This window comes from Panthera onca, chromosome E2 (genome assembly GCF_046562875.1).
Source record: "Panthera onca isolate mPanOnc1 chromosome E2, mPanOnc1 haplotype 2, whole genome shotgun sequence".
Taxonomy (NCBI): Eukaryota; Metazoa; Chordata; class Mammalia; order Carnivora; family Felidae; genus Panthera; species Panthera onca.
This window is the reverse complement of record NC_138353.1, coordinates 27,812,392-27,934,287: the sequence shown is the minus strand read 5'-3', so window position 1 is coordinate 27,934,287 and position 121,896 is coordinate 27,812,392. Positions and strand designations below refer to the sequence as shown.

At 41.4% G+C, this 121,896-nt stretch overlaps 2 protein-coding genes, 1 long non-coding RNA gene and 1 other non-coding gene across 8 annotated transcripts; all 4 read right to left on the bottom strand.

The window, feature by feature from the left end:
• Positions 1-277: 277 nt before the first annotated feature.
• Positions 278-69,638, bottom strand: HEATR3 (HEAT repeat containing 3). 5 transcript variants are annotated; one of them, XM_078438616.2, is made up of 16 exons: positions 69,336-69,636; positions 69,033-69,205; positions 66,929-67,016; positions 65,443-65,555; positions 63,325-63,434; positions 60,187-60,327; positions 58,214-58,491; positions 53,573-53,663; positions 53,308-53,465; positions 52,731-52,813; positions 51,421-51,557; positions 44,471-44,559; positions 37,814-37,957; positions 34,365-34,541; positions 14,730-14,820; positions 278-1,714 (listed from the first exon to the last, which is right to left on the bottom strand). In XM_078438616.2, exons 1-15 carry the CDS (start codon positions 69,465-69,467, stop codon positions 14,740-14,742), a joined length of 1,995 nt encoding a protein of 664 aa, XP_078294742.1. In that variant the 5' UTR covers positions 69,468-69,636; the 3' UTR covers positions 278-1,714; positions 14,730-14,739. The 5 variants fall into 5 exon arrangements, with proteins under 5 accessions (XP_078294742.1, XP_078294743.1, XP_060506788.1 ...); XM_078438617.2 differs by lacking the exon at positions 14,730-14,820 and having other exon boundaries at positions 279-1,714; XM_060650805.2 differs by lacking the exons at positions 278-1,714; positions 14,730-14,820 and adding an exon at positions 25,142-25,288 and having other exon boundaries at positions 69,336-69,637.
• LOC132691399 (U6 spliceosomal RNA) lies at positions 12,049-12,155 on the bottom strand. Its single transcript, XR_009615748.1, has one exon. It is a non-coding gene; the product is annotated as a U6 spliceosomal RNA (small nuclear RNA).
• An 18,413-nt stretch (positions 69,639-88,051) lies between the features above and the next one.
• Positions 88,052-103,411, bottom strand: CNEP1R1 (CTD nuclear envelope phosphatase 1 regulatory subunit 1). Its single transcript, XM_060650810.2, has 6 exons — positions 103,275-103,411; positions 102,105-102,176; positions 99,065-99,138; positions 95,922-96,031; positions 95,751-95,805; positions 88,052-89,417 (listed from the first exon to the last, which is right to left on the bottom strand). The coding sequence occupies exons 1-6, from the start codon at positions 103,297-103,299 to the stop codon at positions 89,376-89,378; spliced, it is 378 nt and encodes a 125-aa protein (XP_060506793.1). The 5' UTR covers positions 103,300-103,411; the 3' UTR covers positions 88,052-89,375.
• LOC144614585 (uncharacterized) lies at positions 89,840-92,116 on the bottom strand. Its single transcript, XR_013552429.2, has 2 exons — positions 91,343-92,116; positions 89,840-91,086 (listed from the first exon to the last, which is right to left on the bottom strand). It is a non-coding gene; the product is annotated as an uncharacterized LOC144614585 (long non-coding RNA).
• Positions 103,412-121,896: the final 18,485 nt, after the last annotated feature.

Sequence of the window (121,896 nt, the reverse complement as noted above, 5' to 3'; positions counted from 1 at the left end):
AACCCATGGAGGAGGGGAAGGGAAAAAAAAAAAAAAAAAGAGGTTAGAGTGGGAGAGAGCCAAAGCATAAGAGGCTCTTAAAAACTGAGAACAAACTGAGGGTTGATGGGTGGGAGGGAGGGGAGGGTGGGTGATGGGTATTGAGGAGGGCACCTTTTGGGATGAGCACAGGGTGTTGTATGGAAACCAATTTGACAATAAATTTCATATATTGAAAAAAAAATCAACCAAGAAAAATGAAAAGCTGAAAAAAGTAAGCATTATCAAGGTCCCACTGTCTAGATATAATCACCTTGAAGACTTTGTTAAACATTTCCAAAAATCTCTCCCTGCACATGTTACATGACAAGATAGCTGTTTTTATTTTTATTTATTTGTTTATTTTAAGCATTATTCAGTCTTTAAAAATATTTTTTCAGGCATCCAAGAACACATTAAATGCCACTGATATCTAAGCAAAAAAGTATTCAAAGTGTTCATGTCAGAAATTAATATTTGTTATATCTGAAAGCTCATTTCTTTAGACAAACCTCAAGAACTACTAAAGTTTTGGCAAAATGATCAAATGAGTTAATATAAATAAAAGAACCTTGTGAAGTGTGGGCTGAGAGGCAAGACATTACTGTTTGTTCACCTGCAGGGAATGCTGACTGGTTAGCCCCATAACAACACATCCATGTTTCAGGGCATTCATTCAGTAAATCTTGGTTGAATGTCTATCATCCATGCAGAACTGAGCTAATTGCTTTAGAGAGGATCAAAAAGCAACCAGGGTCTTTGGCTGCCTTCCATGAATTTACTGTCTGGTTATGGAGGAAAAAAAGGTAAATATCTAAAGTCAAACTGCAATTTATTCAATTAATTCCAACAAATATGTCTTGAGCAAATTATGTACCAGTGCTGGGGATACAGCAATGAACAATACTGATGAGGTTCCTGCTTTCATGGACTTTACTTTCTAGTGGGAAGGCAAGCGCATATAAAGTCAGACAGTGGATAAGTGCTATGAAGAAAAAGAAAGCCAGCAAAAGGGATAGTGACAGTGTGCTATTTTTAGATAGGCTAATCAGGGAAGGCTGCTCTGAGGAAGTGATATTTGAGCAGGGACTTAAATGAGGCAGTGGGCCATGACCATCTAGGGAATGATCCATCAGGCAGCGAGAATAACAAGTGCAAAGGCCCTGAGGCAGGTATGTACTTTGTGTGCAAGATGGCAAGGAAATGTAATTGAGTGTTGAATGTATGCCATGCTATAAAATTGTAATGAATGTTGAATGTGTACCATGGTATAGAATTATAAAGTATCTCTTGCGGAAGTTTCCTCAAAAATCATCCAGTTTAAAGTAAAACAGAAGGGAATATTATATACACAAAAATGTATTCATTTCCCCCAACAAATCTGCAGTGTTTTGTCTCAAAATAATCTACAACTGCATCCAAAGAGATAGACTACACTAATTTCAATAATAAATTTTGATTACTCAACCTTTTCATTTTGCTATTTAGAACAAAAGAACACTTATTACAGTCTTTAAAACCATCTGCATTAAATTGATGAGCCAAAAAAACACAGCTATCACAAACACAGACATTTTGCTCCATAATCTAATGTCCTATTCATTCTCAGTATTCTTATTCTTAGGGGGGAAAATGTTGAGTCGATGGTTTCAACTTGAAAGATTCACTGAAACATTAAGTTTCTGCAGAGTCAAAACTGAGTGGAAAAATGAGAAGAAAGCCAGTTATCAAGCAAATTTAAATATGACTTCATTGATTTATCAACTTGGATAAAACTGAAGGGAAATTTCACACACATACTACTGCACGGTATTATTAATAATTGTCATTATAATTAAATCTTAGGCAGTACGTGACTATATTACTTCAGAGTTAACAAGAACCATGAATAGTAAGTCATAAATTATTAGTATCTTCAGTGTTTGGGCTATGACGTATTTGCTCCAGGTGTTAATAATCGGGCTTAGGCCCCATTTACGAACTTTCCCCTTTTGCACACAATATACATCATTGTACCATGTTTTTTTTCTCCTTCATGAATACAAATAGGATTTCAAGTAGGAGAATCTGTTTCAATGACATTTCAAAATAATAGCCAATGTGGAAGCCTGTGTCTCGTTCCAGTCAAAATTTCTTCTTTTTTTTAAGTTTTTTTTTTTTTTTTTTTTTGGACGTGGGGGAGGAGGGGGAGGGGAGGGGAGGAGGGGAGAGGTGCGGAGAGAGGGAGAGAGAGAATCCCAAGTAGGCTCCTTGCTGACAGCCCCGAGCCCAACGTGGAGCCCGATGTGGGGCTCAAACCCAGGAATGGTGAGATCATGACCTGAGCCAAAAACCAAGAGTCAGATGCTTGACCAACTGAGCCACCCAGGTGCCCCAGTCAGAATCTCTTCTATTCCTTAGAAACAAAATTGCTCAAGTTCTGTGCCATCCTATGATCTCTGGAGTGTGTGTATGTGTATGTGTGTGTGTATGTTTAAGAGCTTTATAGTATAATTTCTATATTCTAAAATTCACCCATTTGAAGTGTACAATTTAATGAATCATTTTAGTGAATTTACAGATCTATGCAGCCATTGCCACAATCTGATCTTGGAATGTTTCCAACCCCAAAAAGATTGGTAGAGCTCATTTGTAGTCAATCCATTTTCCCAACCCCATGCCCAGGCAAATATTAATCTACTTTCTATTTCTATAGATTTGCCTTTTCTGGATAACCTCCATTTTGGTTGGTGTTTCTATAGAATTTGACCATGGCAGTGCTAAAGCACCCACAGAGAATTGCTTGCCTAGCCTAATGGCAACTAAAAACAAAACAAAAACTGCCAGAATTTCTGACCAATCTGTAAAAAATTCCAGACATTTTCCAGATTCAAGTTTATACAAGGCTGGTAAGGCAGCTCCTTCAACCATCTTTCCTATTGTACGGGAAATAGCATCCTTGGCCATGAGCTTGCAAAGCAGGCTGTCCCTGGACAGCCATTCTCCAGAGAGGAAGCCCAGAAACTCAGCCAAGATCCAGCACTCAAACAACCCTTTGCATTCTACCATTTCTTTTTAACATATCACTGCTGTGGGAAAGAGAGAATAAGGGGGATAAGGTGGTCTTGCCTAAGAAGGTAGTCACCCACAACTGCTTTTGTCAATTGTCATTGAGCAGCCGAAGCAGAGAAATTCCATTTCTAAAGACAAAGGCTCTTACTAACCATCAAAATCTCACTCCAGAATATTCTCTTGCTAGAACATACATAACTTGAAATGCAGTCCAGACCTTCTCCTCCAAAAAGTTATTTGGTATGATTATTAATTAATGTATCAACTTGACTGCCCATTGAGTGCCCAGATTAAACATTTTTTCCAGGTGTGTCTGCAAGGATGGCCCTGGAAGAAATTAGCATTTGAATGGGTGGATTTGGTGATGTAGATGGTCCTCCCCCATGTGGGTGGACCTTATCCTATCAGTTGAGGGCCCAAATGAAGCAAAAGATAGAGGAAAGAATTTGTCCCTTTTTTCTTGCCTTGCTGATTGAACTAGGACATTTCATGTCATCTTCTCTAGCCCCCTGAGCAATATTTACACTGCTGGCACCCTTGGTTCTCAGGCCTTCAGACTCAGACTCCATACCACTCCATACCACTGGTTTGACTGGGTCTCCAGCTTGCAGATAGCAGACTGTGGGACTTCGTAGCCTCCGTATCTGTATGAGCCAATTCCTCATAATAAATCTCCATATAAATCTCTACATATGGGTATATATTGTACAACAAATCCAAATAGGTCATATATATGAAAATGAGAAGTGGGGGTTCTCCTGTAACAAATGCCTAAAAATGCAGAAGTGGCTTTGGAACTGGGTAATGGGGTAGAGAATGAAGTTTGGAAGTTCATGCTGGAAAAAGCCTACACGGCACAAACAGACCTTTATTTCTTTATTTGTAAGATTTTATTGTTAAGAAATCTCTACTCCCAACATGGGGCTCAAACTTACAACCCCAAGATCTAATGTCACACACTATACCGACTGAGCCAGCCAGGTGCCCCATGAATATATCTTTAAAAGTAATTCTGGTGAGGGACGCCTGGGTAGCTCAGTCAGTTGAGCATCCGACTTTGGCTCAGGTCATGATCTAATGGTTCATGGGTTCAAGCCCCATGTCGGTCTCTATGCTGACAGCTCAGAGCCTGGATCCTGCTTCGGATTCTGTGTCTCCCTCTCTCTCTCTGTTCCTCCTCCACTCGCACTCTGTCCCTGTTTCTCTCTGAAAAAAATAAAAGATGAATAAAATAAAAATAAATAAAAGTAATTCTGGTGAGAGCTCAGAAAGAGAAGATGAGAACTGTAGAGAAAGCCTCAGTCATCTTAAGGAATCCCTAAGTGGTCAGGAGCAGTATGTTGGTAGAAATATGGGCAGTAAAGGCCATTCTGATGAGGTCTCACATGGAAATAAAGAACGTCTTACTGGAAACTGGAGGAAAGGCGTTCCTTGCTATAAAGTGGCAGAGACATGGTTGAATGTGTTTGTCTTCTAGAGTTTTGTGGAAGGCAGAAATTGCAGGCAATGAAACTGGATATTTAACTGAAGCAATTTCTAAAAAAAGGGTTGAAGGTGTGGCTTGGCTCCACCTGGCTGCTTATAGTAAAATCCAAGAAGAAAGAAATGACTTGAAGATAGAATTGTTAAGCTAAAAGGAAGTAGAACTTCATGATTTGGAAAATTTTCTGCCTCGCCATATTGCAAAAAATGAGAACATTAAGGATATGGCCAAGTAACCATTTGAGTTATTGGCTAATGAGTCTGGGTGTGAACCACAGATTCATCAGCCACCCCAGGAAGAAAACTGCCAGCAATAGGAGAGGGGAAAGAATGAAGGAAGGAAGGCTGTCAGACCTCAGGGGTTTCACAGGATGAGCCCATAGAACTATTTAGCTGAGATCACACACTATTCTTTAAAACAAGGGAAGAATGACCCAAGAGGCAATTCGGAGACTATTGGGGCTGTCTTCTTGGTTTCAAAATTTGTATTACTTAAACACATAGATGCATACAACACATGACTTCACATTTTAATGATTTCCAAAATAAAATCACTTCTTCAGCACTCACTCGCGTAACTGGTGCTCTGCCCTCCCTGTCCAAGCACCACCTACTCTATTATTCATTTCCACCTGATTCCCCTCCAGGACGTTTTGTGGCAAGCATCTTCACCACAAGAATTGCTACAGACAGAATTGAGTATGTTTGGAACATGTACATCATGCTTTGATTGCCTCAAAAGGCAGCAGAAAGGCAAATTTTATTTCTGGACATATGTAAGTCAAGCCACAGGGGCCTTTTCTAAGGTAAAATGCACGACACAGGGTGCCAAGCTTTTCCCTTATTGTATATCTAGCCCAAAAGACATTTCATTCGAGAAAAAAATTGGATAATTTAAGTTACAGAGTTACCCTGAAGTCTTTGGACAGTCTAATAGGCTTTGGAAAATGCAGCCAAATAGTAAGGGGCAATTTCTGTATTTGTTTGGTGGAAGTTAAAAAAAGCCAACTGAAAATTTGCAGGCTGAGAACAAATGGACAGGACCCATTGCACGGCAAGGAAAAGTGAGTCAGAGAATAAAGCACAGACCTCTGGGAGGTCACACACCATATGCCACAAATGGAAGCTGCTGAGGTTACCACCTATCAAAAACAAAACAAAACAAAACAAAACAAAACAAAACAAAACAAAAAAACACTGCCACATCCGGTTAGTGGAACAGTTTCAAATTTGTTGCCCTGGTCTGCTTTGAAACTAGTCTATATAACACATTTACAATATAATGCAAGTCATGTATCCCAAGTCTGGAGGGAATATTTGAGACTCGGTTATTCATTCTCAGTCATTGTGAGGGACTGTGGCCACAGCAACACAAGATTATTGACCTCGTTCAAAGTTCGAACACTGGACCTGAAAACACACAACCAGAATGAATGTTCAATGATTAATCAACATCTGTGAATTGATGGCTAAAAAGCAGTGAGTTATAAGATAGCATTTCTATCTAGCTTTTTAAATCATAATTAGTTGTATGTGCATGTGTGTGTGTGTGTGTGTGTGTGGGCGTGTGTGTGTAAAAGATTACAATTTCTCACAGGTGACAAAAGCTGTATCAGCTTATTCAATCTGTTCAAGCCACACATCTTGCTTGTGGCTGCAAGGTCATAACTTTGAATGCTGTAAAGATCAAAAGCTGCACTCAGCCTCTTGGCCAAAATAACATCCTTCCTAGGAAACATTCGGATACTTTAACTAATTGGTGTCTTTGCCATTCATTCATTCATTCATTCATTCCACCATCATTTTTTTTTTTTTAGTTTTTTTTAATGTTTATTTCTGAGGCAGAGAGAGACAGAGCATGAGTGGGGGAGGGTCAGAGAGAGAGGGAGACACAGAATCAGAAGCAGGCTCCAGGCTCTGAGCTGGCAGCACAGAGCCCGACGCGGGGCTCAAACTCACAAACCGTGAGATCATGACCTGAGCCAAAGTCGGTCGCTCAACCGACTGAGCCGCCCAGGCGCCCCTATTCCACCATCATTTAACACTGGGGTATAAAGATGTGTCCTGGTGGCACATCTTTGGACTCCCAAGGGGTAAGAAGGAGGAAAGAATGATCAGGGAAATGATCTGGCTCAATATATTTCAAAGTGCAAAAAGTGCACATCCCTCCCATCCCTATTTGTAATAGTGCTGCATTCACGTGTAGCAACCACTTCTGTTCTAAAACTGTTCAAATCCATTTCACTGCCATCAGGAAGCTGAGAAAATTTGACTCCAATGGAGGATTATGCTTATCTATATAGTACTATATGACCTATAATACTATATGATTTTCCCAAATCACTAGGAATTCCATATCTTACTATCAAATATGAGAAACCCCTAAATAATGTTCTCTTACTTTTATTTCTTTTGTAGCCATTCCAACTTATAAAATATGCAAGAAGCAAGAAAAAAGGAAAGTGCATAAGAAAGTTTCTTGAAATGTCCCTGTGGAGTTGGACCCGCCTTCATGTGATACCGTATAATGTGCTTCCAGGGTTGGAGTAGGAAGATAAAAACTTCACTCATTAGAAGTCACACACACATTTGGAAAAATCTCAACTTCAAGCACCCATTTGAATTACAATACACAAAAATCTGTGTTTCTCAGATTGTCAAAGATTAAACAGTATAATAACACCCAGTGCTGGTGAGGGTATGGGAGAAACTAGTCTTTTTCACTGTCCATGGAAAAATAAAGTAGAGAAAAAGCTTTAGAGGACTATCTTGGTCCTATCTATCAAATATAAAATGTGGATATCCTTTGACCCAGTGTATTAACTTGGCTCCAGCTGCCGTAACAGAAAACCAGAGACCGAGTGGTTTCAACAACAGAAATGCATTTTCTCACAGTTTTGGAGGCTGGAAGACCAAGATCAAGATGCCATCAAGGTTGGTTTCTGGTGAGACCTCTCTTCCTGGCTTGAAAGTGGCATCTTCTCCCTGTGCCCTTACATGTGCACATGCAGAAAGAGAGAGAGCTCAGGCGTCTCTTCCCTTCTTGTAAGAACAGCAGTCATATTGGATTAGGGCTCTACCCTATGACTTCATTTAACTTTAATTACCTCCCTAAAGGCTCTGTCTCCAAGTAGAGTCACATTAGGGGTTAGAGCTTCAACATATGAATGGAGAAGGAGGTCACAAATAGAGTCCCCAGCACCCAACAAATCTACTTTTAGAAATTTATCTTATGTGGGGCACCTGGATGGTTCCGTTGGTTAAGAGTCTGACTCTTGATTTCAGCTCAGGTTGTGAACTCACAGTTTTGTGAGTTCAAGCCCCGCATCAGGCTCAGTGCTGACAGTGTGGCGCCTGTTTGGGATTCTCTTTCTCCCTCTCTTTCTGCCCCATCCCTGGTTGTGCTCTTTCTCTCTCTCAAAATAAATAAATATTTTTTTTAAAAAAAGAAATTTATCTTACATGTTTGCATGTGTGCACAAAGATCTCTGAATAAGAATCTTCCAAAGTTGCTTTGTGTGCAGTAGCCAACATAAGCATACATCAGGAGGGGGCTAGTTAAACAAATTAAGGTACATTCAGTCAATAAAATATTACTATGCACCTGTTAAAATAAATGAACCAGCACTAAACATGTTGACATAGAGAAATCACTAATACATCATTAAGTGGAAAAAGCAAGGTGCAGAGCAGTGTATAGAATATGATCCAATTTCTATTAAAACAACAAAAAAGCTTAAGCACCAATATTTTCTGGAAGGATTTGTAAGAAACCATTGAGAGTCATTACCTCAGAGGTAATGGGGGACTTGGAGCATGGTGTGGAGGGGCTGTCCCTTCTACCCTTCTGTACACTGTGTACTCCACCTGCCTACACCGCTGTGTGGAGGTATGTGACTTTTGTTTAAAAATTGGGGTAAATTTCACATAGCAAAAGCTTCACCATTTTAACCAGTGAGAAGGATATGACGCAGTGGAACTTAGTTCATTCCCAATGTTGTGCAACCATCACCTCTATCAAGCTCCAAACATTTTCATCATTCCAGGGAGGCAGGTACTCCTCATCCTCCCCTCCCACAGCCCTTGGTAACCACTAATCTGCTTTCTGTCTCTATAGATTCACCTATTGGGATATTTCATATAAATATAATCATATAATATGCGGCATTTGTTCCTGACTTCGTTCACTTAGATTAATGTTTTCAAGGTTCATCCATGTTGTAGCATGCGTCAGTAATTTATTCCTTTTAATCCTTTTTTTTATTTTTAGAGAGAGAGAGAGAATCTTAAGCAGGCTTCACACTCAGCAAAGAGCCCAACATGGGGCTCGATCCCACGAGTTGGAATGAGTTGGGCCAACATTCAAGAATTGGGCACTCAACCAACTGAGCCACCCAGACACCCCAGTACTTTATTCCTTTTTATGGCTAAATAATATTTCACTGTATGAATATACTGCATTTCGTTTTTTCAGTCATCCATTAATGGCCATTTGGGGTGTTTCGTTTTGGCTACTGTGAATAATGCTGTAATGAATATTCACATACAAGCTTTTATTTTAATACCTGTTTTCAGTTCCTTTGGGTATATACCTGGGAGTGGAATTGCTGACTCATCTAGTAATTCTATGTGTAATTTACTTGAGGATGAATGTTGCTTTTTATTGTGTTTAAATATTTAATTTCAAGGGCACCTGGGTGGCTCAGTTGGTTACGCATCCACCTTGGGCTCAGGTCATGATCTTGCAATTCGTTAATTCAAGCCCCGCATCAGGCTCCGCGCTGACAGTGAAGAGCCTGCTTCAGATCCTCTGTCCCCCTCTTTCTCTGCCCCTCCCCAAATTGCATGTGCACGTGCTCTCTTTCTCTCTCAAAATAAATAAATTTTTAAAAAATACTTAAAAAATATTTAATTTCACACCACAAATTAAACTGTATAGGACAAGATATTTAAAGATCTTTTAGTATAGTTTTGTATTAAATGGACATTGTCAATGGACATTATTTATCTAAATTAAAACAGCAACTTGGATTTAACAATATATTTTGCCCTAGGGCCTACTAGATATCTTGTATAAAATGGACATCGATGTTCTTGCTGTCGAAAAGTGTCTCTCAAAAGTATTCTTTTGATAACCCCAATATCCTTAGATAAAATACAATGCAATAAATAGTAATTATTCTAATTTTAGAGATATTGTTTGCTCATTCAGAAAATAACTATTGACCACACCCATTCAGGACTGTTATTTCAAAAAACATATAAAATAACAAATGTCAGCAAAGACATGAAGAAACTACAACTTCTGTGCACTGTTGGAGGGGACAGAAGATGGTGCAGCTGCTATGGAAAACAGTATGGAGGTTCCTCAAAACATCAACAGAACTACCCTATGATCCTGCAATTCCATTTCTAGATATATACCCAAAAGGATTGCAATCAGAGGCTTCATTATATATGTATACTTTCATAGCCCCATTATTCACAGGGTGGAACCAACCCAAGTGTCCATCAACAGATGAATGTGTAAACAAAATATGGTGTGTATCTCTTGATAGATAGATGATAGATAGATAACATAGATATAGATAGCTAGAGATAGCCGTATAGGAAAATAAACACACACACACACACACACACACACACACACACACACACGCACACACACACACTGGAATAATATTCAGCCTTAAAAAGGAAGGAAATTCTGATGCATGCTAAGACATAAATAAACCTGGAAGACATAATGGTTTTTGTTTGTTTTGTTTTGTTTTGAGACAGAGAGAATCTTAAGCAGGCTCCACACTCAGCACAGAGCCCAACCCCACGACCCTGGGATCATGACCTGAGATGAAATCAAGAGTCAGACACTCAACCAACTGAGCCCCCCAGGTACCCCTTGAAGACACAATGCTAAATGAAATAAGCCAGTCGGAAAATAACAATTATATGGTTCCACTTACATGAGGTACCTGGAGTAGTTAAATTCATAGAGAAAGGGAGTCGAATGGTAGTTGCCAAGGGCTGGGGGGGGAGTTAATGTTTAATGGGGACAAAGTTTCAGTTGGGGAGAGTGAAAAAAGTTCTTGAAATGGATGGTGGTGACAGTTGCACAACAGTGTGAATTTCCTTGATGCCACTGAACAATACACTTTAAAAAGGTTAAAATGGTCAATTTATGTTATATATATTTTACCACAAAGAAAAGGAACATACACATACACACAAAAGTAAATAAAAATAACTACTGAGCCCCTACTAAGGGCACTGAGGGTCTAGTGGTGAACAAACCATATAAAACACAGTCCCTGCCTTCATAGAGCTTACTATCGAGTAGGGGAGACAAATAATAAATAAAAAAATCAACACACACACACACACACACACACACACTTATAGCCATATACATGTATATCTTTATAAAATCATACAGTGTATTTTTAAAATACAGGTGAGCATTTTTTTCTGTAATGTTCTTTTCTCCACAGTCTTAGACATCTCTCAGTGTTAGTCCATGTGACTACTTGCCTCCTTTTTTAACTCCACACAGAACTGCACGTGGAGACAGGGCTGTAGTGATATAGCCATACCCCTGTGAAAGCGACATGTAGGTAGCTGGCCATCTTTTGCTGGTATAAACACTGCTCTCAGGAAGATCTTCCTAGAAGCTCATGTCATTCTACCTCTTAAAAGCAGGTCGTTTAACAACAACTTTATTTGTATTTTTTTAATGTTTACATTTTTTTCTGTATTTATTTATTTATTTTTATTTATTTATTACCATGTATATAGATTTTATTAGGATTCCAGTTCAAACAAACAAACTGGAAAAAAAAAAGATTAAATACAGTCATTTTCAGACCATGAAAAGTGATAAGATTTGCTGCAAGTGGATCTGCACTACAGGCAATACTAAAGGGTGATCTTAAGACAGAAGGAAAGTGAGGTGCAGGGAGGAACAAGGAGCAATTAAAATGTTAAATATGGGAAATAATATGAATGAAATGACTAAGCAAAGTAAAATTAACAAAGGTGACACATACAAAAATCAACTGCATTTCTAAATTCAAGTGGCAGTTTGCAAATAAATTTTATGAACAGAAACCATTCATAACAGATTCAAAATATCAGATTCCTAGGAATTAGTTTAACAAAATCTGTGAAAAACTTCCTAACAGAGTATAATAGAATATAGTGGTAAAATTTTTAAAGTCCTAAAGAGACAGAGATATATCTTGATTCTAAAGTAGAAGACTCATTATTGCAAAAGTGTTCAATTCTCTCCAGATTGCTTCTGCTTTCAAAACAATCCCCAATTTTTTTCTGTGGAATTTTGCAATATGATTTCAAAATAGAAATGCCAACATATAAGAATAGCAAAGACAATTTAAATAGACAAAACAAGGTGGGGAGACTTGCTGTACTAGATATCAAGATTTATTATAAAGTTACAGTAATTAAAACAATATTTTATTAGTATCAGATTAGACAGATCAAAAAAACATAGAACACTTCACGAATTTGCCTGTCAACCTTGTGCAGGGGCCATGCTAATCTTCTCTGTATCGTTCCAATTTTAGTATATGTGCTGCCGAAGACAGCACTTATCTTTATTTTTGAGAGAGAGAGAGACAGAGCGTGAGCAGGGGGAGGAACACACAGAGAGGAAGACAGAATCCAAAGCAGGCTCTAGGCTCTGAGCTGTCAGCACAGAGCCCGACTCGGGCCCGAACTCATGAACTGTGAGATCATGACTTGAGCCAAAGTCAGACACTCAACTAACTGAGCCACCCAGGGGACCCTTTAATGTTTATTTTTGAGGGGGGCGGGTAGAGAGAGCGGGAGATCCAGAATCTGAAACAGGCTCCAGGCTCTGAGTAGTCAGCACAGAGCCTGACTCAGGGCTCGAACTCATGAACCGCGATATTACGACCTAAGCCGAAGTTGGACACTTCACTGACTGAGTCACCCCGGGGTGACTTATCTTTATTGTTTAAATGAATCCCCAGGGGTGCCTAGGTGGCTCAGTCGGTTGAGCATCTGACTTCGACTCAGGTCATGATCTCACAGATCGTGAGTTCGAGCCCCGCGTCGGGCTCTGTGCTGACAGCTCAGAGCCTGGAGCCTGCTTCGGATTCTGGGTCTCCCTCTCCCTCTGCCCCTCCTCCGCTCATGCTCTGTCTCTGTCTCTCTCTCTCCCTCTCTCTCTCTCTCTCTCTCAAAAATAAATAAACATTAAAAAAAATTTTTTTTTAAATAAATGAATCCCCAGACCTATCCAAGTAATCATCAAGGTGATCCCCCTTGACAGATGCAGAAAAGGAGGCTTGGTTTAGATAAGCAAGTTCTTATAAATTTTTTTATACTTGTTGTCTCTCCTAAACGAAAACACTGTTCTTCAAACCAGGGTTTATTATTGCTCTGATTTTCCAGGGTCTCATTTCATCTCATTCCTGCTGTGTAAGAACTTAGCAATTGGCTTTTCAGCTGTACTTTCACCCGTAGTTCAGCAAGAATTTCCATCCACACACTCCTAGATTAGATCTTAAAACTTAGCCTTGAAGTTCGCTGTTTGGAGCTGAGAACCCACCGGCAATTTTCAGTTTGAGGGTGAGAGATTTCCCTCTTGAACTTGCCTCCCCTGTAACTGGCAGTGACATGACTAATGTGGGGCGTGTCGTCAGATTTTCCCACTAGAATTTTTTTTAATTTTTAATTTTTTAAGTTTATTTATTTTTTGAGAGAGAGTGTGTGTGCAAGCAGGGGAGGGGCAGAGAAAGAGAATCCCAAGCAGATCCTGCACTGTCACCACGGAGCCCGATGCAGGGCTCAAACCCATGAACTGTGAGATCATGACCTGAGCCAATATCATGAGTCCCACACTTAACTGACTGAGCCATGCAGGCACCCCTAGAATTTTTAAATACATTGTCTTCCCAGTTCAAACAACTATATTGTTCTGATCCTAAGTAGACGAAATATAATTTAATCTCAAATCAAATTAATTTCTATTAAATAGAGATATAAACTGACTTAAGTAATCTTTGATATCTGCAGAAGGAAATTAATTTGATAACTGGAAATGAGAATTATCTTCTATCCTAAGGCGAGAAATCTAAGATAATCGCCTTGCACATTGACTAACGCTATTGCATGAATGGCTAATGCACAAAGCTATTACATACCCCGAATGTAAATTTATGAATTTATAAATCTCACACATGCACAATTTTCTCCCCTCAAACACAACTTTTTTTTTTTTTTTAATTTTTTTTTTTTCAACCTTTTTTTATTTATTTTTGGGACAGAGAGAGACAGAGCATGAACGGGGGAGGGGCAGAGAGAGAGGGAGACACAGAATCGGAAACAGGCTCCAGGCTCCGAGCCATCAGCCCAGAGCCTGACGCGGGGCTCGAACTCACGGACCGCGAGATCGTGACCTGGCTGAAGTCGGACGCTTAACCAACTGCGCCACCCAGGCGCCCCTAAAACACAACTTTAATATATGCCTTGTGTTGCTTTGGGTTCTCCCAGAAGCAGACACTGAGCCAATGTGTCAAGTGTAAGGAATTTATGTGGCAGGTGATCCCAGGAGACATCAGCATGGGAGAAGGGAAATCAGGTAGCGAAGGGAAGGCAGCAATAAAGTTTTGTTTTCAAACAGGGTCCCAGTGTGAGTGACTAAGACTTAATCCTGCTGGAGAACTCTGGGATCTCAGAGCCACCCCACAGAGGGGGCAAGAGTGCTGGGTATTTATTTACACACTTCTTCCTGCCAGTCAATGATGGAGGGATTTTTCTCAGGGCGGCGGGTCAGGGGGTGGGTGAGTTTCCTCCACTCCTTACACTTCTGAGCTGTCATGTTGGGGCCAAGGAGGACCTAGGGGCCAAAGAAAGACCTCAGGCAAGGAAGTGGCAGGGGACTGGCAGCTGGAAGTCAGGCCAATGTGCACCAAAGGGGTAAGGATGAGGGTAGATGTGTGCAAAGCAGCATTGCCACACCTTTCTTCCTGAAACTTCTAAGTAAACTTAATGGCCTCTTTTCTTCTTTTTCCCCCAGAATTTATTCCGCCGTCCATGTCATTACACAGATCAGAGACTCACAGGTCTTTCATTCTCTACGGGGACTCTGCAAGCACCCCCCTCGCATAGACAGGGAGGAACAGGGACTTGCTCACCTCTTCATCTCTAGCAGGAAAGAGCGTGGTGAGAGCTACAGGACACGTGGCTTCCAGATGCCTGGTGCTTTCTAAAGCCGTCTTTAAAAATCTAGAACACAGGAAGTTTTCTCAGGTTGCTGGTTGTCATTTTTCTTTCCAAATGTTAAAAGAAGAAATTTGGGCCAATTTGGGGAATTAAAAATACAAAGTTCTTGGGGTGCCTGGCTGGCTCAGTCGGATGAGCATCCGGCTTCGGCTCAGGTCATGATCTCACGGCTCGTGGGTTCAAGCCCCACGTCAGGCTCTGTGCTGACAGCTCGGAGCCTGGAGCCTGCTTCAGATGCTGGGTCTCCCTCTCTCTCTGCCCCTCCCCCGCTCACGCTCTGTCTCTCTGTCTTTCAAAACTAATAAATAAATATTTAAAAATTTTTTTAAAAATACAAAGTTCTAAATGTATATGAGCCTGGGTGGCTCAGTCGGTTATGTGTCCAACTCTTGATTTCGGCTCAGGTCATGATCTCACGTCATGGGATGGAGCCCTGAGTCAGGCTCGGTTCTATCAGCGTACAGCCTCCTTCAGACTCTCTTTCTCTCTGCCCCTCCCCTGCTCACGCATGCTCTTGAAATAAATAAGTAAACACATAAAAAAAAAAATGTATATGTCAAATGGTTTTAAGTACTAAAGAAGAAAAATACATCAGAGAAAGGGTGTATATATATATATATTATTTTTCTTTTTACCCTTTAGCAATTCAAACTCCAGGATCTTGTGCCCAGTCATACAAGTAATAGAATATTCACTGCAGCATTATCTGTGGTAGCAAAAGACTAGAAACAATCTAGATATCCATCTACTTAAGAACATTTGTATAGCATTTAACATGTTAGGCACTGTTCTGTGTCTTACAAATATTCACTCACTCAACCCTCAACAACAAACCTGTTCAGTGGCACTGTCATTATTCATTATTACCTTTTTCAGATGAGAGAACTGAGGTGCAGAAATTAAGTCATTTGTCCAAGTTTACACAGTGAGAAGGGGGTAGAGTCAGGATTGGAGCCCACACTGTCTGGCTCCAGAGTCTAATCGTTTAGATTAGAGATCAGGGCTGGCTTCCTCTCTAAGACAAGACTAAATTACGGTTCCAACCCTTCAATGGAATTCTATAGAGCTGCCAAAAAGAATGAGGGCAGTTCTGTACATGTTGATACAGAAAGATCTCTAAGATATTAACTAACAGCATCAAGGTATTGAACAGTGTGAAGAGTAAGCTACCAATCGCATTCCAAAACAAGAGAAGAACAAATATATGTCCTTTGTTATGCGAAGAGAATTTCTGGAAGGCTAAATGCAAAACCAGTAGGAGTACCTTTGGGGAAGGAAATGGAAGACACAAAAATTTTTCACGGACTTTTCTGGATTAATTATTTATCAGATACATGTAAACCTGTTTTATGATATGTATGTTAAATATAACGTTAAAAAATTAAAGGAGGGGCACCTGGGTAGCTCAGTCAGTTAAGCATCCGACTCTTAGGTAGGTCATGATCTCACTGTTCCTGGGATCAAGCCCTGCATGGGGCTCCATGTTGTCAGCACAGAGCCTTCTTGGGATTCTCTCTTTCTCCCTCTCTCTCTCTCTGCCCCTCTCCCACTAGTGCTCTCTTTCTCTCTCAAAATAAATAAATAAGCTTTAAAAGCATAATAAAAAAATAAAACTTATTTTAAAAAATTTAAAGGAATTATAACTTCTTTCAATAGAGCAATGGGAAAAGGTCATGTTTTGAATTTTCCAGAACTTACTCTACCTTATAATTCAATGTGAAAGACCAAAAGTGAAAACTTCCATGTCGTTCATATGGCTTTAAATTTTGGAGGAAGGGGACGGTTTATCAGGATATTTTATCGAACTGTGAGATGCATTAAATTCATGTGCAAATTTTAGTGAAAATAATTGCATAATATAGTTCATTTTGTTATTAGAGTGTGTAATGTTTTAAACACTGAGACAATTTTAAATATTTTCTGACTCTGTACACTGATGTTTGTAATAAAAAAGGAAAAGGGTGCCTGGGTGGCTCAGTCGGTTGAGTGTCTGACTTCGGCTCAGGTCATGATCTCATAGTTTGTGAGTTCGAGCCCCGCATCCGGCTCTGTGCTGACAGCTCAGAGCCTGGAGCCTGCTTCGGATTCTGTGTCTCCTCCTCTTTCTCTGCCCCTCCCCTTTCTTATGTTCTGTCTCTGTCTCTCAAAAATGAATACACATTAAAAAAAATTTTTTTTAAAGAAATAAAAAAGGAAAAAAGTCAGGCAATGATTTCAAACAGTTTTGTAAAATCATTTCAGCTCCATGTCCTGTACCTGTTCTACTGTCTGTAATTTAAAATCTGGTGGCCCTAAAAATGATCCACTATTCCAATTAGTTCAATAGCATTCATTAAAAAAATTCTTAATTTCTTTTGATTTTACTTGAATAACTTTGTCTTTTATGTTAAATAAACTCCAGAAATTGGTCCCTATAAATGAGAGTAGCAAAGTGTTTTTCCTGATTTCATACTAAATGGAAGTAATTAAAGAAGCTCCTTTATTCAAAAGAATTTGTGCTTTTCATGGACAGGCATATATTGCTGAAAATGTTAAAATTTTAGGGCAGCTGTGTTCTCAAAATTAGGATCCCTATATAAGATTAGGGAGGATAAAAATACATTTAAGCAAATACTGGAAACCACTTGCTTATAATTTCTCACTCTGCATAGAAAAAGCATAACTCAATTTAATTCTGTTCGTTAAATTAAGAAAATGCTCAATTAAGTGAGCCAAAATAGTTTCAATTAAAGATACAAATTTCTCTAATAGGGCAAAATTTGAGAATCTTCTACTATATAAAGACATAACATTTTTTTGGTTAGATAGTAAAACTAAGGTGAACTTTTTTTTTTCTTAACTAAGGGAACTTTTAACTAGAAAAAGCATATAAGCCAAGACCTGGAAACTCTCAATGCTTCTTACCAACAGAAGTAGTAAATGGGTTATGAGGATAGGGGGGAAAGAAACCAACATCCTTAAAAAGGAAATTAAAATTTTCTAGGCAAATTCTTTCTCAACTCAAACTACAGGTATGTTCTACCACACTTGGGCCTTAGTTTCCCATCTCAAGAAATAGACCATTATATGATTAGTTCCAGAAGCTAGAAACCAGGTGTCCCCTTGGGATTGTTTCTTTTTTTTTTTTTTTTAAGTGTATTTATTTTTGAGAGAGAAACACGTGCTCACGTGGCGAGGGTAGGGGAAGTAGAGGCAGAGAGAAGGGGAGGGGCAGAGAGAGAGGGAAAGAGAGAGAATCCCAAGCAGGCTCCACACTCTCAGCACAGAGCCCAATGTGGGGCTTGAACCTATGAACAGCGAGGTCATGTCCTGAGGTGAAATCAAGAGTTGGACCCTTAACTGACTGAGCCACCCAGGCACAGGATTTTCTTTTGCTCTATCGTCCACATCCAATGCATCACCAATTCATTCATTCTTTCATTCATTGAGAGTAAATGAGCAATGGTGACTCCAACCCTCAGCTGCCGCCTGGTCTCTTTTTGCCCTTGACAAATCCCCCTGAAGACTCCCCCCCCCCGCACCAGCTTCACTTCCCCATCTTCCTCAAATCTGACTTCAGACCTGGAATCACTTTGTAGAGACAGCTGTTGCTAATATCATCAGTGACATCCATGTGCCTCAACAGTGGGACCTTCTTCATCTCTCCTCTCAGTGGACCTTAATCCATATTCCACATGATCGGCTCTGTCCACATTCTGAAAGCAATCTTGTGGCTTCCCTGCCTTTTCACTCTTCTGGATTTTCTCCTACCTCTTAAGTTATTCCTTCTGTGTTTCTCTTCAGGTTCATCCTCCAACCAGGACATCTTCAAGTCTTGGTCTCAGTCCTCCTTTTCTCTTTTTACCTCTTTCTAGACTAGCAGTTCTCAAAGTGTGTTCCACAGATCCTTTTAAGGGTCCCACAAGGTCATAACTATTTTTGCAAAAATATGAAAATGTAACTGCCTTTTTAAAAAAATTTTTTAATGTTTATTCTGAGAGACAGAGAGAGTGTGAGTGGGGCAGGGGCAGAGAAAGAGGGAGACACAGAACCCAAAGCTGGCTCCAGGCTCTGAGCCATTAGCACAGAGCCCGACACGGGGTTCAAACCCATGAACCGTGAGATCATGACCTGAGCTGAAGTCAGACGCTCAACCAACCGAACCACCCAGGCACCCCAATTTTTAAAGATTTTTAAGTAATCTCTATACTCAATGTGGGGCTCGAACTTACAACCCTGAGGTCTAGAGTCGCATGCTCCACTGACTGAACCAGCCAAAGGCTCCATGACTTGCCTTTTTTGCTGTGTTGACATATTGATCTGTAGACACAAAAGCAAGGGCTCATAAAACTGCTTATGACTACTATGAATCAGGGCATTGGCACCAACTCTACTAATAGTAATTGTATTCTTCCCTATCATGCACTTACAGAAAAAAGAGGCAGCTGTACTTAAGAATGTGCTTGATGCTGTATGTTAAGTATACTGGAATTTTATTTATTTTTAATGTTTATTTATTTATTTTGAGAGAGAGTGAGAGTGTGCATGCCAGAGCAGGGGAGGGGCAGAGAGAGAGGGAGAGAGAATCCCAAGCAGGCTCCACAATGTCAGCACACAGCCCAATGCTCAGCTTGATCCCAATGAACCATAAGATTGACTCAAGCCAAAATCGTGAGTTGGACGCTCAGCTGACTGAGCCACCCAGGCACTCCAGTAGACTGAAATTTTTAAAAATGTGCTTAATGAATTAGTAAAAAGTATTAAATTTTATTAAGCCTTGACTCTTGAATACATCTCTTTCCATATAGATTTCAGTTTTTCTAGCACTTTTACTAAAAGGACCATTATTTCTCTATTGAATTAATCTGGCACCTTAGTGGAAAAGCATTTGGCCATATAATTATCGGTCTGTTTCTGGACTTTCAATTTTATTCCACTGATCTTTATGTCTTTCCTTATAACAATATTGTACTGTCTCAATCACTATAGCTTTACAATAAGTTTTAAAATCAGGTAGTAGAAGTTCTCCAAATTTGTTCACCTTTTAAAATGTTGTTTTGGATATTCTAAGTCCTTTGCATTTCCACATAAATTTTATTTTTTTAATTTAAGTTTTTTTAATGTTTATTTTTGAGAGAGAGAGAGAGACAGAGAGAGAGGGAGGGAGGGAGGGAGGGAGAGAGAGATACCAAGTGGGGGAGGGGCAGAGAGAGAGGGGGAGACACAGAATCCGAAGCAGGCTCCAGGCTCTGAGCTGTCAACACAGAGCCCGATGCAGGACTCGAACTCATGAGCCATGAGATCATGACCTAAACTGAAGTCAGATGCTCAACTGACTGACCCACCCAGGAGCCCCTCCACATAAATTTTAGAGTCAGGTTGTCAATTTCTACAGAAAAGCTTGCTGAGACATTGATTGGGATTGCCTTGAAGCTATACAGCAGTTTGGGGAGAGATGTCATCGTCCAATCCATGCGCTTTTTCCATTCATGTAGGTTTTCTTTAACATCTCTCAACCATGTTTTGTAGTTTTCAATGTACATCTATTATGTATCTTCTATAAATTTATTCCTTCATACATTTTTGGATGCTAACACAAATACGATTATTACCTGAATTTCCTTTTTGGATTCTTCATTGCTAGTATATAGAAATACAACGGACTTTTTAATGTTGATCCTGTATCCTGTGATCTTACTAAGTTTACTAATTCTAGTAGCTTTTTTGTATGTTCTTAAGAATTTTCTAAATACATGACAACTGCAAATAAAGTCAGTCTTGCTTCTTCCTAATACATATTCCTTTTACTTATCTTTTTTTTTTTTTTTTTTTTTTTTTGCTTTATTACACTGGTTAGGATTTCCAATATAATATTGGATATAAGTGGTCAGGATGAAAATCCTTGCCACATTTCTGATCTTAGGCAAAAATAATTCAATCTTTCATCATTGAGTATGACGTCAGCTGTAGGGTTTTTGTAGATGTTATTTAAATGGTTAAGAAAGTCTTCTACTGCTCGTTTGCTAAGAGTGTTAGATTTTTTTTTCAAATGCTTTTTTTTTCACCTATTAAGAGGGTCATATGGTTTCCACTTCCATTCTGTACAAATAACAGAAAATGTGAATCAACTGGTTTAAGCCATAATGACTTTTTTATCTTATAAAAAATCCAGTGAAGGGGGTGATTAACTCCCTTCTGTGGCTGAAAGATGGCCCCAGTAAGTGCTGCTTTTGTGTTCCATCGTTTGCAACATGTTGTTCTGATTGAAGTATAGGAGGAAAATCTCGACTCACAGAGATATGATTAATATAAGCCAACCACGGTAATTCCATCCCCTTATCAGTGGTAGAAGCAGAAAGAGGTGTTTGACCCAATTCTGCCTGCTGACATGTGAGGATACAACAGACTGGCTACATGCTGACCAATTCTGGCTCCTCTTTTGGGGCACAGACTAAGACTCCATTTCTCAGCCTCCTATGCTGTTAGGTTAGGGTGGGGAACTGGTTTTGGCCAATGCAATGTGGGCAAAAATAATAGTTGCCACTGTGGGGCTTAGCCCTAAAATGCAAGTGAGTTCCTTAGGTCACTCTCTCCTTAGTCACCCATAAGGCTAAAAGAAAATGACTCCAATATCATGGAAGCATGTAAAAGAACGATCCTAGATTCCCAAGAGAGCCACCCAGCTTGCACAGAACTGGAATGTGAGTGGGAAATAAATTTTTATTGTGTTGAGCCACATGGTCATTGGGATTGTTTGTTACAGCATATAACATCAAGTACTATGGCTGATACAGAGGGGAGGTTTGCTGCAGGGGGTTCTGAGACAAGTATTCAGCCCTTAAAGAGACAAAACAAGGAGAAAGTCCCTTTCCTGGCTCTGGACACTGATGTCTCCAGCCGTCTTCCAACCACAAAAGGGAGCTACCCTGTATGCTGAAGAAGGAAGAAAAAAATGGGGAAAGAGACTGGAGATCTGATGATGCCAATGAGCTTCTGAATCAACCAGCCCTCACTGGATTTTATGTGAGATAGTAAGCTCATTACAATTTAAGACAGTAGATCCATGTTTTCTGTTGTTTACACTCAAAAACATCTTACCTGATACAATAACAGAATAAACTCATCAGTTTTCCTCCAGCCTACTCCTCTTCTGGTGTTTCCTATTTTGGTGAAGGGTTACACCATCCAACAAGTTACATAAGCCAGAAACTTGAGTCAACCTTGATGCCTTCCTCCATCTTGCTGTTTTCCCCCTTGTGTCTAATCCATTACCACCTGCTGTTGTAACTTTCTACTTCATCACACCACCCTGATCAGAACCAACACCACCTATTTTCCAGACCACCCCAGTAACCTCCTGGCTGGTCTACCTGTTTCTCTCTGGTTCACCTCTAATCTTTTCTTCACTTCGTAGCCAGAGCATAGGTTTCCAAGATTGTAGTGTGATCATATCATCCCTCTTCTCTGTTTCTGCTGAAAAGTATTTGAAGGACTTTATTTTCCCATTTGCTTGTAAGATAAAGATGCGCCATCTTAAAAAACCCTGGCAGTCTGGACCCCACCTGCCTCACTATCATACCCAGCAACGAACACCCACCACAGGGGAGCTTCTACTGGCCCCTCATCCTTGTCTCACTCTCTAGCCCCAGGATCTTTGTACATGCTGTTCTCTCTTCCTGGAAACTATTCTCCCTGCTTTTTCCCTTAGTTAACTGCTTCTATCGTTTCTCAGGAAAGTCTTCCCTGGTCTCCCATGTAGCTTCGTAGCATTACGTACCCTCCCCCTTGGTAGCATTTGTCATATCTAATTTTACATAGATTGTATGTCTCCTACTAGCCCTTAACCTCTGCGAGACAAGGGCTGTATTTGTTTACCTTGGTGTCCTCGGTATCTAGCAGAATGCCCAGCACACAGTTAGGAGCTTCAATAAATCTGAACAAGAATGAAATGCTCTTAGGGCACCTGGGTGGCTCTGGTGGCTCAGTTGGCTCAGTCGGTTGAGCATCCGACCTTGGCTCAGGTCCTGATTTCGTGGTTCATGAGTTCAAGCCCCGCATCGGGCTCACTGCTGTCAGCCTGTCAGCACAGAGCCTGCTTCAGATCCTCGTCCCCCTCTCTGCCCCTCCCCTGCCTGCACTCTTCCAAAAAATAAATTTAAAAAGAAATTAAAAAAAGAATGAAGTGCTTTATGAAGAAAGGGTAAGCGCTCTTAGTGTCTAGAATAGTGACCCCTGATCTTGTCTAAAGGGTTAGAGAAAGTTTCCCTATGGAATTGCTAATCGAACTGAGTTTTTGTTTGTTTGTCTGTTTGTTTTCAAGATTTTATTTGTAAGTAATCTCTACAGCCCACGTGGGGCTCCAACTCACAAGCCTGAGATCAAGAGTGTTCTACTGACTGGGCCAGCCAGGCACCCCTGGGAGTTCTGAAGGACGATTAGGATAACTAGATGAAAGGGGAAAGGGGGAGAGGGCCTGGGGCAAGGAGGAAGAACCCCGGTAGTGGGTATGCATATACATGCTCACACAAATGAGTAAAGGACAGAATGGCTTAAGCTTAGAGTGAGGCAGAGAGCAGAACAGGAGACCAGAGGGTCAAGCAGGACCAGACTATGCAAGGAGTTATGGGTAGGATAATCCTATAATTTAATGTCTAAACTGGAGTACTTTTCAGCCTTTTAAATATTCATTTTCTAAGTTTTTATTTTAATATAATTTCAAACAATGAGAAGTTGCAAGGATGGTTCAGAGAAGTCCATGTACCCTTTCCCGATTTACTGTTTGTTTACCTTTTGTCCATTTGCTTCATGATTCTCTCTACATTTATATATAAATGATTATTTTTCGGGATCACTGAAGAGGAAGTCAAGGGACATCCTGCCCCTTTACAAGGACATTCTCTTTCATGACTACAGTGATAGAAACAGGGAATCTAACACTGATAAAACGCTATCATCTACTCCACATTGCAAGTTGGACATGGTCAGTTGTCTCAGTCCATTATAGCTCTTTCTATCCTGGTCCCAGCCCCAATTCTAGATCTCACAGTGTCTCATCAATTTATTTTAATCTTCATCCAGGGCCGTTTTGGCAGTCAAATACAGTGCCATCAATAATTATGCTGGGGGACGCCTGGGTGGCTCAGTCGGTTAAACATCTGACTTCAGCTCAGGTCATGGTCTTGCGGTTCGTGGGTTCGAACCCCACATCTGGCTCTGCGTTGTGGGCAGTGCACAGCCTGCTTGGAATTCTCTCTCTTTCCCTCTCTCTCTGCCCCTCCCTGACTCACGCCTGCTTTCTCTCTCAAAAAAGTAAGTAAAAAGTAAAAACTTTAAAAAAATAATAATTATGCTGGTCTGACAGGCACAATCCTAGTCAGGCAAACCTGGCCATGTGGTCATGCTACTTGCAGGATATAGCAAAGGACTTGAAACTTTGTATCTTGTGAGTAATGGAAACCATTGAAATGATTGCACATAAAAGCAAGTTAGAAACTTGAGTTACTTTATGTTTCAACTACTTTCACTTCATTCATTGGGAAGAAAAACTAAAATGGTGGTAAATATCTGTGTAATATTTATTAAGAAACAATTGCATCTAGAGTTGCTCAGAATACCTTCTAACTTAAACCTTGAAGAGTAACCAACTGCAGTACAAAATTGCAATTCTCAACCTGATGTCCATAAATCAGGTAAATGAATCAAATAAATCCAAAAACACTCTGAATCCCTAAGCAAAATATAAAGGTATGTGCATGTGGTGATTTCAAAATATGTCTACTGGGGCACCCAGCTGGCTCAGTCAGTAGACCATGTGACTCGATCTTGGGGTTGTAGGTCCAAGCCCCACATCAGGGGTAGAGATTACTTAAAAATAAAATACTTTGAATACTTACAAATAAAAAACTTTGAAAAAAAATATATCTACATCTAACAATTCTTTAATACATCTCACTTCAAGAAGTGCAACTTAGGGGTGCCTGGGTGGCTCAGCTGGTTAAGCATCTGACTCTTGATTTTGGCTCAGGTCATGATCTCATGGTCTGTGCGTTCAAACCCCGCATTGGGCTCTGTGCTGACAGTGCAGAGCCTGCTTGGGATTCTGTCTCCCTCTCTCTCTGCCCCTCCCCTGCTGGTGCACCAGCTCTCTCTCTCTCTCTCAAAAATCAATAAACATTAAAAAAAATTTTTTTTTTAAAGCGCAACTTAATTTTCCTCTACGTGAGTATGGATTGGACTTAGTGACTTAACATCAAATAAAAATGTGGCAAAAGTGACAATGTAACTTGTGAGACTAGTTTTCTCCTCCTCTCTCTTGGAACACTGACACTGGGGGCAGCCAGGTGCTATGTCATGATGACACTCACAGTGAGGAATGAGGCCTCCTGCCAACAGCCATGTGAGTGAGCCACCTTGGAAGAAATCTTCCAGCACCGGTCAAGACTTCGGTTGACTGCAGCCATGGCCAGCATCTTTGCTGCAAGCTCGTGAGACCCTGAGGAAGAAACACCCAGCTAAGTGGCTCCTGAACTCCTGGCCCACAGAAACTAAGAGATAATAAATTTCATTATTTTAAGCTACCAATTTCAGGGTAACTTGTTACACAAAAGATAATTAATGCAGTGCATTTAGTTGAGGAGTCTATGGTTTTCATCAGATTCTAAGTGAAATTAATGACCTGAAAAAGGGTGAGAATTACTACTGTAAAACAAGTACTAGATTTCTAAGTCTTTGGTCCTCATCCTAGAGTTTCTATGGGCTTATGTATGTATTTATTTATTTTCCTATGAGTTTATTTTGTATACAGTTTGGGATTAGTTTCAACAAGTGAGAAGATTAAACTCTCCAAACCACCGGAAGACTCAAAAGAATGTTTAAAAATGCTGTCTCGAGAACAGGCAGAGAAAAGCAAACCTTACCCCAACCTATCAAACTAAGATCTAACAGAACATCTAATAGAAATGAAGTAGTTTTCATTTTCAAAAAGAAAAGGCTACCATTAGACCTAACGATGATTCTGACATAACAATACATTCATAAATTACTGTTACAGAAAAAAGCCAAGTTATAGAACAGTATGTTCCCATTATAGAAACAATGTATTATTCAATGGGTGTATAGATGGATATGTCCAGAAAAAGCTCTAGAAAATTACAGGCATTTTCCGGCTATACACAGCAAAAATTCATCGTGGCTATCAAAAAAATAAAGTTTATTATAAAATTCTAGGGCAGGTCACAAAGTTGACAAGAGGGGAGGCGGATCAGGGTCTATAAGTGGACAGTAAATACAGACACAGGGCACAATGGACCCAGTGCAGTCATAAGGATGGTCTAATAAGCTGCCCCAGAAAAGAAGACACCATTTGTCCACAGACTTCACAACTTTCCAAGTCCTATGGTGGAATCATCCAAGAGGCCAAGAATTTCTTTGGTAACAGACAATCTATGAGTATCATGGTCTACTTAGAAGACTTAAAGCATTAGTAGGACAGAAACAATGAAAAACTTTCTTTTGAAGGGACAGATGTATGGGCTACACATGTACTAGAAATCCATACTTTACAAAAATCAAATGGCACAGACAAGGAGTCTTCTGCTCAAAGTGGATATTTTAAAATACTATAGTATGATTTTATTATTGTTCCTGAAAATAAAGAATTTCTGGACATTGTGAAGTGAGTTGTAAAATTGCTCATGTCCTATCTATTGGCTAAATACAATCAAATATTGGTCCATGCAATTTCGAAAAGGCAGGAAGCAAGCCTCCAGCAGAACTGGGTGAACAGGAATGCCGAAAAGATAAGGGCCCTTCCCTATCCTGAAGTACCCAAAGGTACTTCTTCAAAAGGCTAAATAAAAGCAAGAGATAAAATTGCAAATAAAGAAATGTAATTAAAGGACTGATATTTTAAAATCAATTCTATTTTAAAATAAAATAGGGCGCCTGGGTGGCTCAGTCGGTTAAGCGTCCGACTTCGGCTCAGGTCATGATCTCACAGTTCGTGAGTTCAAGCCCTGCATCGGGCTCTGTGCTGACAGCTTAGAGCCTGGAGCCTGTTTCAGATTCTATGTCTCCCTCTCTCTCTGCTCCTCCCCGATCATGCTCTGTCTCTCTCTCTCCTTTAAAAATAAATAAAAACATTAAAAAAGTTAAAATAAAATAAAATAATTTCCATCTTAAAGGTCCCCCGCCCCCCCCGAAGTTAAAAAAATTAGAAGTAAAGCAGTGATTTTCATTTCCTTTGGGCAAACATGCCATGGTAGGTTGAACACTTAAAAATATCTCCTAAAACAACAGATCTCACCTGTGTTTGTACTTCAACACTTAAAATAGTGCTCATTTCTACTGGACTATTCTGGATGATTTACAAATAAATATATTTTGAAGTAGACTGTTTGAGGTGGCTGGGTGGCTCAGTCAGTTAAGCATCTGAGTCTTGATTTTGGCTCAGGTTGTGATCTCAGTCATGGGATGGAGCCCCACGTTGGACTCTGTGCTAACAGCACGGGGCCTGTTTGGGATTCTCTATTTTCCCCTCCCCTGCTTGTGTGTGTGTGCATGTGCACTCTCTCTGCTCTCTCTCGAAACAAATATTAAAAATAAAAATAAAGATTTTTTTCCCTATAGTCATACAGGAGAAAACGATAGTTTCTATTATACTGTGCCGTGAATAATTTTGCATGCTCTACTGAGCTATTATGTAAACAGAGCCACAAAGTATATTTAATCTTTTCCCACCTTTCCCTGTTGTTCAAATAGCAAAATTAAATGTAACGATACAAGCCAAACTACCAACGCCTTAGACTCTGAAATTTCTGGATGGCATGTTTTCTATGTAAGACCTCCCCTTCTAGTATTCTATGGGACGACTGCTTTAGAGGTTGCTTAATAAAACAGAAACTCACTAACATTTATTCATTCAACAAATATTCATCAAGACCCTACTAGGTATTAGGGCCTGTGCTAGAATTAGACATTTTATTTTCCTTGAAAATAATTATAGTCTGTAAATATCTGAAGCAGAGAGAAGTCTGAGGCTGTTCTTCATTGAAAGAATCCTTCTCTCAAAACCACAATGAGATACCACTTCACACATGTGAGAACGACTAGTATCCAAAAGAAAACAAGTGTTGGTGAGGATGTGCAGAAAAGGAAACCCGTATGCACTGTCGGTAGGAATGTAACTTGGTACAGACATTCCTCAAAAAACTGAAAACAAACTACCATATGACCCAGCAATTCTGCCTCTGAGTATATATCCAAAGGAAACTAAAACACTACCTCAAAAGTATATCTGTACTTCTCATGTTCACTGCAGCATAATTTATGATAGCCAAGACATAGAAACAACCTAAGTGTCCATCAATGAATAAAGAAAAAGTGTGTGTGTGTGTGCATGTGTGTGTGTGTGTGTGTGTATACACCCCCGACACACACACAATGGAATACTACTCAGCCACAAGGAAAGCAATCCTGTCATTTGCAACAATATGTATGGACCTTGAGGACATTATGCTAAGTGAAATGAAGTTAGAGAAAATTAAATAGTGTATGATCTCACATATATGAGGGATCAACAAAAAAACCTGAGCTCATAGATACAGAGAACATATTGGTGGTTGCCTGAAGTGTGTGTGTGGAGGTGGGGGGGGGGGGGGGGGCGGGGATGGCAATATGGGCGAAGGGAGACAAAAGGTACAAACTTTCAGTTATAAGTCACGGGGATGTAATGTGACGGTGACGATAGCTATACTGTATTGTGTATTAGAAAGTTACTAAGAGTAAATCTTAAAGGTTCTCATCACAAGGAAAAAAATTGAAGTGTGTGAAGTGACAGATGTTACCTAGATGAGAAAGGTAAGCCCTACACTAGGTACTGGGCCTTTTAACAGGACAACTGAGATCAATTGTGGGGAAATTTCCAAATCTTCATCAACAACTCTTCTGATCAGGCAAATGAATGGACAATGGAGCTGGTCCAGAGCCCCCCCCCCCCCGCCCCCCGCCGCCCTCAGACAATGATGTCACTGAAACTCCCCCATCCCCTGCTCCAGCTGTCACCCTATTAATGCAAGGACATTGAAGAGTAATGCTGGGGATTCCTGCTGTAAGTCTTTTTAATGTCTCACATACAGTCAAAGCAATATCCATTAGCAAGCAAACAACCCAGGAACAGGATTATCTGGTATCTTAAAAAAGACTTTGTAAGACACAAAGTTTTCAATTACCAAGTTATTTATTGAAAAATATTCTCTCCTAATTCTGATTCCATATCAAATTAAACAAGGAGTGATGTTACACAGCAGTAACTGATCAGCTCCATTTGTAGAGGATGACAATGGTCTCATTAATTCATTAGTATATTCTACTAAATAGTTGGAATACAAACTCAATCCACTCACTTCCTCAGAAAAGGTAAATGTAATTGCTTTACTTCATACCAAAATCCTTTTTAAAAGCTTGTCTTCATATTTAGTTAAAGATTCCTCTAATATAAAATGATACTTGGCTTGCTCACTCTGGCAGCACATATAAAATGATACTTGCTTTAAAGAGCATCCAAGCAATGCTTTGGATTTTCTCTTCCTGCAAAATTCAAGGAAAACATGATTGTTTGAAAGTTTCTTTGCTGCTGATGAAGAGCCACCTGAGATTCCTTTGTGTTTCTACTCTTTCCCTCTTCGTGTTTCCAGTGATTAAAACATGCAGGAAACATCACTTACAGAAACTAGAAATGCCACAGAGATCCCAGAGCTCAAAAGAGAGTTTCCGACAGGTTTTGAAGTTTTTGCAAACTTCAAATTAATGTACAGGATATGGGGATTTAAAAAATGACTTTTAGAAACACATACACTCAAAGGAAACCCTTCGGTACTTTTTAGCATTGAACACTTGGGGCAAGAACTGGTCTTTCAGTAGTTCAAGTAGTCAGTCTTTTCTCAACAGTTTCTTGGTAAGCGACAAACCTTCTCAAATTCATCTTCACATTGTCGAGAACACACAGCTGATCTGGACTGTATTTACCTCTCCCTTCTTTTCGTATCTGCCAAAAAATCATATGTGATTTGATATATATTACTAATTCCTTTAGATAAGATAGCATTTGATTTTGGGTGTATTTATTTTCAGAAAAAAAGAGCTGCTAGAATATGGTGAAAGAGTCTCACTTTCCAAGGTAAAAGAATATAGTGTGTGAGCCATAAAGATAAGGTAAGATTATGCACCTTGTAAACAATAGTTACAAGAACGACTGAATTGTAGAGTTCCAAAGAATAAGGTTTATGGTATGTGAACTAGACCTCGCCTCCAGTCTAGAGCAGTGGTTCTGAAATTTTAGCATGCAACAGTATCATCTGGAAGGCTTGTTAAAAAAACACAGGGCACCTGGGTGGCTCAGTCGGTTAAACGTTCGACTTAGGCTCAGGTCGTAATCTCATGGTTCAAGAGTTCAAGCCCCACACTGGGGTCTGCTTGGGATTCTTTCTGCTCCTCCCCAACTCAGGCGCATTCTCTACGAATACATACATACATACATACATAAAAACAAAAACAAAAACAAGAACAGATGGGTGGGCCCATCCACAGTTTCTGATTTTCAGCATGTCTGGACTTGGGTCTGGAAATTTGCATTTGTAACAAAACACCAGGTGATTACGATGCTGCTGATCACAGGGCAATTTTGAGAGGCACCGCTCTAGAGAAGTTCTTTAGTAAAACACATTGTATAGTGGGTTCTTCTTTTTTTAATGTTTACTTGAGAGAGAGAGAGAGAGAGAGAGAGAGACACAGAGACAGAGACAGAGAGAGAGAGAACACGTGCACATGCACAGGAGAGGGGCAGAGAGAGAGGTAAACAGAGAATCCCAAGCGGAGTCTACATTGTCAGCACACAGCCCAATGCAGAGATCGATCCCACGATCCCATGTGAGATCGTGACCTGAGCCAAAACTCAAGTCAGATGCACTTAACTGAAGGAGCCACTCAGGCGCCCCTGAGCATTCAATTCTTGATTTTGCCTCAGGTCGTGATCTCCTGGTTCCTGATACCAAGCTGCATTGGGTTCTGAGCTGACAGCACAGAGCCTGCTTGGGATTCTCTGTCTCTCTTCTCTCTCTGCCTCTCCCCATGCTGGCGCACCCCCTCTCTCTCAAAATAAAAATAAAAAAATAAAGAAAATATCTTTAGGGGAGGCTGGGCGGCTCACTGGGTTAAGCATCTGACTTTGGCTCAGGTCAAGACCTCATGATTTGGGAGTTCAAGCCCCACATCAGGCTCTGTGCTGAGTGGTGAGCCTACTTGGGATTCTCTCTCTTTCTCTCTCTCTGCCCCTCCCCCCCCCAAAATAAACTTAAAATATATATATACTTGAAAAGAGTCAAATGTTCAACCAACAGAGCCACCCAGGCACCCCTTATATAGTGTTTAAATGCAACTCGGGGCTAAATATATACCAAACAGTCTTTAATGCAATTGTGGCTTCATTCACAGAGGAGCTTCATATGAAAAACTACAGGCTGCCTTTCTGGCTAACAAAGAAATTTCACTAGGGCTTTATACCTTTGAGAAAAGAAAAATAATTAAACATCATTACCAGAGCAATGCATATTAAGTAGGAAAACCAATCGGAACAGAGGTTAGGGGTTATTTTGCTGGTTCATAGTTTACATAACTCCTCCCTACACACTGGTTTCTGTAGTTTGAAGGCTCAACCACATCTGCTTTCCTTGCAGCTGCAGGGAAACAGGGGATATTTTCTCCTTACCTTGCAGACTCCTCTTTCAGAAGTTTCAAGGCCCCGTACCCTCTAAGAACAATTGGACACACCCACTAATATTGGTATGGAAATATCTCTAGGAGACAGTGTTACGTGAAAACACACAAAGTACTGGATTGGGAATATGTTAGTCTACGGTTTGGATAACAAAGAGGGAAACACTAGTGCACATCCATCTTTATGTGGAGAAACATCCTTCAATGTGGTTACCAATGAGGCAGAAAACAGGGGAGAATAAAACCTCACTGCTTAAAAAACAGACAAACACGGGCAAAGTGGGCCAAAAGGCACAAACTTCCAGTTACAAGATAAATAAGTCATGGAGATGTCATGTTCAGCATGGTGACTGTAGTTAGCAGCTCTGATCATACATTTGGAAGTTACTATGAGCGCAGAAGCTTAAAAGTTCTTAAAAGTTCTCATCACAAGAAAAAAAAATTGCAATTGTGTGTGGTGATGGATGTTAACCAAACTTATTGTAGTAATTATTTCCCTATATATACACATATCAAATCATTATGCTGAACACCTAAAACTAATATAAAGCTATAGGTCAAATGTATCTCAATTAAAAAAAACCCAACAACCCAGGAAACAAAAAAACCTACAGGCCTCAACTAGGGATAAACCATTCAACTTAAATTACACACTGGTGAATCTTAATAAATGTTAGCCACTATTACTACGTTTTTAAATACATGATGCTGAAACATAAAAATGTTAAAAACAAACCAATACTGATGTTCTTTTTTTTTTAATGCTTATTTTTTTTTTTAATGTTTATTTATTTTTGAGACAGAGAGAGACAGAGCATGAACGGGGAAGGGTCAGAGAGAGGGAGGCACAGAATCTGAAACAGGCTCCAGGCTCTGAGCTGTTGGTTCAGCTGGGGCTTGAACCAACGAACCGTGAGAGCATGACCTGAGCCGAAGTTGGTCACTTAACCGACTGAGCCACCCAGGCACCCCCCAATACTGATGTTCTTAAACCAACACTGACTCCAGATGTAACTATGACATAGAATGTGCACGGTGTGTGTTGCTGTTTTTCTTTTCTTCTGGAAAATTCTTTTTTATGCCTCAAAAGAACTTCAGAAAATTTAAGGTATTAGACATATAAGGTTGGCTTTAGCTCAAGCAGTTACTTCACAGTTATTAAATTATTAGACATACAGTCATATTCTCCTAAAAAGTTATCACAGAGTTCTCTCCTCGAGAACTGAAATCTGCATTAGAAGCCTGTTAGATAAAAGAAATATACTGGAAAACAACAGAAGTAAGCTAATTTTTCACCAAAACCTCTATTCTTTTGACAAAGATTTTAAAGCAACTGTTTAATTTAAAATCTAAAAGCAAAAAATACAAGTATTTTTATTTCTCAAAATGACATAATTCAGAAATGGAGATTTTGTATTTATTTATTTTTATTATCATTATTATTTATTTTTAAGTAACTCTATACCCAACATGGGGCTTGAACCCACAACCTTGAGATCAAGAGTTGCATGCTCCACAGACTGAGATAGCTGGGCTCTCCCAGAAATGGAGACTTAGGTAAGTGGAGAATGGTAAACTTAAACTTGTAGACATGTGATTCAAAGCTGTTTTTAAAATTCCTAGTTGCAGGGCGCCTGGGTGGCTCAGTAGGTTGAGCATCCAATTCTTCATTTCAGCTCAGGTCATGATCTCACAGTTCATTGTAAGCGCAGAGCATGCTTGGGATTCTCTCTCTCTGCCCCTTCCCTGCCCTCTCTCTCACACAAATAAAACTTAAAAAAAATTTTTTTTAAATTACTGGTTGCTTTCCCCCAGCCACCAAGTATTTGAAAATTACTTTTTAACCGAAAGTTAGTTTTGATGTTTCTATTGAAACAAAAAATAAATAAAAAGGGGAAGCCTGGGTGGCTCAGTCAGTTAAGCATTTGGCTCAAGTCATGATCTCACAGTTTGTGGGTTCGAGCTCCGCGTCGGGCTCTGTGCTGACAGTGCAGAGCCTGCTTGGGATTCTCTCTCTCCCTCTCTCTCTGCCCTTCCCCTGCTCGTGTGCTCTGTCTTTATCTCAAAATAAATAAATAAACATAAGCAAACTAATAAGTAAATAAATGGGCCAATGAAGGTAGCTACATTCTCCAACAGAGATCAGTCTGGACTTTGCCCTTTTTTCAGAGCATCAAAGGGAAATACTCATAATGTGGAAATCCAGCTGTAATGAATTACCTCTAATGATATAAAGTAAGTTTACAATGTATATGAAAGTGCTTTGTAGGCGACAGACTTCAGCGCTTCTACAGGAGTACTGTTAGCACTACTGAACTGTTGTGGCAAGGGGGGGACCTCGTCTACCCCTTTTCGGCCCACATCACAGTGATTCAACAGAAAGGACGGAGCTCTGACTCAGCCAACAAGCATTCTTCAGTTCTGAGGATGAAGTGTGCTGCGAATCACTGCAATTGCATGAAGGGAACTACACACACCCCCTTCTCGTAGGACATTGAGACCTAAGCATTTCTTTCTTTTTTTTTTTTTTTTTTAATATTTTTTTAATGTTTATTTATTTTTGAGAGAGAGAGAGAGAGAGAGAGAGTGACAGAGCGTGAGCAGGGGAGGGGCAGAGACAGAGGGAGATGCAGAATCCGAAGCAGGCTCCAGGCTCTGAGCTGTCAGCACAGAGCCCGATGTGGGGCTCGAACTCACGAAGTGTGAGATCATGACCTGAACTGAAGTCAGACGCCCAACTGACTGAGCCACCCAGGCTCCCTGAGACCTAAGCATTTCTAAACAGAACAGCTACATACCTTCGTTTTGAAGACTGGCTGGAATTCTTTCAGAGCAGACAACAGTTTAATTTGAATTGAGGCCCTTTCAGCTTCTTTCCCATCTGCAAAAACATCGAAGAGGGCATCCAAGGCTTCCCCTGCCACCACGAGGGAGGGATCTTTAGTGGCAACCTCAAGCAGAAAGCACCCGATGGTCTGGAGACAACAAAACACACTGTTATTGTCCAATATTCTAACCTCAGTTTCCAAAATCCATACTAACTTTGAACGTGGCAACAATTCACACATGGTCTTTTAAAACTCAGAAATGCCAGAGACAAATTTTTTTGAAAGAACTGAGGCACCTGGGTGGCTCAGTCAGTTGAGCGTCCAACTCTTGATTTCAGCTCTAATCATGATCTCATGGTTTTGTGAGTTTGAGCCCCGTGTTGGGCTCTGTGCTGACAGTGCAGAGCCTGCTTGGGATTCTCTCTCTCTCTCTTTCTCTCTCTCTCTGCCCCTCCCCTGTTCATGCTCTGTCTCTCTCAAAATAAATACACTTAAAAAAAATTTTTTAAAAACTTTGAAAAACTAAAAATTAAAGACTTCACATGTATTTATAAATACACCATGTATAATATAAACTAGATAAATTAAGTTTACATTCCTAAATAAAATAAATTAAAATCCATAAATGATCTATGAGAGATTGACTTTGGAAATTAAATTTTTCCCATCTCCCTCAAAAAGCCTTTCCCTGTCATGTCAAGATGCAAATAAATATACGTTAAAAAAAAAAAAAAGTGCTTCCCTGTAATGATCTTTAACACCCATCCATACTTTGACAATTAGCTGGCTAATGAACAGGCCATTCCCAATCTGCGAAGAACTGTTCAAAAGTAAGCTTACTTTGTTTTGGCTGTTCTCCGTCATCCTTTATGTCTTAAGGGTGATGTGCACATCTGGTACTATCAGTGGGAGAGTGGAAATGCTAAGAATAGTGAGTCCAAGCTCCAGCTGTGACGTAAATAACAGCCTGACTCTTGGACAGTTCATTACCCACTCTGGGCCCCAATTTCCTTATCTGAATTTAAGTAATACAGACAACCTCTAGGATAGTGTTTAGATTCAATATTCTATAATAAAATATGAAACACACAGTATCACGTAGGAAGTAGTCTTATTAAAAAGATTAGCCTGAATCTGAATCTAACCTAGCCTTTAGATCTAACCTCCAGTTTACAGAAAATACAGACAATAAAAGAACAAGCTTAACAACACAAGGAAGCAATCCGACAAATCCAGAAGGTTGGAAACTATGAGACAACCCTAGGAATTGAGGAAAAAAACAGGTGGTGGTAGGGGTGCTTGGCTGACTCAGCTGGTACAGTGTGTGACTCGTGATCTCGGGGTTTTGAGTTCAAGCCCCACGATGGGCATAGAGCTTACTCAAAAAGAAAGGAAGAAAGGAAGAAACAAACAAACAAACAGGTAGTGGTAGGCACTGCCAGGGAGAAGTTTCCAGATTGAGAGAGGCTTAGAAGATCCACAACCAAACACAACACATAGACTTGACTTAAATCCTGGTTTAAACGAACTATCCATAAATAAATGTTTTTGAAACTGAAAACATCTGAATATGGACCATGTATGAGACGTGATTGCTGACTGTGTAAGGTGTGATAATGGTGGTTATGTCACAAACTGTCCCTATTTTTAAGACATGCATACTGAACCAACAGGGGCAAAGTACCATGATGCCTTTAATACCGAGCTTTAAAACATTTTTAAAAAAAATGTTTAATGTTTATTTTTGAGAGAGAGAGAGAGAGAGAGACAGAGTGTGAGTGGGGGAGGGACAGACAGAGGGAGAGACACAGAATCGGAAGCAGGCTCCAGGCTCCGAGCTGTCAGCACAGAGCCCGATGTAGGGCTTGAACCCACGAACCATGAGATCATGACCTGAGCCGAAGTCGGACGCTTAACCGATTAAGCCACTCAGGTGCCCCTCTGCTTTGCTTCATGCTTGGAAATGTGACTAAATACAAACATTCAAAAAAATCTCATGTTATGCCTGAGAAAAACTTGTTGCTCCGCTCAAGTGGACCTTGGGAATTACAGCATTAAGGGGCGGGAAGTGATTAAACATGCACATGGTCGTACGCACACACAACCACACAGCCACATTCTCTCTTGTTTATGTGTCTATATATCTAGAATAACACAGAAGAAAGGGGTAACAGTGGCTGCCTCTCTACAGTTAAACTGGGGGGGGGGGGGCTTGGAAAGTTATAAAGGGAGAGGAGTTTTTTCATTAATATTCTTTTTACTTGTCTGTTTTGTTACGTGCAGGTATCTTTTCAAAATAATGTTCTTAAAAATGAGTCATGGTTCGGGTGCCTGGGTGGCTCAGTTGGTTGAACGTCCAACTTGGGCTCAGGTCATGACCTCATGGTTGGTGAATCCAAGCCCCATGTCAGGCTCTGTGCTCACAGCTCAGAACCTGGAGACTGCTTCGGATTCTGTGTCTCCCTTTCTCTTTGCTCCTCATCCATTCATGCTTTGTCTCTCTCTCTCAAAATAAATAAACATTTAAAAAAATGAGTCATTGTTGTAAAGTTGTTAGCAACTTAAGTACTTCCTAACAAATGGTTTACTACCCATGAATTAGTAATTAATGCTTCAGCAATTATTACCACAAGGAAGGGTAACTTTACTATCACTGTCCTTTTAGTTACTAGTGATGCTGTGTCTCGAGCAGATTAGTTCCTGAGCGACTGTGCCTCGATGAAGTGCTGGAAGCAAGTATGTTGAAGCTTGCTGCTTCAAATTTACGAAGTGTCATCAGAGGGCACTGTGTGGTACTGTTCAGAATGCACGTTGGCCAGGCGTGCTAAGAGAACTGGCAAGCGGTTCCTTCATCACTAGGAGAATGTAACATGCTCATATTTTAGGTAACAGCAAAAGCAGAGGTACCTGAGACAATGCTGAACTCGTCTTTCACTGCAGACAAGTTCATTTTTGAAAAAGTATCTCTGGAATAAAGTTAAACGGCAAAATGCAACTCAACTTTTCAAGTACCTATCTAATTCATGTAGGCAGATCAAGCCAAATTCAAAGGGCATATTTTAATAATGTACTTTAGTAAGCAAATTCTTGATAGGATTTCTTCTCATGATGTCCACAGAAGTTTTTAAAAATCCCACACTGGGGTGCTTGAGTGGCTTAGTTGGTTGAGTGTCCGACTATTGACTTTGGCTCAGGTCATGATCTTACCGTCATGAGATTGGGCCACTCGTCAGGCTCTGCACTGGGCACGAAGCCTGCTTGGGATTCTCTCTCCCTCTCCCTTTGCGTATCCCTCGCTCACTCATGTTCCCTCCTTCCCTCCCTCTCCCTCTCCCAGAAAAATTAAAAAAAAATCCCACACCAACAATTACCCTGTTTCTAGTGATTTAACATTTTACATTAGAAGCATATTGTTTTACCTTAAGAGTTTCCAGTGTTCCATCTTCTTTGGCAAGGACGCTGCCAGTGATTCCTAAAATACTAACAACGTTTACTCTCACCCCTGTATTACTACTATGAATGCCGGCTGTGCACAATGTCATCAGCTGATCGGGAGTCATGCACTGTTGAAAAGGAAGAAGAGAGTATTTATGGTGTTAAACTCGACCAGTTCCAATAGTACGCACAACAGGACTGACAGGAATGTCACTAAGAAAAGTTATTACTTACTCTAATCGCTCCTAAATACAGCTGGTATTCTTGAACTAAGATGAGGCCTGTTCATGTCACTGTTATTACTCAATTTACCATAGCTGTAGGCCTGTAAGAGGGGCTTCATTTCCTATTAGTTTCATTTGAAGAAGACTTTTGGTCAGATGTACGCAGACTAAAGAGATTCAAATTTCTTTTTAACATTAATCATAAGAACGTTTTGAAAATGTAAATAAAATCATGTAGCTTTAATAAAAATTGGCTGAATCTATGCAAGAACTCACCCTGAGATGTGTGTGGTATGGTAAATTATTAGAGATTGTAAAAACCATGAAATTATATAGTGCTTCCGCCGTGTAGTGATAATTTTCATTTTAAGATAATCTGAACACATATGTGGACGCAGGTATCACAAGAGAATTCGAATATCATGTTGCCAGGCTATCACCTGTGAGGAGCAGCCCAGCATGGTAACTAAGGGCTTTGGATTTGGAATCTGACATCCTGAATTCACAACCTGGCTCTACTCCTTACCACTTAGCAATCCTGTGCAAAATACTTGACCCCACTAGGTTCTCCATTTCTCCATGAGTAATGCAGGGTACAGAGGGGCTAAGAGGATTAAGTAACGCACACAAAAATGCACATATGTATATATACACACACATATAAAATACTGAAGTTTTTTTTTTTAATGTTTATTTATTTATTTTGAGAGTTGGAGGGGAAGAGAGAGAATCCAGAGAGAATCCCAACCAGGCTCTGCCTTGTCAGTGCAGAGCCTGACATGGGTCCTGACCTCACAAACTGTGACATCATGACTTGAGCTGAAATGAAGAGTAAAATGCCCAACTGACTGACCCAAGTGCCCCAAGATACTCAACAATTCTAAACAAGCTCATTTCTGAATCATCTGCACTGCTTCTGCCAAATCTAAAGGAAATAGCTAATAGGCTCAGGTTTCTTAGAAAACACTCTACTGGAAACAATCCCACCAACCACAGGATTGTTCACAGCCAGAACAAGGCTGCTATGAATGATGAAGGCAGGCTGCTTTACTACCAGCATGACTCACAAACGTTAAGTTGCCCAGTGTGCACAAACCTACAAGATAGAGAACTAGACAGGGGAGCAGGACAGTCACACTCCAATCTTAGTGCCGTCATTCAGCACCTCTAGTCCCTGGTTTCCTTTTTTTGTAAAGCATTCGAGAGCCAGTGTCCTTCTAGTTCTCAAATTCCATGCTCATGCCCAATACACAGCCAATCTGAAAATCCATGGCCTGAATATATATATGAATGCCTAGACATTAACTGGGCATGAGCTGGGAGTAATTCTCTTTAAACATCAGACTGACCCAGTAAGCTACTGCTGATGATCATGCAAAATCAGTAAAAATACTTTATATTTCTATAGGCCCTACAGTATAGGGTCTTCTAATCCTCTCTCCATTATTACCATTCCCATTTCAAAGAAACTAAGGGTCAAAAGTTATGATCTTGAAAGAAAATTCTCAAATATACAAAGAAAAAAAATTTAAGATTTATATACTAAAGACCAACAGCGCATACTGTATTTGACAGAAAAGCACCAGAGACATTCTCACTATGCTGTGGACCAAGATAAAGTGTGGGAAGCACTGCTGTAGGGTGTGGCCATGGAGTAGAAGTAGGAAGGAAGACAAGATGGCCAGAGAAAGGGAGGTCCAGGAACTTCAAAGCCAGGTCACTTGGGGGAGCATCTATGTGGATCCTGAAGAATCATGACAGGACTATTGAAGAGTAATAAAGCCCAACAGCAGGAATCTTTAAGGAACAAAGGGTGCCTTGGGCACCCTATGGGTGGCTATAACCAAGAGAAGTGGGTGGTATGGTCTCATGACATACTGATCAACACTGGAAGACTTTAGAAAGGAAGGAGCAAGGATGGTAGAGCACACTGCTTCCCCAACTTAGTGTGCATGCCAACCACCTAGAGGATTTCTTCAAATATAGACCACTGGGCCCCTCCCCAAAGTTTCTGCTTAAGTCGACTGGGGGCGGGGCCCTAAGATTTGGCCTTATATATGAAGAAGAAAAAGACCACCACCAAAATAGCAAAACTGAGAAAACACGGGAACAGTTACAGAAAAACCAAACCAAACCAAACCAAAGGCCCTTAAAATACATAAAGAGACATCCAATCTCCCCAGAAGAAGAGAAATGCAAATCAGAATGAGACGTAACTTCTCAGCTATCAAACTGGTTAAAATCCAACATTCTGACAATGTACCCTGCTGGTGTGGCTACAGCAAAACGGGCACTCTCACTGCTGGTGGAGATTCAAGATGGCTCCAAGTCTAAGGAGGGGACTACAGCAGTAATTAGCAAAATTAGAACTCCATCTCTTCCCTGACCCAGCAAGCCCACTTCTAGGCATCTATCCCCAAGACTCAATGGCAAAAACACAAAATAACATCTGTAAAAAAGTCAATTGCTGCGGTTCTATTTATAATAGCAAAGACTGACTGGAAAGTAAAATACCCACCAATAGCAGACAGGTTGAATGAATAAGGAACACCTACACGACGGAGTAAATAATATGAAGCTGTAAAAAAAAGATGTAACAGGGGAGCTTGGGTGGCTCAGTTTGTTAAGCATCTGACTCTTGATTTCAGCTCAGGTCATGGTCTCATGGTTTGTGGGATCGAGCCCTGTGTCAAGCTCTGTGGTGACAGCCTAGAGCCTGCTTGGGATTCTCTCTCCCCCTCTCCCTCTAATCCTCCCCAACTTGCGCACATGCTCTCTCTTGCGCACAATCTCGCTCTCAAAAGAAATAGTAAATTAAAAAAAAAAAAAAAAAAAGAAAGAAATGAGAAAGATACCTATGTACTATGATGATTAATAAAGGAGGAAAAAACAGCAAGGGACAGAAGCACTACTTTTAAGAAAGGGCTGAAATACAAATGCCTACATATTTGCTTATGTTTTTAAAATAAGAACAATACAATGATAAATCAAAAACCAAAATGGATGGTTACCAGAAAGGGAGGAACAGGACCAAAGGGATACATTTTGAATTGTACAGCTCAGTGGCAGGAAGTACTTTCACACTGTTGTGCAACCAGCCATCACCCATCCACCCCCAGAACTCCATCCCCTTAAACAGGATGCCCCTACTCTCTCCTTCCCCTAACCCCTGACAGCCATTGTTCTACATTCTGTCCTTATGAATTTAACTATTCTAGGTACTTCATAAATGGAATCATACAATATTTGTCCTTTGTGTTTGGTTTATTTCACTTAATGTAATGTCTTCAAGGTTCACCTAGGTGATAGCATTACAATTGCGTTCCTTTTTAAAGCTGAAAAATATCCCATCGTATGTATATATCATATTTTCCTCTGAATATATCTTGTTTCAGTTTTTGTGTTTTGTGTTTTTTTTTTTTTTTTGAACTAGGCTCCATGCCCAACATGGGCCTCAAACTCACAACCCTGAGATTAAGAGTCTCATGCTCTACCGACTGAGCCAGCCAGCCGCTCCAACCTGTTTCAGTTTTGTTACTGAAATTGTGTAAAATAAAAATTAAAGCAAAATGAGAAAAGGACTCTTAAAAAAAGGAAAGCTAAAACAATTGAAACTAACTTTATAACAAGCCACAAAGAGAATTTTTTCAAGCAACTTTAAAACACAGCAATTTGTACAGTCTTGGAGGAATTTTTCCTAAGGACAAGAAGAATCACAAAGAAATCTTAAACTACATTCAGCTGTGTTACTGTTAGTAATAACAACATTGTTATCTTGAAACTATTAAATACATTCTGTAGGATAAAGCAAATAATTTTAACATCACTAAGAAGCAAGATTTGCAGTACAAAAAAGATACAATTATATATCAAAAGTTAAGTAAAAATACTTTAGCCTTTTTACTTAAACTGGAAATATCAGTATGACATTGTGATTTATTTTTTCTCTTCCCATGAAATTCTTATTTCCTAGCTATTTCCACTAAAAAAGTCCAGAAGCAACGACAACATAGCAAAAGTATTCCAAAACTTAATTTCCCACTAAAGATATTAGGGCTGCTGGGGAAAATGACTCCAGGTTTCAAGCAGGAAAAGTACAAGATGAGTCTGGGACAGCTGCTTGTACCCAAGAAGCTCTCAAATCTAGTGGGTTCAGGAGTCACAGAGAAGAGACTTCTACTACCGACAGATGGGATCATTTCTTTTCTTTTCTTTCTTTTTTTTTTTTAGAGGGAGAGAGAGAGAGAGAGTGTGTGTGTGTGGGCGAGCAAGAGGGACAGAAGGAGACAGAATCCTAAGCAGGCTTCACACTCAGCACATGGGGCTTAATCTCATGACCCTGGGATCATGACCTGACTCAAAATCAATAATCAGACACTTAATCAACTAAGCCACTCAAGTGTCCCGACAGATGGGACAGTTTCTGCATCAAAGAAAAAAAGCTTATACTGGAATGAAATACAAATCTATTAAAAACCACGAGTTCACAATGATATTTAAAAAACCTCACTGGGGGCACCTGGGTAGCTCAGTCGGGTAAGTGTCTGACTTTGGCTCAGGTCATGATCTCACAGTTTTTGAGTTCAAGCCCCACATCGGGCTCTGTGCTGACAGCTGAGAGCCTGGAGCCTGCTTTAGATTCTGTCTCCCTCTCTCCCTGCCCTCCCCCACTTGTGCTCTGTCTCTCTCTCTCTCTCAAAAATAAATAAATGTAAAAAAATTTAAAAACAAGACAAAAAAACACCTCACTGATCACTTTCTGAGATTGCTGAGGGCACTAACATATTATTCTGGAGAAAAGTGTAGGGGTGCAGAATCATATACACTTATCCCATCTTTCTGGTATGGACTTTATTTCAAAGTTACCAAATAACTGAGGAGACAGAAAGTTTTTCTCTACAGTAGAATCACAGCTAATAAATGTAAAAAAAAAATGACAAGATTAGAATGTGTCCATTTTGCAACCACTGATAAAATAACGGATCTAGACAACAGTAATCCCTGCTGGCTACAACCACTAAGGAATCCACTGATTAATCTTAACATCACTATTTGTGAAAATACATAATTTTTGATAGGAAAGTAGAAAATACAGACAACACTATGAATTATTCTTGCCAAAAAATTTGATCCCAAATCTAATTAAGGCTCTAGACCTAGCTTCCTAGGATATATGGACCACAGAGGGACACATTAACATTACCATTGTTAGCAACCAGCCAAATCTCAGAATGAGAAAAATTCTTCAAGACAAATAACAGGTTCTTCAGTAAATAAATAGAAAAGGGAGAGGGGGGTTGGTAGGGGAAATGTTTTAAATTAAGAGATTTAAGAACCTGTGAACATACTAAAAACCACTGAATGGTACACTTCAAATGGGTGAATCGTACGGTATGTGAATTAAATCTCACTAAAGCCGTTAAAAAAAAAAACTGAAACGGAAGTATCAACCAAAAGCAATGTGTGGATCTTGTTTGGGTTCTGATCTAAACAAAAGCAACTGAAAAAGACATTTTCATGGCAATCAGAAAACACTGAACTCAGACTGCATATATCAAATGATGATAAAGCAATGTCTGTTAATTTGGGGGTAATGGTACTGTGGTCATGTTTTTAAAAGTCCATTTTCTGTCACAGACACGTAATGAAGCACATAATAAAATACTTATGGGTGAAATAAACACAATTTGCTTTAAAGCAGTCCAGGTAACAAAAACAAAGCGGAAGGGAGATAAAGAGAACAAGAAGGCCAGGATGTTGCCAACTCAGTGACACCTGTGGTTGGTGATACTATTATCTTTGCTTTTAGAGATGTTTGAAAATTTCCTTAATAAAAAGCAAAAAATAAAAGTGAGAAAGCACCTATCACAGAGATGCCTGTGGACCACTGTGGAGGGTCAGGAGGCATGCTTGAAAATTTCTGTAAACGGTTACAGAAGACAGATGGCTTTCAGAGAACATATTTGTGACCTGTCCGTCACCCAAGTTACATCGATAAAAAAGATTGTGTGTGTTGGTGGCACTGGTGGGAAGAAGGAAAATATTTTACTTTTTATTTTAAGCACATATGATTTCTCTTTACAAGGATCATACATTACTCTTCAAACAAATACTTTTAATGTGTTTTTTTAATGTTTATTTTTATTTTTGAGAGAAAGAGTGGGCACAAGTGGGGAAGGGGCAGAGAGAGAGGGATAGAGGATCCAAAGTGGGCTCTGCGCTGACAGCAGAAAGCCTGACATGGAGCTCGAACTCATGAACTGTGAGATCATGAGCTGAGCCGAAGTCAGACGCTTAACCAACTGAGCCACCTAGGCGCCCCCCAAAATAAATACTTAAAAAAAAAAAAGTTATTAACTTTGCCTCCATAATGCAGAATCTTTGCTGGTTTCATATAAAAATTTTTAAGAATCTTACCTGAGAAATGTTCTTGGAGGCCATTGTTTGCAAAAGGGCCCTCAAGGCACTACTTATGGCTTCTAGAAAGTCAACATGCTTAGCAAAATCTAAAACACAAAAGTGAAACACACATTTGTCTTTCTCTAAGACAAGTTACTTTGTAGGAAAAGAAACAATCAAAACACGGCATGTTAAATCTTAATATATGCTATTATAATTAACACTTTTGATATTGAGCCCAAATTTCCACAGTTCCTTGTGAGCTACATACTTGAGTTTGAAAAGACGTCCACAATTGAAATAATCATAACAAGGGAGCATTCTATGGATAGTCCTTGCCTTCCAGACACTGAATTTTCATTTGATCTCCTTCTTTAGCACGTGCTAAGCCTGAGCTAGCCTTCGTAGACGGAATTCAGCCTTTCACGGGTTGCCATCACGGTGCTAGGCAGAACTAGCATGGAGATGTCTCCCAAATCAGAGTACTTCCTCACCAACCTAAGTCCACTACGTAGTCAACAACTGTTGTTTGCACAGGGCTAGGCCACTACACCTCCATGGCGTCAATGGTTTCTATGGTTTTGACTAACCCAACTTCCCCTTCCCATTCCTGCTCACTTTTACTCTTTTCTTATTGTCCCTTCTTCCGACACAGGACAAATGGAACAATAGCAACAGACAATTATGTTTACAGTTATACAGAAGGCTGTGGGTCACCCAGGCAGGCTAGCTCTCTAACGTCTTAGGTGGGAAGGGAAAGTGATGGATTTGCTGTGGTAGATTATACGTTTGTTTTTTTTTACATTTATTTATTTTTGAGAGACAGAGAGAGACAGAGCACAAATGGAGGAGGGACAGAGAGAGGAGACACAGAATCCGAAGCAGGCTCCAGGCTCTGAGCTGTCAGCACAGAGCCTGACGCGGGGCTCGAACCCACAAACCACAAGATCATGACCTGAGCTGCAGTCGGACGCTCAACCGACTGAGCCACCCAGGAGCCCCTGCTGTGGTAGATTATATATTAAATAGCCACAATGGTACTTCCATTTCTGCATGATCTTCCCAAGCCTCGCCACATCCCATAAAGATGTAAAATCTATTTCCCCTCCCCTTGAATCTGGGGGGGACTTTGTGACTTCTATAAGCAACAGGACACATGAACACGACAGGCTAGGTCGTAAAAGGCACCACGGCTTGCACCTGACTCACATGTGTTTGCTCTTTTTTCTCTTTCAACTCTTACCCTTGGAACCCAGCCACCATGTTGTAAGGAAGCCTAGGTCATATGAAGAGGTCACTATGGGTGTTCCGGCTGACAGCCCCTGAGCCAACCATCAACGTATGAGTGAACAAGACTTCAGAAGTTCTGCCTTCCAGTTTTCTGGCAGAAACCCTAGAGTTTCTCAACCCTAGCACCATGGACATTTTGGACCAAACAATTCTTTGGGGTCCCTTCTACACTGTAGGGTATAAGAGCAGCATCCCTGGCTTCTCCCCTCTAGATAACAGCAGCAACCCCCAAGTTATAAGGACAAAAAATACCTCCAGACATTGCCAAATGTTCCCTGTGGAGAAAAACTGCCCCTAGTTGAGAACCCCTGGCCTAGACATTGTGGAGTAGAGACAAACCATCTCTGACCTATAGAAACCCTGAGAAAAACTCATGAGTATTGTTTTAAGCCACAAAGTTTTGGGGTGCTTTGTTATATGGTAACAGATACCTTGGCTTTCTGCCTCCTGCTGCCTGGGGCCCTAGAAAGGTTCCAATGCCCTTTTCTGGACTGCCTGCATGAGAACGTGCCAGCTTCTGCACAGATTTGAATCAAATCTGCGTATTTTATTTTTTTGACCTTCCTTTTCAGATATATGTTACGTACTGAAGTAGGGAGTTCCTGTAAGTTTCACAGAACATACACTAAGCTTTAGGATCAGACAGACCTGGGATGGAATCCTGCCTTTGACTTTATATGACCTCTCATGTTGGCCTCTGGTCAAATGTTACCTCCTTGGAGACGCCTTTCAACGTAAACCCATCTAATACGGCACCTGAACCAATTATGCTGTCATTTTTTCTTCCTAGATAAAATTATATTAAATCTCTGAGATTGTAAGTTCCGTGAGCACAGTGGTCTTGCTTATCTCATCCACGCCTGGATCCCTCAGACCTGGAGAGTGGAATATGGCATAAAGCGTTCAATAAATATAGCTAAAGAAATGAATGCCCCAGAAGGAGTTCCTCAACCTCTCTAAATCTCAGCTTCCTTATCAGGAGGGTGGGGTAATAATGCCTCGCTCATACAGCCTAGCATCTAAAAGGCACTCAAAAATCGGTATAAGGTCGTTACTAATAAAATTCAAAAAGTCACCATACTGGCTCTGAAAAGTAAGTTATATCTATATTTGATTACAGCTATTAAGTGTAGCCCTAGACACTCATGAACTGCACATGAAACAATTAAACAACATCATGAAGAAATAACTCAATACAAACTAGAACACACTCAGAAACAATTTTTTTCTATCTTCCATTCTAAGAAAAATAACCACTACTTTAGATTCAAAACACTAATCTAAACCACACTACTATTTTACATTATGTGCAATTTATACTTTCCCTAAATTAAGGATTATTATTTGGATGACTTTTATTTAATTCACAGTTCTGGTCATTTATCCATTTTGGGAAAGGAATTTCAAACTACCCTGCCTTTCTGAGAGATTCCCAGTAAAAGGTCAACACATACGGTATTGTTGAAGAAATTAAGTAAAGGTCAATAGAAGTTAAACAAAAGAGGTGACTAAAATGTCTTTCCCCTCAACTTTGTTCGGCATGTAAGAATTTGTAGCACATCTTAATGCAGGTAAATAATCAACTCACAAGTAATTAAGCAGCAAATTTTATTTAGGTGAATTGTTCAGACTGATTTTCAATTTCCTTCTTTCCCTCCCTCCCTGTCTTCCTTCCTTGAAAGTTTATTTGAGAGAGTGTGGGGGAGGGGCAGAAAGAGAGGGAGAGAGAATCCCAAGCAGGCCCTGTGCTGTCAGCACACAGCCTCACATGGGGCTTGAACTCATGAACCGTGAAATCATGACCAGAGCTGAAGTTGGACACTTAACTGACTAAGCCACCCAGGCACCCCCCAGAACCGTAGTTCAGCATTAAAAGTAAAGTAAGTTAAGGGCGCCTGGGTGACTCAGTCAGTTGAGTGAGTGACTTCGGCCCAGGTCACAATCTTGCGGTTCATGAGTTCAAGCCCCACGTCGGGCTCTGTGCTGACAGCTCAGAGCCTGGAGCCTGCTTTGGATTCTGTGTCTCCCTCTCTCTCTGCCCTTCCCCCGCTTGCACTCTCTCTCTCTCAAAAATAAGTAAAAACATTTAAAATTTTTAAAAAAGTAAAATAAGTTAGGCAGAGTTGTATGATCCTCATATATTTAATGTTCAGAGATAATAACACAAGAAGTTAGAGACATTTACCCCCATCCTCCACAAAATTCTCCAATAACAGTTCAAACCACCCACCTAAAACCCACAAGGTTATGTAACTTAATAAATCTCTGTTTAAAAGGAATTTTAGAATACCATCTCTAAATATAAGCAATTACCCTTTTATCAAAAATTTCATTCTGATAAGAAAAGGTTATGTCAACAATACCCCTGAACTTGGAATTTACTTAAAGCGTTTAATTCTAGTTTCCTACAGTTCAGAAAATTTCCATTATTTTTCCAAAGCTGAACTTAGTCTCATTTTCCTGTGATCTTCCAGGTAATAAATGTGCAAGCATCAGGCACCACAAATAGCCAGCTGAACTGGGAGAAGCATACCTGTTTTCTGCACAGCAGAGGCACAGCATATGTGCACTTACTCAAGTGAAACAAACTCTTTCTGCTAGTTGGAGATGGGGCTTCCAGTACCTTGACTGGACTCCCACTGAAAAAATGGCTCAGAGGCAAGACATGACAGTTTGTTCTGCCAGTGAGGCAGACAGGATCCCCTCCGGTTAGGCAGGTCTTAGAAGCAGTGATAGGCTTGGATAGGTCATGCTCCCCTGGGAGCATGGCTGTGCACAATCCCATTTGGCCCGGCTCCCTACAGGGCACCCATGTGAATGGGTGGATGGGAGAGGGCCTGAGCAACAGTAGCCCCCTCCCTCCCCTACCATGGGACATTCAGCTGGGCTGACAGGAGCCACAATGTCAGCAAAAGTCAGATAAAATATCCCCCTCTCCAGTGACCACCCCCCCCCCCCCCCAACACCATCCAAATCTCTGCCTGGTTCATAAGACTGGGAGACAAACACAAAGCTACAGCGGGGGCGCCTGGGTGGCTCATTCGGTTAAGCTTCCCCACTCCTGATTTTGGCTCAGGTCATGACTCTCACGAGCCCCACATTAGGCTCTGCACTGACAGCGTGGAGCCTGCTCAGGATTTTCAGTGTCTGTCTCTCAAAAATAAACAAACATTGGGGGGAAAAAAAAAAAGCTACAGTTATCTGGCCACCTCACGCTGACAAGTCACTTCTGCAGCCAGAGCTTGCCCAGTCCTGTCCATATCGTGTGTTAGGTGTGGCTGGGCACAGTTTTCACATGATCGCACCGGTGAAAGAATGCACAGCCTGAGATCACTGGAAAATTACATCTGCTGACTAACAAATGTTGGCAGGTCAGGAGAGACAGAATAACTATATACGGGTTTCTGAACATTTACTCAATTTTTAAAAATGATGTAGAACTTCTGAAACATGCACTATTAAAAGCACAGCACCTCATATTAACTTGATGGAGTGCAAAATAGATGTCTAAAAGAACTGGGAATTGGGTGCCTGGCTGGCTCAATCAGAGTTGCAAATGACTCTTATCTCGGGGTTGAGTTTGAGCCCTATGTTGGGTGGAGAGATTACTTAAAAATGAAATATTTAAAAACAATGATAATTTAAAAATCTTTAAAACAAAGAACTGGGGAGCAACTCTCGAATGAATGTTTATACAGACACTTGCATTTAGTCAAAATCGACCATGTTTTGATCTTTTAAGAGTTTCAACTTTTTTTTTTGAAGTCTTATTTATATAAGTGATCTCTATCCCCAACATGGGGCTCAAACTCATGACCCCAAATCAAGAGACACATGCTCCTCTGAGCCAGCCTGGTTCCCCTAAGAGTTTCAGCTCTTTTTTTTTTTTTTTTTTTTTTTTTAAATTTATTTTTGGGACAGAGAGAGACAGAGCATGAATGGGGGAGGGGCAGAGAGAGAGGGAGACACAGAATCGGAAACAGGCTCCAGGCTCCCAGCCATCAGCCCAGAGCCTGACGCGGGGCTCGAACTCACAGACCGCGAGATCGTGACCTGGCTGAAGTCGGACGCTTAACCAACTGCGCCACCCAGGCGCCCCTTTTTTTTTTTTTTTTTTTTTTTTTTTAAATTTATTTTTGGGACAGAGAGAGACAGAGCATGAATGGGGGAGGGGCAGAGAGAGAGGGAGACACAGAATCGGAAACAGGCAAGAGTTTCAGCTCTTGACTTAATGATGTGTCTAAGAAGAGGAGAGATACGTCAAATAAATACTTTACAATGAGATTTGTGAGTAATACACCAATGGTAACACAGCAAGGTTACATCTTATTTGGTGGTTAAATTCTAAGGTTAGTACAGAAAGCAAATATTATATATCTTCAAGTTTACCCTCAAAAACTCCCTAAAGACACTCTGAAATTGAGGATCTGAGAGCAGCAGATTCTTATCTCCCAAATTACTCTCACTGCAGACATACATGTTAAATAGGGCAATGTGGAGAATTTTCCCTTGCTACATAAAGTACTATTTTTCCCTCCCTCTCAGTCTCTCATTGTTTGTTTGGCTTGAGCTGCTATAGTGTCATGTGACCAAGTCAAATGAGATTCTACTACCACAAACTATGAAAATCTGTTAGAAGAACATGCATTAACCCTTATACAGCTAGGTCACTTAGAAAAAATAGTTAACTACATATGGCATCTCCCTAGGTCTCTATGTACAAATGAAATTGATCCATATTAGAGACCTTGGTAATACCTCTTACCATGCAAAGGTGTTTGAAAATAGAAATGTGTTAGAAAAAAGCAGGGTACAGTATTGTGTATCTGGTAGTCTACCATTTGCCTTAAGAACACATGTATATACTTTTTTTTCAAATCATATACATATTTGATACTGAGAATTTCTCTGGAAGAACACACAAGAAACTGGTAACAGTGATGGACTCTGGGAGAGGAACTGGGTGGTGTGAGGAAAAGGAGGGAGGCTCTCTGCTTTATGTCCTGTAGTAACTTGTGAATTCTGTGATACATGTATAGACTACCCAATCAAATATAAATCAATGATTTTATGTTTAAGAAGAAAAATGAAGAAAAATAAAGACTAAATAGGGTGGCCAGGTGGCTCAGTCAGTTAAGCGTCCGACTCCTGATTTTGGCTCAGGTCATGATCCCAGGATTGTGGGATCAAGCCCTGGGTCGGGCTCTGCGCAGACAATATGGACCCGCTTAGGGTTCTCTCTCACTCACTCTTGCTCTCTCTCTCTCTCCCTGCCCCTCTCTCCCTCTTGCTCTTTCTCTCTCAAATAAAAATAAAAAAAGAAAAAAATCTAAAAAAGAAAAAAAAAAGAATGCTTAAAAAAAAGAAAGAAAAAGAAAGACTAGAGAATTACCTGAATATCTTAATGGGGCTTAATATTTACGATATTTGTGATTCACCCTTATTGGCCTGACATAACTGGATGCAAGAAATCTTAATAATAAAACAAATACAACCCATAAACCAGCATATGGGCTGGACCCTATACCTCTGGAAACTATAAATATGACTCTTAGTGCTTGGGAAAGGTTTCTTCAGGTTGGATGACAAACACAGTACAATGCCAAAGTCCAAGTTCCTGGCCCTTCAAAATTCTGCTTGATCCAAACAGTCTTTTGCAATGAGGCCTAAATATTTACCTGGCTGCGAAAAAAGCAGCTGTGACAGATGTTGTGCAAGTGTCTGAAGAGCTGCGGCTCCCCCCAGATGGTCCACATCCAGGAGGGATACGAGACTCTGGAGACACACGAGGGCTCTGCACTGAATAGTGTTCATCCTGGAAAGGAAGCGAAAAAAATGCGGTCTGTTTCCCTAATGCCGTCTATTATCCAACAGAATCCAGTATTAACTTTCCACCTAAGCTTCAGACTCTGGCTGGGAATATCTGCAAGCAGAAGGTATATGGCTATTAACAAAGAATCTTAAGGTGAACTGTTTATCTACCTAATCAAATTGCTTGAGCACTCAGGGCTTGCGGCACAATTACTCACTTATGAGTCACAGGGAATCTGCTTTAGAAAAATTTTTATGCACAGCAGCATCTGAACTATTTTTAATTGTGAAATATGACATACGTAAAGTGCTCAACACATATATAGAGTTTAATAGTTTATTCATATTTTATAAAGCAAACACTGCGCACCCAGATAATAAACACCGCCAGCACCCCCACAGCCCATCTACCCCTTCCCTATCACGCCCCACCTCTCTGACCCCTAAAGGTCACCACTATCCAGGCTTTTATGGTAAACATTTCCTTGCTCTTCTTTATAGGTTTACCACCTACGTATGTCTCCTGAGACAAAACAGTTAAGTGTTACCAGGTTTTGAACTTTGTAAAAGTGGAATCACAGTGTGATTATTCTTTTGTGCCTTGCCTTCTTGCTCAATGTTCCAGTTCGGCTTTTTATTTTTTTTTATTTTTTTTTTTAGTGCTGTACATATTCTGCTGCATGATTATGTCAAAATTTATTTATCCATTCTGCTGCTGATGGACACTGAGGTTGTTGGCAGGTTGGGGCAACTATGAACCACACTGCCATGGACATTCTCATGGCTTAGTGCACATATGCACCCCTTTTTCTAGGGAATACACATAAGAATAGAACTCTTGAATCTGGGGGGAGTCAGCATCTTCTATTTAAAGGCCCATCGTTTCACATAATCACATAATAACAAATAGTTTTGAAAATAGAAAAGTTTGGGGCGCCTGGGTGGCTCAGTCGGTTAAGCGGCCGACTTCGGCTCAGGTCGTGATCTCACGGTCCGTGAGTTCGAGCCCCGCGTCAGGCTCTGTGCTGACAGCTCAGAGCCTGGAGCCTGTTTCAGATTCTGTGTCTCCCTCTCTCTGACCCTCCCCAGTTCATGCTCTGTCTCTCCCTGTCTCAAAAATAAATAAACGTTAAAAAAAAAAAAAAAAAAAAAAATTTGAAAATAGAAAAGTTCTTACTTTCTAACCAAAGATTTCCAAGTGGGACTTCTAGAACATAGGTCAACTGCAATGCTGTTTGGAAAGGCAGTTTTCTCAAAAATCTAGATTTAAAAGAAGGCAGTAAAGCAAAGGTTAAAGAGTAGTGTCATTTTACACAAGATCCCTTTTTCAAATCCCAACATGTTACCTCTACGTGAAATGGTCAGACGTGGTGAGGACCTACTTACTGTTCCTCGTACTCCCGGTACCGTTAGCCCTAGCTTGCTTCCTGCCAGTTACCTACAGTGTGAGCAAACGTCTTTCCAATACACAGTGAATAGCTAGCCCTCCCCATGCTCCAGAATGAGGCTAGACTTAAAACAGACTACCTTCAGGGCGCCTGGGTGGCTCAGTCGGTTAAGCGGCCGACTTCAGCTCAGGTCATGATCTCGCGGTCCGTGAGTTCAAGCCCCACGTCAGGCTCTGTGCTGACAGCTCAGAGCCTGGAGCCTGTTTCAGATTCTGTGTCTCCCTCTCTCTGACCCTCCCCCGTTCATGTCTCAAAAATAAATAAACGTTAAAAAAAAAATTTTTAAAAAAACAAAAAACAGACTACCTTCTTTGGGATGAGGTAGTTGGTGAAAGCGGTGTGAACCTCATGGGAGAGGCAGAGGGGAGAGAGCAACTGGCCACCACACTCGCTGAAGGAATTCTCCATAAATGCATCACTCTCATCGCTGCTAGAAAGCTCTTCCCACTCATCGTCGGAGGGATCTGGGAAGAGTGCGAACCACACATAATTGGAATATTTAAGAAAATCCTCATGGAAGCTGCCCTTTCAGTCCAGGGGCAGAATGTCTCAGTGTAAACTGGTGACAAACCTTCACTGCAGCACATGTTGACGATAATTTCCAGAGCAGTCTGCTGAGCTGTCAACAATGCCATGGCTTCTCTCAGTTCCTTGTCAGTGGGCTTTTAAAAAAAAAAAAAAAAAAAAAAATCAACCAACCAACTCTCAATGTTTGGGAAAATATTTTCACGTGGATGTCCTTAGTTAAAGCCTACTACATGATTTCTACCCTTGGACTAGAGCGCTTGGGGGAAGGGGCAGCCAGAAGAAAAGTCCTAACGTGCTCAAATACAAATAAGCATTATGATTCCTCTTGGCACTGTGTAGCAGGCCACTGATAACTGTGCTTCCATCTCTCTGGATGGCTGTTCTCTAAGTGTTGCTTAGTTAGCTGCAGAGAACAGGTAAATACTCAGGAATTCTGAACTGAATTCACCCTGAAACTTAATCTAATGTGTTAAGAAGGAGCTCAGCCCACTAAGATTAAAACAAGAGCTCATTTCAGAGACCAGGCACTTATCCACAACAAACCTGCTTTTAGATGCCTACATGTCCTCTTGGAAAAGACTGCATTAACAAGAATTACTAACAAGCCGGTATACGCAGACAGGCTTGCTTCCTGGCTTTCTTTGAAGACCGAAATAAAGCATTTCTTTAAGACTGAAAAAAGGGGAGAACTTTTTTCCTCTGGAAATAATTAACATGAACTTATCAATTACTATTCTTAAAATGGGCTGTATAAATTTACATGACCTTAATTCTCAAGTTACCTATGAAAAGTGAAATAGCTACACTGATATTCCAGAAGAGTGCGTAAGCTAAAAATAACGTGTATTTCATTGTCTGAATGCTTCCCAATTTCAACAGGTTTCTAACTGCCTTCTCAATGCCTCTATAGTATTCTATTTAACAGATACACTATCATTTATTAAGCATGCCACTAACTTGGAATATTACAGGTTACTGGGATAGGACATTTCCTCAGATTTACTGGGTCAAAAGGGACATCTACAGATCTTGTGACATGTTCCTATTTTCCCTTCAAAAAGGTTCACACTGATTTACAATCTCCCACCAACTTCTTGTACAATGATTTGACTGTAATTTTGAACCATGTTCAAAATTTTTTATTTTTATTTTTTTAAAGTTTTATTTATGTAATCTTTACACCTGATGTGGGCTCAAACCCACGACCCTGAGATCAAGAGTCACATGCTCCTCTGACTGAGCCAGCCAATGTTCAAAATTATTATTAAAGAATAATAAATAGGGGTGTCTGGCCAGCACAGTCGGTACGGCATACAGCTCTTGATCTCAGGGTTGTAAGCTCAAGCCCCACACTGGACGCAGAGGTTCCTTAAAGTGAAATCTGGGGCACCTGGGTGACCCAGTCAGTTAGACATCGAACTCATAGCTTTGGCTCAGGTCGTGACCTCACGGTTCATGGGTTTGAGACCCCGCATTAGACTGATGGTGCAGAGCCTGCTTGGGATTCTGTCTCCCTCTCTCTCTGCCCCTCTCCCCACCTTGTGCTCTCTCTCTCAAAATAAAAAAAAATTTAAAAATAAGTATCTACAACAAAAACAAAATAGTAATAAATTTAAAATAATAAATTAAAAGATAATACATTTGGGGCGCCTGGGTGGCTCAGTCGGTTAAGTGGCCGACTTCAGCTCAGGTCACGATCTCGCGGTCCGTGAGTTCGAGCCCCGCGTCAGGCTCTGGGCTGATGGCTCAGAGACTGGAGCCTGCTTCCGATTCTGTGTCTCCCTCTCTCTCTGCCCCTCCCCCATTCATGCTCTGTCTCTCTCTGTCTCAAAAATAAATAAAACGTTAAAAAAAAAAAATTTAAAAAAAAAAGATAATACATTTATTAATAATTATTTTAAAAGCAACGTGTTAATTTAAAACATGTAGCTTAGGAATCCCTCCATTTGTATTCCTTTTATCACTGGCAAGAATGTACATAAAAATTATTCCTATCTGCTGTGCATATGATGTTCAAGTAAACATTTATTAGAGTAGACTCAAAGTTAAGTAAGATATGTTCTTGCTGAGCTCCCATTCCCTTGAGATGTATGAAGATCTGACTCAGAAGAATCCTGAAATTAAGTTCTACTTCTTTATGTAATTCTCTTGCTCAGAACAGTTCCCTGCTTCTTACTGTCATCAAACTAACATAAAGAGCCAATCTAGATGAAATGTTATGACATCTGAGATTTGCTTCAAAATGTTCAGCACTGAGATGGGAGAGAAGGTGGGGAAATAGATGAAATAAAACAGACTATGATTTGATCACTGATAACTGTGGAAGCTGGGCGAGAGACTCCTCTATTTCTGCCTATGCTAAAACAACAACTTGGGCTGGTTCCTTCTCTACATATTTGTGGCCATATCTTCTTAAGTTAAATGATGTGATTAAAGGTTTTGATCCCGAAGGACTGCTGCACCAGCCACCGGACACTGAGAAAGACCAGAACCGACAAGCATTACACACTTTATATTCCTGGCACATACCAGCATGATGCCCAGCACCCTACTGGCACTTAAACACTGGCTGGCTGACCAGCGTGTTAACCATCCTGTCTACTCGGTTATGTTAATAGACTTTAAAAAACAAGTTTTGTTATGAGAAAACACTGCATTTTATAAGCACCAATGTTCTATTTTTAAATAATAGCTGGGAGAGTAAGTGCCTAAACAACAGTTAAATATCAACACTTTTTACACCATGGCACTTTCGTCTTGGTAGACATGGATCTCAGTCCCCACCTTCTCCCCCTAGGAGCCCCCTGGAAGCAAGGCTGAGGGTGCAGAACTCCAGGGTGCTGTTCTCCCGCTCCCGGGAGGGGTTTCAGGTATTTCAGGGTTCCCCGACAGCCCACCTGTAATCTCGGCTTCTGCTGACAGGCATTTGTCATGGTAAAACGTGGTCTGTATGCACCAGTTGGGATAAGGTCAGCGCAATACCACGGCTGCAGAAGAGCCTCCAAGCCCTGATCTGTCACTTTCCCCAGATGGAAGCCACGTATGTCCCAGATCCAGGACTGACCCTTCCCGTGACAACTGAACAGAAAAATGTTCCTAGGGTTCTTTATAAATACCCCTTTGCAAGGATAAGGCACATGGCTATGCCTTTGTCTATCTTGTTTTACTGGCTTTAAATTGTACTCAGACTACAGACAAAAAAGAAATCTGGGGTTCAAATATGTGCCTGCCTGCACCAAAAGGGGTGCCATGATTTTCAAGCGACTTTATGATTTGCAAGCAGCTCCAGGCTTCTCACTTTCATAGTGGCCCCACAACTCACCGCGCTGCTGTGTACCTAAGGGCTAGCCACGGGGGCGGGAGAGTAGCTCCAGCTACAAAATTTTGACTTTGCTAAAATAGCACCGATCTGTGCTTTACAAGACTTTGTGAACCCAGGAAAGTAAGATACTGTTATATTTCTTTTCAGGTATATTCCATTTAGAGAATTTTTATTGGGCACAAACTTCTCAAAACTCTAAGACGCTGACTAAAGACAGCTCTCAGTTTCAGTTCACTTTATACAAATCGGGACAAGCCACATGCAGAACTGCAGAAAGTGTGAGGGAATGGAAATAGCACTCTTCTGGCCCAGGCTTCATCATCCTCCTTCGGAATGAAGAAAGCCAGCAGCCTCACTGATGTCCCCTGCCTCCAGGCCCCCTAACGACACCAAGCTGCTTTCATCATGCTGTTCCTACCCCATCCTAGACAGTGAGGTGTTCTGTCCAAAAAGCCTGCTCTGACTATCTCTTCCTCTCCTCTCCCATCAGGGCCATAGATCTGGTGTGCCTCTCTATAAAACACTACTACCTCAGAAATCTGTGCACAGCCCTATCACTGCTCCTGGCACGGCATATTATAATACATCCTAATTATGGGTCTGTCCTCCCAAGATGGAGAAGGTCCCTTAAGATGAAAATGTCTTGTCTTTCTAGCATCAGCATCTGGCACGGTGCCTGGCACACTGCAGGAGCACAGAAAATATGCACCTGAATGAAGAAAGCCAACCTGCTGTCCACCCTGCTCTCCTCCTTGGGGGAAATGTTTTTCCAAGGTATGGCTCCATCTCTGCTGACTGGCTCCGCTGACATGCTCCCTGCACCTAAGTTTGCTCACCTTTACTCCGACACATGCATGTCACAACCACCCATTTGGCAAACCCTAAAACCCATCAATTCTCATAAGCACCCAACCTTCTCTGCCCAGCAGCAGTGGGCAAACGAGGGCTTGCTATTTTTAAGGATAAATACTAAAAAAGAGACAAGAATGCAAGGGGACGAGCCAAGCAAAGTAAAAATTCCTTTAGTTTGAAGACAGTCTTGTAGAATATATAACAAAGAGGGGAGACACAGGAGTTAGGAAGGTGTCTGCATGCTATTTAAAGTGTTCTAAAAGGACGGGTCTATCCCCTCTTTGAAATATTCTGTATATAAAAGTTTAATTTTAGATAGGAGATTTCTTTTCCCCCTTTGGGAGTAGATTTATAATGTGACCACGAGAGTCGATGGGGAAAAAGGACTGATTTTTACTGGAGTTCACTTTATATTTAATTTTGCTGTAACATTTTTCTGCAAAGCTTTGGCGACCTATTAAAAGAAAACAGCTGTATTAATCCAGGATTGCAACCATCAATCTGACTTACTGGAAGTAAATCTGAAATGAAAGTTTTCCTTCTGACTTTTCTTTTATGAGGAACTTCTTCCATTTCATCGTCTTCAATCAGATTGTCACCATTGGCATTCTCTCGTATCTCCTCCGTCTCTGCTGCCGCTTTTAACCTTTGAGTTTCGGCCTCCTTCATTTGAATAACTATTTCACCAGCATCCACTTCCAACACTTCCGATAAGATCTTCAGTATGGCATTTATGATTTCTGCCTGACTCTTGGATGGAATAATGTCTTTTAGGTTCCAAACTGTTCCTGGGGGGGGGGGGGGGGGGGAGGGGGGAATGCACATAAGGAATCCCCTGTGAAAGCTTTTATTAAATCCAGTTTCCATGAGATTGGTTCTTTAAGCTCAGATGGGATTTCAAAAAATGTCAAACCCTCCTCCACCTCTGTTTAGTTTTTATTAAATGTCCACACACACACAAAAAAAGCTTTGCACAGAGGCAGCTCTTTGTTACCATCCTCCACAATCATCTCCCTTCCTTGGCACTCAATGCCTTTCTCTGATACACCACACAGCAACAGACCAAGAGAAGGCTGATCAGGTTTCACCTGAAACGACAAATTAAGTTGCCCACTCTCTTTCATCTTAATCTGAGCTGCCCTCCTAGGCAGCTTCTTATACTCCAGGAGTAGAATTAAATGTACTAAAATTCCAAGGTCTCATGGACAAACCAGAGAGCAGGTTCTACAGAACAGGAGCCACCTGTTACTCGTTAGTCAGTTATAATAAAAATACTTCCTGGTACCTACCCAAAAGAAGTGAAAGCAGGGACTCGAACAGATATGTGTATACCCATATTCACAGCAGCATTACTCAACAGCCACAAACCCAAGTGCCCAACCATGGATGAATGGTTAAACAAAATGTGATAAATATATATAGTGCAATAGTATTCAGCCTTAAAAAGGAAGGAAATTCTGACACGTTACAACATGGATGAACTCTGAGGGCGTTATACTAAATGAAATTAGTCACAGTTGGTACAGCTTGTGACTTTTGATCTTGGAGTCATGAGTTTAAGTCCCATGTTGGGTGGAGAGCTCACTTTAAAAAAATTTTTTTTAATTTTTTAAAACTAATAAAACAGGGGGCCTGGGTGGCTCAGTCGGTTAAGCATCCGACTTGGGCTCAGGTCATGATCTCGTGGTTCGTGGGTTTGAGCCCCGTGTCGGGCTCTGTGCTGACAGCTTGGAGCCTGGAGCCTGCTTCTAATTCTGCATCTCCCTATCTCTCTGCTCCTCCCGTGTTCATGCTCTGTCTCTCTATCTCTCAAAAATAAACATTAAAAAAAATGTTTTTAATAAAATAATGAATTAGCCAGCTTCAGAAAGAAAAACACTGTATAATTCTACTTATATGAGGCACCTAAAGAAGTCAAATTCATAGAAACAGAAAGTAGAAGGGTGGTTGCTGGGGGCCGGGAGGAGGGGGAGATGGGGAGTTGTCCAATGTGTACAGAGCCTCACTTTTGCAAGATGAAAAGTCCTGGAGATTGGTTGCACAACAACGTTGAATGTACTTAACACTACTAAACTGCACACTTAAAAATGGTCAAGATGGTAAATTCTACATTACATGTAATTTTTTTTAATGTTTATTTATTTTGAGAGAGAGAAAAAGAAAAGAGAATGCATGAGCAGGAGAGGAACAAAGAGAGAGAGAGAATTCCAAGCAGGCTCCATGCTATCAGGAGCCCACGAACCATGAGATTATGACCTGAGCTGAAACCAAGAATCAGATATTCAACCACCTGAGCCACCCAGGCACCCCTATGCACAACCTCTTGAATTAAGGATCTCCACTTAAATATTAAATTTTCAGAACAGACATATACCGGAAAGTCCTGATGTGGTGAAATGAACGAATGGTTGAATTTTGGCCCCCATCTCTACCCATTACATATTACTAAAAAAGGACACTGTCGCAAAATCGCTAAATTTTACCTGCCACCAATGTCTTTAACAGAATGTAGTCCATGGAACTGACTGGAGAAAGCATTGCTGACTCCAGTACATGCAATGCTGGGGCAGTGAAAGAGTTCAGCAGCTCTGGGTTATCTTCAGTCACTGTCTGCAAACAATATGCTATAAAGATAAAAATTAAGAAACAAATGAATTCTGCTAGGGTAATTTATACCAATCTAACTCATCAGAAAACATCTGCATCTTTACAACTTCTTCAGACACAGGTAGCTTTTGTAAGATAGATATGCTTTACTTCAAGCATGATACATGCAAATGAGGCTCCTCGAAGATCAGTGACTTTTTTCTTTTTCTTAATTTCTAATTCTTTATACAATATACTTTCACAAAATACAATTTAAAAGGCTCTTAAATGTTGTGACAACATGGAATTGCTATGAACATTTACAAAAGTTTCTCCTCAATTTCTGTACTTACAGTGGACTGGTAGTAAACAGCCTGTGGACCAAACACCAGTACCCAGACAACACTCTTAGCAGCTCCACTGTCAAGAACAAGCCCCAGGTTTGGGGTCATTCTGGCTTCCTTTAAATTTAGCATGACCTTAAAACTTAGGGCACTTATTTCTAGCGAAGCAATATCTCTTTAAGAAAAAAAGCATCTTAGGGGCACCTGGGTTGAGTTGAGTCGGTTGAGCGTCTGACTGTGTCTCAGGTCAGGATCTCACAGGTTGTGAGTTTGAGCCCTGCGTCAGGCTCTCTGCTGTCAGCACAGAGCCTGGAGCCTGCCTCAGATCCTCTGTCCCCCTCTCTCTTTGCCCCTCCCCCTGCTCGCTCTCTATCAAAAATAAACGAACATTGGGGCGCCTGGGTGGCTCAATCGGTTAAGCGGCCGACTTCGGCTCAGGTCATGATCTCGCGGTCCGTGAGTTCAAGCCCCGTGTCGGGCTCTGTGCTGACAGCTCAGAGCCTGGAGCCTGTTTCCGATTCTGTGTCTCCCTCTCTCTCTGACCCTCCCCCGTTCATGCTCTGTCTCTCTCTGTCTCAAAAATAAATAAAAACGTTAAAAAAAAAAAAAAAAATTTAAAAATAAACGAACATTAAAAAAGACTTAAAAAAATATTTTACATAAAAATATGAGTAAACTGAGAGATGGCTACAGTATTCATAGACAAATGGTCATTTAGTACTTACTTCCTACCTTGTACTAAAACAAGATAATGGATTACAACTTGCATATTAGAAATAATTAACTAAAAGTATCAAAACAACTGGGATTGCCTGACAGGTCTGGCAGAAGAGACCTCTGAAGCACAAAGATGAAGCAAGCCCAAGTTTGTTTTTCTTAGTGTGTTCCAAACAAATCCATTTCTTTCAGGTCTCAAAATTTCAAAGCTGACCATACCCATCCAAATTAGTCAAAACACATGCTACTTCTGTGATCTAGTTTGGTTCCCAAAACACATTTGTATACGAATCCAGAAATATGCATGTGTGTGTGTGCGTGTATGTATGTGTGTGTGTGTGTGTGTATGTATATATATATATATATATATATATATATATATGCCCAAATGTAATTTTTTTCACTAAGAGACTAACTAAATTCACTTTAGCAAAAGCCTAGAGAAACTATGGCTGCTACCATAAAGACAATACAAGAGCAAAGAAAGCCATATTAACATAAAGAACAGTGTCTCAGAAGTTCACTTTACTTCATGTGAACGTTGCTTGATTTTCAAACCAAAGTAACTTGACATTTGTTTAAAAAATCATGAATCTAGCTAAATGCGGAAATAAAACACTATTATACAATTGAAAATTATTTTATTCTGATCCATCTTTTAGAAGTTTATTAGAGAAAAAAATTTTTAAATAACTAAATCTACAAAAGATACAAAAACAGAAGTGAAATTTTTCTTTTAAAAGCTATTAACTAGGGACGCCTGGGTGGCTCAGTCGGTTGAGCATCCGACTTCGGCTCAGGTCATGATCGCACAGTCTGTGGGTTCGAGCCCCGCGTCAGGCTCTGTGCTGACAGCTCAGACCCTGGAGCCTGTTTCTACTCCTGTGTCTCCCTCTCTCTCCGCCCCTCCCCCAGTCTCACTTTGTCTCACTCTGTCTCTCAAAAATAAATAAATATAAAAAAAATTAAAAAAATAAATAAAAGCTATTAACTACCTTTTGTCAATTTCCCTCATTGTAAGAAAAATTGTCTTCTGAAATGAAAAGCCACCTACAAATTTCCTAGTTCAACTGTTTTTAAGATCCACATTTACTCATAAATCACCCTTCCACCAAAGATTCCATTTTGAGAAACTGATTTAAAAATTTTTCCCAGTATTATTTACTCCACTATTTTTTTTTTTTTTCCTGTTCTCTTAAAAGTATCCATTAGAGACAAAAGAAGCATCACTAAGAGGAAACACACTTAGTCCATGCCAGGAGAAATGCATAATTAAATAAAAGGACAGCTGGATACCTGGTCATTATAATGGGTAGAAAAGAAATGCTTTGCATCAATTATTTCTCCACTGTCCCCAGAGTTCTGTTGAGCCACCCACCCTCCAATCTGTCTCCTGAAATGAATAAGGGCTCCTCACTTTGGCTCTCTCACCCCTCAGAGAGAAAGTGAGGGAGGCAAGGCAGCTGAAGCTGCCAGCCTGGGCTTTCCCTGTCCCACAGAAGGGAAGCAGACCTATGTGAAATTTCAATCACTTACTTTCCTCTCTCAAAAAAAGCACAGGTTATCAGTGTTCTGCTGGGAGTATGAGATAGTGGTACAAGACATTTAAATCAGTCTAGATTCCAATTAACTTTGGTTCAAAGGCCTGGTAGTTGTGGGTTACTACTTCTCAGTAAATGGGAGATAAAAGCTTCAAGACTTAATAAAGCCTTCTAAGAATGGTGATACACTAGAAACCGCACCTGCTCACATAATTGCCTTCCTCCCTTTCAGAGTGAAGAGCAGGAAAACTGTATGAGTAAGTAAAGTATTAATCATAGATTTTAAAAGATCCAAAACAAACAGAACTCAGTTACACATTTATATATAATGAGAAAAAAAATCACTCCTATAGAATAAACATGCTATGTTGGAATAAAAATGTTTGAATAAGGCCATACATACTTAATAAATCATCACCTTTTCTTCACTTACCTACTGAAATAGCCAGGTCCACATTGGTGGAAAACCTACTTAAATACTTTAATACAATCTCCAAACACCCTTCTTTGTTGAATATAGATACTGCTCTACTACTGCATTCACTAAATTGAAGGGGGAAAAAAAAGTTTTACTATTCACATGTTAACATTAAGAAATCAACCACAGAAATTCATGAAAAGATAAATTAGGCTTTATAAACGAACTAAAGAGCTGGAGTCAAGCACCCACCATTTTTACAGATGAAGAAACCAATGCCCATTCATATACACTGTGCATAAACCAGACTGGCCACCTGTATTGTTATGTCTAACACACCAGGACATTCTAACCAATCTCTTTACCTGCTTGCCAGTTTCCTTATAGGAGGCTAGAGCTGGAAGAGATCTTAGAAATCACTACCATTTACTTCTAATCCTCATTTCATACAGGAGGAAACCTAGGCCCCAAAGATGGAGTGATCTATTCAAAGATCACACATTTTATTTGTGGTGGTTCCTTGGGTCCAGCCTACTGTTCCTTCCACTGTGTAACAGTAATAGTAAGATAAAGTGAGGATAAAAGGTCTCTATGCTTGTAAAACAAAAAGCACAAATTTAAAAGAAAATAAAATGAATTTTATTCACTCCTTCTAGACTATTATAATCAGCAAGCAGAATTTGCAGTCTGCAGAAGAGAAAGTGCTATCATAAATATAGTTGAAGCTACACTATCTTTTAATAAAAAAATCAGAATGTTAAGAATGTTATTAATAAATATAACTAAATATAATAAGTATACGAAATACAGGGTATAAAAGAAAGGTAACTTTAATAATTTTATCCCTGTTTCCAGAGAAAAGTATCCCTCTGTTCATACCACATATACACGTGATACAATAAAAGAGCGGATCAGGTTATTAAACAGAGGTGACTAAATTACGAAATTCAATCTTGTTATCGAAAGATAAACTATTTTCTGCCTGACTCTCTGTCCATCTGTCTACCTACCTACCCCACCTAGTTACTACAGCACTGCTATGAGCCTACCCTCAAGACGGCCACAGCAGAATCAGATATAGTCAGGAATATAAGGCATACATGCGTTAAGATAATTGTAAATATATACACACGTATACAACCTAAACATATAGGATTTAAAATCATGAAGCGTAAGACAAAACTGAAAAGCTAGAACAACTGGAAACGGTACTGTTAGGGCTCACAGGCATTCAGGAAAGAGACACTGTGGAGACTACTTTTTCAGGCTCTTTTCAAAGAAAATTTTTTAAAACTTCTAACAATTAAATAAGCTAAAGTTCCTGGGTACAGGAAACTGTTAACCACCCACTTGCTCATTTCCTCAAATCTGATCTCTCCAATTTTCTGGTGGAATGCATCCACTAATTTGAAATGAAATCATCGGCACGTTCAGACTGCTGTGTGGGCAGCTTTTCAGGATCCAACTTAATCCTGTTTTCTGAGATACGTCTGTGCTTTTAGGTCAGAAGGTATCATTGCTGCTGACTAGAAAATAAGGAACTATGACACAATCCGGTTAGAAAGGTGGGACATAAAATAGGGTAGGAAAAATAAGTCCAGGTAGTGTTTCTAGCCATTTCCATTCCTAAAATCAAGTCCACACCACCCCGCCACTGCTGCAATCATGGAGAGCATGGCCTTCTTCCTACTGGGGCCAAGGGAGCTCTTCTCAGGCGTCGGCGGTCCTGTCAAACGGCAACTGCTAGGGTGGAGGAATAACGCACCAGCCAAGGTCTGGGGCCCCGTCTCGTCCAGGTGCTAGACCGAAGCAGCTGCTGCACAGGGGCTTGACTAGCTTGAAGACAATGACCACTCAAGGGTATGCAGGCAGTGGAGGGTAACTGGGGTAGAGTACATGGTAATGGCCACGATTCCTCTTATTTCTGTCAGCAGCAATGATTGGAGAGAAGTCATAAAGCAAAAACAGAGACAGCGATGCTATGAGGAAAAGGGCTTGGGAGGGAGGGCTGATCTTAGATCACCTAAGATCACAGGCCCACCAAGGAGAACAGAGCTCTCTCTACAGTTTTACAGAATGAGCAGCAGCCTGAGTAGTGTTGAAGCAGGAGGCTGTGTTCGGAAAGCACCTTACCATATATTCCACAGCACATTCATGGCCTCATTGGCTATGTTCTCAATAGAATTTCTGTTCTGATCTTTTTTTTCCTGTGGAGACATCTCATTTGAATCCAGTCCGGCACTACACTGCAACCAAATATCATGATTAGTACCCTGGTTCAAAAGAATAATTAAACAAAAAGGCTAATGATAGTGAAGAAACACAAAAACTAAACATCAGAAATTATAGTGGTTAACGAGCTCATCAAATTCTCATAAGCAGTACCCTTCCCACAGTCCTGTTCCCTTCTGGCAAGAAATACAGACGGGAAAAGTTCACGAGTCATTGTGCAAACTGGATACAAAGCATTTAACACTTTAAAATGTAGAATCAATACAAAGTATTTTATCTAATGCAATGAAGACAGTAAATCAGGCACAGAAAGGTAACACGCAATAGGAGCTAACATCTACACAGGGCCTTCTATGCACAAGGCACTACTCTAACCACTTTTACATTAGGTTATTTAATCCTGACCATAACCTGTGAGGCAGAGGATCCATTATCCCCAATCTTCTGCTACAAAAGGAAAACTGAGGTACGAGATTGCAGAAAGCGTAGCTTAATACATGGCAAAGCTGGGATTCAGATCCATGTATTCTGGCTCCGAAGTCAGGGCAGCACTGCCCTGTAGCACAGCCCATGGCCCCCTCTAAAGCAGAGCTTCTCAGTCTCAGTACCGCTGACATTTTGGACTGGATGATTCTTTGTTGTGGGGTTCACATGTGCACTGCAGGATGTTAGCAGCATCCTTGGCCTCTACCCACTACATGCCAGTAGCCAACACCTCAAAAATGTCTCCAGACATTGCCAAATGTCCCCTGTGGGGAAAATCACCACCAGTTCAGAACCAATGCTCTGAACAGAATGAGATGCCTCTCATCAAAATTGGATATTCTTTATAAAGCCTTAAATAAAAGTTATGTATCAATACAGAATAGTGGACTAGAAGCAGCCTAGAGAGAGAGAGAGAGCGCGCCTTATTCCCTTCAACTACGTCATGCGCTAAGGTTGGCGTGATGTTAAATTTGAAAACTTAATGTAGTCTTCACGGCAAATTCCTAGTCCGTGCCTCAGTTTTCTCATCTCTAAAACAGGAATAACACCTTCCAAATAGGACTGCTGGAAGGATTAAATAACACATAAAACACCACCTGACACAAAAACGTAAAAACTACTTTTATTTACAAAATTTAAGGTCTAAAGGAGTCAGTCTATAGTTTTAGAAAGGGCTTTTCCAACTAGCGTATAAATAAAAAATAGTGGGGACAAACTAATGGAGACTGGTATAATGAGAAGAAATCTGTGTTTCTAGGAAAAGAAATAAAATGCCCATAGAATGTTTTGAGGGAAGACAAAATAACTAATACCAAAGGGCTTAAAAAAAAAAAAAATCTAAGTGCATATACTAAAAGCTACAATTAAAAATTGCCATGAAGATACTTTTTAAACCACCTACCTCTTTCAGCAGTGCGACCAGAGGAGTCATGATATCCTTAGTCACCATGTCATCACAAACTTCAAAACCTCCACAAGCACTGAGATTTCTACACAAAAAGTTTAAAATAAGTTTTACTTTCTCAGAGCACACATCACAAAAACACTTTTAAGTTCTCAAATGTAATTTCTACCCATACTTAAGGTTTTCCAGATGGCACTGCATATGATTTCTGTAAGATGCTACAGAACCAGGGGTGCCTGGGTGGCTCAGTTGGTTAAGCATCCGACTTCAGCTCAGGTCATGGTCTCACTGTCCATGGGTTCGAGTCTCTCTTCAGGCTCTGTGCTGACAGCTCAGAGCCTGGAGCCTGCTTCGGATTCTTTCTCTCTCACTCTCTCTACCCCTTCCCCGCACACACTCAGTCTCTCTCTCTCAAAAATAAACAAACATTAGAAAAAAAAAAAAAAAAGATGCCACAGAATCAATCCAAAGATTTCATCTGTTCTGATCCTTGTTTCACATGATGTAAACAAATGACTTTGTCATGTGACAACTTAATTTTGAAGTCTGAAACAATACACAGGTACATGGCTACAGGGGCAGTAAGAGAGAGAAGACTTTTCCTATTTAATGTGAACAAATCACAGCATGATCCTACATGAAAGGAACTTTTCTTGGGATCAAGACTTCCAAGGGCAGCAAGGGTGAGGCTGAAGGACAGCCCCTGAAGCAAGCCAGGCTAAACTGAATTTTAATTGGGAAGCCACTGCCTGCTTGCCTTCTGAGTGCACAGCACTGTGCCAGGCACTGAAGACGGAGATGAATCAGAAGACGCCCCCACAACCTTCCAGGAGCTCCCAGTGTGCAGAAAACGCCCCCACAACCTTCCAGGAGCTCCCAGTGTACGCATGCTGCAGGGAAAGAGTAGGGCTTCCTCCATGTGGTTTCCTCCAGTATGTGGCTAATCCCCATCCATCCCTTAGAGCTCACCTCAAACACCCCTCCCTTAGGGCTTTCTTCTCTGAACCCCCCAGTTATCTATCTATCTATCTATCTATCTATCTATCATATATAATGATTTATAACCAAATCATTATTTGGCTAATGCCTGTCTCCCTCAAAGCTGTAAGACAGAAGTCATATCTATCTTGTTCACTAACACATGCCCACGGCCTAGCCCACTGCTTGGAGCACAGTGGATACACAAAATATACCTGCTAAAGCACCAAATGCAACATGATATAGACAGAGCGGCAAGAATTGCAAACACTACCTTCTACTCTTGCCCCCTCTACAGTCCATTCTCTGCACAGACACCAGAGTAGCCTTTTCAAAAGATAAATTAGATCAGGCCACTCCTGCTCACCCTAGGCCCTTTAGCCCTACACCACCGAGTCCCTGTCCACCTCTCCAACCTCATCTGTAATACCCACCCCTGCCCTGCAAAGCCACACTAAACTTCCTGTTCTTTAACCAGGCCAAGTCCTTTGCTGCCTCACTTCTTTGCTGTTTCCCTCCGTCGGGAATGCTTTTGCCCTGGATTTTCAGGTCTGGCTCGGATGCATCAGATCAACTGTCATCTACAGATCATAACTTAAAGGAACTTCCCACCTCCAACTCATTATCCTCTTGTTTCTCTCCATAGCACTTCTCACTATCTAGTATTTCCTGTTTTACCTGTTTACTAGTCTCTTGTCTCCTCATCAACACGGGTTCTGTGAAGGCAGGGATCTCAGCTCTCTTGCTCAATGTTCTGCCTGCTCAAACTCCCTGCACCCAGAACACGTGCCACATGCACTGGAAGAGCTCACAGAACCTCGGGACTCTGGGGGTTCCTGGAGAGGGAGCGATGTATGTTAGGCCTTGCGGGGAGGAGGATACGTGGCAGTTGGCTGCTTGCAGCTGGAGCAGCCAGCTGGACAGATGGAATGCGATTGGGGGAGGGGGGTGCGCTCCTCAGGGGTCTGCAGACTGAGTTCAAATCCCCCCTCTGCAAATGGGAGACCCTGGGCAGTTCTGGGTCTCCCGAGCTGCCGAAGGCAAGGGCACGGAGATAATCGACGGTGCGTGGCACGCACACAGCGCTGGCCGGCCGCCGCGACCCCTCTCTCTCCCGGCTCACCTCAGCGCGCCGGCCGCCGTCTCCCTCACCGCCAGGCTGGGGTCCAGCAGCAGCGGCCCGAGGCGGCGCACGGCGTCCCGACGCGCCAGGCCCGGCAACGCAGGCCGCTGCTGCACCAGCCGGGCCAACCCCGCGCAGGCGCACTCGCGGACCTCGGCGCTCGGGTGCTGGAGCTGCGGGACAGGAGCAAGTGTCAGACGCAGCACAGAGCGCAGGCGCGGGGGCCGCGGCAGGGGCGCGCCGCGCTGCCCCAGGGCTCCGCGCGAAGCCCGCCCCTCGCAGCCCCGCGCGCCCCCGCTTCACCTTTTCTAGCAGCTCCGCCGCCGGCCCGTCGTCCTCCTCTCCCTCAGTCCCGTTCGCCGCCGCCTCGGCCTGACAGTCGCCCGTAGGAGAGAACTGAGGCCGCTTGAAGCGCTTCGTCCGGCTCTTGCCCATGGCGATGTGCGCTGGGAGAAAAGACCGAGAGAGGAGGGCAACAGCAGGACGGCGGAGGCTGCTGAGCTGGTGTCAGGGTCCTGCTGCCGAGGGGTTCTCGGCCCCACTGCTCAGCCGGGCCCGCTGACTGCCGGAGCCCACATGGAGAAGCAGTGCGCAAGCGCGCCGCGTGTCGGCGGGGAGGAGGCTGGCTCCGGGAGCGCGCAGGCGTAATGGTGGGGGTGGGGCCAGACCTGGGTTAGTAGCGGAGTCAGGGGTTTTTCCCCCCGGGGAAGAAGGAGGTTGGGTTTTAATGGGATTACAGCCTCCCATGAGCCTAGTGACGTTTATTGTTACTGAACGTCGCCACACTCTTATTTCCATAATAACCAAAATGCGATTAAGGATACCTAACTTGCAAGGTTATTGTGAGGCTTACATAAAATTGTGTAAGGCGCCTAACACCAAACCTGACATATTTATTTTGGGTGCTCAAAATTATTAACCACGACTTTTTGTGTCCCCCAGGGCATAGCACAGCTCCCGTCAAGTAAACAACCCAGTTTTTGTTTTAGATGTTTTAGAATGAATGTACATCTATGTTTGATCAGACGGATTCCCTTAAATTAATCTTCCTGGGGGCACCTGGGTGGCTCAGTCCGTTACTGTCTGACTTTGGCTCAGATCCTGATCTCAGGGCTTGGAGAGCTGACAGCTCAGAGCCTGGAGCCCGCTTTGGATTCTGTGTCTCCGGGTCTCTCTGCCCCTTCCCCACTCACACTCTGCCCCTCTCTCTCTCTCTCTCAAAAATAAACATTTTAAAAAAATAAAATAAAATAAAATAAACATTTAAAGAACATTTTTAGGGGCACCTGGGTGGCTCAGTTGGTTGAGCCTTGGACTTCGGCTAGGGTCATGATCTGGCAGCTCGAGTTCGAGCTCTCCCCACCCCCCACTCACCCAGGGCTCTGTGCTGACAGCTCTAGGGGCCTGGAGGCTGCTTCAGATTCTGTCTCCCTCTCTCTCCGCCCCTCCCTTGCTTGCACATGGCCTCTCTCTCTCTCTCAAAAATTAAAAAGTATATATATTTAAATTTTTTTAATAAAATAAAATAAAATTCCTATCTTAAAAAAAAAAAAGTTAATCTTCCGCCTCAGTTTCCTCGTTTGTGAAAATGGGAATACTGATAATACATACCTAAATACATACTTCGACACATACACACACTCTCTCCAGCTGGACACTAAACCCTGTGAGGACAAGACTGCCTGTTTACACAAATCACTGTATTCCCAACACTGGCCCAACAAGTCCTGCCTGGCACAGAATAGGCATGCAATTTCTTGAATGAATAGAGACCACATAATGAGGAAAGGGTAGGTCATGTCATCTAGACAAAACAGGAGGAGATTGAAAAAAAAAAAAAAAAAAAAAAAGGTTCCTGCTGTTTCACTGTGGGGATGAGCAAGACAAAATGGTCAAAAACCTTAGCTAAGGGAAAACTTTGTGGTCTGTTTTCATTAGTTACTCTTTCCTGGGAGATATTAACACTTCTGTTCAAATGAATGATAAACTTTATTTAATGAGCTTAAGATCCCTTCTGGGAACCACAGAGGTATTAGTTTTAGGAGGAGCCCAGTGACCTTTAACTAGTCTAATAATCCGTAACCAGTCACTTTTTAAAAATCCAGGCAAGTCACGATTATCTAAGGTATCTTCTTCCTACAAGTTATTGTTGTCAAGGAGGAATTTTTGAATTAGGCTGCTTAGAGGCCTCTTCCTTTGAGACAATAAAAATGCTTGTAATCAATTATTGGTCACACACATTTTAAGGTTGGTTTTTTTTTGTTTGTTTTTGAGAGAGGGGGGTGGGGAAGGGCAGAGAGAGAGGGAGAGAGAGAATCCCAAGCAGGCTCCACATTGGCACAGAACCCGATGTGGGGCTTGAACTCACGAACTGTGAGATCATGACCTGAGCTGAAGTCAAGAGTCAGATACTTAACTGACTGAGCCACCCAGGCGCCCCTGGTCACACACATTTTAAATAGGAGCTAGCTCTTCCTGTTTCTCCCCATTCATATGTTTGTAAGATAATTTTCCTGAAGAAAACACTCTGATCTATATTCCTTTAAAATCTTTGACAATCTCAGGTGGATACATAACTGAACTATGTAGCATGAGGTTCAGACTTTTATATGACCTATCCCATGTGGCCACAGCACCCTGCCACATGCTTCTGACACATCATGTCTTCCCAGGAGCCTCCTCAGTCATTCCCATACACTCCCTTGGACTTTCCTTTACCTGGGCCTGGGGGACTGTATAGCTTAGCAAGCTTCCATAGCACACCCTGGCATTAATCACCTCAGTTTTGCCAGTAAATGGTCTCAGATCTGTTTATAGTTCCTCTGAGTTTTAGGAACTCGTGGTGGGATAGGAGATGTACACTAAAAGATGGCCGTCCTGCGGGGCCTAGCCTACTGTCCTCATCCTCCCACCCGCCCCAGCACACTCTACGTGTTCTTTGATTGCCCTGTATCTCTCTCTTAGGATTGTCCAGTAAATACCATCAAAAGTATGCCTGTGCGCTTCCGCCCCTAGTCTGTGCCCCTCCCTGGAGGGCAGGGGCCACTGCCAGTCTCTGCATTCCTTGTGCCTGGCACTCAGCTGAATTAAAGTCCCTGAGCTGTCCACTCCCTCTGTGTGTGGTTACTGCCCTCTGCCTCAGCTGGCCCTACATAAAGTGACTCAGTAGTCATCGACAAGGAATGTGGCTGCTGGTAAAACCATCTGCAGAGAACCAGACATGGGTCTCTAGCTCCAGATCTGCCTCTATCTGACCAGATGATCAAGGGAAGTTTGCTTCCCTTCCCTAGACCTCAGTTTCTCCATTTACAAAGACTCTTTAGGGGTCTTCAAAATATCAGAGGGCTATGAACCATATTGATTAGTTCAGGAAAGACGATCTGGAAGGAAAACTGAATGAACAGGTGTCAGAGCCTGGGAGAGGCACCCTGGTTGCTGATTTCTCATTTGGTCCTCAAAATCTTCCTGAGCTATGTGTTATCCGAGTGTAACTGCTGACAGCCAACCTGAGAAAGTCACAGCAAAGGGATCTGCTGCCCGTCAGAAATTCTACTTCATTCACTCATTCATTCATTCACTCACTCAACAAATATCTATTGTTGGGTCCTTACTGTCCGTCAGGCACTGTACCAGCACTAATGGTAATGTGGTAACTAAGATCTGTCCCTGATGTTGTGGGGTTTACATTCCATCCACACTAGGGCTCTATGCTGCCTCTAAGAAAGTTACTGTAGAAGGGAGCCTAGGTGGCTCGGTCCCTTGAGCATCTGACCTCAGCTCAGGTCATAATCTCAGGGTACATGATTTTGAGCCCTGAATCAGGATGTCTGCCGTTGGTACAGAGGCCACTTGGGATCCTCTGTCTCTCCTTCTCACTACCCCTCCCCCACTCAACCATGCGTAAAAATTTTTAATGTTTATTTATTTTTGAGATAGAGACAGAGCGTGAGCAGGGGAGGGGCAGAGAGAGAGAGGAAGACACAGAATCCAAAGCAGGCTCCATGCTCTGAGCTGTCAGCGCAGAGCCCAACACAGGGCTCGAACCCACAAACCACGAGATCATGACCTGAGCCAAAGTCGAAAGCTCCACCAACTAAGCCACTCAGGCGCCCCAAACTTAACATGTTTTTAATAAAAAATTAATTAATGAATTAAAAAAAAAACTTACCCAAAAACTTGGGAAGAAAGAAAGTGAATGACTACATATTTTTTCAATGTTTTTCAATATTTTTTCATAGTAGCCAAATATCAGTAGACTTTTCTCCCATGATGAAAGTGTTCTCTGTCCTGTCTGGCACAGGAGCCACTGGCCACACATGGTTATAAGCACTTGACGGATGCAAGTGCAAGTGCAGCTGAGAAACTGAAGTTTCCATTTTAATTCATTTTAATTGGCTGCTGTTTTGTGAAGCACAACTCTATAGCAGTGGTTCTGAACTGGGATGATTTTGCTCCTCAGAGGACATTTGGTAATGTCTTGGAGGCATTTTGGTCATCACTATGGCGGTGCTATTAGCATCTAATGGGTACAGGTAGGTGCTATTGCCATCTGGGCTAGTGTGGGGACTGTCCTGTACATTGTAGGGTGTTGAGCAGCAACTCTGACTTCTACCCACTAGATGCCAGTAGTATCCCCTAGTTCTGACAAACAAGCACGTCTTTACCCATTGCCAAATGTCCCCTGGGAAGCAAAATTGCCCTCAGTCGACAATCATTGCGCTAGGGAAATGTACTTTTGTTGAGTGACTGCCTACTTATGGGCCTAGACTCTTTGAAATTTGATACTGATTTTTAGATTAATAAATTGCAAATAATTTTGCCCACTTGAGATACAAATTATTTCTGTCCAGTAGAAAATATAACTTCAAAGGATACAATTCCATTGCCTTGGAGAACATAACCAATTTTGTATCTAACCTAAGAATCTTAGTTAAGCATATGTTTCCTCACTGACTATATAGATTTCTGTTTCTCCTTTAAACCGCCTTAGCCATTCTCCTGGTTCCTTCATTAAGGAACTGACATATCCTTACTATGTGTTTATATGAGTCAATTTTTGAACTTGTTGAAAATCATCCTTTGTTTATCCATAGGGTAAAAAATGTGTTCACCAGGTACTATGAAGTAAAGACGCAGGTTACAAGGCAGCCTATATAATATAATCCCATTTGGGGAAAAACACAGAGAGGAAATATCTATGAAAGTATCCATACCAGGGGCACCTGGGTGGTTGAGTTGGTTGAGTGTCCGACTTTGGGTCAGGTCATGATCTCACAGCTCATGGGTTCAAGCCCTGAGTCAGGCTCTGTGCTGGCAGCTCAGAACCTGGAGCCTGCTTCCAATTCTGTGTCTCCCTCTCTTTCTGCCCCTCCCCGGCTCACGCCCTGTCTCTCTCCCTCAAAAATAAATAAACATTTAAACAAAAGAAAAGAAAGTATCCATACCAAAGTGTCACTTGTATTTGTCTCTGGGTAGAATTTAAAGAGAAATTTTTAATTTTTAATTATTTTTTAAAGGTCATTTTCTTTCCTTTTTTCTTTTAAATTTATTTTAGAGAGAGAGAGAGAGAGCACATACAGGGGGTGGGGCAGAGAGAGAGAATCCTTAGTAGACTCTATGCTGTCAGTGCAGAGCCCGACTTGGGACTCCTCAATCTCACAAACCTTGAGATCATGACCTGAGCCCAAATCAAGGGTTGAGTACTCAAATGAATGAGCCACCCAGGTGCCCCTAAGAGATAATTTTTTTTTTACTCTGATTTTTGGGCCTTTTTATTTTTTGGGCTTTCTAGAATGAGTCGGTGGTAATTGCACATTTTTTTTAACCCTGAAAAAATTTTTAAGGAAATAGAGTATAATTCTCCTCTCCTCAATGTGGCCCTCATTTCCATCCTATTACCCCCACACTCACCTATTGGATGGTCAGTGGCTGCCCTTGGTGCCCAGAAGACTCTGCTCTAAGATTTAGGACTCCTGCCATGATTTTTGGGTCTGGATCAGCAGTTGATACTTCATTGTTAATGTCAGTGTCATTAATCTGGATATTGTTGGATGTGGTTTGTAGGTTATTTGTAGCACAAGAGTTTCATATAGTAAAACAATCTTACATTTGTAGAGCTCTTATAAAACTTTCCATTTAATTTTCTTCTCCCCTAGGGGCACCTGGGTGGCTCAGTCGGTTAAGCATCAGACTTTGGCTCAGGTCATGATCTTGTGGTTTGTGAGTTCGAGCCCCATGTCGGGGTCTGTGCTGACAGCTCAGAGCCTGGAGCCTGCTTCGGATTCTGTGCCTCCCTCTCTCTCTGCCCCTCCCCAGCTTGTGTTCTCTCTCTCTCTCTTTCAAAAGTAAATAAACATTAAAATTTTTTTTTCCCTAAATAGACCCATTTAATACTGCCAAATATTTTCTTTGTTTCCAGATGGACAGCATTTCTTCCCTAGTTTCTTATTCTCCTTGCTCTGGTCTCAGTGAACCCCCACTCAGTGAAGGTAGTATTTTGGCTCTTGAGCAAAGAGCTGGTACATTCCCATTTGATTTTAATTGGACATCCAATAATTACTACTGTATTTAAGTACTTGTCGTATTTATTTTAACCTAATATCATTTTGTTTAAAAAAAAAAATAACTGTGAGGGCGCCTGGGTGGCTCTGTCCGTTGAGCATCCAACTTCAGCTCAGGTCATGATCTCACAATTCGTAAGTTCAAGCCCCACCATCAGGCTCTCTGCTATCAGCTTGGAGCCTGCTTCAAAGATGGTCTTCCTCTCTCTGCCCCTTCCCTGCTTGTGCACACACTCTCTCTCAAAAATAAATAAGCATTTTAAAAAATGAAAAAAAAAATAACCATGACCAATTACACATTTTTGCATTTGGATCTTCCATGCCAGATCAAAATCAGGATTTATCTGGGGCGCCTGGGTGGTTCAGTCAGTTAAGCATTTGATTCTCAATTTTGACTCAGGTTGGGATCTCACAGTCATGATCTCATGGTTGTGAGATCAAGCCCTGCATTGGGCATGGGGCCTGCTTGGGATTCTCTCTCTCTCTCTCTCTCTCTCTCTCTCTCTCTCTCTCTCTGCCCCTCCCCTGATCATGCTCATGCTCTCTCTGTCTCTCAAAATAAACAAACAAACAAACAAACAAACATTTAAGGAAATCAGAATTTATCCAGTTTTCAAGTAAAAATGGAGGTAAGGTTTTTTTTGTTTTTGTTTTTTCTTTTAGATGACTGAGAACTATTTCAAGCATCTCAAATAGTATAAAAAGTTTACGGGGGAGCCTACGTGGCTCAGTCGGTTAAGCATCTGACTTTTTTTTTTTTTTTTGAGTGAGAGTGAGCAGGAGAGGAGTAGAGAGGGAGAAAGAGTCTTAAGCAGGCTTCACATCCAGCACAGAGCATAACGAGGGGCTCGATCTGACAATCACGAGGTAGTGACCCGAGCCAAAATGAAGAGTCAGCCGCTTACCCGACTTAGCTTCCCAGATGCCCCTGCCCATCTGACTCTTGATCTCAGCTCCAGTCTTGATCTCAGGGTCATGAGTTCAAGCCCCACACTGGGCCCTGCACTGGGCATGAAGTCTACTTCAAAACAAGACAAAACAAAACAAAAACGGGCAATCCTGCCCCAGAGTGCTGAGAACCATCTTAAGGGCATCTTATTTATCACAAATCAACAGAACCGATTGTTCCCTATCTTTGCCCCAAGAAGGATTGCCAGTCTTTCTCATTTTAGCCATTTTGGTGGATGTACGGCAACCAGAACTCTTAAACATTGCTGGTGAGAACATAAAAGGGACAACCACTGGGGCGCCTGGCTGACTCAGTCACAGGAGTATGCAACTCTTGATTTTGGGGTTGTGAGTTTAAGCCCCCTGTTGAGTGGAGAGATTACTTAAAAATAAAGTCTTGGGTCGCCTGGGTGGCTCAGTCGGTTGAGCATCTGACTTCAGCTCAGGTCATGATCTCGCGTTCCGTGAGTTCGAGCCCCGCGTCGGGCTCTGTGTTGACAGCTCAGAGCCTGGAGCCTGTTTCAGATTCTGTGTCTCCCTCTCTCTCTGACCCTCCCCCGTTCATGCTGTCTCCCCCTGTCTCAAAAATAAAATAAACGTTAAAAAAAATTAAAAAATAAATAAATAAAGTCTTCAGGGGCTCAGTCGGTTGAGCACCTGACCCTTGATTTCTGCTTAGGTCACGATCCCAGTGTTGTGGGATCGAGCCCCGAGTTAGGCTCCATGCTGAGTATGGAGCCCGCTTGAGATTCTCTCTCTCCCTGTGCCCCTCTCCTCTGCTCACACAGGCACATGCTCCCTCTCTCAAATAAAAATAAAATAAAATAAAATAAAATAAAATAAAATAAAATAAAATAAAATAAAATCTTAAACAGGGCAGCTACTTTAGAAAACAGTTTGGTGGCTCCTTGTCATGCATTCAGTTTACATTGCAGCAATTCCACTCCAAGATATTCCCAGGAAAAGTTAATATATCCACACAGACTTGCACATGAATATTCATAGCAGCTTTATTAATAGCCCCAAAGTGGAAACAACTCAAATGCCCATAAACAGGTAAGTGAAGAAACAAAAAGGAAACAAATTATGGGTACATGTAATAACATACATTAACATCTCAAAAAACGGGGCTCCTGGGTGGCTCAGTTGGTTAAGTGTCCAACCTTAACCTTAACCTCAGCTCAAGTCATGATCTCGGTTCATGAGTTTGAGCCCCACATTGGACTCTCTGCTCTCATCGCAGAGCCCACTTCAGATCCCCTGTCCCTCTCTCTCTCTGTCTCTTCCCCACTCGCATGCTCTCGCTCTCTCTCTCACAAAAATGAATAAATATTAATTTTTTTTAATCTCAAAAACATCTTGAGCAAAAGAAGCCAGACACAAGACTATTGTACTGTATGCTTGTAGTATAATTTCATTTATGTGAAACCATAGATCTACAATAACAGGCCAGACAGTAGTTGCCCAAGGCCAGGGGTGGAGATAGGAATTGACTGGGACATGGTACAAGGGACCCCTTTGGAGTGATGAGAATGTTCTGTATCCTGCTTGTGGCAATTGTTACATGGGTATTACATTTATCAACATTTATCAAACTGTACAGTTCAAGGGGTGCCTGAGTAGCTCAGTCGGTTAAGAGTCCAATTTTGGCTCAGGTCATGATGTCATGGCTCGTGAGTTCGAGCCCTGCATTGGGCTGTCTGCTCTCAGCACACAGCCGGCTTAGGATCCTCTGCCCCACCCCCCAACTCTCTGCCCCTCCCCTGCTGGTGCTCTCTCTCTCTCTCTCTCTCAAAAAATAAATAAACTTAAAAAAAAAACACTGTATAGCTAAAAACGTTATTTTATAGTAAGAGAATTATTACCTATAGATTAACCTTAATAAAATTGATTTTTAAAAAATGTTTTTATTTATTTTTGAGACAGAGAGAGACACAGCATGAGCAGACACAGAATCAGAAGCAGGCTCCAGGCTCTGAACTGTCAGCACAGAGCCCGATGCAGGGCTCGAACTCATGGAGTGTGAGATCGTGACCTGAGCCGAAGTTGGATGCCCAGCTGACTGAGCCACTCAAGTGCCCTGATTTTTTTTTTTTTTTAAATGGCTCTAGGCCCAATGTGGGATTTGAACTCATGACCCCAAGTCAACAGTCACAAACTCTAACAACTGAGCCAAGCCAGGCACCCCTGTCTCCTACTGAATTTGCTGGTATTTACTGAAGAGCTAGTGAATTGAGGAAAGCAAAGCTTTAATGGGAAACACCAGGTAAAGGAGAAACATAGAAAATTACTAAGAGCAGAGCAAGGGTTCCCAAATTAGGCAAAAAGCTCTCTATACCTGTTTTCCACTTGTGAAATGAACTACTCCATCTAGCAAACTCGTACTTAGCTACCTCACTGGAAGGAAGTATTTCACGTGCATACAAGATTTGAAAAATCATAAAAGAACAGCAGTCCCTGCCCTACTTCTTCCCAGCCCCAAACCCTCTCTAAGAAGCAAACACTCTCAACCCTTCTGTTTCTTCTGTTATTATCTTCGTATTCCCAAATGATAGCTAATATGCTGATTTGTCAGTATCACATATTATTTCTTCACTCCTTGCCCTGATAAGTAAGGTCTTGGCTCTCCTATACTCCCTCCCCCACATCTCTCCCTTTACTCAACAAAACTATCCGTACCACAATTCTTGATTAAATCAGCAGTCGCTGTGTAAAGTGCTAGCACAACACAAATATCGCTCACTGCCGAACTAGGAAGTACATGAAAACCACAGTTCCTTCCTTCGACAACCCTTCGTTTTTTGTGGAGTTAATAATGCCTTTTGCCCCCATTATCCTGGTTTCCCAGCAATCTGTCATTATTATCTTTTAAGTTTATTTATTTGATAGAGATATAAAGAGAGAGCGTGAGCAGGGGAGGGGCAGAGAGAGCACAAGAGAGAGAGTCCCAGGCAGGCTCCATAACGTCAGTGCAGAGCCTGACTTGGGGCTCGATCTCACCAACTGTGAGATCATGACCTGAGCTGAAATCAAGAGTTCGATGCTTAACCCACTGAGGCACCCTGTCATTACTTCTTTCCAAATCCCGACATCTTTGTCTATCAACAACAGAGTCCATGTGTTCAAACATATTAAATTTTCTTCCCTGTGATCTTCCTATCCTCCTGCTGTTATCTGAACTGGGAGCTAAGGACGCTGTACAGCCGTCTTTCTGGACTTTCACTGTGGCTTCTGTGTTGGACTCCCCTTTCCCTACGTGGTTGTTAGTTAGGACTTGGAGAGACAGTAGTGGTGGTCACTATGATAATGCCGTTTACTATGAAAGCTCGTGTCAGGAGTCACTCTACAGTATTTATGGGAAAAATACTCCATAAGCATAAGTTTACGAATGCAATCAGATATAATTTTCACATAGCGATTTTGTTGAAAAAGAAAAACACAGCTGGAGGTATCAAAATCCCAGATTTCAAGTTATATTACAGAGCTGTAGTATTCAAAACAATACGGTGGTACTGGCACAAAAACAGACACATGGATCAATGGAACAGGATAGAAAGCCCAGAAACCCACAATTACGTGGTCAATTAATCTTCGACAAAAGAGGCAAGAATGGACAATGGGAAAAAGACTGACTCTTCAACAAATGGTGTTGGGAAAACTGGACAGCAACATGCGGAAGAATGAAACTGAACCACTTTCATACACATACACAAAAATAAACTCAAAATGGATTGAAGATCTGAATGTGACATCTGAAACCATAAAAATTCTAGAAGAGAGCACAGGCAGTAATCTCTCTGACATCGGCCATAGAAACATTTTTCTAGGTATGTCTCCCGAGGCAATGGAAATAAAAGCAAAAATAAGCTATTGGGACTACATCAAAATAAAAAGCATCTGAACAGCAAAGGAAACAACCAAGAAAATTAAAAGACAAGCTGCTGAATGGGAGAAGATCTTTGCAAATGACATATACAATAAAGGGTTAGTATCCAAAGTATAAAGAATTTATACAAATGAACACTCCCAAAACAAATAATCCAATTAGAAAATGGGCAGACGACATGAACATTTTCCAAAGACGTCCAGATGGCCAACAGACACATGAAAAGATGCTCAACATCACTCATCATCAGGGAAATACAAATTAAGACTACAATGAGGTAACACCTCATGCCTGTCCGAATGGTTAAAATCAAAAACACAAGAAACAACAGGTGTTGGTGAGGATGTGGAGAGAAGAACCTTCATGCACTGTTGATAGGAATGCAGCCTGGTGTAGCCACTGTGGAAATGGTGTTTCCACTGTAGAACTTTTTTCCTCAAAAGGTTAAAAATAGAATGACCCTATGATCCAGTAATCGCACCGCTAGGTATTTACCTGAAGAATACAAAAACACTAACTCAAGGGGATACATGGACCCATATGTTTATTTGGACCCATATGTTTATTGCAGCATGATAAACACAATAGCCAAGTTATGGAAGCAGCCAAAGTGTCCACTGATAGATGAATGGATAAAGAAGATGTGTTATATACATATAATGGAATACTATTCAGTCATAAAAAAAAATGAAATCTTGCCATTTGCAACAATGTGGATGGGCCTAGAGAGTATTAAGCCAAGCAAAATGAGTCAGAGAAAGACAAATACTCTATGATTTTACTCATATGTGGAATTTAAGAAACAAAACAAAGGGGAAAAAAAGACAAACCAAAAGTCAAACTACAGAGAACAAACTGATGGTTACTCGAGGCAACGTTGGTGGGGGAATGGATATAATAGATAAAGAGCGAATTAAGAGTACACTGATCATGATGAGCACTTAGTAATGAATGAAATTAGAAGTACACTTATCATGATAAGTAATGAATGGGATTGTGGGATCACTATATTGTACACCCGAAACTAGTATAACACGTATGTTAGTTATACTGGAAATCAGTCAATCAATCAATCAATCAAGTGGTTTCAGAACCCCAGCCCCAGCTCCTGCATTGTTTTTCCAAACTGTTTCTATTCAAGTTTATTTTATCTGAATCTTGATTCAAACGAACCAACTATAAAAGAGACATTTATGTAACAATTGGGGAGGTATGAGCTGAATATTTTATGGTATGGAATTATTGTTAATATTTTAGGTATGCTACAGGATTGTGGTTATATCCTTCTCTTTCGGAGAAATGGTGTATTTTCATGTGAAAACTAAAGTACTTGGGATCTTTAAAATAATCTTCTGTGGGGGTGAGAAAGAAAGTAGAAATAGGGCCTAGGTGAGATGGGCTACATAAATGCTGATAATTGTTAAAGTTACAGAGCACCTGGGTGGCTCAGTTGGTTAAGCGTCTGACTCCTGGTTTGGGCTCAGGTCATGATCTCACGGTTCTGTGAGTTCAAGCTCCACACTGACAGTGCGAAGCCTGCTTAGGATTCTCTCTCTCCTTTCTCTGTCTGCACCCCCACACCAAATAAATAAATAAACTTTTAAAAAATTACATAAAAAAATTGCTGAAGTTAGGTGATGGGTACTAGGTGTTCATTACACTACTTTACTTTTACATGTGTTTAACTTTTACATGTGTTTAGGGCTTGAACCTACGAACTGTGAGATCATGACCTGAGCCGAAACCAAGAGTCAGACCCTCAACCAACTGAGCGATTGAGGTGCCTTAAAATGTTTTTTAAGTGTTTATTTTTTTTTGAGAGAAAGACAGTGTGAGCGGGGGTGGGGGGGGTGGGGAGAGGGGTGTGCAGGAGAGAGGGGGACAGAGGATCCGAAGCAGGTTCCATGCTGACAGTGGAGAGCCTGATGCGGGGGCTCGAACTCACAAACCATGAGATCGTGACTTGAGCTGAAGGTGAATGCTCAACCGACTGAGCCACCCAGGAACCCTGAAAACTTAGTATTTAAAAAGCAACTTCTGGGGCACCTGGGTGGCTCAGTTGGTTAAGTGTCGTGCTCTTGGTTTCGGCTCAGGTCATGATCTCAGTTTCGTGAGTTCGAGGCCCACAACGGACTCCACACTGACCGTGCAGAGCTTGCTTGAGATTCTCTGTCTCTCCCTTTCTCTCTGTCCCTCCCCCACTTGCACTGTTTCTCTCAAAATAAATAAATAAACTTAAAAAAAAAAGCAACTTCTAACAAAAACATATTTCTCTTTTGAGTAAATGAAGTTATAATCAACTTAATTATTTTAGTTTTCCTACTGTTACTTAAATGACAAATCTTAGGGGCTCGCTCAGTTGGTGGAGGATGTGACTCTTGATTCTGGGTTGTGAGTCTGAGCCGTATGTTGAATGTAGAGATTACTTTAAACAATAAATAAAATAAAAAGGCAGGGGCGCCTGGGTGACTCAGTCGGTTGAGCATCCGACTTTGGCTCAGGTCATGATCTTGCTGTGAGTTTGAGCCCTGAATTGGACTTGCTGCTGTCTGCACGGAGCCGGCTTTAGAAATCCTGTCTCTCTCTCTGCACCTCTCCGCCTTCTCAAAAATAAATAAACACTAAAAAAATTAAAGTGATGTTTAAAAAAAATAAAATTAAAAAGCAAAAAAAGAGGCAAATTTAGCATTTAGTCTTCTATCTTAAGAACCTTTCCCAAAACTAGATAAGCAAATTATGTAAGAAAAATTATAATTTAGTGTAATTATGTCCAAACCCAATTTCAGTACCAAAGTCAAGATTCATTCATTCTTTGGATAGTCCCTGAGCATCTTGCCAGGTGCTCTTGAGTACTGAAGATACACATTTGACAAAGACTCAGATAGGGGCTTGACAAGTAGTTTGTAACAAAAATACCCAGAAAAATTTCATTTAGTCCTTTAGTTCTGCAAGATAGCTATTAACAGGCCCAAATGAGGACAGTAAGGTTCGGAGAGAATGAGTCACCTGCCCAAACAGCTAATGGAGGAACCAGGACTATAAACTGGTCAGTCTGCCAGAAGGGTCACTTCCACCACACAGGGCCCAAAGCCCCCTTACCTGGCAGATGATGTCATGCTTAGTTTGAAGCAGCACCCTTGTCGTCCCTCACACAGATCAACTCTCCTCAAAGTGTGCTCCTTGGAACACTGGTTCTGTGTAAGTCAGGGTCTTAGTTGCGAGTAATGGAAGCTGACTTCCATTTGTAGTGAAACAAAAAAACCTATTCTTTAAAGGACATTGGGTACCTCAGAGAATTTGGGGGAGGTCTAGAGAGACCAGTCTAAGACTAAACTTTTGGGAAAAGTGCACACATTCCTGCCATGAAACGGGCCTGATGGAACCGGTGTCCCCCAGGAGCACTGCCGAGCACCTGCAGCAGAAATGCAGCGGACAGCCTCCTCACGTGCCCGCGTCCCAAATGCACAGAGTCAGGGAAGTTTTCTGGGCTGTCTCGGAGAAGCTGGACTGACTTGGCTGGGATTCCCCAAACCCAGCAAGGGTCCTCAATAGGAGCTTGGTAGACAGAAACCATGACAAATACCCCAATATCCACAGCGAACGCTAATAGCTCACAAAATGGCAGGGAAACAGGTTTCTCTACTGCCAGACTTCCTGGAGCTTTTAGGTTTTTGGGTTTGTTTTTTTTTTAAGTTTATTTATTTTGGGGGGAGAGGGAGAGGGAGAGGGAGAGGGAGAGGGAGAGGGAGAGGGAGAGGGAGAGGGACAGGGAGAGGGACAGGGAGAGGGACAGGGAGAGGGAGAGAAATCCCAGGCAGGCTCTACGTTCAGCATGGAGCCCAACACGGGGCTTGAACTCACGAACCATGAGATCATGACCTGAGCCAAAATCAAGAGTCGTCGGAAGCTTAACTGAGCCACCCAGGCGCCCACACTGCAGGGCTTCTTGGAGCTCTTAATACACTTTGGAGCATGCGGAATCTCCAGAGGGGGACACAAGAGTTCCTAAACACTGGTGATCACAGAACCTTTATTTCTGTAACAGGTTACACAGGATGGGAAAGGGTGGCAGGTTTCATGCTCCAATGCTATCCCTCAGCCTCCCACTAGCTCTCACTCCTCTGGATCCCCTAGCTGCACTCTAATTCAGGAGCCCAAATCTGTCACCTGGACTGTCACAGCAGTTCCCAGCTGCTGGCCCAGGCCATGCCCCTTCAGTCCACAGTAGTCAGTCACCATCATCAGATGCAAATCCACTTGTCACTTCCTACTTACAACACTTGGCAGCTCCCCACTGCCCTCACAGAACTCGTGACCCCTGGTTCCTACTTACCTCCGTGGTGGTTTCATCTCTTGCCACAACTCCTCTCCAACTCCATGCTTCCAGTCACATCCGGGAACTGCCTGTGCTCCACAACAACGCACCCCCCCACCCCGGGGCCCCACCCTGCCCTGCAACTGACCCTTCAGATCAGTTTGGAGAAAACTTTAGAAAGCCCTGTGTGGGCTGGACCCCCTCCCCTGGGGACACCTTTCATAGTACTTAAACAACATGGCAACTGCTCCATCACTGGTTTGTATTCCCCACTGGTTCTGAGAGGACAAAAATTCTTCCTCACATTTTTTTTTTTTAAACATTTTTTTAATGTTTTTATTCATTTTTGATAGAGAGACAGAGTACAAGTGGGGGAGGAGCAGAGAGAGAGGAACACACAGAATCTGAAGCAGGCTCCAGGCTCCGAGCTGTCAGCACAGAGCCCGACGTGGGGCTCGAACTCATGGACTGCGAGATCATGACCTGAGCCGAAGTTGGATGCTCAACCGACTGAGCCACTCAGATGCCCCCTTCCTCACATTTTTCATACCTAGCAAAGCACCTGCCATGAGAAGGGCAGCCCACAAAGCAATGAAAGAGTACCCCAGGAACTTTCTGAGAAGACAATCTTTTACTTTCATTTTCGTCTTGCACACAATCAGACTTGCATAGCAGATAATTAATCACAGATGAGAAATGTGTTATTAAAATGTTTCATGATGCAGACAAGATGCTCTTCCTATTTTTTGAGGATAAAAGATAAAGATTATACTAAAAAAGATAAGAGCTTATACTTACCCAATGCAAAAGCATTGAAAGTGGAGTCTGCAGAAAGGATGAAACTCAAGCTTCTGTGGTTTCAGCAAGAGGAAAAGATAGGGGAACTGTAGATGCTGATAAGGGCAGAGCATCTGTTAGCTAGAACGATTCTTAGTAGCAGAGTCTCTATAAAAGGTCAATCAAGGGGCACCTGGCTGGCTTAGTGGAACTTCCAACTGTTGGTCTCAGGGTCATGCGTTTGAGCCCCACGTGGGTGTAGAGATTAAATAAAAACAAAAAACTAAAAAAAAAAAAAACTAAAAAAAAAAAAAGTCAATCTAGATTCCAGTTCTAAAGGAGAAAAGAGCTCTTCAAAAAACAGCAGTTATCGGGGTGTCACAAGCCTTGATGTTGTCAGTGAGGCTATTTAAATGGAAAACACCTAGAATCGTTTTATTTTTTTGTTTGAAGTTTTATTTATTTAAGTAATCTCTACACCCAACACAGGGCTCAAACTCATGACCCCAAGATCAAGAGTCCTATGTTCTGGGGCACCTGGGTGGCTCAGTCAGTTAAGCGTCTGACTTTGGCTCAGGTCATGATCTTGCAGTTTTGTGAGTTCGAGCCTCACATCAGGCTCAGACCTGTTGTGCTGTGCTGACAGCTCAGAACCTGGACCCTGCTTTGGATTTTGTGTCTCCCTCTCTCTGCCCCTCCCCTGCTCATACTCCTCTCTCTCAAAAATAAACATTAAAAAAAAAAAAAAAAAAAAGCCACATTCACTCCACTATTCAGGAGTTTGCTTGGTTCTTAAAAGATAAGAATTTCCTCATGGTTATCCCAACTGAGATGCTGACGTTGGAAGTTGTTTTCCAACTTTCACAATTTGGTTTAACAACTAGATTTACAGAGCAATGACTCTGTAGCATAGTGGATATAAACCTGGCCAACTGGCATTATACCTATTTTATAAATGAGGAAACTAAGCGTGCACAATTTGCCTAAAGTTACAAAACAAGCAAGTAGCAGATCTGAGATCCAAATCCAGACAGTCTGGAGTAAGAATCTACATTCTTTTTTTTTATTTTTTATATTTTTTTCAATGTTTATTCATTTTTGAGAGAGAGAGAGCATGCACAAGCCATGAGTGGAGGAAGGGCAGAGAGAGGGAGACACAGAATCCGAAGCAGGCTCCAGGCTCTGAGCTGTCAGCACAGAGCCTGACGCAGAGTTCAAACCCACAAACCATGAGATCATGACCTGAGCCGAAATCAGACGCTCAGCTGACTGAGCCACTCAGGCGCCCCAAGAATCTAAATTCTTAACTGTAACATTATAACGGCTCATGAATTAAGTTCAACAAACACACACATCTTTTCAGTCAAGACTTGGGATTCTGGCGCTGGATCTGTCTTTAGTAAGTCGTGGAGAGCCAGAGTAAAGTCACTTTTAAAATCCAAGACTGCCTGGGTGGCTCAGTCGATTAAGCTTCCGAACTCTTGATCTTGGCTCAGGTCACGATCTCACGGTTCGTGAGACTGAGCGCCGTGTCAGGACCTGCCCTGACAGCACGGAGCCTGCTTGGGATTCTCTCTCTTCCTCTCTCAAAATAAACAAACATGAAAAGAAAAATCCAAGACTGCTTTCCCTGTGACATTGGACTGGACTCAGTCAGTAATTTCCTAATAGTGTGGAAGGGGGTATGAGAGGGTCTGGGTGGTGGTAAAGAGAGGCTAACCTGACAGGGATCCTTTGACCATTTCAATCAGACCAAACTTTTTTGGAAAAATCAATTGTTCTACTATAAGTAAAGGTATAAAAAATCTTTGGAACTATAACAAATGTTTCTTTCTTGGAGCCAATATATTCCAAGCAGTCTAGCATCAGGAAATCCTTGAAAGCATGCCAAGTTTATGTACACACTATTTTTCTAAGGGAGAAGATTCATTAAATACTCAAAGTAGTTGATTACCCTAAAAAGGATTAAGGACCTATAAAATCCTTCTTCAGCTTTATGTGCTTGGAGGAAGATGGCAATCCAAATTTGTAAAGCACGATCAAGAAAACCTGCATCTCCTGATTAAGAGCCAAATGTCATTACATAGTGACAAGTTAATACATACTGAAGTAGTCAGTATGTAGTCAGTATGAAGTAGTCGTAGCTTAATAAACTGGGTAGCTACAATTGCTACTTGAAATGTGCTCTACTAGACAGAGTTAAAGAATGGTATCTAGGGGCACCTGGGTGGCTCAGTCGGTTAAGTGTCCGACTTCAGCTCAGGTCACGATCTCGCGGTCCATGGGTTCGAGCCCCGCGTCAGGCTCTGGGCTGACAGCTCAGAGCCTGGAGCCTGCTTCTGTGTCTCCCTCTCTCTCAGCCCCTCCCCCATTCATGCTCTGTCTCTCTCTGTCTCAAAAATAAATAAACGTTAAAAAAAAAAAAAAAGAATGGTATCTATTTCAAACTTGCCTGTATCTGATACATATGGTACCTTAAATTTTTTAAGCATTACAGATTTTCAATGAATCAAGAAAAAAGCCCAATCACTAATTATATATAAAGTATTTATTTTTATGCACATATTTACCTACAAAATTTACAGAAAATAAAACAATGCCGAATATATAGAATACCCTCTTATGACTTCGTAGGAGCAGAGGGTTTTATTGCTGCAGCTTAAAGAATTAAAATTTTATACACATGAAAGCCAAGATCAACACATTTAAGTGGTAGCCTTGCTAAAAAGTTTGTGTCCTGTTAACTGAATTTTCAGCTTTATGTTAAATGGAATTTAAAAGACAGCTTGTGAAATAATTTAAACCTTTTCAAAATCTTCTAGTAAACAGGTAAAAGGCACCTCCAGTTCTTTAAAATATTTACAGCAATCCTAATAGTTTCAGTTTCAGGGCTATTATAGTACATGTGGCTAATATGCATACACAGTATGTCATTAACACTCTCTGAACAGTGAGAACCGTGGACTCGGGTTTGTGGTGCCGCTCCCACGTGACCTTTGTGATGGAGGGGCTGATCAATTACACCTGTGCAACACTAGTGTCACAGCCACGTCCACCACAGCATAAAATCCAATTATCTAAAACAATGACTATCGAATTCCCAGACATTACATAATTTATAACTAAACTTGTATATTCAGAAGCCTTTGTGGAGTGTTCTTAAAATTAATTAAAAAACATAAAGTATATTCAGCGTTAAACGAAAACAATGAACAGGAAACTTACTAACACAATAGTGGCTGAAATTCACTATCTGGCTTAATGAAAACTGTTTCTCAAAACGTCTATAATTTCTTACAACATACATAATGGAGAGGAGTCTTCCTCAGTTTAGGCTCAATCCGATGTTTTTCTTGCATTATGATTAGAACAGAGGAGTGTAAGAATGAAAGGCACAGCTATGCAGGATAGCTGGGTTTAAAGAGCTGTGGGGCTGGCAAACAGATGTTCCTGAAATACTGGTGCAGGAGAACAGAGTCCGAGTAACATCTCCCCCTGTAACATTGGCATTGATTTGCTATTTACAGTAGTTTGCAAAAATACATTATAAAAACTGGATGAGGTTCTGTTTCTAAGTTTAACTTAGTAACATACAGACATACTTCATCTGCAAAAGTCTCTGCAGGGTCTGAAGTACTAAAGTGACACTAATACTGAAAACAGATAATCAAAGGTACCGAGCCAGAGAATGCGAGCCATCATCATCAAGATCACCTGGGTAAATATTGCACACTTCTTGTCAGTTGTTGCTATGACCTTCACATATCCAACTGTAAAAGGAATCCTTTATGGCTTTTTGCTCAATCACTTATTTGAAGAAAGGCTGTAGGAGGTCCCATAACGACGAGCGCACATTGTCATTGAACATGAGGCCTAGGTTTCAAAATGAGTTTTCCTGTCTGTAAAGATGAAAAAAAAAATGTTTCAATACACAGTTCTATTAAAAATATCACTTCTCCATAAACCTTAAAGTGCATTTGAAGGGTACCAGAACACCCCTTTATATTAAGTAAAGATTAATCAATTAATAGTTACGTTTTCAAAGTTTTCCTTGTGTGGAGCATTCTTTCTGAAATCTTCATCACTTTAAAACACAATCTGTTTGATGAATTCCCTGTCCACTGGCTACCTAGAAACCGACCAATCAATCCAATGAATAAAATCCCAACATGCATAAACCAATTCATGCTCCTTGCCAAATGGACATTTATAAAACATAAATGTATTTGAGCAAAAACATTTTTCCTTTTCCAACATTACATTTTTAATTCCAAGTGAAAATGTAAACCAAACCAATGGTTGGAGCACTGGACACTCACAAGTTCAGTGTTAAGTGGATATAACTCTTCTGTGAGGCCAACGGTCTTTTTTTTTTTTTTTTTTTTAATATAAGCTCTATACCCAACGTGGGGCTTGAGCTAATGACCCCAAGATCAAGAGTCACATGCTCTATGGACTGAGCCAGCCAGGTGCCCTGGACCAACTGTCTTATTTACCCAAAAAAAGGGTACGTACCACATAATCCAAATAGTTCTACTTCTGGGAATTTTTCTGAACGAAACTGGACTTGAGTGTAAAGCTGTACACAAAAATGGTACTAACTCTTTCATTCAATATCTACTGAGTGCCTACTATGGGCCAGGCCTTGCATGAAATGCTAGGGATCCAGGAATGAACGAGACAGACTCCCTGGTCCTCTCGGAGCTCAAGTTCTGGCAGAGAATACAATACGTAATATAGAAACTGTGGAAACAACTGTATGACGAACAGGGCATTATATCGTGATGCGTCCGTAAAATGGGACAATACATAATCAAACAAAACAGAAGACCCTAACTATGACAGTGTGGGTAAAAAGCCCAGAACCCTGCATGCGATTCACACACAATACATGGTGGCTCTTGGAGCCTAATATTGGGTCAAAGAAGCAGGTCTGAAAATTCCTTAATATCTTTTATGAGAAGTGAGAATGTGCAACATAACATAAGACACCTTTGGTTGCTGAGACTCCAGTATCCTCAGGTCACAAGTGCTGTCCAGGGGCGCCTGTGTGGCTCAGTCGGTTGAGCATCCGACTTCGGCTCAGGTTATGATCTCAGGATTCTGGGTTCGAGCCCCACATTGGGCTCTGTGCTGAGAACTGGGAGCCTGAAGCCTGCTTCAGATTCTCTGTCTCCTTCTCTCTCTGCCCCTCACCCACTCACACTCTCTCAAAACTAAACTTAAAAAAAAAAAAAAAAAAAAAAGTGCTGTCCAGATTCTGGTCACCTTAAGGTTCTCCCTTTCACTTCATTTTCAGCCATTTGATTTTTGACAATTCCTTGACACACTGGTAGAACTTGGACACTAATTTTTTCACTGTTTTGTTGAGGTACAATTTATATACAGTTAAGTGTTCAAACCTTGTGTACAGTTTTATGAGTTTTAACAAATACATACGGCCACATAGCCACCACTCAGATCTAGCTACAGAACATCACCACCACCCAGAAAGTTCCTCCATGCCCCTTTCTAGTCAATGGCAGCTCCACTCCTTACACAGACATAACCACTTACCATAAATTCTGCCTGTCTCTGATCTTTTTTTTTTTTATAAAGAATTTTTTAATTTTTTTTTTTTTTAACGTTTATTTTTGAGACAGAGAGAGACAGAGCATGAACGGGGGAGGGTCACAGAGAGAAGGAGACACAGAATCTGAAACAGGCTCCAGGCTCTGAGCTGACAGCACAGAGCCCGACGCGGGGCTCGAACCCATGGACCGTGAGACCATGAACTGAGCCAAAGTCAGAGGCTTAACCGACTGAGCCACCCAGGCACCCCTGCCTGTCTCTGATCTTTACACAAATGGAATACTAGTGTGTGTCCTTTTGCATCTACTTCTTCCACTCAATGGGTGTGAGATTCATCCATGTTACTGTTTCAGTAGTTTGTATCATTTTATATTGTTGATTACAACATAAAATATACAGTATTCCACTGCATGAATAGACCATTTGTTTTATCCACCGTTTTAATCTATTTTAAATTACATGAGTAAGACATTAATATAATCTCATTTTTTATGTTTTTTAAAAATTTTGAGAGAGAGAGAAAGAGAAGCATGCACGCATGCACCAGGGGAGGGGTAAAGGGGGAGTGGGGAGAACCCCAAGCAGGTTCCATGCTATCAGTGCAAAGCCTGACATGGGGCTCAAACCCACACACTGTGAGATCATAACCTGAGCCAAAATCAAGAGCTGGAGGCTTAAGTGACTGAGCCACCCAGGCACCCCTAATGTAATCTCGTTATTAAAAAATTCAAATACAGGGGTGCCTGGCTGGCTCAGTTGGTGGAGCATACAACTTTTGATCTCAGAGTTTTGAGTTCAAGCCCCATGATGGGTGTAGAGATTACTTAAAAAGAGAAAATAAAAAATGCAAATGCTGCTAAACAAAATCCTTCCTTCCATCTATCTCAAATTCTAGCCCTCTTACAGAAGAAATCAGTTTTAGCATGAATTCTCCCAGACTGTGTTCTATGGGTTTACATTCATATATATAAATAAAACCTGGAGGGTTTTTATTTATTTATTTATTTATTGAGAGAGAGTAAGTGAGCATGGGGGAGAGGCGGGGGGGGGGGGGGGGAGGGGGGGGAGGGGAGGGAGGGAGAGGGAGGGAGAGGGAGGGAGGGAAGGGGAGAGGGGGGAGGGAGAGAGGATATCCCAGTAAACAAAAATGAGCAAAGAAAAAGGAGACAAACCAAGAAACTGACTCTCAATCTCTTAATTATGGAGGACAAACTGGTGGTTACCAGAGGGGAGGGGGGGGGATTGGTTAAACAGGTGATGGGGATTAAGGAGTGCAATTGTGGGGCCGAGCACCAGGCGATGTATGGAATTGCTGAAATCACTATATTGTACACCTGAAACTAACAGAACACTGTATGTTAACTCTACCAGAATTAAAAAATAAATGGTACTAGGGAAAAAAACAACTGAAAAAAAAATACCAAACTGAGTATATTGTTTGGTAATTTTCTTCTTGCACCTAACTTATCTTGGAGGTCCTTCCATGTCCACATTTACAGATTTACTTGTGCTTTCCTATTTTCCCACCCCCCTGTTGAGAAACATAAAACCTGTTTCCATTTTTTCCATACTGCAAAGGATGCTGCGATGAGCGACCTCGTACCTGCCTCCTTGTGTACATGTGATGGTCCCCACTGGGGGGAGATAAAGAAAAGGAGAATGGTTGGGTCATGAGGCATGCCAATTTTACATCTTACAGGATGATGAAACTGCCTTCCAACACGGCCATACCAGTGTATGTTTGCCACAGGCAGCGTGTGGATGCATCTACTTCAGCACAGTTCTGGGGGTTTAACTTCTGCCCATGTGACAGGTAGGCAAGACAAACAAATGGAAACTCAGTTTTACCTTGCATTTCCCCAATTACAAATGAGGCTATTTGTAGTACCGCTTCTATGATTTGACTTACCTTTTCCCACGTATCAAATGTACTATTTGTCTTTTTTTATTGATTTTTAATACGTCTTTAAATATTCTGGATTCTATCCTCTACTAGATACCTTTCAAATGTATGTATTTTTTGATCTTGAGAGAGAGAGCGAGAGCGAGCCTGAGTGCACAGAGGGGAGAGGCAGAGAGAGAGAGAGAGAGAGAGAGAGAGAGAGAGAGAGAGACAGAAACTTCTAAACAGAGTCCACGCTGTCAGCATAGAGCCTGATGTGGAGCTCAATCCCACAAACTACGAGATCATGACTTGAGTCAAAATCAAGTCACATACTTAACAGAATGAGTCACTCAGGTGCCCCCCCACCCTTTAAGTTATTTAGTTTTTGCAATAATCTCTACACCCAATGTGGGGCTCGAACTCATGACCCTGAGATCAGGAGTCACATGCTTTTGCCACTGAGGCAGCCAGGTGCCCCACAAATACCTAATCACTACTTAATTTCTTGCCTTTTGCTGTACAAAATTTCCAAATGTCGATGCAACTAAAGGAATCCAACCTCTTCCATGATGGCGTTTCTGTGTCTTAAAAAGGAGCTTTTCTGCACCAAGATTATAAACATATTCACCTGTATTTTCTTCTAATGCTTTAATTGTGGGATGTGAATGTCTTCTTAAATACATTTACAACCAGGGGCGCCTGGGTGGCTCATTCGGTTAAGCATCGGACTTCGACTTAGGTCATGATCCCACAAGTTGTGAAGTTTGAGCCCTGCGTTGGACTCCTCACTGACAGTGTGGAGCCTGCTTGGGATTCTCTCCCTCTCCCTCTGCCCCTCCTCCACTCTCTCATTCTCTCTCAAAATAAATAAATATATATATAAATAAAAAACTTTACCTGGAATTTAGTTTAATTGATGCAGAGATCTAAATTCATTTTTTTCCAAATGAAGTCAATTATCTAAACACTACGAGCCCAATTCTTCCCTTTTGACTTAAAATACTACCCTTGTTCTCTCCTAATTTTTAAAAAAAATTTTTTTATGTTTATTTTTTTTTGAGACTGAGAGAGAGAGAGAGAGAGAGAGAGAGAGAGAGAGCGCGCGCGCATGCGCAAGCTAGGGGCAGAGAGGGAGGGAGACACAGAATCGAAGCAGACTCCAGGCTCTGAGCTGGACACGAGCACAGAGCCCGACACAGGGCTCGAACCCACAAACTGTGAGATCATGATCTGAGCCGAAGTCGGACACTCAACCGACTGAGCCACCCAGGCGCCCCCTTCTCTCCTAATTTTTAAAAAATCAGTGTTGGGACCCCTGGGTGGCTCAGTTGGTTAAGTGTCCAACTTCCGCTCAGGTCATGATGTGATTCTGTGTTGACAGCTCAGAGCCTCCAGGAGGCTTTGGATTCTGTCTCCTTTCTGCCCCTCCCCGGCCTGTGCATGCGTGCGCACTTTCTCTCTCTCTCAAAAATCAACAAAGAGGCACCTGGGTGGCTCAGTTGTGTCCAACTTCCACTCAGGTCATGATGTGACTTCAAGCCCCACCTCGGGCTCTGTGCTAATAGCTCAGAGCCTCAAGCCTACTTCAGTTTGAGTCTCCCTCTCTGTCCCTCCCCCACTTACACTCTGTCTCTCTCAAAGGTAAATAAACATTAAAAAATTAAAAAAATAAACATTAAAAAAAATCAAAGTGTTTAGTCTTTATTCTCTTCACTCATAGCAGTGGGCTTCCTGCTCCTAGTATCTTTTTTTCCTCTTTATTCTAATTTTTTATACAAGGTATTACTTAATACATTAAAAAACATTTTTTTTAATGTTTATTTATTTTTGAAGGAGAGAGAAACAGAGTGTGAACAGGGGAGGGGCAGAAGAGAGGGAGACCAAGAATTCGAAGCAGGCTTCAGGCTTTGAGCTAGCAGCACAGAGCCCAACGTGGGGCTCAAATTCATGAGCTTTGAGATCATAACCTGAGCTGAAGTCAGACGTTTAACTGACTGAGCCACCCAAAACACCCCAATAATTTTTTGATTTGAAGGAAAAAAACACCTTAATAAATAAGCAAATCAAAACCATGAGATATTATCTTTTAATTTTAACTAGGCTCCACCCCCAACGTGGGGCTTGAACTCACCAGCCTGAGATTAAGAGTCAAGTGCTCTACTGAATGAGCCAATCGGACACCTGAGATACTCTTAATACGTCAAAATCTGATCAACTTTTAAAAACACAGTTGGCTTGTATGTCTGTAGTCTGTTGATCTGAGATCTAATTTAAAATCCTACATACAGAATACCATTAGTTTACAAAACCTACACCCACCAAGCTAGTTTTGGCCCATAGTGACCACTCTATATTAGACCTATGATGACTTCAATTATAAGACACTACATGGTGATTTTATGTCATTAAGAAAGATTACACTTGATCTTAGCCAAAAGGCTAAAAAGCGATGTCATTAATAAAGATTAAATTGGGGGTGCCTGGCGGGCTCAGTCAGTAGAGCCTGTGACTCTTGATTTCAGGGTTTTGAGTTCAAACCCCACACTGGCACAGAGCTTACTTAAAAGAAAAGACTAAACTGTACAACACCACAAATTATTAGATGCATCTCAATTTCAGAGACGTAAATGTGTATCTTAGGATCAGTGCTATAAAGAATATTCCCACCATTAATCCTTGCCGACTGACAATCTATATTAATGTCTGTTTTACTTAAGCCAAAACCGTTCAGTCCTCTCACGCAGATCTGTAATTTTTTAACATAAACAATACTCACATCGTCACAAGACATGTTGTATTCTGCTAGTACAGTTCGACATCGAGCAGCTATACTGAAAAACTGTGGTCAAAGGAAAATTGATCATATGAGGAATAAGCTTTTAACAACCCCTAGATGATCAAGAAGGTGCTTTAAGCTGAGACTAAAACTCAATTCTGCAAAGGATACATTGACGGGGCAACGACCCGCTTGTGTATTCCAGCAAAAAACAAGCCTATCAGGGTGATACAGCTAATGGTGAAGAATGGGTGATTCCATAATGACGTGAAGAAGGACACCTGAAAAAGAAGAGTTTGAAATATAAAAATGTTCAAAATCTCAGAACAATACCAACACCTACCTCCCCACTTGTGCTTAAATACATGTTAACATTTTAATCATCTCAAAATACGAGGATTTGAAGAATTCAAAATAATCTTAGTTGTTCTGCTGGCCATAAAAATAATTTGTTTCGTATCTTTCACCTAACAAGATAGCAATAATCCCCCCGTTCATTCTCAGGACTTGAACCATTACAAGTGCATTCCTATAATCAAAAACCATCCTACCAAAAATATTTACTGAACCCTTCCTAGCAAGAAGCAATTTAAAAAAGCACAAGAACGGGACACCTGGCTGGCTCAGTTGGTAGAGCATCTGACTCTTGATCTCAAGGGCCATGAGTTCAAGCCCCACATGGGGTATGGAGCCTACTTCAAACAAAGAAACAAACAAACAAACAAACAAACAAATCAGAGTCTAAGAGAAACAAAGGGCTAATTTCAGATCTGGGTATAATCAGATGACAACAGGCAACAGGACAACATGAATACGTGGAGATAAGAGTCCAGGGTCCAGCACTGGAACAAGAGTGGGCACTGCAGCCAGATGACTGGGGAATAGAACTTGAAGAAGGAAAGATGTGTTTAAAGTCTGGAAAAAGAAATCAAGCGGACTAGTTACTAAATGGGAGCAAGAGAATTAAGCCAAAGGCCTGTGTACCTCACTCTCCTACTGAGAGATGCGTACATATTTCAAGAAAGAGAACTAAACTTAAAAAAAGCTAGCTGGGTCAGCATGGTATGGGTTAAATAGATTTGTCAGATGAAGAAATGAGAGGCTGAAATATCAGAAACGGAAAAAGCTCCCAGAAGAATAAAATTCTGCATAAAGGTTAATGGTCCAGAGGAACGTCTTCGTGAAACCTTTAAGGACAGGAATTTCCACAGGCCAGCTCTATTTCACATGGCCTACACAATATAAGCACATATGGTGTCTTAGGTGTTAATTTTAACTAGAACAGTCAGTATCAGCTTTCTTTCCTCCATGGAAACAATCAACTGCATCTAAATCCCAATTTCCCCCTTTAGATCAGGCATCTGTGTACTGTCCAGTGGGCTATATTCCTTCTCTCCTCGGGTTCTCCCAGCTAGACACACACTGGCTTTCGAGTCTGCAACTCTCGCTACAGAAACAATTGCTTTTTAAAACTCCTTTCAGGTTTGAGGTTATTAAATACTGAAATACAAAGAGCTAACCCTTAGGCTAATAGTTATATTCTCACCTAATTTAGAAAATTACATTAACTACAGAGTTTTGGGCCTATTTCAAATTACATTTAATTCTGTGTTTTATTAAGATCTCAACTAGCTGAAATCAGCTTATATTTTTCCCAATTAGAAGTCAGATTCATTTCCCAAGACAGACCTTTTCAATCTTCTTGGCAGCCTCCTCACTCTTCCCCTGAAGAGGAGCACCAAGCACAGGCTTAAGATCCGACTTTTTTAAATGAACACACAAGAGAGTTTCCTATCTGCCATAAAAACTCCTGTATTAACGTAAAATTCCATCTCCAACCTCCCCTACCTCCTATTCTTTTATATCTCCACCCCAGTGGATAAAGTCAGGGAAACTACATGCTAAATAAACCCCTGGCTGCCTGAATTGCCATTCGGACTGCTGACAAAAGCTGGCTTTTAGGTTTTTCTTCTGTAGAACCTAACAGACTATAAATAAAGCTGGTAGAAGTAGTCTACCTAATTACACTTTAAAAAAGGATGTGGGTTTACGATTTGAGAAAATTACAACATTATTACCTAAATAAAGCTCCACTGAGGGAAAAAAAACTTCACTGAAAAATGGGAGACTGTGGCTTCTCTAATAAAAAAGCGCGAGTTTGAAATTAAGGTACAAGTTAGAAGAAAGAGGTAGAATTTTGAGAAACACGCTATCAGATTTCATCAAAGGATGCTTCAAGATATAACATTATGAAATCTGTTATTGCATTTGGTATAGGGATGTTCTTGGACAGTGCCCAACGGGAGATCTCTCAGTGTTTCCTATATTAAATTTCAGGCAGGAAATTTTTTTTAAAAGATAAACGTGGACAAAATTTTTGCTAGCTTATGGAACTTATACATGTGTTCTCTTCACAGAGAAACAAAACCATGGAACTGTGACTTTATTGATTAGGTAACTCAGAGACTAATTTGTAACTCAGTTTTGGCAAGTTTCCCGGCCCACATGGCCTTGTCTGTGACCTGGTTTCCTTCCTGTTTTTGGCCCTCCAATCAGTCTTTTTTATTCTAATTTGACTTTGTTTTACACTTATATTTTGCTATTTTATCATATATGTTTCCTGCGAAGTCATCTCAAATACTTTATGGTATGAGGAAAGGAACTACCAAAGATATGTCATAGAAGAAAATCGTATTTTATAATTTTTTAAAGCTGGCACAGATGACCCTAAATGAACAAAAGAGAATAAAGACAAGGTTTACACTGAAATATTTAAAAATACGTGAATATACGTAAAAAGATATGTAAAAAGCTCAGAAATGAAGGAGAAGTAGTGTAAGTGGAGTAATATTTCTTAGGCCTTTTTCCCTGTGAAAGATACTTAATCTACAAGAGCCAACCAAAGTTTTTCTTAAGCAAATGAATATACAGGATATTTTTAATATAAGGATCAATATCACTACTTGTAACAATAGGTAGCATTTGAATAATACTTTACGATGAACAAAAGCACCACTACATTACCTCATTTAATCTGCAAAAAATTTTAAATCAAAACTTCTAGGGGTGCCTGGGTGGCTCAGTCAGTTGGGCATCTGACTTCCGCTCAGGTCATAATCTCATGGTCTGTGGGTTCAAGCCCTGCATCCGGCTCTGTGCTGACAGCTCAGAGCCTGGAGCCTGCTTCGGATTCTGTGTCTCCTTTTCTCTCTCTGCCCCTCCCCCACTTGTGTGCGCTTTCTCTCTCTCTCAAAAATAAATAAATGTAATAAAAAAAATAAAAATAAATAAATAAAATAAATAAAAACTTCTACCTTTTGTGTCTCGGGATCTATTAACCAGTTCCAGGCACCAGTAGCTGTACAGACAGATACCACTATGAGAAGCACTGAAGAAAGATAAACATGAGATTAGTAAGGACATAAGCCGTCAACAAATACATAAATCTATAAATGAATAAATGTATACAAATACCACCAATTCCTAATAAATGACAGCCAAAGGATGCAGCATTTTATTAAAATGGGGAATGCACTCAACTGAGGAATTAGGAAACTTGCTGTATGACCTTGAGGAATTCACATAAAAACCGGGATACTTAGTAACTGAGGATAATACTGTCCCTATTAGTCAGAACTTTCGAAGATCAATGAAATTAAAAGCAGTAAGAACCAAGATAGTAAAATTTTAATATAAGATTCCATATTATGTAACTTTCAAAGTGCTTTGTGATTTTGCAGATTTTGTAAATTCAAGTTAAAAAACAAAAAACACCTCTCATTTTGAAATGTAAAAAAACCAAAGACTCCTTTATGAATGCACAGAGAATTCTGACTAGAGGATTTTGCCTTGCAGACAACTGTCTGCTGTTAGGAATGTGGAGTACACAATCAAGATCAGATTTTCTTTAGAGACTTGAAGATCAGGGTAAAAATGACTGATAGTAGAACTAAGAAAAGTTTTCTTCCTCCCCACTAAGCTAGAATTATTTTAGGAATTCTAAATAGATCCTAAATAAAACGTAACAGTAAACAGTACTGGGCACCTGGCTGGCTTAGTCAGTGGAGAATGTGACTCTGATCTTGGAGTTGCTGGTTCGAGCCCCACATTGGGTATCGGTATGTGTGTGTGTATGTGTGTATATGTATATATATATATATATATATATATATATATATATATAGACAGATGTACGTGTATATATGTATACAAAAAGGAAATCTTTGAAAAAATTTCTTTTAAAAATAAATAGTACTCCTGGAAAATAATAAAAGTGCACTAAGACTTAGTTAATATTCTGGGTATCAAGCTACTGTCCTTCAGTTAGGATGCAGACAGTGTTAAAATGTAAAGATCAGGATTCAAAGAACAATAGAAACATAGTAAAACTGTATCTAGGATTCCTGGTGATGTATTTTTAGAAGAGGCAAATCATAGGAAAACAATCTTCATTTTAGGTATTTAGTACAGAATCAAAATTTCAAAATTACATTCTCAGCTCAGAACAGACTAAACTCAATTTCTTATAATTCCTTATTTCAAATAAGAAATATATACTACACAGATGCCTCTTTTGGAAAATGAAGCAAAAGCAAAATCAAACCCACCAGAAGGGACCTCAGACACATATTTTTGATTGGTGTATTACCCAAGCTGAAGTCATTTTCAAATAAGCACAGAGACCATCAATCACAGAAAAAAATAAAGTACACTCACTATATTATATTTTGTAAGATAGGACATTATCATATACATTTAAAAAAGTTTTGGGGGTACCTACATGGCTCAGTCAGTTGAGTGGCCGACTTTAGCTCAGGTCATGGTCTCACAGTTGGTGGGTTCAAGCCCCACATTGGGCTCTGTGCTCACAGTCAGAGCCTGGAACCTGCTTTGGATTCTGTGTCTCCCTCTCTCTCTCTGCCCCTCCCCTGCTCAGGCTCTCTCTCACACATTTAAAAAAAAAATTTTTTTTTTTACAAAAAAAAGGAAAAAATTTGAAGTAGCAGTGAAATAAGGTTTATGGGGTAATTCCTCCATAAACCAAAGAACTTGAGAAAATCATTACCTGTAAATTCTGACCAATCAGAATCCTCACAGCATACAAATGAAATTTTGCCAATAGATCTAATAAAAACATCACAAATAGTCTTGACACAGAAAACACTCCTAACTGCAATAGTGCTCTCTGGTCCCACAAACTGAATTACACTTTGAAATGCAGGATGTTTTCAACATGTGCTGTTGTACTTCCCTCTTTGCAGGAATTCAATTTAAAAAAAAAATTTTTTTTAATGTTTATTTATTTCTGAGACAGACAGAACATGAGTGGGGGAGGGGCAGAGAAAGAGAGGGGAACACAGAATCCGAAGCAGGCTCCAGGCTCTGAGCTGTCAGCACAGAGCCCGACACGGGGCTCTAACTCAGACTGCGAGATCATGACCTGAGCTGAAGCCTGGCGCTCAACCCACTGAGCCACCCAGGTGCCCCTGCAGGAATTCAATTTTAATAATATACATCCAAGAACCTAAGACTGGTCCCAACATAAGTGAGTAAAGCATTTTGTGTGCTGAGGTCATTACTTGTGTATTTGTCTGCATTTCTTGTGTATTTCCACGGGGTAATAACCACAATTATTTCAATCCTATTTTGTGTTACTTGTGACATTTTGAATATACAGTTAAAAGGTGAATGTTTTCTTGGATAGGCTTTCAAACAACACAATCACGCTCTGCTAAAACTAAGGGTAATTTTATAACCTTTGTAAAATATATATTAAATATGGTTTTCCTCAATAAAACTTCAACAGTTTATAACCAAATTGTAAAACTGCTAAACAAGCTCCTGAAATTATTATATATGTTACTTATCAATATTGTAATATTTAATTTTAAAAGTGCATGTATTTTAACGGAAAAATAAAAATTCAAACACATAAAACACTGTATGGCCAGTTCCTTTTCTTCACAATTTCTTTAGGATGCATTGTTTACAAATTTAAATAAATTTAAAAACTGTCACAACAGGGGCGCCTGGGTGGCTCAGCCAGTTAAGCCTCTGACTCTTGATTTCTGCTCCGGTCGTGATCTCACAGTTTCTGAGATCGATCCCTAGTCCAGCTGTGCGCTGACAGTGTGGCGCCTGCTTGGGATTCTCTCTCTGCTCCTCCCCCACTTTCTCTCAAAATAAACAAACTTAAAAAAAAAAAGTAAAAACTGTCAAAACAAAAGGAAATCTTATGGTTTAGTAAAACATTTGTTAACCAAAAATTTTACACAAAAGCAAATCATTGCTAGGCAGAGATAAAAGTATCAATTGTCAGTTTATTTTGCCTTAAAGAAACATTCAAGAACTTACTTCTCCAACGTCCAGTGGCAGGTTGCAAACAATGAATATATTCTGTAAGTCTCCTCTCAAAAGCCTTGAGATCTAGGTAAAGAGATGTCAAATTCCTAATTAGCCACTCTGACGAGTTTGAATCTATTAACATGAAATTTTAGATACTCTAACTGCTTCAGGTGTTACACGCCAACTTACATGTATCACTGCACTGTTTACTTCGTTTACTATGACAGCTTTAAGCACTTGACAAAAACATTAGATTTCTTTAATTCCAATTTCACATATAAGGAAACTGGCTGGTTCACTTTTAGAAGCTTCGTAAAATGGTATGTGGAAAATCAGCAGCAGCCTCAGCCGGCGCCAAAAGCTAGAATTTTGGGGGTTGCAAATAAAAGGATCAGAATCAGGGCGAGTTTTAATTCTGTTGGAACCAAGAACTTTCTATTAGAACAACGTATTCCCCTAACCTCAAAGGCTTCCAGGTCTATTTGACCGCAATGACCCGATTCCGCTTTCCAGCCCTCATGTTTAATTAATGGCTATGCTTTCTGTCCGGTCTTACTGGACTCCTGACACGGCTAACGGGTGGGTGTGGAAAGACACTCCCCTTTCCTCCCTCTGAATGGGTTACAGGTGATCTTCGTGACACTATTGAAGCTCAAACTCGGAGGCCTTCTAAAAGGGGCGTCCAAGGTGCTCCTGAGTGAGCAACGAAGGCTCGGTCGCGTTTCTTAAACTTTAAAAGGAGATCAAGAGGCACTCCCTTACTCCAACGGTTACCGGAAACCACAACAGGAATTAAAGATACAACTCCCATGGTTATCAATATAAAATAAGGTGAATTAGCATTCACTGAAAGCAAAATGCAAATCTTTGCCAATGAATAAAAACAAAAGCAGCACAGGAGAGGGGCTCCCGGTCCAAGCTGCGGGGGGTGGGGGGAGAGGGGGGATGGGAGAGCTGACGCAACGGCCCCCCAGTGCCCTCGGAGGCCAGACGCGCCGGAACCAGCGTCCGGCCTTCTCTGGCCGCCCCTCGGCCCCCAAGCTCCGATCCCCTTCAGTCCATCCTTCTCGGCCTCCTCTCCCCGGGGCGGGGTCCTCGCCACTCCAGCCCCTCCAGAGCCCCGCCGGCTTCCGGGAGGAGCCCGGGACGGGCCCGGGCAACCCAGCAAGCCCACTCTACCTTCCGCCTGCTCCAGCGAGTTCATGTCGGGCGGCAGCTCGGGTCACCGCCGCTGTCCCGTCCGCATCGCAGCTCCCCGGCCCGCGCCCGGCCCGCAGCGCCAGCTCCCACCTCCAACCGCTCCCCGCTGCCCCTCCCCGTCGCACCTCCCCTTACCTACACCCGCTACGCTCATTGGGCATCACTGCCAGACCCCACAACTAATACGGTTTCCTATTGGTTAACTCCGGCACCGGCCTCGGGGCCTAGCGTTGGACGGTCAGCCGGAGGGACCAAGAACTGCCGGCGGCCGAGCTGGTGTAGCGCTGGCGCCGCCGCCTGCCCCGGGGGGGAACTGCAGCCTGTCCGAGCCAGTTCGCTCATAAAGGTATTCTTAGCTTCTTGTCAGGTTCTTTCATTCCTCAAATGTTTATTATTGAGCGCCCATTTCCTTCCCAGCGGTGTCCTGGTCGCTGATGAGGGAATCAGAAATGAACCAGCTACCCTCCCTCTAGCACGTAAGGGAGTGTAGAACAAACTAGAACCCAAATAATGGATTTCGGTAGAGTACCTCTTTCCTTGATAACCTAACTCCTTAAGTAGGTATATTTCCCTTGGTCAATTTTTCTCACCTTACCCGACTTTCATAAATCATAAAGAAGGCAAGCAAAGTATGAGCCCCAGTACCTAGAACTTAAAAAAAAATCTGTAAAGTATCGACTACATTTATATTTAGTTAAAATACTTCTTATTGGGTTCCTTGTGGTTATTCATCCAAGAACTATTTATTGCATGATGTTCTAGGCACTGTATTTTATCAGGGATACAGTTATGAGGAAGATAGAGAAGATTTCTGTCCTAAGAGAGGAAGGGTTACAGCAAGCAATAAACATGCAAATAAGTAATGCAACGCTTGACCTTGGGGTCCTAAGTTTGAGTCCCACGTTAGGTGTAGAGTTTACTTAAAAAAATAAATATCATGCAAGTAATAATTGATTTCAGATAACGATAGGTGTGTGAAGGAAGTAACAGTAATACCACGCAGTGAGCTAAAGGAGGGGTAAATTAATTAATTAATTCATTAATTGTTTAAACCCTAAGTCAAACTATCCCTTTTCACTTCTTGCTCAAGGCTCCATTTCTCCATCTCCAAGCCTTGTTCATCACGTTTTCCTTTGGTCTCCAGCAGTGTCTAAAGAATGGTTACTGAGCACCTGTTATATTATAGGCTTTTCTGGGCTAGATGCTGGGGAGGTGAGGAGTGAGACACACTGATGAAGAGGACAGTACAAAGCACTGTGGTGAGTGGGAACTGTGCTAATGGCCTCCCAGAGACCTGTTAACTGCAGGTCTTCTGCTTGCCTGATAGGGTATGTCAGTTTCTAGCAAGAGCTTGGAACAACAGAAAGACCAAGGACTACCTCCTAGGGTTCTCCCTCTCCATCTTTCATTTTCAGCTGTGCTCAAATAAATGTTGAATGTGTCTTTGAAAGGGTGCACATTCTTAGCTTGTCACGGGCACCGACATGTATGGATCGTGGGGGTTAGGAGGCAGTGAGGGAGGAGAGGAGGGAAACCTATTTCCCTCATAGTCAGGTTGAGAAATGTTGGTTTTTGTTGTTGCTGTTTATTTATCTGAGAGAGAGAGAGACACACACACAGAGGGAGAGCATTTGCGCACACACAGGGGAGGGGCAGAGAGAGAGAGGGAGAGAGAGAATCCCAAGTAGGCTCCACGCTGTCAGCCCACACAGGCACCCTTATCTGATGTTTTTACAAATCCTTTGGTCTCCCCAGTATCTTGGGTTCAAAATTCTTAACCTGGTTAAGATATTGAAGCATTCATACATTGTTAGTAGGGGTGTGCCTGGGTGGCTCAGTTGGTTAAGTGTCTGATTCTAATTTTGTTTCCTGGAAGGGCTTTTATTTATTTATTTGTTTGTTTTTTATTTTTTATTATTTCTCATTTTATTTTTTTAAATGTACATCCAAATTAGTTAGCATATAGTACAATGATTTCAGGAGTAGATTCCTTAGTGCCCCTTACCCATTTAGCCCATCCCCCCTCCCACAACCCCTCCAGTACCCCTCAGTTTGTTCTCCATATTTAAGAGTTTCTTATGCTTTGTCCCCCTCCCTGTTTTTATATCATTTTTGTTTCCCTTCCCTTATGTTCATCTGTTTTGTCTCTTAAAGTCCTCATATGAGTGAAGTCATGATACTTGTCTTTCTCTGACTAATTTCACCTAGCATAATACCCTCCAGTTCCATCCACGTAGTTGCAAATGGCAAGATTTCATTCTTTTTGATTGCCGAGTAATACTCCATTGTATATATATATACCACATCTCCTTTATCCATTCATCCATCGATGGGCATTTGGGCTCTTTGCATACTTTGGCTATTGTTGATAGTGCTGCTATAAACATGGGGGTGCATGTGTCCCTTCAAAACAGCACACCTGTATCCCTTGGATAAATATCTACTAGTGCAATTGCTGGGTCGTAGGGTAGTTCTATTTTTAGCTTTTTGAGGAAACTTTATACTGTTTTCTAGAGTGGCTGCACCAGCTGGTATTCCCATAAGTGTCTGATTCTTGATTTTGGATCTGGTCATGATCTCACTTCACTGATTGAACCCTGTATTGGGCTTTGTGTTTGCAGCAAGGAGGATGCCTGGGATTCTCTCTCTCTTTCCCTGCTCGTGCTTTGTCTCTCACTCTCAAAAATAAATAAACATTAAAAAAAAGAGTCTCTTATGGTTTGCTTCCCTCTCTTTCTTCTTTTCTCTTTCCCTACATTCACCTGTTTTGTTTCTTAAATTCCACATAAGAGTGAAATCATATGGTATTTGTCTTTCTCTGACTTATGTTGTTGCAGATGACAAGATTTATTCTTTTTTAAAAATATTTATTTATTTATGAGAGAGAGAGAGAGAGCGCGCGCACAGGGAAGGGGCAGAGAGAGAATCCCAAGCAGGGTCCAAGCTGTCAGCACAGAGCCTGATGTGTGGCTTAAACTCACCAACCATGAGATCATGACCTGAGCTGGAATCAAGAGTCAGAAGCTTAACCGACTGAGCCACCTAGGCACTCCACGATTTCACTCTTTTTGATGGGTAATATTCCAGTGTGCATGTCTGTGTGTGTCTGTGTGTGTGTGTGTGTCTGTGTGTGTTCACCATGTCTTCATCCATTCTTCAGTCATGCTTGAAATTATTAAAATTTTTTTTTGAGAGAGAGAGGGAGAGCATGCTCAGAGAAGGGGCAGAAAGAGAGGGAACAGAGGACCCCAAGTGGGCTCTGCATTGACAACAGAGAACCTGATGTGGGGCTCGAACTCATGAGCTGTGAGATCATAACCTGAGCTGAAATGGACACTTAACCGACTGAGCCACCCAGGCCCCCTGAAAGTTTTTTTAATTGAATATCTTCTTATACTTCTTTGTGATAAAATTATGTTTCTAAATTAAAATTTTTTTTAATTTAAATTTCTTGTGACTAAGGGACTCTATTTTTAAAAAGTACTCTGGGGGCACCTGGTTGGCTCAGTGGGTAAAGTATGCAACTCTTGATCTCCAGGTCATAAGTTTAAGTCCCCCACTGGGGATAAAGCCTACTTAAAAAAATTATTCTGGGGGCGCCTCGGTGTCTCAGTCGGTTAAGCGTCCGACCTCAGCTCAGGTCATGATCTCATGGTTCACGAGTTCAAGCCCCGCGTCGGGCTCTGTGCTGACAGCTTAGAGCCTGGAGCCTGGTTCAGATTCTGTGTTTCCCTCTCTCTCAGCCCTTGCCCTGCTCATTCTCTGTTGCTGTCTGTCTCAAAAATAAATAAATGTTGAAAAAAATTATTCTGGATTGAGTTACATTATAAATTATCATTTGTAAACAATCAACAAAGGCAATATAAATATATTACAGATACCAATAAATGATAACAAATAGAATAAAATTTGGTTGGAAACGGGGGCACCTGGGTGGCTCAGTTGGTTAAGTGTCTGACTCTTGGTTTTGGCTCAGGTTGTGATCTCACGGTTCATGGGATTAAGCCCTGAGTTGGGCCCTGTGCTCATAGCACAGATTCTCTCTCCCTTTCTCTCTCTGCCCCTTCCCAGCTCTGTCTTCGAATTTTATTCTTTTCTTTAAATAATTTTTTAAGTTTTTAAATTTATTTTGAGAGATACACAGCGTAAGTGCGGGGAAGCAGAGAGAGAAGGAGAGGGTGAGGGCAGAGACCAATTTGGGGCTCAAACCCACAGAGGTGCATCATCTTGGCCTGCACCAAAACCTAGAGTCAGATGCTTAAAACCGAGTCACCCAGGCGTCCCAATCAAATTTTATTCTTTTTTTTTTAAGTTTATTTCTTTATTTTGAGAGAGAGAGAGAGAGAGAGAGAGGATGGGGGATATACCTGTACTGTACATTGTGGGATATTGTGAAATGATTTTTCCAATCAAGCTAATTAAGAAATTTAAAATCTGACATAGTTACCTGTGTGTGTGATAACACTTAAGATCTATTCTTTCAGAAATTTCTAGTATACAATATAGTATTATTATTATTGTTATTATATTTTTAAGTAAACTCTACCCCCAATGTGGGGCTCAAACTCACGGCCCTGAGATGAAGAGTTACATGCTCTACCAACCAAGTCAGCCAGGTGCCTCCAATACAGTGTTATTGATTATAATTGCCGTGCTATACATCAGATCCCCAGGGCTCGTTCATCTTGTAACTGGAAGTTTGTACCCTATCATCAACCCTACTCCATTTCCCCTACTCTCCAGCCCCTGCTACTATTTAAAAAATAACTGTTGGGGCACCTGGGTGGCTCAGTCGGTTGGGCGTGCGACTTCGGCTCAGGTCATGATCTCATGGTCCGTGAGTTTGAACCCCGCGTCGGGCTCTATGCTGACAGCTCAGAGCCTGGAGCCTGTTTCAGATTCTGTGTCTCCCTCTTTCTCTGACCCTCCCCTGTTCATGCTCTCTCTCTCTCTCTCTGTCTCAAAAATAAATAAATGTTAAAAAAAAAATTAAAAAAAATAACTGTTGCCTAGGATGTAGAGAAATTGGAACCCTTGGTGGTGGGAAAATGAAATGATGCAGCTGCTATGGAAAACAGAATGGCAATTCCTCAAAAAAAGGATTCACAATAACCGAGAGGTAGAAATAATCTAGGTGTCCATTGCCAAATACAAGGATAAGCAAAGTGTTGTGTGTGTATATATACATGGAATATTATTTGGCCTTGAAAAGGAAGTTCTGACACTATAACATGGATGGACCTTGATGACATTACACTAAGTGAAATAAGGCAGTCACGAAAAGACAAATACTGTGTGATTCCACTTACATCAGGTACTAGGGTAGTCCGGTTTATAGAGACAGAAAGTAGAATGGTGGTTGTTGGGGGAGGGGGCAGGTGGTGCTGAGAGTTGGTTGGTGTTCAATGTGCACAGTTTCCAGTTTCACGAGATGAAGAGTTCTGGAGATGGATAGAATTGGTAATTGCACAACAATGTGCGTGTACTTAATGCCATGGAGCTGTGTGCTTACAAATGGGTCAGACGCTATGTGTATTTTACCAAGATTTAAACATTTTTAAATTTTTTTTTTTTTCAACGTTTTTTATTTATTTTTGGGACAGAGAGAGACAGAGCATGAACAGGGGAGGGGCAGAGAGAGAGGGAGACACAGAATCGGAAACAGGCTCCAGGCTCCGAGCCATCAGCCCAGAGCCTGACGCGGGGCTCGAACTCACGGACCGCGAGATCGTGACCTGGCTGAAGTCGGAGGCTTAACCGACTGCGCCACTCAGGCGCCCCTTAAACATTTTTAAAAACACACAATAACCTATCATCCAAAAATATTTTATAGCTCTCTCACTCGGTTAGGCCCTGGTTAGAGCTCTAGCAGCTTCCCCTTCTGCAAAAGGATTTCTTACTTTGTCCAAAGACTCTTCCTTACCTCCTCAGTTTCTGGAAAACATATCACAAAGGCTTTACCAAGAGTTATCAAATAAGAACTAATTTCTTGTGGTCCTCCTTCGCTCAGAGACAACTTGTTTAACCCAACACGCTCATAAACAATTGGGAAAGATTGCAATATTAGCCAATTTACATACATCTTCACCAATTTCTTTAATATTTAAAAAATTTTTTTTAAATGTTTTTATTTATTTTTGAGACACAGAGAGACAGAGCATGAGCAGGGGAGGGGCAGAGAGAGAGGGAGACACAGAATCCGAAGCAGGCTCCAGGCTCTGAGCTGTCAGCCCAGAGCCCGATGCGGGGCTCGAACTCATGGACTGTGAGATCATGACCTGAGCCGAAGTCGGACGCTTAACCGACTGAGCCACCCAGGCGCCCCTTTAATATTTTTTGAAAAATAAAAAAGCTTTGGGGTGCCTGGGTGACTCAGTCGGTGAGCGTCTGACTTAGGCTCAGGTCATGATCTCATAGTTGTGAGTTCGAGCCCCGAGTGGGGCTGCTCTCTGCTGTCTGCACAGAGCCTGCCTCGGATCTTCTGTCCCCTCCTCTCTGCCCCTCCCCTGCTCGTGCACGTGCGCGCTCTCTCTCTCTCTCCCTCTCTCTCTCAAAAATAAACATTTTAAAAAGAGAATTTAAAAAAAAAGAAAAGAAAAAAGCTTTTATCTTATAACTCACCTTAAGTATATTTTCATGGGAAGCTGGAAGGAGCTGATTGAATTTATTTAATTTATAGACATTCTTCACCATTTACTCTAATTGCCAAAAACCACTCTTCATTGTCAAGCTAATCAGTGAAATCACACTTTGTTTCTGTCAGAAACATAGCTTCCTCTTTCGGTGCAATTCCCAGAGAAAATCAACAGGAGCCAAAATTGCTTGTATCCAAAACAATCCTCCACGCTTAACAGAAACATGTACAAGACAAGAGAGCCAGGACTGTAGGACAGATTTAATATGCCTTCATTTAAGGAGGCTTCCAAGGTGCCCCATTTCAAATGTGAGGCCCTGGGGGGTGCCTGGCTGGCTCAGTCAGTAGAGCAAGAGACTCTTGATCTCAGGGTTGTAGAGTTTACTTAAAAATAAAACCTTTTAATTAAAAAAAACAAGCTGCCCTCATTGTTCCCCAAGTCTTTTCTGCACTAGGGCCAATCCCCATTGTAATTCAGAGTGGCTGGAGATGGGCCTTTCTTTTGTATAGTGAGCTTGCAGGGGGATTACCGGAGAGGGGGGTGAGGAGGACCACAGTCCCAGGGCGAGGGAATGGGGCGTTCAGTTTCTTTGGAGCCTCCCTTCTGCTCTGTCTCAATGTGGGAGTTAGGGGATAAGCACTAACTTTGATTCTCCCCCAAACCTGGTGTTTATCCATTTTCGCCATTTTTATAAATGGCCCCGCATCTGCTGGGCGTTCAGCCAAGAACCTGTGGCTCGTCCTTGATTCCATCAAGTCCCTCTTTTTTCCAAACTGTATCCCAAATTTCCTCCCTTCTTACCTCCACCTCTACAGCCCAGGTCTGTAGCCCACCATCGCCCTCGTTTGGAAGACTGCAAGATCCTGTCAACTGTCTTCCTTTCTCCTGCCCCCCTTCCTGCTAGTGTTCCTCCGGAGAGTAGGGACTGTAGCTGGAGGGGTCCTGTCCCTCCCTTACTTAAAACATCCCATTGCTTGCCTTTACACTTAGCATAATATTTGAATAAGATCACCTTACTAGGGTGACCAACTTGTCTTGGGCCAAACCAAGAATAATTTATCACTTCCAGAGCTCAGTGGGCTCTGTCCCTGATAGCCTCCATGACCGCTTCTCACAAGACTCCCTTGCCATCTCAGTCTGCTCCCCCATTCCCTCATTCCCCTTCTCTCTTTGGTTTCTTTGGCTCCAATCACATGGGCTCTTTGCTGTTCCTTGAAAGTCATGGGTGTCTCAGGACCTTTGCACCTGCCATTCTCTCTCTTTGGAACTCTTGCCCTTGGCTTGCTCTTGGACATTGGCTTCAGTTCAATATTCCCTGCTTAAAGAAGCCTGGGATCCCTGATTGTCTGGCCCCACCACTTCCTACTTATTCACTATGGAATGTGAGGCTCTCTTTGCGCTTCACTTCCCCCCCCCCCCGGCCCCCCTACAAATGGGGACAGGTACTATCTCCCAAAAGACTTCAGTAGGGATGCAATGAGATACTCCTTGCTCAGCCCTCAAATCACTGTTGAAACAGTAAATTCTTCATTGCAAATGTGATTACTGCCCCATCCTGTTTGCTTCCTAGCACCTGTCAATGTTTGATATAGTCCCATTTATTTATTTATTTCATGTTTATTGTCTGTCTCTAACTAGAATGTGAGCTCCTCCCAGGTGAAGATCTGGTTTATGTCCTTCATTGACTAGAACAGTTGCCTGGCACCTATCAAAAGCTCAAGACCTGTTAAGCATGACTGAAGTTTGATGTTTGCTCATAGTGTGAGTGTGCCTGATGCCACTCAGTTGTACGCTTAAAAGTGGCTCCAATGGTATATTTTACCGCAATAAGAAAATGTACACTAATGTCACGTAAAACCTATTTGATAACTTTCTTTGTTACAAAAAAATAAAATCGATGAGGCACCTGGGTGGCTCAGTTGGATAAGCGTCCGACTTCGGCTCAAGTCATGATCTCACCGTCCATGAGTTCGAGCTCTGCGTCTGACTCTGCTGACAGCTTAGAGCCTGGAGCCTGCTTCGGATTCTGTGTCTCCCTCTCTCTCTCTCTCTGCCCCTCCCCTGCTTGTACTCTGTCTCTCTGTCTCTCAAAAATAAACAAAACGTTAAAAAAAAATTGAATGAAGCGAAGTCAGAGCATCTTAGGAATGATTAGCCACTCCGAGAGGGGGCAGTTTGGGACTGCAGTTTTCAGGGACTTTTTTTTTTTTTTTTTTTTTTAACATAACACTTCTCCTTTTCAATATGCTCTTTGGCATTCAAGCCCTCCTGGGGAGGTGAGCGGAGGGAGGTGGGGACCGGAAATCCTGGGAGTCCTCTGAGGTTGAAGGCTCTGAGAAGGATTTTGCTTCCTTCAGGCAGTACTTCTGGGGAGTCCTCAGCAGGCTGAGCTTTATACACGGATTTTGTCACTCTTCCGTGGACAGAGTTTTTGCAGCTGATCAGTACTGTGCCGCTTACCAGCTGTGTGATCTCAGGTAAGTTACCTGAACTTCCTGTGCTGCTGCTTTTCCCTTATAAATGGCAACAATAAGGAAAGCCGTCTTATAGGATTGGGGTGAGGACTGAGCACGATAAAGCATGCAACATGCTTAGAGAACTCTTACGCTGTTCATAGTAAGTGTTATATAAATGTTAGCTATTAGTATTAATATTTTTTATTATCCATCCAGTTACTGAAGCCAAGAATCTAGGGGTTGTTCATGCCCTTTCTTTTCCCCTTTTCCATTCTTCGGAATGCATCTTAAAGCCATTCACTTTTTCTTCTAAATATTCTCAAGTTTTGCCTTTCATACTAGTCTTTAGCCTGGTCAGGGACATAAGCAATGCCTCTTCTTTTCCATGTGGTCTACCAGTTGTTCCGGTGCCATTTACTCATCGCCCATCCTCTTCTCTGTTGATGTGCCTGGACCAGCGCTGTCCTATACCAAGTTTCTTTATCTGCAAGGGTATGTTTTTGAAGTCTGTTCCATTGGCCAGTCATTACTGATTTTCCTTCCTCCTCATTCCTTACGTGCACCTCATCAGCAAGTCCATCCTACCTCCAAAACACCTTTCAAATGTGCCTTCTCCACACGCTGCCATCACCGCCCTCATTCCCCAGCTAGACAATTGAAATGGTTCTGATCTACTGGCGCCCCCTGCCCACTGCCTCTGGAACTCCCCTTTGGCCATTCTTACTACAATCCAAGAGACCATTTTTCTCTTTTAAAATGACAACATGTAGGGGGGCCTGGGTGGCTCAGTCGGTTAAGCTCCGACTTCGGCTCAGGTCATGATCTTGCGGTGCGTGAGTTCGAGCCCTGCATCGGGCTCTGTGCTGACAGCTCAGAGCCTGGAGCCTGTTTCAGGTTCTGTGTCTCCCTCTCTCTCTCTGCCCTTCCCCCCGTTCACGTTCTGTCTCTGTCTCAAAAATAAATAAACGTTAAAAAAAATTAAATAAAATAAAATGACAACATGTTTGATATGCACAAAAATGTAAAAGAGCTACATGCGGAAGTTATAAAGCATGACCACAGAATAATCTCTGTGAGCCCACCTCACTGCCTACGAAATGGAACAGTAGCATATCCTTTGATGTCCTTTGTGTTCTTAACACTACTGGGATTTTTTTTTTTAAGTTTATTTATTTTTTTTTTTAAATTTTTTTAACGTTTATTTACTTTTGAGACAGAGAGAGACAGAGGATGAACGGGGGAGGGTCAGAGAGAGAGAGGGAGACACAGAATCCGAAACAGGCTCCAGGCTCTGAGCTGCCAGCACAGAGCCCGACGCGGGGCTCGAACTCACGCACCGCAAGATCATGACCTGAGCCGAAGTCGGACGCTTAACCGAGTGAGCCACCCAGGCGCCCCAAAGTTTATTTATTTTTTAGAGAAAAAGAGAGTGTGAGTGGGGAAGGGACAGAGAGAGAGGATTCCTAGCAGGCTCTGCTCAGAGCCTGAAGTGGGGCTCAAACTCACAAACTGTGAAATCATAACCTGAGCCGAAACCAAGAGTCAGACCCTTAACTGACTGAGCCACCAGGCGCCCCAATTTTGTTCTTCTTTTTTAAAATTGTTCCTTTAAAATTATCCCCTTTCTTGTATGTATGTATGTATATATGTAATCCTTACACCCAACGTGGTGCTTGAACTCACAACCTCGAGGTCAAGAGTCGCATGCTCTTCCAACTGAATCAGCTAGGCTCCCCACCCTTGTTTTCTTTTATAATTTTACTACATCTATATGTATTCCTAAGCAATTTATTTTTTGCTTTTGCTTGTAAATTTTACAAAGATAGTATCATGTTGTGAATGCTCCTCTGAGAATTGGTTTGCTTCTTTACCAGTACTAATTCTAAGATTCATTTGTGTTGATGTATGTAGTCGTTTCCGTTGCTTCTTAGTAATCCAATGTAAATCCATTATTTATTTCTGCTTACTGCTATGAATAGACATGTTGATTGCTGCTTTCTCTTTTTTCTCTATTGCAAACAATTCTTGGTGCACGTCTTGGTACACGTCTCCTGGTACACTCATACGGGGTTTTCTTCTGAATAGTGGCTTTCATTTTTACTCTACTCTCTGCGTTTAATGTCATGACCCAGTACACACAGACGCATATATATCTTTCCTGACTTTTGGTAATGCACCTTGGCATTTTCTATACTATTCTGTTTCATTTTTCTTATTTATTTAAAAATGTTTGTTTTTTATTTTTGAGAGAGAGAGAGAGAGAAAGAATGAGCAGGGGAGGGGCAGAGAGGGGGAGACAGAAGATCTGAAGCGGTGTCTCTGCTGTCAGCAGAGAGGGGCTCCAACTTACCAGCTTTGAGTTCAAGCCCTGAGCCTAAGGGCCTAAGGTGGACCCTTAACCGACTGAGCCATCTAGGTGCCCCTCTGTTGCATTTTTTTTTTTTTAAACGTTTATTTATTTTTGAGACAGAGAGAGACAGAGCGTGAATGGGGGAGGGTCAGAGAGAGGGAGACACAGAATCCGAAACAGGCTCCAGGCTCTGAGTTGTCAGCACAGAGCCGGACGCGGGGCTCGAACTCACGGACCGCGAGATCATGACCTGAGCCGAAGTCGGCCGCCCAACCGACTGAGCCACCCAGGCGCCCCATCTGTTGCATTTTTAAAAAAGATGTTGATCCAGGGCACCTGGCTGACTCAGTCAGTAGAGCATGTGACTCTTGATCCCCAGGTTGAGTTTGAGCTTCATGTTGGACATAGAGCTTACTTTAAATAAATAAATAAATAAATAAATAAATAAATAAATAAGCAGGAAGATGGAGAGCATTTCCTTTTGAATGCTTATAAAAATATTTAAAAAGTTGTTGATCCAAAAAGGATTTAATGACCAACCAATTTTCCATAGTGTGGAAAATCAGGTAGTTGAGGGGTATCTGGCTGGCTCAGTTGGTAGAACATGCAACTCTTGATCTCAGGGTAGTGAGTTCAAGTCCCACATTGGGAATAGAGCATACTTTAAAAAAAAAGAAAAAAAGAAAGAAAATCCTGTAGTCTCGTTTGGGTATATACCTAGGAGTGGGATTGCTGGGTCATGGGGTGTGAGCACAGTGAACTTTATCAGATACACCAAATTGCTCTCCAAAGTAGTTATAATAATTCACCGCTCACCGGCTCCATTTTAGAATTGATGTTTGTTCCACATCTTTACTGTGTCATACAAGACTTCCTAGTTTTTTGCCAATCCAGTGGGTATAAAATGATACCTCATTATAACTCATCTTAGTAATAAGCCTGTCCATGTTTTTTTCCATTCTTTTTTTTTTTTTTTTTTTAATTTTTTTTTTTCAACGTTTTTTATTTATTTTTGGGACAGAGAGAGACAGAGCATGAACGGGGGAGGGGCAGAGAGAGAGGGAGACGCAGAATCGGAAACAGGCTCCAGGCTCCGAGCCATCAGCCCAGAGCCTGACGCGGGGCTCGAACTCACGGACCGCGAGATCGTGACCTAGCTGAAGTCGGATGCTTAACCGACTGCGCCACCCAGGCGCCCCCGTGTTTTTTTTCCATTCTACTTTTGGATTTTTGTCATTCTTTTTTTTTTTTCGTAACTCTATGCATAATTTACTTTTTTTTGTTTGTTTTGTTTTTATTTTTTAATTTTATTATTTTTTAATTTACATCCAAATTAGTTAGCATATAGTGCAACAATGATTTCAGGAGTAGATTCCTTAATGCCCCTTACCCATTTAGCCCATCCCCCCTCCCACAACCCCTCCAGTTTGTTCTCTATATTTATGAGTCTCTTATGTTTTGTTCCCCTCCCTGTTTTTATATTATTTTTGTTTCCTTCCCTTATGTTCGTCTGTTTTGTCTCTTAAAGTTCTCATATGGGTGAAGCCATATGATTTTTGTCTTCCTCTGACTGACTAATTTCACTTAGCATAATACCCTCCAGTTCCATCCACACAGTTGCAAATGGCAAGATTTCATTCTTTTTGATTGCCGAGTAATACTCCATTGTATATATACACTACTTGGATAAATACCAGCAATTGCTGGGTCATAGGGTAGTTCTATTTTAAATTTTTTGAGGAACCTCCATACTGTTTTCCAGAGTGGCTTCACCAGTTTGCATTCTCACCAACAATGCAAAAGAGATCCTCTTTCTCCATATCCTCGCCAACATCTGTTGTTGCGTGAGTTGTTAATGTTAGCCATTCTGACAGGTGTGAGGTGGTATCTCATTGTGGTTTTGATTTGTATTTCCCTGATGATGAGTGACGTTGAGCATTTTTTCATGCATTAGTTGGCCATCTAGATGTCTTTGGAGAAGTGTCTATTCATGTCTTTTGCCCATTTCTTCACTGGATTATTTGTTCTTTGGGTGTTGAGTTTGATCAGTTCTTTATAGATTTTGGATACCAACCCTTTATCTGATATGTCATTTGCAAATATCTTCTCCCATTCTGTTGTTGCTTTTTAGTTTTGCTGATATAATTTACTTATTTTTGAAAAATGTTTATTTATTTTGAGAGAAGGGGAGGGGCAGAGAGAGAAGGAGATCAAGAATCCCAACTCCTTCAAAAATAAATAAAACATTAAAAAATTTTTTTTATTTTTAAAAGGGGCACCTGGGTGGCTCAGTCGGTTGAGTGTCTGACTTTAGCTCAGGTCATGATCTTGCAGTTTGTGGGTTCGAGCCCCGTGTTGGGCTCTATGCTGACAGCTCATAGCCTGGAGCCTGCTTTAGATTCTGTGCGTGTGTCTCTCTCTCTGCCCCTCCCCACTCACACTCTGTCTCTCTCCCCTTCAAAAATAAATAAAACATTAAAAAAAAAAAAAAGATTTCCAAGCACCTGGGTGGCTTGGGTGGCCTGGGTGGCTCATCGGTTGAGCCTCCGACTTCAGCTCGGGTCATGATCTGGTGGTCTGTGGGTTTGAGCCCCCCATCAGGGTCTGCACTGACAGCTCAGAGCCTGGAGCCTGCTTCAGATTCTGTGTCTCCCTCTCTCTCTGTCCCTCCCCCACTCACACTCTGTCTCTCTCTGTCTCTCAAAAATGAATAAATGTTCAAAAAAAAAAAAAATCCCAAGCACAGTGCCGAGACTGATGCAAGCTCAAACCCATGAACCATGAGATCATGAACTGAGCTGAAATCAACAGTCAGATGCTTAACTGACTGAGCCACCCAGGTGCCCTGGACTTTTGTCTTTTTCTTAGTGACTTTTTTTAAAAAATTTTTTTGTTTATTTATTTTTGAGAGAGAGGGAGAGACAGAGTGTGAGCAGGGGAGGGGCAGAGAGGGGGAGACACAGAATCCGAAGCAGGCTCCAGGCTCCGAGCTGTCCACACAGAGCCCGACACGGGGCTCGAACTCACAAACTGCAAGATCATGACCTGAGCCGAAGTCAGATGCTCAGCTGACTGAGCCACCCAGGTGCCCCCCCCTTTTTTTTTTTAATTTTTTTGTTTATTTATTAGTGACTTTTTTTTTAAGTTGATTTATTTATTTGGAAGAGAGAGAGAGAGAGAGGGAGAGAGAGAATCCCAAGCAGGCTCCATGGTGACAGCTCAGAGCCCCCCTGTGGGGCCTGATCCCATGGAACTGTGAGATCATGACCTGAGCTGAAACCAAGAGTCAGATGACTGAGCCACTCAGCCACCCATTTTCTTAGTGACTTCTTAGAGTTGTTTTTGTTATGCATACTAATAATTTATTGGTAATATTTATTGTAATATCATCTCTCATTTTACATTTTATGTTTTCACTTTACCAGCAAAAGATGAGCAGGAATTATTAATTTTTTAAAGTTTTATTTTAATTACAGTTAGCTTTGATACACTGTAATATTAGTTTCAGGTGGGGGCACCTGGGTGGCTCAGTCGGTTAAGCATCCGACTTCAGCTCAGGTCACAATCTTGCGGTTCATGAGTTCAAGCCCCGTATGGGGCTCTGTGCTGATAGCTTGGAGCCTGGAGCCTGCTTTGGATTCTGTGTCTCCCTCTCTCTCTCTCTGCCCCTCCCCTACTCACACTCTGTCTCTCTCTCTCAAAAATAAATAAACATTAAAATAAATTAAAAAAATATTAGTTTCAGGTGTATAATATAGTGATTAAATGCTATCATACATCACCCCGTGCTCATCACGACAAATGTCCTCCTTAATCCCCATCACTTATTTCACCCATCCCCCACCCACCTCCCCGCTGGTAACCATCAGTTTGTTCTTTATAGTTAAGAGTATGTTTCTTGGTTTCTCTCTCTTTCTCCCCCTTTGCTTGTTTGGTTACTTTTTATTTTTCAAGTTTATTTATTTATTTTGAGAGAGACAGAGAGAGCCTTAGTTGGGGGAGGGGCAGAGAGAGAGGGAGAGTCCCAAGCAGGCTCCTTGAGTTCAGTGAGGAGCCTCACTTGGGGCTCCATCCCACCAATTGTGAAATCACGACCTGAGCTGAAACTGAGTCGGACGCTTAACCAACTGAGCCACCCAAGTGCCACCAACTGAGCCACCCAAGTGCCCCTGTTTGGTTTCTTAAATTCCATGTGTGAGTGAAATCATATGGTATTTGTCTTTCCCCGATTGACTGATTTTGCTTAGCATTATACTCTCTAGCTCCATCCATGTTGTTTCAAATGGCAAGATTTCATTCTTTTTTTTTTTAAGTTAGTTTATTTTTTTTTTTAACGTTTTATTTATTTTTGAGACAGGGAAAGACAGAGCATGAACAGGGGAGGGTCAGAGAGAGGGAGACACAGAATCTGAAACAGGCTCCAGGCTCTGAGCTGTCAGCACAGAGCTCGACGCGGGGCTCGAACTCATGGACCACGAGATCATGACCTGAGCCGAAGTCGGCCGCTTAACCGACTGAGCCACCCAGGTGCCCCAAGTTAGTTTATTTAAGTAACCTCTACATGCAATGTGGGATTCGAACTCATGGCCCCAAGCTCAAGAGTTGCATGCGCCTCTGATTGAGCCAGGTGCGTGCCCCAAGATTTCATTCTTTTTTTTTTTTTTTTTTTAGTTTGTTTATTTAAGTAATCTCTGCATGCAATGTGGGATTCGAACTCACGGCCCCAAGCTCAAGAGTTGCATGCATCTCTGATTGACCCAGGTGCGTGCCCCAAGATTTCATTCTTTGGTTTTTATGGTTGAATAATATCCCATTGTAGATATATCCTCATTCATCAATCAGTGGACACTGGGCTGCTTCCATATCTTGGCTATTGTAAATGAAGCTGCTAGAAACATAGGGGTGCGTGTATCCCTTTGTAAACATAGGGGTGCATGTATCCCTTTGCACTTTTTTAAGTAAACTATACCCCCAATGTGGGGCTTGAACTCACAACCCCTAGATCAAAATGCTGTATGGACTGAGCCAGCCAGGTGCCCCTGCATGTATACCTTTGAATTAGTGTTTTTGTATTCTTTGGGTAAATATCCAGTAGTGTGTTTGGTGAATTATAGGGTATTTTTATATTCAACTTTATTTTATTTTTTTTTAATTTTTTTTTTTAACGTTTATTTTTGAGACAGAGAGAGACAGACCATGAACGGGGGAGGGTCAGAGAGAGGGAGACACAGAATCTGAAACAGGCTCCAGGCTCTGAGCTGTCAGCACAGAGCCCGACGCGGGGCTCGAACTCACGGACCGCGAGATCATGACCTGAGCCGAAGTCGGCCGCTTAACCGACTGAGCCACCCAGGCGCCCCATATATTCAACTTTAAAAAAAATGTTTATTTATTTATTTTGAGAGAGAGAAAGGACACAAGCAAGGAAGGGGCAGAGAGAGAGAGAAGAAAGAGAATCCCAAGCAGGCTCCACACTGTCAGCGCGGAGCTTGACGCAGGACTCAAACTCACAAACTGTGAGATGGTGACCTGAGCCGAAGTCAGGTGCTTAACTGACTGAGCCACCTAGGTGCCCTATAGTTAGGTATTATTGTAAGAATACAGAATGTAGTACATACTACATACAAAATGTATGTTAATTGTTTATGTTATCGGTAAAGTTTCTGGTCAACAGTAGGCTATTAGTAGTTAAGTTTTTGGGGTGTCAAAAGCGGTATGTGGATTTTTTTTAAGTTTATTTAGTTAAGTAATCTCTACACCCAACGTGGGACTCGAATTCATGAGGCCAAGATCAAGAGTTACATGTTCTTCTGACTGAGCCAAGCCAGATGCCCCTATATGTGGATTTCTTAAATGTTTATTTATTTTTGAGAGAGAGAGAGAGAGAGAGAGAGAGAGAGAGGGAGAGAATGTGCACACACATGCACATGATCTGGGGAAGGGCAGAGAGGGGGGACTGAGGATCCTAAGCAGGCTCTGTGTTGACAGCAGAGAGCCTAATACTGGGCTTCAACTCATGAACTGTGAGATCATGACCTGAGCTGAGGTAAGATGCTTAACTGACTGAGCCACCCAGGTGCCCCTATATGTGGATTTTTAACTGTGTGTGGGTCAGTGTCCTTAATTCCCATGTTGTTCAAATGTCCGCTGTACATATTTTCTTTTTTTTTAATTTTTAAAAATGTTTATTTATTTTTGAGAGAGAGACAGAGACAGAGAGAGAGAGAGAGAGCATAGCAGGGGAGGGCAGAAAGAGAGGGAGACACAGAATCCGAAGCAGGCTCCAGGTTCCCAGTTGCCAGTGAAGAGCCCGATGTGTGGCTCAAATCCATGAATCACAAGATCATGACCTAAGCCAAAGTCGGACGCTTAACTGATGGAGCCACCCAGGCACCCTTGTATATATTTCCTTTATCCGTTCACCCATCAGTGGACACTCACACCATTGTCTTGACTGTTGTAAATGTCTTGCCTATTGAAAATAATACTGCGATGAGTTATAAGGTGCAGATGTCTTTTCAAGATAGTGATTTCATTTCTTTCAGATAAATACCCAGGAGTGGGATTGCTAGATCACATGGTAGTTCTATTTTTAATTTTTTTTTTTAAAGTAAGTGCTCTGCCTAGTGTGAAGCTTGATCAAACTCATGACCCCAAGAGTCACATGCTCTACCAACTAGGCCAGTCAGGTACCCTATTTTTAATTTTTTGAGGAACCCCCATACTGTCTTCCACAGGGCCTTCACCAATTTACATTCCCACTGGGCAGTGCACAAGAGTTCCCTTTTCTCCACATCTTTACTAGTTATTTCCTGTCTTTTGATACTAGTTATTCTCACAGATGTGAGGTGATATTGATATTTCATGGTGAGTTTGATTTGCATTTCCCAGATTTGTGATGTTAAGCACCTTTTCATGTACCTGTTGGTCATCTGTATGTCTCTTTGGAAAAGTGTCTATTCGGATCCTCTACCCATTTAAAAACATACATTTATTTTGGTAATCTCTACACCTGATGTGGGACTTGAACTCATGACCCCAAGATCAAGAGTCACATGCCCTTCTGACTGAGCCAGCCAGGTGCCCTGCTCTACCCATTTTAAACCAGATTTTTGTCCATTGAGTCATGTGATTTTTTTTTTTCAATGTTTATTTTTGAG

Excerpts from the sequence above, each read along its gene's own strand:
- HEATR3 (XM_060650805.2), bottom strand. The coding sequence starts at position 69,467 with ATGGGCAAGAGCCGGACGAAGCGCTTCAAGCGGCCTCAGTTCTCTCCT. Across the intron at positions 69,206-69,335 it reads CGGCGGAGCTGCTAGAAAAG|CTCCAGCACCCGAGCGCCGA; the intron begins GTGAAGCGGGGG and ends CCTGTCCCGCAG. Across the intron at positions 58,492-60,186 it reads GTTAAAGACATTGGTGGCAG|GAACAGTTTGGAACCTAAAA; the intron begins GTAAAATTTAGC and ends CCCCCCCCCCAG.
- CNEP1R1 (XM_060650810.2), bottom strand. The coding sequence starts at position 103,299 with ATGAACTCGCTGGAGCAGGCGGAAG. Across the intron at positions 96,032-99,064 it reads TAGATCCCGAGACACAAAAG|GTGTCCTTCTTCACGTCATT; the intron begins GTAGAAGTTTTT and ends CTTCTTTTTCAG. Across the intron at positions 89,418-95,750 it reads ACAACATGTCTTGTGACGAT|ACAGGAAAACTCATTTTGAA; the intron begins GTGAGTATTGTT and ends TCATCTTTACAG.